We start from the raw sequence: 130017 nt of genomic DNA on the forward strand, positions 1-130017 counted from the left end.
CCTACAGCAGACAACCTGGATGCATTTCGTATTGCTAGGGCTAAGGCTCGCAGTGAGATTAGACAGAGTAAGAAAACATCTTGGAGAACTTTTGTCTCCAAGTTGAATTCACAAACATCGGTGAAATCTGTCTGGAATAGGATCCGTAAAATCAAAGGTAAAGAATCCAGTAATACAGTTCATCATTTGTCTGTCAATGACACGGATGTCACGTCTCATCGTGACATTGCCAATGCATTGGCAGACAACTTTTCTCATAATTCATCTTCTGCTTTCAGTACAGATGCAGGTTGCTCTTCGTAGAGCCCATGATACTTCAGTAGGACTAGATGAAATTCATTATCAGTTATTAAAACATTTACCTGAATCATCTTTGATGGTTCTTTTGAATATTTTTTAATAACATCTGGATTTCTGGAGACTTTCCTTCTGATTGGAGGAAAGCTATTATCATTCCTATTCCCAAGCCTGGTAAGGATCCAACCAATCCTATTAGTTATCGCTCTATCGCTTTGACAAGTTGCATTTGTAAAACCATGGAACGCATGTTCAATCGTCGACTTGTCTGGTATCTTGAATCTCACAAATTGCTTACTAACGTGCAATGTGGGTTTAGATCTAGATGTAGCACGGTTGATCATCTTGTTAGATTGGAAACGTTTTGTAGGAAGCTTTCATCCATAATCAGCACATGGTTTCAGTGTTTTATTCTTTGGAGAAAGCTTACGATACCACATGGAAGTATGTGATTTTAAACGACCTCCATGGCATGGGCCTAAGAGGTCGACTTCCTGTTTTTATATCTCAGTTTTTAAGAGATAGACTTTGTCCGACATTCACCCACAGGAGATGGGTGTACCTCAAGGTAGTATCCTGTCTGTAAATCTGTTTTCTGTGAAAATTAACAGGATCACCCAGTGTTTAACTCCTGGTGTTGATTGCTCGTTATATGTCGATGATTTTCAGATTTGCTATAGATCGTCCAATATCATTGAACTTAAGTTGCAGCTTTGTTTGAATAAACTTCATCAATGGGCAACTGACAATAGCTTTAGATTCTCAAAGGCAGAAACGGTTTGTCTGCATATCTGCCAGAAAAGAGGTCTCCACTTAGATCCACAGTTGTTTCTGGACAAAAATCCTATTCCAATTGTGGAGGAGACCAAATTTCTGGGGGTTATATTGTGAGAATCCGGGATTACGATATTGCCAGTAAATTATTTTCTATAAATTATTAAGCTATAATTCATGTTCGTTTTGTTTTAGCGCCAACGTGCATCGTAGTCTATATTTGTTTACATTGAACAGCGCAATTCTATGCGCCGGGTCAATAAAACAAGGCCTTGTTTATCGTATAACATTTATACACTTAATCATTAGTGTTTATATTATCAGTAGTCACAGATAACTTACCTTGTCAAGTGTTATTAAGTTGTTAAATTGGCATTTTTATACAGCCGCAAATGTAAAAAGATCGAAGCCATGCTTTTGTACGAGCCTCCTTCTGGATTTTTGAGAGGTACTTCCGGGCTTTTGTCATTGCTATTTTTGACGTCTGTTACACTGTGTGAGTTAGGTAAATGTTAGTAATTTCAGATATTACTAATGTAACTTATATCTAACTTGGAACGGATATGGAACTTATATTTATTTGTATATATATATGCCTAATTGTATTTATTTCATTCCCATTATAGCATAGTAATTAAGGTATAAAGGCCTGTAGGGCCTAATGACGTTAGCCAGTAGTAAATGACGGCATTGGTTTTCTAACCAGCACTGCGGGATTTACAAATTCTGCAATGCAGGATTGTACCCCGCACTGCTGGATTTTACCCCGCTTTGCAGAATGCATACTCGCTCTGCGGAATGCATAATTCTGCAGTGCTGGATATTAACCAGTATTGCTGGATTTTGGCGGTTGTATAAATACGAACCCCGCAATGATTTGTCAGTTTCGGTCAATCGTTTGCCCCGATAGGTGGGTTGGGTTTATTAACAGAATACTAAGTTACACGGGTTTTACATATGTGTATGTTATTGGGATAACTTGTAGAGACCAAACTCACAACCTTAATGATTGGATAATTAATAAAGATTAAAGGGTATTATTTTCGGTATTTATTATTCATAGAATTTAAGGAGATAGACAGCACCCATTACACAGAAAAGGTGTATGCCCCGGGTGTTGTGGTTTTTATGTGGCAAAGTTTAATGCATATTATATAGAGAGGGATTGACATAGAGAGATGCCTATGTAGTGGAAGTAGGTCTGTGTACCCAGACGAAGTATTTAAAGTGTATATTCTTCCTGATATTGATGTTCTTGGTCCAAAATTAAGTATGTGTATATCATAACGTTGGAGACTTAGTATATTAGGAATAATTATTATTGAGCAACTTACCTGTCTCAGTTGAATAAGACTTGTGGTATATTTCATAGCCTGAAAGTAACTTAGTCATATTTATTTCATTATTTATGTGAATTTTATTACTAAATGAATCAGTGAACATACAGTTCAACTGCGAATGTAATTTGAGGTTATTGTTAAATAAATATTGTTGAATTTTAATCTTGTTGGTGATCTTTTGCCTTCATAGTTAGTGGTTATGGCCATTTACAAGGACACCCTCTAATCCAGGGTCGTCACAATATTTGACAGGAAATTATCTTTTGTACCCCATCTTAAATATGTTAAAAAGAAGGGCTTGAAAGCTCTTAATATTTTAAAGGTTATTTGTAATACGGAATGGGGAGTCTGTATAGATCTAAACTTGATTATGGATGCATTGTGTATGGGTCGGCATGCAAGTCGTACTTGCAGATGCTAGATCCTATACACAATCATGGACTTAGGCTTTGTCTTGTCTCCTGTAGAGAGCTTGTACGTTGATGCACACGAACCCTGTTTGGGTGCTAGACGTGCCAAGCTTTATCTGCGTATGCTGCCAAGATTAAATCTTTACCAAAACATCCAACAAATATATGAAGTTGTTTGATGCAAGGCTAAATGCTATTCGTACATTTGGTCTTCGCATTAAGCGCTTTTTGTCGCTTTCCAACATTGATTTAACTGACACTTTGGAAACTCCTTTATATTTTGTTTTACCACCCTGGTGTATTACACCACCTAAAATTGTGTTTGATCTGGTGCATCTGAAGAAAGATCGTACAGATGCTGTTGTATATAAACAGTTTTTCAGGAAAATTCAAGACAGGTACCGTGATTACATTCCTGTGTATACAGACGGATCACGGGATGAGAATTCTGTGGCTTGTGCTAGTCTTTCCATCAGACACTATCATTTCCATGTGACTGCCTGACTCGGCATCAATCTTTAGTGCTGAAGTTTGGGCAGTCATTAAAGCCTTAGAAGAAATAAAAGATTCAATAGCATCCAAATTTATTATTTTTACTGACTCACTTTCGTGTCTCCAAGCTTTGCGCAATATGAAGCTGGACCATCCCTTAATTGGGATGGTGATACGAAAGTGTGTCTTTTTATCTATTGCCAATAAAGATGTTGTACTTTGTTGGGTGCCCAGCCATGTTGGCATCAGAGGTAATGAAAAGGCAGATTTTGCTGCCAAGTCTGCTTTGGATTTGCCTCATGCCAGGGTTGGTGTACCTGATACTGATTTTAAAATTAATATCAAGCAATTTATCTTTTTGACTTGGCAACGAGATTGGGACGGTGAGGTTGCAAACAAGCGTCATACTATCAAGCTAGTCTTGGGAGTGTGGCAGTCCTCCTATAGACAGTACAGGAAGGATGAGGTAGTCTTGTGTCGTGCCCGCATCGATCATACCTATTTGACCCATTCATTTATTTTGAAGAAGGATCCTCCACCTCAGTGTGAGCACTGTCAGTGTACTCTGACTGTATGCCACATTTTGTTGGAGTGTACCCAACTGAAAGAAATTCGAAAATATATATTTGGACCACGAACTGTGATGGAATCCTTTCGATTTTATCCAGAACTTATTTTACAATTTTTACGTGATACTGAATTTTATTCAAAATTTTAATTATATCTAGCTGTGATATTTGTATTTTTACACAGTCCTTTACACTGTGTTTTTATTTAACTGTTGAATTTTTATATAAATGTTGATCATCACTTTGTTTTTCCGTACAAATAGGTGATTTCCATGCCAGCATGTGCTGATATAAACAATGTTATAGAGGAAGTTACTGGATCTCGGCGACTTACGAGTGAGCGATTAGCACATAGAATCCATTTGCTGACAATCCACACTTAGAAAGATTGCTAATGGAGTCATCGGAGATTCATCTGTCAATGTTAAGAAGGCAAAGCGATAGAAGGTCAAACAGCAGCAGAGATTACCCAGAAGCCTGGGGCAAACAAATCTGTCAAAGTGGATGGCAAGCCAGTAACAGTTAACTCTTTATGACAGCAGCCAATACTTTATCTGGTCACTAAAATAAGGCAGCACTGGCAGATGTAGCTTTGGAAATTTGTTCTTGCCAATGGTAACGCTATCAGTCCATCAGTACCAAATGGCGCACAGTTAGTAATTGGTGAAGGCTCCTTACTTCAACTACTGAATACATCGTGGAGGCATGAAAATACCTTTAATAGCATCATCGTTTCCTACGTTCAGTTTGTTACACATCACTATCCTAAAGCTGTTCTTGTCATTGGCGGACACATGGCAGGGACATCAACAAAATATATGATCCACCTAAGGCATGCCATGAGAGGGGAAATGGAATGATGTTCAATTTGTGCTCATATGATTCCCCGATCTACAAAAGAGTTGTTATTATCAAACAAAGAACAAGCAGCGTTTCTTGTATGTCTTTGGAAAAGACATGCACAATCATTTATAGAAAAGCTGATACTGACTTGGAGATCGTCACTGCAGCAACAGTGTGCAAAAAGTAATGTCATTGCAATGGTTGGAGAAGACACCGATCTGCTCATTTTGTTAGTACATCACACTCGCACCGACTCACATGATGTTTTATTTTATTGGGACAAACAAGCTTCTCGTTCATTTGTGAGGGGTTTTTTCACAGTTCGGGAACATTTTCATTAACAAAAAAGTTCAAACAAGTAAGTATCTAAATATAAAACATTACAAACCCCTAAAATGGTTAATTTTACAAAGTCGATTTTGTTTATTCATTAAAATGGGAGGAAGCTGAATTAACATTAGGTGTATGTCACATGACCTTATGCGTGTCAGATCAACAAGGCCAAATCATTTACTTTTTAACACTTTTATGACCCCTATTGCTGGAATGTTTTTCAATTATTATATTCGATTTCCAAAAGGTATGGTGCATTTTTTCTTTTTGTACCCCTACTGTAGTGAATAGTAGGCATAGTCCATTTTGAACAATTAAAAATAATTCTGAGTGTATAAATGATTTTAATTAAGAATCAGTTCATTAGAAAAATGATATTTTACAAACTATCAACTGGTATGGACGTATAGGCTGTCTGTATTGTATTGTATTGACATCAAGTGTTGTTAGCGATCACGGGGAAGGGGGAGGGGGGGGGGGGGGGAGACGAGGTGAACTGACTACACTTGACAAACTGAATTTCTCCTTTTAAAAATATTAATCAGTGTTCCTTCACTGTGCATAGTTGAAAAACATGTATTTTATCATGTAGTGGATTTAAAATTGAAAATGACAAACCGCGCAGGCGTGACAAGGCTATTTTTCCAAAGGTACGTTTCTAGAACAGATCTAATAAACATGTTTTCCTGTTACTGGATCGTGTTACACGTGTGTTTACTAGAATAGATTCGTTTTACATCCATGTTGTTGATTTTTTTTCGTTAACTTATTGGAATATATTTTATTTTATGTAACCTAATTGAAAAATATATAATATTCTTTCTGCAAGTATCGTATTCATGTTTTTGTCGTTAGCGGAACGCAGTTTGGGACGTTGATGGTAGTTGTTTACATAATGACGTCATTAAATCAATACTAAAAAATTATGCAGTCACACACATTTCTAACTTTTGCAATATGTACAGATGTTCTTTGTGATAGTGTTAAGCATAAAACAATTGTGTACCAATTTGTTTTTGGTCATAGATAATTTCATCACAGGCCTATCACACTATTAATCTTATTACAATAATAAAACAAAAAACAATCGATGACCACATCATTTTTATGTGTGACACACAACGAGAATGTTTCGTGAAAATAATATAGGTCAAGGTATTCTCCAGACTAGTTCAGTCTGGTTCAGTAGATATTCGTAACCCATCGTTTCCAATTTAGAGAGAGAGAGAGAGAGAGAGAGAGAGAGAGAGAGAGAGAGAGAGAGAGAGAGAGAGAGAGAGAGAGAGAGAGAGAGAGAGAGACAGACAGACAGACAGACAGACAGACAGAGTAATGTTAAAATTGAAAAAGGGAAAACTTGCAGAAAAAACCCCCAAAACAAAAAAGACGAATACATATTCGAGCACAGTAGACGAAACTGTTCATGAAACATGGCTGTTTAGAATACTGTCTGCTGTAGTATAAGAAATCACGTTGTAATTATTTACAGTTTGCATCAAATGCAAGCAATGTGTACGACTGCTGTCAAATTTTTTGGCAGGAAATCTTTTGTCACATGACATGTTGTTTGTAAACAGAAATAGGGGAATGGTGCTTTTCGATGACTGTCTATGCTGTCTGATTATAACTATTTGATTGTGTATGTACCTTTTTAGACATGAAAAGTGATACTTATATAATAATATATTACGCTAACGTGTCCTGATAAATGAAACCGCTACCGAAAAACAAGAAACAATAATAAACAATAGCACGCACCATTTGACGGGTCATTTCTTTTTCTTCTTTTAAAAAAAACAACAACATAAAATGTACAACAATTTAGGAAATATGTGGATATGTTATTCTAAGACTATTTATTGACATTTCCTTACTAAGTGACGTCATTGTGATGACGCTTGACGTGTATACACGTCAATGACAGGAAACGGTTCAAGATAGTAATCAGTTATTCTCTGTATAAGGTAGCACTAAAAAAAGGGTTAACATTCGAGCCTAATAAATCATATATAGAAGGAAGTAAACTTACTGCTAATCATCAAATAAAAAGTAGACCTTGTAGATGATCCGAATAGCCCACAGGACCAGTCTCCTGCATCATGTGATGCAACATGGTAGATGACAAAAGTATAGATCTTAGTTGTGGACGAGCTGCTGTTTGTGCCACTTCCACAGGATGTATTGTAGCCTTTCTCTGGATCACTGAACAAAATACAAGTATTACCAGTCTGATACCATGAACCATATTTAGATGTTCTCTTATAAAAAGCTATTCCGTTATCGAGATTCCCAGCATCTGTTACTGTACAGGTGAATGTAAATGGCTTGTTAAGCACTGCATAAGGTGAAGACCCAGAAATGTTCACTGAAACACCTGGAAAAAATAATTTAATAATATCATTTATAAAAATTAAAACCCCCAGCATATTCCTGATTTTGTTTTTTGCACGGGTCAAGGAAGCTTCTAACCAAATCTAGTTCAAAAATTATCTTGTGACAATATATAGTTGACCTCTCCGAAACAGGGACCCAACATTGATGAATTTTACAACGTTGGTAAAGCATCTAATGACTTTTACATGTATGATTCTAGCATTTCCGGAAGTAGAGAATAATAATATAAACTCCTTATAAGTTCCCTTTTAGGCCCCACCCTGGAGGAAGGGAGTGGTGGGATGGGGAGGGCAGTGGTTTCAGTGGGGAGGGGGTAGTGGTGAGAATGACCAAATTCACACATTTGTTTCTCCATGTTCCTAAGCTTCAAACAAAATGTGAAACGTTATAAACGACAGATGACGCTGAACAAACAGAGCCACAAATAAAAACAAAACAAAAGAAGTTTCACTTTATGCAACATACCAGTCATCTCTAATAATAATATATGTTCCAACCAGTATCCTATAACTGATATATCAAAGGACATGGTATATGATATTCTGCTCTGTCTGTGGATATCAGGCCTCGAAATTCGGTGTTAGAAGGGCAGGCTGTGATAGCCTTTGAAAATCTAGGAAATAAAGAGCAGCAAGGCTACTTTCACACATTTTCAAAGTGCACCCAGGTAGTCTTTTTAAAGAAGTCGATTTAATCAGAAAAGAACTTTAACAGTAATTCTGTTAAATTGGCCATTCATCAATAAACCAATGTATTCTAGTGGTGTCATTAAACAAAACAATCTCTTAACTTTTTAGTGGTGTCGTTAAACCCAACTTTGGTGGAGATTAAGACATATCTGGTCTCCTTTAAGAAACACTGCTGCTGTTCCATCTCATCACAGCAGGCAGGGTTTCTGCCAGAGGGTAAAATGGGTATGGCGTCATACAGATTGCAGATTTTTATTTGTTTAAGTTAACCTTTTGAAAAAAATTATTTACTCCTAGCATTACTGATTGTTTTCTTAACCCTAACCCTAAACTTCATCCATTTTCTGTCTGGGAGAGGCCCCCCATACACCCTGTTCACTGTGATTGCATTCAATTATATAGTGCCATACCCAAAAATTTCTTTCTGGCAGAAACACTGCTGACAGGTAATGGATCAAAATCCACTGTGCTCAATTTCAAATTGAATATCCAGTCTCCTAATATTATCTTTATGCAAGAGAATTGCCTTTCAACTTGTGATGTAGAACCGGGCAAGACCAAAACGATTTATACAAGATGAAGGATGTTTCAATACATGTTATTTTTTCAGTGAATATTTCCCCCCAGATGGCTGCATATGTCATGGTCTTGTGATAGTTTGAGAGATTCAACTTCAGCATCATCCATTCTCCATGTACCACACTAACATCACATTGAGAAGACAGGATATGCACAAAGTGATCAATCAGTGAATCCACTTCTTCATGGTTCCCGTACATAGTAAGGTCTCCCTGTTCAGTTAGCAAGTTGGCTGGATCAAATACGTCAGTTGCCATGAAGATGTTGTCTTGAATAAATGTAGAGAATCGAGATTCGATACACTCAATGATGTCAAAAATTAACTTGGTATGTTTTGCAAAGTCTGTCATGGTGTTATCACCTGAGGATAGCATCACACCTCGGAATGTTTGTTGATTCTCTTCAGCTGTCTGACTGATTACGTTGTGCAGCTGTCTTCCATATTGGGTTTGCTTTGCTTTCAGAGATAGACAAACAGCTTCATTCCTGGTTCTTACATTTGCAACTGCCAAATCATCGTGTTACAGACAAAGAGAGAGTGCAGCTAAGTCTTCTACTAAATGTTGGTATTTAGCAACATGCAAAATGAATTTGTGTGATTTAAGGATTTTTTAGATAGCCCTTCATTTTTGGTTTATCTGCTGGTTCAATATCCTTTCTTTGCCCAGACGCCATGTCTTTCCTATTGTCAAATAGCAAATTAAGTTACTTTGATATTTTGGTTTTGAGTTGCTATGTAGAGGTCACTGCTCATAAAACTATTACTCTATGTTCAGTTTATTTACCTCGTCGAAACCATTTTAATTTTAATTCTAGAGATCTTCAAGATCTCAATAACCAGCTTCCTACTCCCTTTATTATTATAGGAGATTGTAATGGTCACCACACTTTGTGGGGATGTGAGGATGTAAATATTAGAGGTAAACAATTGGAAGACTTAATTCTCAAAAATGACTTGCTTTCATTTAATGATAAAAGTCATCGATATTTTCATTCTGCAAGTGGTTCTTTCACTTCTATAGACTAAACCCTTTGTAGTCCTTCACTTTTTCTTGATTTCTCTTGCAAAGTTGGTTCAGACACTTTATTATTATGGAAGATTTTCATGGCCACCACACTTTATGGGGATGTGAGGATGTAAATATTAGAGGTAAACAATTGGAAGACTTAATTCTCAAAAATGACTTGCTTTCATTTAATGATAAGTTGGTTGCAAAGTTGGTTGAGACCCTTGTGGCCGTGGCCATTTTCCCATTATTTTGGAGAATGATGGACCTCCATTGCTTGAAAGAGTTCACAGGTGGACGTTGGCAAAGGCAAATTGGGATCAGTTTCAGCATCTGTGCAGCACTCGACTGCAACAATTTGCCATTACTGATGCAGATGATCCCATGTCTCTGTCCACTTCCATCTTGAAGGATATTGCGGATGAAACTATTCTTAAGACTTCGGCGGTGCCAAAGAGTTTCAATAAACCATGGTTTAATGATACGTGCAAGGATGCATTCAAAGAGCGAAACAGGCTCCTTGAGAGGTTCAAACGTGAACCTACTGGGGATAACCTGGATGCATTTCGTATTGCTAGGGCTAAGGCTCGAAGAGAGATTAGACAGAGTAAGAAAACATCTTGGAGAACTTTTGTCTCCAAGTTGAATTCACAAACATTAGTGAAATCTGTCTGGAATAAGATCCGTAAAATCAAAGGTAAAGAATCCAATAATACAGTTCATCATGTGTCTGTCAATGACATGGATGTCACGTCTAATCGTGACATTGCCAATGCATAGGCAGACAGCTTTTCTCATAACTCATCTTCTGCTTTCAGTACAGATGCATTTACATCTGTTAGAACTAAAGCTGAAAAGCAGTCCATTAATTTTTCATTTGAAAATGCTGAAGTATACAATAGGCATTTCTCTTTTTAGGAATTGCAGGATGCTCTTCATAGAGCCCATGATACTTCAGTAGGACCAGATGAAATTCATTACCAATTATTAAAACATTTACCGGAATCATCTTTGATGGTTCTTTTGAATATTTTTAATAACATCTGGATTTTTGGTGACTTTCCTTCTGATTAGAGGAAAGACATTATTACTCCTATTCCCAATCCTGGTAAGGATCCAACCAATCCTACTAGTTATTGCCCTATCGCTTTGACAAGTTGCATTTTGTAAAACCATGAAACGAATGATCAACCGTAGACTTGTCTGGTATCTTGAATGCCACAAACTGCTTACTAACATGCAGTGTGGGTTCAGATCTAGATGTAGCACGGCTGATCATCTTGTTAAATTTGAAACATATTGTGCTCGCATCAGTTATACTTACTTGACACATTCATTTATCTTGAAGAAAGATCCTCCACCTTAATGTGGACGACACTGTCAGTGCAGTTAAGCATCTACAAGAAACTGGAAAAGATATATTTGGTCAAAGAAATGTGATGGAATCATTCGATTCCATCCAGAACTTTTATTACAAGTTTTTTACGTGATACTGAATTTTACTTTTTTATTTTGATCTGTGATATTTGTCTTTTTGCTCAGTTCTTTACACTGTGTTTTTATTTAACTCTTGAATTTTTATATTGATGTTGCTCATCACTTTATTTGTTTGAATTTACCATAGTTTTGACCCTCAATAGTCGATGTATTTTTCGTGCTGGGGTGTCGTTAAACATCCATTCATTCATTCATTCATCAAGTTGTCAGAAAAAAAATGGATATTCTAGTCTATAATTATGTTAGGGTAGAAGTAAATACATTATGTATGATTAATTTCACTCAATATGTACATGGGGTTTTTTTTTATTGATTCCGTTGTCAAACACCTGAAGCTGTATTTCACCATTCTCGACCTTTGAACCTGACCTATGACCTTGAAGTTCTCAGGAAAAAATAGATATCATATGTAAATATGTTAGGGTAGACATGTATTATTAATTTCACTCAATATGTACATGTTTTTCTTGGATTGATTCCGTATCAAACCTCTGAATTTCAATTTAATCATTCTTGACCTTTGACCTTGACATGTGACCTTGAATCTGTCAGGACAAAATGCCACGAAACATTTTTTTAAATATTCAAGGCCTAAGCTTCAAAATGGTGTATGTTGCCTGCTTTCTTGATTAATTCCCACAGTAGATTATATGTTGACAACTGATCCTGGACTATCTGTAAAAGCCACTGTTCGCAAAAGATGAGCATATTGTCCCACAACTTCGACATCCGTCAGTTGTCACGTCTATTGTATTGCTCCTAGTGATGGAAAATGGTACAATATTGTCACCACAAACATGAAAAGGTTTGTACACAATCACAATAGTGCATAGGGTATAGCATCAGACGTCTCTAAATGTCTATCGTAAAAGTTTTGGAAAACATTAACGAGTCTTTGAATGTCATAACCTTGATTAAACAACTTCTATGTCAATATTATATGGCGCAATTTTTAAAAAACACAAAAAACCCTCAACAAAATAACAACAAAAACACACGCACAAAATTAAAATTAAGAAAAACATTAACAAGCAAACATTGATGCTGTATAACTAACCTTGTATATGTTTTGGGCAAAAGAGAAACAACAGCACTGTGATTTGGTACGTCCAATACATTTGTCACTTTTTAGCAGGAGCCAATCAACATACCTGGTGGAAAAAGAAAGGAAGGAAAAATAAAAAAGATAATTCTTCATTCATTAATATATATACTCTTCAAAAAAAGTAGAGAACCTGAAATATTAATGTTAATATCAACTATTAGACCGAACATACGTTTTAACCACAGGCATCCTAGTAAAGAACGTTCACGTCTGTTTATCAACACACTGAAACACATTCCATAGTTTATACATGCATCACATAGTTGCCCCGTACACGTGCATGGGGTGTCATTCTCGATTTTCACAAATTCCAGGAAGGTCGATTAATCGCTGTGGAACATTATTTCTGTCAATCTTTTTCATTCTGTTGATCATACAGTTGCTATTGTTTTGTTTTCAGTCAGTTTTATTGTTTGAATTTGCGATGCGGCGTCTACGGGCTATCGGCATGCTGCAAACGGGCAGAAGTCAGCGTGAAGTGGCCAACACCTTCAATGTTTCGAAGTCAGTGATTAGCAGACTATGGAACAGGTACCAACAAACCCAAAATGTTGACGATCGACCCTGTATGACGTCGCATAGTCTCGTTCAACCAGCCTAATACGAGACACGGGCGAGAGTAGTTCGTTAATTTATGCATTCTACGCAGTGCAACGTCAATAATGTTGAACCAATATTCTAACGTTTATATTAGCAATTCAAATATGGATATAAATTGATTAATACTAGATACCAAAAACCAAAATGGCCTTAAAAATTTATATTTGATATTCAAAATAAAATTAATTTACCGATAGGCCTAATCCATAACTTCTGTCTACATTATACAATGTATATACGGTTTCGGTTTGCACGCATGGAAAAGGGTGAATTGTTATCAAAGCACTTAAGAATATTTTCTTAAATATGTAGGCCTACAATTTGTACATTTATGTTTGCAAAGGCCATGGTATATTTTAAAATTCAGATAATAACATATACATATTTTAACTTGTTACTATTTTGGTTTCCGTATGAGGCTTTTAAAATGTTTTGCGCGAAAAGGTGATTGTAGGATTGTTGCAGTGAATTTTGTTCACAGCTAGTGAGTAGTTGTCTTTCGATATTTTCGAATCCGAGCGCTCGCGGCAAACAATATATTGCTTAATTGAACAGAAAAAAAAACCCAGCAAACAGAAAACTAACAACAACAAACAGTGTCAAACAGCCCCACAGAAACAAAGGAAAACGTTCGTAAACATTCGCGTTATGAAACGCGCACTATACTTCGGCTATTTCCGTTAACTTTCGGGACTTTCAGTGGCTTTGTACTTGTGTAATGTGTATTCATGGATGTGAATACATATTCGTATTCGTCACCTCATATTCGTGATATGTATCGTATTCGCCACCATGTGTATTCGTCACACCCCTACTATATAGTATCTGAATAATTTGTCATTGCAATGGGGGTTTTTCTCGGTGTCTGGACAAAATGTGGAGAAAGTCTAACAGTAATTAAAGGTAGGGGGGAGTAATTTGCATACGTGTGTATCTTAGTTGATAACGATGTGGTTCGAATTTCAGGGCTGAAAACACGGGAAAACATAAATATGTACAGTCAGTAAACTATTCAGCCATACCAAGAGTGATGTCACACTGGGACAAAACTGTCGTGATCAGTAAGTTGAGTAAGAACCCATTTCACGGAGTACAATCAGCACTGTGTTCTTTCTTGTGTAGCAGTTTTGCAGAGAATTCAACTGAAATATAGAACATTATATTTATATTAAAGAGAAACTCAGTTTCTCCACTCTTATTTAGGTTTTTCATAATTGGAAATAACATTTCTCACTTTTCAATATGGCAGCAGAAGAAAGGGGATCATAATACGTCATGTGAAAATGACGTCACCACTCGTTTCAATGCCGGGGGGGGGGGGGAGTAATTATCATTATTAATTATTATATTGTTGTTATGATGGCTGGGGGGTTCGGACGAACCAACCCCCCCCCCCCCCCCCCCCCGCGCTGAAGCAAATGGTCCGCTTTCAGAACTAAAACATACAGGTTTATACATTTGGAGTTTCTAGTGGTGCAAAAACAAAATAGATATTTCACGTAGACGAAATTCATCATACGCTAGCGCCGAATGCGCGGAGCTGTAGACGTGGAGGGGAGAGGGGTTCCACAGATTTATAAAAAAACCCTTGCCAAACAATGTGATGACGCCGGTTACACTCGAGAATAATATACTAGCCTTTGTTGCGAAATATACGTTAACAAATTGCATTAAAATGTGGTATGCATTTAAAATGGCCTGGTCGCCGAGCCACGACAAGAAACCCTTTGTTTTCAGTCGTACCAACGCATTTATAATAAATGATACATGGCAAAAATTGTAACAAATTTAAGCCTACTGGAACACGTTGACTGCTAGTCAGCGGTTATTGGATGGCAAACGCACAGTTATATCGACAATGGGTCACAGATGAAATCCGCTGTCGCCACATGGCTACTCTTGCCAAATAACATGAAGGGATCTTTATGTGCACTTCCCACATCCCACAAACAGGATAGCACACACGACGTCCTTTCATGAACCAGTTATGGATCACTGGTTGGGACGGGAAATAATCAAACGGGCAGACTGGGGAGGATCGAACCTTCAGCAAATGGAACCTCAGACAGATGTTCTTGCTACGTCCCGCTCCCTAACTTGCATAAGATCATATCATTTCATTGTATAAATACGGAGTCGAGTTGCATTTTCCTTGGGTGCTGTTGGGCGAATAATGTTGCAACCTCGTTGACATCTATATCTTGGTCATAATGAATCGTTAGGAGCGCCAAATTAGAAAGGCGCTCCTGTCCCATAGAAGCACGCATGTATATATTTACATGTATTTGTGTCCGACTAAAAAAGAACAAATAAAAAGTAAAGTTTGTTTTATTTAACGACGCCACTAGAGCACATTGATTTTTTATCTTATCATCGGCTATTGGACGTCAAACATATGGTAATTTTGACACTGTTTTGAAGAGGAAACCCGCTGTCGCCACATAGGCTACTCTTTTTCAATAGGCAGCAAAGGATCTTTTATTTGCGCTTCCCACAGGCAGGATAGCACAAGCCATGGCCTTTGTTGAACCAGTTATGGATCACTGGTCGGTGCAAGTGGTTTACACCTACCCATTGAGCCTTGCGGAGCACTCACTCAGGGTTTGGAGTCGGTATCTGGATTAAAAATCCCATGCCTCGACTGGGATTCGAACGCAGTACCTACCAGCCTGTAGACCGATGGCCTGCCACGACGCCACCGAGGCCGGTAAGAACACATAACTGCAGGTAATCTATGCTTCCACTCTAATCTGTAAACTTACTAATATTGATATGTTGTCAGTTTAGAATGTGTTGAATTTCGATGATCTATTACCGGCTACGTTATCCCGGTCATTTGGGGACAAGGACTTTTATATGTTAAATACGAAAAACAATTTCATTTGAGCGGAACTTTCAATCCTGCGGGGGAGGGGGGGGGGGGGAGGGGGATCGTCCGATAACCCCGATCCCCCCTGGCTACGGGCCTGATTACAAACATAGTATATGAAAACACTGCATGGCAATGTTGAAGTTAACATCCAGACATATTTTGAACAGGTTTAAAAAGCAATGCAATATATATGGTATGGATATAGTACCGGGGGTATACTCACCAGCAAAAGTTACGCTTTCCTGATAGATATATATAGAGGATAATAAACGAGTTACCAGTTATTATCAAATTTATGTCCCGAGTGAAATAATTAAAATTATTTCATGAGGGACATAAATTTGATAATAACTGGTGCCGAGTTTGTTATTCTATTTATTACCGGAGCTATTTTTTCTCTAAAAGCCTTTATTTTCGACACACACATGCACATACATGTATAGAAACGATATACGCCACTTTACGCACTGTTCTGAGTATTTCTATAACTTTGTAATTTAATCACGTTCATAGATAATTTTCAAAAACAAAAGTTCTCTTTATTCTGGTACAAAATCTATAATGAATTGCATTAAAATGACATTTTGTTATAAATTTAACACCAAAATCAGACAGCCGTAAATACATGACGTCATTGTGTGCGTTTGCCAAATCGTGATGACGTCATATTTAGTACCGACAAGGTCATTGGTTTGTAAGCGTCAAATTATCTAATAGTATTGTTCGTTAGACCAATGCATGATCATTTCTCAGTGAGAAATTATGATTTTTATTTTCCCTGTTATGAGTGCCTGCTCGTACTTAAAACATTCTGAACCTTTTATTATTGTATTGTATTTAATATTTGAAGGCAGCATTATTTAAATATGGTGCAATGCATGCTGTCTAAACCATTTGCATGGATATTTTGAATATTTTTATATTAAACACAAGTCTTACAAACATAAAAAGTGAATTTACATACCATTCTAGGCAAGTCTGCATTACATATACAATTCACCTATCTCACAACAGTTCATCTTACAACGGGGTTTGTTGTTTGTTTTTGTTTGGGGGGTTTGGGGGTTGTTGTTTTTTTTTGGGGGGGGGGGTTGAGGGGATTTTTGTTTTTTGGGGGTTTTTTCCTTTCTTTTTTGTAATACTTTAGAATTGCAGTTCGATTCATATTATGCTTAACGTATGTTTTGATGTATATAATTGACATCTACATAGAATATTGTCATCAGGTAAATATCTAGCACTATAAAAATCTAACTTTCATTCCCAATTCTCAATCATTTTATCTTACCCAAATATGATATATGTGAATTTTCGATTTCTATATCCTTCCTTTTATTCTATAAAGTAGATGTTAATAACAACTACAAAACAATATAATACGTGGTATGAAATATTATATACTTCTCAAATTAAGTTAAGCAATGCAAGAAATGTATTAATTTCTATGTATACACATACTTAGAATTGCCTGAAGCTATTATTATTAAAAGCAATTGACCTGGCCTTTTTTCCCCAATATAATGTCTATCATATTCACAATATCTGTAAGTTCAATCAATTTACATTCAGTTGATAAAACCTACAAAAATACTCATAAGTAACACAAATTACCTTGATTATTTATCAGATCATTGACGAAATAGATGCCTTTTGTACACCAAGAATTGTAAAAAAACCCAAAACAAACCCTGACTTATTATTTACTTTAATACATGGATTAAACCATAGAGGCTGAGACAGAATGTATGCTGGGGTTGTGGTGGAGTTTTGTTGAACTTCAGCCCAACATGAAAATACATTCTGCCAAAATAGAATAAATCTACATATTACTTTCCTATAGCAGTCCTTATGTAAAAATAAAAATTTGTCTCCTCCCAGATCCTCCAAATCATCTATAAGGAGGCTCTTCCAAGCAGTTAAATTAAAAGGATCAATGAGGGTTTTTAACCATATTTTTAACGCACAAGAGAAAGAACTGTTAAGATTTGAATTGTAATTAATAGCCAGTGATTTTATTACAGATGTTTTTCCAATTATTGATATATTTCTGAAAGACCAAGCGTTTAAGAGTTTTTTAAAAGATTGACATTTATTCCTAAAATTCTCAGAATAGTTGTCAACTTGCATTACATTGTATTTAATACCGAGAAGTTTAAAATTCCCATCATGATTCTATATAATTGTTTTTATCTGTATTGTATTCCTTTGATTCTACACCACAACCCTGTCTTGCCCCCAATCCATATAGCTTGTGTTTGATTAACATTTTCGTGTCGTCCACCATAAGAGATGTATCATCAGCATATTGCGTCAAAAGATATTCTGCATTATTCATTTTAATGTCATTGATATTGGGGTCGTATTTTAAAGCTGCACTTAAAATGTCAACTGCTATTATGAATAGATATGGTGACAGTGGGTGGCTTTGTCTGACCCCCATTTCCATTGGAGAAAAAAGGAGACAAAATGTCCATTATTTAGGTGGTGGTGGTGGCTGGATCGGGAAGGGGTGAACTTACCGGGAGTCCTGGGGTCCTCCGGCTGCTTCTAGGGGCCGAGTCGTGGTGGGCATTCTAGACGTCATTTGCGGATGGGGGGGGGGGGGGGGGGGGGGATTTCAGACAAGATTCCCTTTTGAAACAAATCTGTTTTATTTTATCACGACTGTATAATTAGATCCATATATATATATATATATATATATATATATATATATATATATATATATATAAAAAGCATTTTATAGTATGGTGTTTCAACTGCACATAAACAGAAAGTTATGAAAGTTGATGGGTTACCACCGGTTTCAATACAATAAACGTCTGTTACAGACTGCAGTCTTATAATGACACGCTTTCGTTTTTGTCTCGTCTTAACAAGGGAGTGGGAGGGGGCTACAGGTTTGAAAATTTGACAAAAAGTGGTCTTAATGTCGTACGGACTCCCATTTTTTTAGGGGCAGGAAATGCCTGAATATGGATAACAACATTTATTCATATTAGCATTGCTACCAAACAGATATATAGGGGTGCTAGTCACTACTCATTTTCACATGGCTTACAACTAATGATGCTGGTAGAATGATGGAAATATATATTTAAAAGGTCTCAGGTTAGCATATTTTGTCCGAAAAAGTCTATCGTTTTTACCCGAATTTAATTATTTACTCCAGCACTAGGTGGCATTGTCCCCGTCCCCGCCCCCACCACCACCACCACCACCCACCCATGTCACACGCGTATAAGTAACCTGCCCTTGGAATAAATGTTTGTTTTATTTTTATTTATTTATTGTCCCCCAGCTCATTTTGACAGTGTCAGGGTTGGGATTCCCCGATTCACCCCCATACAAAATACTAATTATAATATAAAAGTTAAATACAAGTGCACGACTTGTATATATATTTGTATGGTAAGAAAAATACTAATATGCTCTTCACAAAAAAGTAAGGGAATGTAGGAAATAACAGCCAATTAAAGTAGTATCAAGACGTATCACTGTCTAGGAATAGATGCCTGATAATAACGAAGGAACTGGGAAGAAATGATAACCAACAGTTCATGTTGGAAGCAGAGTGTATGGCTTCAAACGAACTTGAAACAAGATAAGGATTACATGTGAAAACTGAACGTTCACGTCTTTTTATCAATAATGGGTAATAGCTCTACGATTCGTCAAACATTCGTTCATTCGACGAGACATGCTCCGTATCAATCTCCCAATGACGATGTGAGAAGTCTATCCCACTCCTCATGCAGCGCCTGGCCAAGTTCAGCTAAAGCTGACGTCGCTGTACACGTCTCCCGATCATGTCCCAGACGTGATCTACGAGGGAAAGGTCAGGGCTCATTGCTGGCCATGGCACTAGGGGAACATTTTGTTGCTGACGGTAGTCATTTACGATTATTATGTCCATATTGTTCAAGGTAGGGTCACTGGTTAGTACCAACAGGTTAACACACGGACATCGATTATTGCCCCGTTTGCTTGCCATGCTAGTCGATGGTTTGTGTTTTAAGATGACAATGTTCGGGCCCACCGTGCACATATCGTAAATGACTATATTCAGCAAACAAATCGTTACCAGAACGCCTTGGACAGCAATGATCCACGTTTTCCCCATAGCGCACGTCTGGGACACGATCGGGAGACGTGTACGAGGGCGACTTTATTTTAGTTGTTTTGGACAGCATACCCCCAGACACCCTTACGGATTGTGTTACCTTTGAAAGCTCGGCTCATTTGCCTTCGATAATCTCAAGCTTACCTTTTAGCAGCATTATTTTGTGACCCCCACCCCCTTTCACTTCTCGCTTTTAAATTCCGTTCGGTGAATGTAGGCTACTCAATGTAGATTTCAGCATACACAGTCTTCAAACTATTTCCTGCAACTGTTTAATGACGTCGTTCATCCAGTGTGAAAACAAGAGTAGGCGCCGAACCCGGTATAGGCACGGGGTGGGGGTGGGGGTGGGGGTGGGGGTGGGGGTATATATATATATATATATATATATATATATATATATATATATATATATATATGCTTTAGCACTGTGCTACGTCCGGCACCTCTTAAATACTTTGACTATTTTACCGTGTCCGATATGGATTCGAATTAGTCGTCTGATAATTTTATAACTGCTAATTAAAGCTACTTCCAATGTTAGAGCTCACAAAATGTGCTGATATATCACTCAGTTAATTACAACACAGTCCTGCCCCAGTCGCGCTCGAATGTCACGGCCAATTGTGTCGCTGGTCCATTTTGTCGTCAGTTTAGCTATACGTACATTCGAGGACCACTTTGTAGCTCTTATTAACTCTTTGGTAGATTAATCGATAGATTGTGTTTTGCAGCTGATTTCTGTGCATGTAACAATGATTTTCTTGGTAAAATTTCAGATGACGATTTTTTTTTTATTATCTTAAGTATATTACCGATTACTTTTTAGTCCTTTAAAGGTGCAGACCCTGGTTTCAAATCGTAAAAATGGACACCAAGTTCAGTCGGATAAAGTTACAACAGATTGAAAGAAGTGTTTGTGACGTTACAAACAGACTAGAACTCGAATCAATAACTACTACTTTTCAGACGCACGTGCGTTTTTAAAAATATGAAAAATGCATTTTGTGATATTAGAAATACCAGGATGATCAGAAACACTTCGGATGTATGGAAATGGATAATCTAAACAATACAATATAAAAGGAATGTTTGATTTCAGTGATCATAAATGGCTCTGATAGTGAAAAATATGCTGTAGTATTTAAAAACTAGGGTCTGTTCCTTTAATATAGCTATTCCGATCTTCAGAAGATAATCTATTGTAAAAAGAAATTTAGCTTTTTTTTTTAAAAGCAATCCCTTAAAAAAAACCCACACAAAAATAAACTACAAACAAGCAAGCAAACAACCTAATCTATCAAAGAAACCTAACACTTTCCGGTTAATGATGAATGTAGTGACATATTTATTGCACGTGTTTATAAACCTCCTAAAAATTCTTATTATAAATTGGATTGTGTTGATTTGTCTTACGAGCTGAATAGTCGTTCTGAGATGAATAGTTTTGAATAATTTTTAATTGAAAACTTTTAACAAAAGAACTGCAGAAAATAGTGGTTAGGCCTATATTAGATTTGTTAATTTTTATTGTAAACTGATGGCGGGTGTATTCAGTGTTGTGATTGGTTAATTACATTCTTTTTCCGGTATAAAATTAAAATAACACCGGGAAAGCTAATGAGGTCATTAGAAAGTGACATCATTAGCAACTGGAACAGGCGAAGTTGACGATTCAAGGGTCCGTAATTTTTTTCCATTAGTAGCAAGGGATCTTTTATATGCACCATTCCATAGACAGGATAGCACATACCACGGCCTTTGATGTACCAGTCGTGGTGCACTGGGTAGAGCGAGAAATAGCGCCTTGATAGAAACAGGTTTGTTTTTCGAGTGAATGCTGAATTAATAATTTACAGATAAGTAATACCGTTTTATTGAGAATTTTTATTTTTTAATAGTTCAAATGCCCACGGGCAAGTGAGATCTTGCCAATCATTTTCCCGACCATCATGTTCCATTTGCCCCGGGCGTCGGGCAATGGTATTTTTTAACCCCTTGGGTCCTATGCACAAGGCAGTCCAATGGGCGTCTTCACAAGATTGTTAAAGTACACATGTACGTCTCTAACCTTCCTAGCAAATTATACCAACTTGAGTTTCTGCTATACGGGTACATTTCATAATTCATATGACAGTTACTGAATGGACCTTTTGGTCACAATCAGAGTGTACATGAAGATAACAGGTCTGGCTTATGTATTGTATATCAACACAGGACATTTTCAAGAAAATTGGAAATCTTTTGTACCTGTAAGTAGCTTTAAAAAAAAAAAGACATTTGAAAAATCCGTAACTTTCTTGGATTTCCATCACCCGTATAAACCATGTTTTGGCAAGTTCAAAGCTAATACAGTGTTACTGTGTATGACGTGGGTATCGGATAGCAGTTACTTTAATACTAACATACCGAATCGAGCATATTCATGTAGATCATTTTGGAAACATCTGCACATGAAAAATCAAGTCTTTGCCCTGTAATTTTGTTGATCCCCCAACCATACACACACACACACACATGTGCCGACCTCAATGTCTCCATATGCTGGACAAAAGAATGTGTCAAATTAGTGGTGTTCACTGGTTGATCTCTTCACTGCATTTAAATCAGCAGTGCCAGGCTTGGTACGTCCTGTGCAGCAGACCAGAGCTTGAGTGTAAGGGAACAGCAGCAGGAGTGCAAGAGGACTAAAGTTAAAATATGTTTTGTTTAACGACACCTCTAGAGCACATTGATTTATTAATCATCGGCTATTGGATGTCAAACATTTGGTAATTTTGACATAGTCTTAGAGAGGAAACCAGCTACATTTTTCCATTAGTAGCAAGGGATCTTTTATATACACCATCCCAGAGGATAGCACATACTACGGCCTTTGATATACCAATTGTGGTGCACTGGCTGGAACAAGAAATAATCCACCGATAGGGATCGATTCTAAGCCAACAGCATATCAGGAGAGCACTTTACCTATGGGCTACATCCCGCAAGAGGACCAGAGTGTGAGCGCAACAGGACCAGAGTGTGAGCGCAACAGGATCAGAGTGTGGGGGCAACACAATCAGAGTTTGAGCATGATCGCAACAGAATGAGTTTGAGCACTACAGGACCACAGTGTGAGCGCAACTGGACTACAGGGTATGCATGAGCACAAGAGAACCAGAAGTGAACAACAAAGAACCGGAGTATGACCACAAGAGAACCTCTGTAAGTTCAACATAACCAGAGCGTGAGCGCAAGAAGAGTCAAAACTTCAGTCACTACAAGCATGAGCCTCACACACTCACTACACAATTCCATCATTCAAATGTCTCCCAATGACTACTATGATACTGTGACCTGATGGTCTCCATCAAAACGTTTTGAAATCACGAGGTCTTTTTTCACAACTACATGTCTTGACTCTCGTCCTGGGGCTCTCGTTACTGTTTTAGCTACCACTTGTTCTTGTTCGGTGTACTCTGTTGCTTTCTCAGTCTCCTGTGACAATTTTTGCACAACTACACTTTCTGATTTTCCTTCAGTTTCTTTCACTTGTTTTTGTAACAATTTTCCCATATTCTCGGATTCCTCTTTAGAATCATCTTTGTCCGTTTCTTCAATTTCTGTTACTGCACATTCCATTTCACTATTGTCACATTTCATTTCTGTTTTTGTAACTTTCATTTCACTTTTTGCACATTCCATTTCTGTTTTTGCACCTTCCAAACCGATTTTTGCACATTCCATTTCTGTTTCTTTACCTGTAATATTGATATCCACAATTTGCCTCTCTTTTTTCACTCCATTTTTTCGTAACCCTCTTTCTCCATCACCGTCCACATCTGCTGCTACTTCTTCTCTTTGTTTTTCCTTCAACACATCATCATCATCTTCAGTTTGTTCATCCTCATCTTCTTCATCTAACTCCTCTTCACTGGACTCATTAGAAGCTTCACCCTCGAGTTTTTGTCGATTTTTCCAGGCGTGCAGGAAGACATGAAGCCGCAGACTTCCACCATCTTTGAAACGTTTCGGACACTCATCGCACTTGAATGACTTCTTTCCACTGTGGTTTCGCTCTATGTGTCGCTTGAGCGTCCACTTGCGGCCAAATGCCTGAGAGCACACTTCACACTTGAAGAGTTTGATGCCGGTGTGGACCAGCATGTGCTCGTCCAGGTGAGCAGTCCGCCGGAAGTCTTTCAGGCAGATGTCACACTTGTACGGTTTCTCTCCGGTGTGTATCATCAAGTGTCTCTCCAGGGCAGCACTTTCCGTGAAGTATTTAGAACACTCAAAGCACTTGAATGGCGTTTCTCCGCCATGCAGCAGCATGTGTCTCTTCAAACTGCCTTTTGTCGTAAAGCTTTTTGAGCATTCCTCACAGGTGAAGGTCTTCCTTGGCTTGTAGTCGAAATAGTTATCCATTTTAAGAATGGGATAATGCTGCTCGGTGATGCCTGCTATGAAACAAACTGATTTTTCCATTTATTATTCACCATAACTAGTATCCTTTGCATAAAAACTGTTACACTTGAAGCTGGACTGCTGAAGAACAGAACAGCAAACAGAAATGCAAGGGTTACATGTAGCTTTCACTCTTGAAAAGATCTTTATTTGTAGAATGGACGATATTTTTTTGACGTCTCGTATAAATATAAGTGTGTCTTCAACTTATCGTACATTTACCATCATGCTTTAGTAAAAACACCAAATCAAATCTTCAATATGGACTGTTAGATGAATGATGTGAGTGTACACTTTTGAAGTTAAGCATTTTCTGTTAAAAGGATTCTCTTCTCATGTAAAGGGTTTTCTTTTAAAACTATCCATTGTTAGAATGGACAATGCTCAGTTCATTATCAGAATGGATGCTGAAAGCCAAATCTTTGTTCAACTGGAAAGGGCAGTAGTCAATTCATATGGCATCTGAAAAAGACAAGAACAAGAATTTTTTAACTTTACAATATCCCACATAGTCTGATTCAGAAGACATTGTGTAAACTAATTTTAAAATGTTTCCCATTTTAGTAAAGCCTGTTTATGTCTTACACACGTGTAACTATCAGTGTTTCTGCCAGAAAGAAATTTGTGGGTATGAATGAATGAATGAATGTTGAACGACACCCCAGCACGAAAAATACATCGGCTATTGGGTGTCAAACTATGGTAAAGGCAAACAGTAAGTGATGATCAACATCAATATAAAAATTCAACAGTTAAATAAAAACACAGTGTAAAGGACTGTGTAAAAATACAAATATCACAGATAGATACTGACTTTTACTCAAAATACCAATTTGTGCTGTATTAGCCATTCTCAAAGAGAATGTTACACCCCTGCACCACGGTGAGGTTACAGCATGCGCAGGGGAAATTTGTGGGTATGGCACTATGGAATTGAATATTTACAATGTGTGTGCTGAATGCAACCACAGTCGACAGAAAGAAAATGGGTTAATTTTAGGGTTAGGGATAAGAAACCCTGACTATATATATTTACACTGCTTAAGCACCTGCGTTTTAAGAAAAACAGTCTTTGTAACTTCAGCCGAATTATGTTTTGGTAACATTACTACCGGAATAATCGTTTAGCTGTTTCAGCAGATGGGCACAGTAAGTGACTTAAAGATGGCAGCATTCTCAGAAGAGGAAACATTTTGTTCAGCATCACATTGTTTTAGAACCAGCCTTAGTGACGCAGTATTTAAGCCATCGGACTACAGGCTGGTAGGTACAGGATTCGCAGCCCGGTAACGGCTCCAACCCAGAGCGAGTTCTTAAGACTTAAGGGTTCAGTGGGTAGGTGTAAGACAACTACATCCTCTTCTCTCTAACCAACTGTCCTGGACAGACAGCCCAGATAGCTGAGGTGTGTGTCCAGGACAGCGTGCTTGAACCTTAATTAGATATAAGTACGAAAATAAGTTGAAATGAAATGAATTGTTTTAGAGATTGCTACACACTTTTGAAACATTAAGCAGTAGTTGCTAATCAATTTTCAATTGACTGGAAATATCGCTAATAAACATTTTGAAAACTAAATATTCCCTGCAGAAGTGTTATTCATTTATTTATTTATTAGTAATTTTTAAATTATACATTAGCCATGAAATGTATTACATGTAGAAGGCCTAATTGTAAAGAGCGGAAGTAAACTGCTGAGTCATCACAAACTACAAGCAAAGTGGTGACCTATCACTATCTGTAACAGTAATCTCTCTGTCACAAAGCAGTAATCTTTCTGTGTATTATGTTGTCTAAAGAATGTGTCAGTATGTTAGGTTTTACACCAATCGCTCATTTTTATAAAAAGTAGCTGCAACATTTTCTCTTTGGATAATAAAAGTTTTTTAGTTTTTTTTAAATTAACCACTTTTTAATAATTTTCAAGGACATTATTCACATATTATTTGAAAATTGGATAAAACAAAACTTGTTCCAGTCTGAGCCCTGCACCTCAACAGTGTTTATAACTCTCTCATGTTCATATATACATATTATGTATCATACCTACAGTTAAAGGCACACACCCTAGTTTTATAACTCACTCATGTTCATATATACATATTATGTATCATACCTACAGTTAAAGGCACACACCCTAGTTTTATAACTCACTCATGTTCATATATACATATTATGTATCATACCTACAGTTAAAGGCACACACCCTAGTTTTATCCCGTAAAAAAAAAAGGGATACTAAGTTTAGCTAATCTACAAACCTGTAACGCATTTGGATAAAGTTACAATAGAAAGAAAGAAAGAAATGTTTTATTTAACGATGCACTCAACACATTTTATTTACAGTTATATGGCATCAGACATATGGTTAAGGACCACACAGATTTTGAGAGGAAACCCGCTGTCGCCACTTCATGGGCTACTCTTTCCGATTAGCAGCAATGGATCTTTTATTTGTACTTCCCACAGGCAGGATAGCACAAACCATGGCCTTTGTTGAACCAGTTATGGATCACTGGTCGGTGCAAGTGGTTTACACCTACCCATTGAGCCTTGCGGAGCACTCACTCAGGGTTTGGAGTCAGTATCTGGATTAAAAAAACCATGCCTCAACTGGGATCCGAACCCAGCACCTACCAGCCTGTAGATCAATGGCCTAACTACAATGCCACCGAGGCCGGTAAGTTACAATAGAGTGAAAGAAAAGTCTGTGATGTTTTTGGTATTAGAAACACTGGGATGACCAGAAACACTTCGGTTCTACGGAAATAGATAAGCTAAAGAATAAAATATAAGTAATGTTTGATTTCAGTGATCATAAACAGCTCTAATAGTGAAAAATATGCTTTACTGTTTAAAAACTAGGGTCTGTCCCTTTAAGCAAAGCTAACGTTTGTTTTGTTTTAAAACGACACCACTAGAGCACATTGATTTATTAATCATCGGCTATTGGATGTCAAACATTTGGTAATTTCGACATATAGCTTCAGAGTGAAAACCCACTACATTTTACAATTAGTAGCAAAGGACCTTTTAGACATGCACCATCCCATAGACAGGATAGCATATACCACGGCCTTTAGCATACCAGTCGTGGTGCACTGGCCGAAACGAGAAATAGCCCAATGGGACCACTGATGGGGATCGATCCCAGACAGATTGCACATCATGTAAGCAAGCATAATATAGATGTACAAGAATGAACACAGCTGCAAGTTTTATATCAAATGAAAGCCAATGCAACACTGTTGGCATATAAAAACACTGTATATATATATTTTTTTTTTTTCTGACGACACCACCAGAGCACACTGATTAATAATTATCGGCTATTGGATATATAGAGGTTATTACCAGAGTGTTTTTCGTTATCGTCAATATCATATATTAGGAATAAAAATTGTATTATGCGAGCCTCTGGCGAGCATAATACATTATTTTTATTCCTAATATATGATACTGACGATACCGAAATACACGAGGGTAATAATCTCTTTATCATATAAGCTCAAGCTTAATACGTGTTTTTGTAAACTGTACACGCAACGTTAATTCCAGTCTGCCATTACTAGATATTCAAATGACGTAAGAATATGTGGCGGTGTATTTTTGAATGGAAATGACGTCAAACTCAAATGACGTCATTTTGGATGTCCATACATCAAAATAAAGTTATGCCTAACGTTTTTTGTTTTCTGAATGCTGGACAGCTTTCAGTGTCAAATTGCCATTGAAATGTTTTTATTTGATGACTATGAATGCATAAGTCAATCATGGAGTGCCACCCAAGTACGTTTGCTTAAATGTCAATAAACTTAGTGTCGAGACCTCGACTAATTTACATCTAATTTGCAAAGTTATCAAATTCTTAAAGTATGTGATCTAACAAATATCACATACTTTGATTGCACTGAAAATGTAAGATATTATATGATAAAGAACATTACGTAATTCTGACTCGTAGTCATCAGAGGAAACCCACTACATTTTTTTCCATTAGCAGCAAGGGATCTTTTATATGCACATTCCCACAGACAGGAATGCACATACCACTGGCTTTGACTAGTTGTGGTGCACTGGTTGGAATGAGAAAAAAAAGCAATCAGTTGAACGGATCCACTGAGGTGGTTTAATCCTGCGATGCATGCATCTCAGGCGAGCACTCAACCGACTGAGCTAAATCCTGCCCACAAATACTGTATTTAGGTACACATGTACATCTTTTATTTAATTCTTTGACCTTAATTTAACATCTAATATCCAATGAAGGTTCATCCACACTGTTCTGGGCACACACCTCAACAATCAGGGCTATCTGTCCTGGACAGTGTGTTAGTTAGAGAAAGAAAGAAATGTTTTATTTAACGACGCACTCAACACATATTATTTACTGTTACATGACGTCAGACATATGGTTAAGGACCACACAGGTATTGAGAGGAAAGTCGATGTCGCCACTTCATGGGCTACTCTTTTCAATTAGCAGGAAGGGATATTTTATATATACCATCCCACAGACAGGGTAGTACATGCAAGTCATGGTGCACTGGCTGGAACGAGAAATAGCCCAATGGGCCCACCGACGGGGATATTTCTCGTTATAGCCAGTGCAACACAACTGGTATATAAAAGACCTATTTGTGTGATGCTGCATATAAAAGATCTCTTGCTACTAATGGGAAATGTAGCAGATTTCCTCTCAAAGACTATACGTTAAAATTACCAAAAGTTTAACAATAACATCCAATATCCAATGATTAATAAAACCAGTGGTATTGTTAAATAAAATGGACCTTAATTTTATAAAATTAATAAACTCTAACGCCGAAAAAATATTTGTTGGGGTTGGGGGGGGGGGGGGGGGGGGGGGGGGGGGGGGGGGGGGGGGGTAGAGTAACAGGTTGTTTGGCCCTTAGTACTAGATTGACCACGTCGTTTCGACCAGGGTCTATTCATACCACCAACAGAGTCGTTTCACACCCATGTAGGGTCAATTTGCGCTAATTTTTATTTTGTTAATAAAAACATTTATTCATCCTATATCAAAACCGGCCTCGGTGGCGTCGTGGTAGGCCATCGGTCTACAGGCTGGTAGGTACTGGGTTCGGATCCCAGTCGAGACATGGGATTTTTAATCCAGATACCGACTCCAAACCCTGAGTGAGTGCTCCGCAAGGCTCAATGGGTAGGTGTAAACCACTTGCACCGACCAGTGATCCATAACTGCTTCAACAAAGGCCATGGTTTGTGCTATTCTGCTTGTGGGAAGCGCAAATAAAAGATCCCTTGCTGCTAATCGGAAGAGTAGCCCATGTAATGGCAACAGCGGGTTTCCTCTCAAAATCTGTGTGGTCCTTAACCATATGTCTGACGCCATATAACCGTAAATAAAATGTGTTGAGTGCATCGTTAAATAAAACATTTCTTTCTTTCATCCTATATCCATCATTTTACACAATAACCACAGAGTTTGGTCCAATACACGGAATGGAATTATTTTTTAAGCTTATTATTGTTCAGTGGTTTATATATATAAACAAAAAAAAGAAGATAAAAAATAATTAATTTAAGTTAAAAAAAATTTGAGTTAGTTGTAAAAATCAATTAGTTGGTTTACTGTAGAATCACCACGGATAAAACCAGACTGAAAGCAGGGCTTCTAGATTATGGTAGCCCCACTCCCATAGCTAGTGATATTTAGTGTTGGGCTAGTAAATTACTACTGTAACTAGCCCAATGGCAAGTTGAAAAAACCCGTGTCAAATTCTGCATTTAAGTCTTATTTTGTAAATATGAATATCCTGCCCCCTCTTCCCAGCCCCAATCTAAGAGTAAGAGGTTTTAAGCTCTGTCTCCCTCTTTAGGTGACATATCTGATTATTACTATTAGTAAACTTGTATTTATTTAAAGTAGGGCTAGTGAATTTTTAATCATGGCTAGTAAATGTTTAAAATCACTGATCCCATGGCTAGTGGATATTTATAAAATTCTAGAAGCCCTGCTGAAAGTGAGTGATTACATTATTAGCAGTAAAAAAAATAAACGTGTGTATGAAGACACATTTTTTTAAATACCTTCGATATGTTGCTTAATAGAGATATCGGTCTACAATTATTGTTTATATCATGAATACTACCTTTTTTATGGATTGGTGTAACACTAGCTTTTTTGCAAAGGGTTAGGAAGTACGAGGTTGATAATGATAAATTGAAAAGAAGTTCTTTAGACAATATCGTAAGCAGTTTATTACTAATAAGATCAGGGCTGTTTGATTTTGAAGTGTCAAGGGAATTTAAAATGTCTTCGATTTTTTTCTTATTTTCAGAACCTGTACAAGTCTACAGATAATGTGGAGGCAGGGGGCGCGAATCGACCCATTTTTAGGGCAAAACGACTCAGTACGAATAAGATTTAGAATAAACCAACTCTGGGTGAACAAGACTAACCCTATGAACCTCAGAAGCCGATTGTCTGGCTTGACATCATTTGATGTATACCCTAGAAGCTGCTTTTCCGGCTTTCCCGTGGTCTTGTTTGTAAACAAACTGTTTGGCAATCATTCAGTGTTATTTTCGACTAATCAGAATTTGTTTTACAGCATAGGTATTAGCGGAAGTTGTCTGCCAGTGTGAATGTAAATTTTCAGAAGTTTTTTGGCGTTTTTAAGTTTATTTTTTTCACAAATATGAACCGTGGGCGTGTCAGCGCTGAAGAAGCACTAATTAAAGTTAATAATGTCCAACAATGAAGGTCAGCTCGATAATGACACATATGGCAAAGAAAATGAAAACAAAATAATTTCTGAAATTTCTGATGAGAGCCCAGGGTGGAGGGAATTAAAACAAATATTGTTTAGGGTTCAAAGGGCTACATGTAAGGGCGAAACAACTCAGGTTTTGAAATGGTTTTAGGGTGAAACGACCCCGATTCGGTTGGGGGAATAGGAAAGTCTAGTGCACGGGGCATGTTATGTCAATATTTTTCTTAATGTGCACGGCGAGTTGCACTTCCCTCTATGTAGTATATTTAAAATGGCAGGGGACTTTTGACGGTTGTCGTTGGAAGATTTATTTTTTTAATATCGACACAAGTATTTCAATTGAGATTTAGTTAGTATGGTAGGTTATACATTTTTGGTTTGTGTGTCCATTTGTTGCACTATTTCGGTTGAGAAATGTTTGAAACATGGTACCACAAGTTTTGAATACCAGCTACATATAGACAATATAACAAGGTTCGGATGTAGAAGAACTACACATTCTACGTCCCTTGACCTTTCCGACTAGGGGCACCTTGTTTGCCGTGAGGTGCAACCCGTGAAGATGGACGATAGGATCCTGGGCCCCGTTCCACGAAGTGATCGTAGCCCTAAGATTACCTTAAGCGCATAGCTACCCTATACACTTAAGTTGATCTTAGGGTAAGATTGCTTCGTGGAACGGGGCCCTGGTGATTTTATGTCAGTAATGAAAGTTTTGCCAACAAGATTATCATTATAACAAATTAACAATAACAGGCTGCATTTTCAATTTTACTTTACAAATAAAAATGACAGTTTTACAATGTTACGTAACATAAAAGCGTCTGGTAACTGCAGAAGGGCACTTTAACACTTACAATGTTTGAACAATAAATTAATAAACAATCATTACAATGTTGTAACTTAGGCCTACGATTTAAGATTTACACAATTGCGGGTTTTGTTAGTCCTCATAAAAAAATATTATTGACGTAAACAAAAGCTCTGTACTCAAAGTATCTACGCCAAAATGCCTACCTAATAAAGGTGTACCTCTTTCGAGCATGCCGGACCAGAATTGAAACTACAAAATGGAAATATAAAACATAAACAACCAAACGCCAGCCATAAAAAATAATCTTTTGTCTGAATGTACTTAATTTCTGCCTAGTAGGCAGAGCACCAATGATTTTGGAGACTCCTTATATTTTGCTGGCTGGTTATTAGATCGAATATTTCTGTCTCTGTAAAGCTTTATTTCATGTTTTATATTTAGTTTTTAAGGAGTTGCTTCTTGTATAATTGACCTCCTACCTAATGACATTGTCAATTGTTAAATATTGTTTCTAGTATATAAATTATAATTGTGCTAGGATATTGTAACCATTATAACATGTATTGGTTTTTTTCTTTTCTTGATGTTGATAGTATTGCTCATGTCTGTATAATTCATATACAGAAATAAATGATTGAATTGAAATTGAAATCGAACTGATATATCAACCTCCAGGGTCGTACTAAGAGGATAGCTGTAGCAACTATTTAGAGCACTTTAATATAGCAGGGCCGTAGCTAGCATGGGAAAACATTCGGAAAGCATTATAGAAACTTAAAGAAAAGAGTTTTAGACTATTAACTACTCAGTTGCCCCCCCCCCCCCCCCCCCCCCAACAAAATATCCTAGCTACGGGCCTGTATAGTGTGTTCCTCAGCTAAACAAACACTTCAAAACCACACACACACACACACACATACACACACCTACCTTTTTTGTAGGGTACCAGATGTTTCGCCCCCAAATCAGTTCGTCCCATGTCAGTTCGCCCCCAGTTTAACCAGTTCGCCCCAAGTGTCAATTTACCCCCAAAGTATTTGTCCGTTCGCGTGTGTTTGTGTGTGTGGAGGGGGGGCACATTTTAAAGAAGATCTTCACATGTGTTTATAATAAACACATCTGTATATATACATATACATGTATATAGTTTTAAACAATTCAAATTATGCTTTAAATAAGGTATTGTCTTCGTCGGTGGACCCATTCTGTGAGTGTTTGCCTATCCAACAAGTACCCCACGACCGGTATACTAGTGGTGTACTAATACATCGAACTATCGAAATGTTGCGATAGTCAGTACCTCGATAGAAATGCATCGATAGTTAATTCAACTATCGATAAAACTATGGCAATTGTTTTCTCAACTATCGATAGTTTCGATAGTATGTATAGTCATGGGCGTACATAGGATTTTGAAAAGGGGGGTTCCAAAATAGATTGAAGAGATATTGGGCATATATTTCTATGTTGTGTAAATATAATAATGTTAGATATCAATGACAGATATATTAAATTATAAAAAAAGCGATTTCAGGGGGGGGGGGGTTCGGTCGAACCCATCGAACCCCCCCCCCCCCCCCCCCATGTACGCCCATGATAGTGAAAAATGATCTACGACTATCCTGAGTACTCTGACGGTAAGAAAGCTAGACCAGGTCAAGCCAGGTCAGAGTGTTTAACGTGCACATTCAGAGCAAGCTGTTGTAGCGCACGCCTGTCCTGGGCACAGGTACCGACCGAGGCCGGCTCCTCCGTCCAGGACAGAAAAGCTACACCGTCGGAGACCAGTCTATATCAATATTGCGAAATATCTGCATACCAAAAGGGTTGGATCTAAAGCCCTAGGTTCTTCTGTTTATAATTTGGTGTTTATAAGTCTTGGTAGTACCAAACGGTAGTCAAGGATTCCAGCTCTAATACAACAGCAATCCTATGTTTGACGTTAAATTATGCCTTAACATCGATAATTTTCAAGCTCCCTGATAAAAAAACAAAACATATTAATCACTAATACACACAATACATGAAGAAACCCGACAGCACCCCCTTTCAATAATGTTCCGGTTAAATACACATTTCTTTTTGTATTTAAGAATTCACAATACTATTGCAATAGTACTATCACTATTGCAATAGTATTTTAACTATCGCAATTCTATTGCAATAGATAGACTGACGGCAATAGTCACCTCTACGGTATACCAACGGTCATGGTATGTGCTGTTGCTTATGTAGTAATTATAGTTATGTCATGTCACAATTTTATGTAGAGTAGGACAAATCAACATGTTCGCCTTCGAGTCCTACGGGACTGTAAGGGCGGATGCATATTGTTGTTGTGGGTGTGTTTTTAGTGTGTTTTTGTTGTTGTTTTGTTGTTGGGGTTTTTGGTGGTTTTTTGGTGTGTGTTTTTGTTGTTGTTGTTGTTTTTGTTGGGTTTTTTTTTTTTTTTTTTTTTTTTTTTTGGGGGGGGGGGGGGGGGGGTAAACAGGGACGGGGTACAACGTTTGAAAAGGGCACGTACAGTATTCAGGCAGTGGAACCTATAATATTCAAAAGTAGGCATACAGGTTGATTTGGGTTGTGGGGTTTTTGTGGGTTTTGTTGTTGTTGTTGTGGGGGGTTTTTTGGGGGGGGTCATTTTCGTTTTTCCTTTTTTTTTTTCTTTTTTTTTTTTTTCCTTTTCTTTTTTCCTTTATTGCGCCAGATCAATATGACAATGTCAGTGATGGAGAGCCTTGAATCATTGACGTACACAGTGTTTGTAACATACTCATATACATACATATCCATATACTTATACATACACATACACATACACATACACATACACATACACATACACATACATAAACATATTGTCATAGACATGTACGCATATATTTTTAGCGATTTAAATGTACCAAATTATTTGGTACTCGTGTCTGCTCTGAGAAACAAAAGGAGGAGGAAGAAAGAAAATGCAGACAAATAAATTAATGAATAAATGAATGAGAGGAATTTGGTGCTGTTGTTTTGTTTTTGTTTGGATGGGGTTTTGGGGGGCTTGTGGTTTTTGTGTGGTTGTTGGGTGTTTGTTTTTGTTGTTGTTGTTTGTTTTTGTTGTTTTTTGTGCTTTTTGTGTGTGGTTTTTTTATGGAGTTTTTTGTGTGTTTTGGGGGGCTGGGGGGGGGGGGGGGGGGATGGAGTAGAAATATCAGTAAGAAAAATTAGTACAATTAGAAGACAGACGTTTTTCTGAATTTGTGTATTTTGTTTTCCTTTTTTCAAATACAAATATCAAGCCACTTGCCCCAGTAGTCATTAAATTGTTCATACTCGCAATTTTTTAAATAAATGTATTTCTCTATTTCAAATTTCCTTTTTAAAATACGTAGGCCTACAGTTAACATGCGTTATATATTATGGTCATTAAAAATAAGAAGTTTGTTTTTATTTAACGACATCACTAGAGCACAGATTTATTAATCATCGGCTATTGGATGTCAAACATTTGTTGATTCTGACAAGTAGTCATCAGAGGAAACCCGCTACATTTTTCCTAATACATCAAGAGATATTTTATATGTACCATCCCACAGACAGGATAGCACATACCACGGCCTTTGATATACTAGTCGTGGCGCACTGGCTGGAACGAGAAATAACCCAAAAGGGCCCACCGACGGGGATCAGTCCAAGCCCGACCACTATCAAAGAAAGAAAGAAATGTTTTATTTAACGACGCACTCAACACATTTTATTTACGGTTATATGGCGTCAGACATATGGTTAAGGACCACACAGATTTTGAGAGGAAACCCGCTGTCGCCACTACATGGGCTACTCTTTCCAATTAGCAGCAAGGGATCTTTTATTTGCGCTTCCCACAGGCAGGATAGCACAAACCATGGCCTTTGTTGAACCAGTTATGGATCACTGGTCGGTGCAAGTGGTTTACACCTACCCATTGAGCCTTGCGGAGCACTCACTCAGGGTTTGGAGTCGGTATCTGTATTAAAAATCCCATGCTGGGATCCGAATCCAGTACCTACCAGCCTGTAGACCGATGGCCTACCCACGACGCCACCGAGGCCGGTCCGACCGCTACCAAGCGAAAGCTTTACCACTGGGCTACGTCCCGCCCTCATTAAAAATAAGTACACAGATGTAAATCCATTGTATTCATACGCTACACACTGGATTTGTCGGTGCTCTTCGAATACACTTCCCCTGGATCTGCGCCTGCGATGATTAAAATATCAGTGTGCTGTAATGGTTGTCACTAGTTTTAAACATTATGTGGCATAAATATGCTTAGAGGCTAGCTATAGGTGGTATTATACCAAATAAAATCCTATAGGCTACCATTCCATGTTAACGTGTGTGTTTAAAAACTCTATATATATATGCAATATTATATCAACCAACTATGACCCATAAATATCAGTAGTACAACCCCTACCTCAAAGTATTAACTGAAGAAAATGGTACCTTGTATGGCTCATTTTCGACATAACCAGATGTTTTTACAACACCCCTAGTTTCAGAAAGAATTTGAGTCCTTTTTTTTTCTTTTTTCTTTTTTTCACAGGTACCCAATAGGCCTACATGTTTTAAGCACAAGGCTTGACACAGTGGTACTAGATGAAATAAAATTGAATACATATTTTGTCCAGAAGAAATTAAATCTTTGTACAACAAACACAGTCACATTTATCACCAATGGCAGGACTTGTGGTATTAACTGCTCTATCAAAAATCAGGTGCACCTCGAACTTTGACCCAGCCGGAAGTTATTTGATTTAGTATTCGCTGTAACCATGCCGCGTAACGTAAGAAGTGGCGACAACGGGTTTTCTCTCCAATTATTTATGAGGTCCTTAACCATATGTCCATACATAACTATAGTTCTTCCAACAGGTAACGCCCTTTTTCATATCATGGAATTTATTACAAGTTATTTATTTCTGAACCGAATGTTTTCTAAATTGCACACAAAAATAGTTGGGGGTTTTTGGTGGGGGGGTGGCGGGGGGTGTTTCGAAAACACGTTTACCTTAATTCTTACCAAACTGAAATTATTAAGAAAAACACCACATTCTTGTAGGAGGATGGGATGGACTATAGTATAGTCCGATACATCTGCCATGACGGCATATGTATCAGACTACATACAACTAAATAAAATGTGCTGAGTACGTTCTTTCATTAGAAAATGTTAACATTATCACCACTGGAATTTAGTTTGATGTTAGGAAACCTACTGAAATTGTCAATACAATGATGAATACGGCAATAATGTGCAAGTCACGAGTGATTCAAATAAACCGTGCGGATCAAATATCCGAGACGTCTGCGCCGATTTGACCTGACTGTCACTCGTCTATAACCATCGACAGGACAGGTGGGCTGTTTTAATTTTTTATGTTTCGTCTTTATAACATTGCAAAAAAACATTCTTCTTTTTAGGTCATCAGGTAATAATGTTAAGAAAACTTTGTGCATTAGGCTATTCCTGCAGTCAATACCGAAACTAGTTTATTACAGGAAGTTTTGGACTGTTTAACTCCGAAACTCGGCCAAGTTTGGTGTTGCCATAGAGTATTTTTACATTTCCTACAGGGTTCATACCACCAAATAAAATTCCATAGAAGACAATATTAAAGGGACATTCCTGAGTTTGCAGCATTGTAAGATGTTTCCGACTAATAAAATATTTCTACGATTAAACTTACATGTTAAATATATTTTCTTGTTTAGAATATCAGTGTCTGTATATTCAATGTGATTCTGATCGTCTTAATATTTGTAAGAAGCCCAAACTGGATTTCGTCTTCAAATAATTTCGTACGTACGAAAAAATATATTTTAGGAAATAAAACGAAATTTCACCCAATACAAATATTAGAACGATCAGAAACATATTTAATATACAGCCACTAATATTTTATGCAGGAAAATATATTTGATATTTAATTACAATCGTTAAAAAGTCTCTGTTAGTCGATAACATCTTAAACATTGCAGCAAACTCAGGAATGTCCCTTTAACATATGTGGCTAAAAGTGCTACACTCACCGTTTTGATCAACATATTCACCATGGGTATAAATACTACAGTCTACAGCCAGTCACTAATAAAATAATTTATAAAACAATTTGTAAAAGTAAAAGTAAAGTTTGTTTTATTTAACGACGCCACTAGAGCACATTGATTTTTTATCTTATCATCGGCTATTGGACGTCAAACATATGGTCATTCTGACACTTCAGTCCGTTGGCTTAACCACTTCGCCACCGAGGCTGGTAAAACAATTTGTAGGTTAAGCTGTTATATAATTTTTATAAAGAAATGAAACACTATACAAATTAAACCCTGAGATGTGTATGCTATTAAAAAAAAAGTTAGAAACTGCCCCGCCCCCCCCGGAGGATACGACCCTGGTAGCTGACACATGGATATTATTAAGCGTACGAGACCGGGTTCAGGCGGGGGGCGGGGGAGGGGGGGGGGCTAAAAATGCGTAGTGATTCGTTTGCAACCCTATATAGCTATTTGGCAGTAATGTTAATATGAATAAATGTTAATCAGATTTGAGCATTTTCGTTTAATTCGGACAAAAGCCAGTCTACACACCCCCCCCCCCCCCCCTTTACAAAAATCGGAGCCCGTACACCTATGTGAATACTAGTTCAAATAAAATATAGGCTACATGAATAATATTATACTGGCTGAAACGACACTTTATCATTACATGACAGGTCTTGTACATTTGGTAGTATTATTTGAGCTATTAAAAGTTCAACTTTGACCCAGTGAGCTGCTATTTGTTGGTATACATGTTACATTTAACAACACCGCTTAGCCGATGATTAAGAAATCAATGTGCTTTAGTGGTACTAGAGCATATTGTTTTCTTAATTGTCGGGGGTGGGGGGTGTAGCCCAGTGGTAAAGCATTCGCTTGATGCGTGGCCGGTTTAAAATCGATCCCCGTCGGTGGACCCATTGGGCTATTTCTTGTTTCAGCCAGTGCTCCACAACTGATGTAACAAAGGTTGTGGTATGTACTATTCTGTCTGTGGGATGGTGCATATAAAACATCCTTTGCTGCTAATAAAAAAAGAGTAGCCCATGAAGTGGCGACAGCGGGTTTCTTCTCTCAATATCTGTGTGGTCCTTAACCATATGTCCGACGCCATATAACCGTAAATAAAATGTGCTGAGTGCGTCGTTAAATAAAACATTTCCTTCATTCTTAATCATCGGCTATTGGATGTCAACATTTGGTAATTGTGACATACAGTCTTAGAGAGGATACCCCTATATTTTTTTATATGCAGCAACACACGGACAGGATAGCACATACAACTGCCTTTGATATACCACTGGGCACTCCTACGGGGTTCGATCCTAAACCGACAGCGCATCAGACGATTGCTTTGCCACTGAGCTACGTTTAACCCCTTGTTAGTATACATGCAGTTACAGGTGACATGTAAACTTATTTAAAGGTTCAGTGTTGGAGTATTTTAACTGAATACCGATTTTGTAGCCTTCCATTGATAGTCTCCTTAAACAGCAATTTTGCATGAACCATTTCTTTTTAAGAGTGTAAGGGGGCCGCCATTTTCAAAATCTCGTATCTCCTGATCCACTTTACAGTTTTTGACAAAGTAAAGAGCAAATTATATGTTCTGATAGCCTATCGAAAAAAAAATCATAGAAAACTTTCACAAAAATCAAAGGATCAATCAGCCAGTTATTTTCATATATGAATAATACATTAACATAAACAAACATGATATATGTATACACAGACACACACACACACACATACACACACACACACACACACACACACACACACACACACACACACACACACACACACCTGCGCAAAAGTTAAGCACCACCCAGATCAGTAGTGAATTAAAAAAATAATAACATAAACAGGCTGCCATACTTCGTTTTTATATTACCTCGTGGTATTGAACGTGCGAAAAGCACATGCATATCAGCATACATGTTAGGTGAGACCCCTGCCACCATGAAACAGACGCGGGTGGTGTTGGTGGTGGTGGTGGGGGGGGGGGGGGCTTGACATAAGCGAAAATGCAGTTTGAGGTTTACCATTACATACCGATTTAGGCGATCTGAACTGTTCTTTTTGTGTTGCAAGGTGAAGATAGGTGAAGATTGTCCGGTGCCATGAGATGGCAGGTTATAACACAGTGGTAAAGCGCGGTCGGTGGGCCCATTAGGCTATTTTTCTCTCCAGCCAGTGCATCATGACTGGTATGTCAAAAGCCGTGGTATGTGCTATCCTTTCTGTGGGATGGTGCATATAATTAGATCCCTTGCTAGTAATGGAACAATGTAGCGGGTTTCCTCTCAAAGACTATATGTCAAAATTACCAAATATTCGACATCCAGTAGCCGATGATTAACAACATTAATCAATGTGCTGTAGTGGTGTCGTTAAACAAAACAAACTTTAACAATTGAACATGAACCATACTGTCATCAGTCGATTGATTTAAAACCATGTGCAAACTAATGATTTCAAGGCCAAGATCTGGACGGCTGAGGAAAACTGATGCCCGTGAAGACCGATACCTAGTACGCCTTGCAAGACGATCCCCACTGACCAACAACAGAGTGCTAAGAACCCGATAGGGAACACACAGCAGTGTGTCCATGTCCACTGTCAGGAGGATGCTGCATGCTGCTGTGATAAAGAGTTCGGAGACCAATCAGACGTCTGCTACTCACTCCACATCACAAACAGGAGTGTCTGAGGTGGTGCAGTGCAAGAACTAACTGGAACCTGAGGACCTGAACATAGGTACACTGGTCAGATGGAAGTCAGTTCCTGCTCCACACGACGGACTGTCGAACTCGGAGTATGGAGATCTAGAGGCACGGCCTATGACCAGCGGAACATTCTGGAATTCTGGAAGAAGTTCCCTTTGGTGGAGGTTTAGTTATGGTCTGAGGGTTGATCTCCTTTGAATGTAAACTGAATCTGGTGAATGTACCTGGAACACTCAATGGGCAGAGATACCAGGATGTCATCTTGGATAGTAGTCGTTCCTCATTTTGACAACCAACCACTTGCAAGCCGCCCTGTTTTCATGGATGACGAGGGCCGACCTCATCATGCCATAACAGTACTCGACTATCTGCAGCGGCATGCAGAGACAATTGTTTGATGTCGAGTAACAGGAAACACCACACTGTATAAATTCATAACACCCACAATAAGGTGTGTTTTTCCAGACCGAATCGAATACAGGCAACATTGGCAGTTTCTTTATTTTTACAAATGCCAACGGTCATTCGCAAAATGCAAACGTCGCGAACGTCGCTAACATGTATACATATAGATACACATACAAACAAACAGACAGACAGACATTACATACATATTTAGCTTATTGTACAGGATGGGGTTTTTTGTTGTTGTTGTTGATGTTTTTTGGGGGGGGGTTCTTGGGGGGGGGGGGACGATTATTACTAATGACAAATGAGTCTGACAGAGTATTTGTTTTTACAAAATTAACTATTTTGAGAAAAAAATTCTGACAAAGGCTTCTATATAACGAAATACAGAAACTTCATAATACATAAACATAACAACCCTGTAATATTTTTTTTAATTGTTGATTGGTTCGGTTTGTTCTCGAAAATAAACGAAACCTAAACCGTTACTTGTAGAAACCGACCTCCCAGAATGGACAACTTGTAGAAACCGACCTCCCAGAATGGACAACTTGTAGAAACCTACCTCCCAGAATGGACAACTTGTAGAAACCGAGCGCCCAGAATGGACAACATCGAAAATCACCAAATGACCGAACCAACTGATGAAACGACACTTCTCGGAAATGATAAACGTAAGGCTCCCCTCCCTCTCTCTCTCTCTCTCTCTCTCTCTCTCTCTCTCTCTCTCTGTCTCGGATCCCCGTCGGTGGGCCCATGGGGCTATTTCTCGTTCCAACCAGTGCACCACGACTGGTATATCAAAGGCCGTGGTATGTACTACCCTGTCTGTGGGATGGTGCATATAAAAGATCTCTTGCCGCTAATCCAAAGGAGTAGCCCATGAAGTGGCGATAGCGGGCTTCCTCTCAATATATTTGTGGTCCTTAACCATATGTCTGGCGCCATATAACCGTAAATAAAATGTGTTGAGTGCAGTAAATGCTGTTGAATGGGGGGGGGGGGGGCGTCACATCGTCTGCCCGGCACATTGATTTATTAATCATTGGCTATTGGATGTCAAACACGGTAATTTTGACATATACAGTTTTAGAGAGGAAACCCGCTACTTTTTCCATTAATAGCAAGGGATCTTTTATATGTCCCATCCCACAGACAGGATAGCACATACTCTTTGATATGTCAGTCATGATGCGCACTGGCTGGAACGAGAAATAGCCCAATAACGGGTCCACCGACGGGGATCAATCTCAAAGCTTTTACCTTTTATTTTGCAGCGGTTTTTTACGGTGACGATATCAAAGCAGATACTACTATTAAAGGCGACAACTCGAGATGTGTTCTCATAGAACTCGTTGCCGGCCTGTTCGCACTGATGTCAGTTATCGACTTGCAGAGTACGCAGTTCTACATCTACGACCGGGTCTCGGAAACCAAGCACATGAACGCCACGGCCAAAGCCAGTGTTTGCGACATCAGTTATGAAAACTCTACGGCTGAAAAGATCGAGACTGAGATTCAAACCGAGGCGTCCACTGTTCTGATGTTTCTGATATTTGCGTCATCGTTCCCGGCCATTCTTCCTACTCTGTATTTCGGAACTTTGACGGCAAAGTATGGCCGAAAACTGGCCATAAGATGTTCTTTGATCGGCTTTCTTATCAAGAACCTCGTGCACGTTGCTGTATACTACTGGAAGTTCTCTTTGTATTACCTCGTCCTGGGAAACGCTATTGAAGGACTCCTCGGGGCGTACGGCGGGGCAATGGTTGCTATTTTTGGAATGGTGGCAGACGTGACGCCCGAAAATCACGCGCGGTCTTTTCGAATGACGACCGTCGGTGCGGTACTGAGCCTGTCGGCGTCGCTTGGCAACGGCGTCTCTGGCGTTCTTATCGAGGGCGTCGGATACGTCGTCATCGGCATCATCCTTACAGTCGTTGGAGTGATCAACGTGTTGTACGTCGAGTGTTGTCTTCCAGAAACATTTACAGCATCATCATCAGCAGCAGCAGCGTCGACGACACAGAGGGTTCCCTTTATTGAGTCTGTCAAGAGGAGCTTCACGTTCTATTTCAGAGACACTCTGGACAAGAGACGGTCGAAGATGATACTGTGTTTTCTCTCGTTCTTCCTCCTCGTCGGCTTCTTCCTGGTGAATCTCACCACACTGACTCTGTACCTGCTGAACAAGCCGTTCTGTTGGACCAAAATCCACATCACCGTGTTCGGAGCTCTGTGGCAGTTGGTCAGCTGGTCGGTCATCTTGGTGTTCACCCGAACATTGCGGCACGCTGTCGCCGACGTCGGGATGATGTTGATCGCGTGCGTGTCTGGCCTGGCGTCGCAGGTGATGATGGCGTTTGCCAGCGTTGATGGACTGGTGTATGGAGGTATGTTGTTAAGACGTAGTCGAGATTTCTGCCAGAGGGTACGAAGGAAAGAAAGAAAGAAATGTTTTATTTAACGACGCACTCAACTCATTTTATTTACGGTTATATGGCGTCAGACATATGGTTAAGGACCACAGATATATTGAGAGAGGAAACCCGCTGTCGCCACTTTATGGGCTACTCTTTTCGATTAGCAGCAAGGGATCTTTTATTTGCACCATCCCACAGTCAGGGTAGTACATACTACGGCCTTTGATATACCAGTCGTGGTGCACTGGCTGGAATGGCTTAATGGGCCCACCGACGAGGATCGATCCCAGACCGACCGCGCATCGAGCGAGCGCTTTACCACTGAGCTACGTCTCGCCCCCGAGGGTACGAAGGATAACCGTTTCTTTTGGCCTGCTATTTAAAAAATATAAACAGTTGTCCATATGTTACTTCTTGTTTTGTTGACCGGCGTCGTGGTTAGGCCATCGGTCAACAGGCTGGTAGGTACTGGGTTCGGATCCCAGTCGAGGCATGGGATTTTTAATCCAGATACCGACTCCAAACCCTGAGAGAGTGCTCCGCAAGGCTCAGTGGGTAGGTGTAAACCACTTGCACCGACTAGTGATCCATAACTGGTTCAACAAAGGCCATGGTTTGTGCTATCCTGTGGGAAGCGCAAATAAAAGATCCCTTGCTGCTAATCGGAAAGAGTAGCCCATGTAGTGGCGACAGCGGGTTTCCTCTCAAAATCTTTGTGGTCCTTAACCATATGTCTGACGCCATATAACCGTAAAATAAAATGTGTTGAGTGCGTCGTTAAATAAAACATTTCTTTCTTTCTTGTTTTGAGCGCTTGGACCTAATTCACTAAACTCTCGTAACTTTGCGATCTCGCAGTGCAATGCTAAAAGACTTGCAAAGAGGATGCTTTGTTATCTAGCAGAGCCTAAGAGAGCTTTGTGAATTAGGCCCCAGGTGTCTAACCTCGTATTAAATTTATTTCAAGTATTGAATAGCTGACCAAGACTTTTTTTGGGTTGGGGTTTTTAAAGACACCACTAGAGCACATTAATTAAATAATCATCGGCTATTGGATGTCAGAAATGTGGTAATGCTAACAAGTAGGTGGGCGGGACGTAGCCCAGTGGTAAAGCGTTTCTCGTTCCAACCAGTGCTCCACAACAGGTGTAACAAAGGCCGTGGTATGTACTATCCTGTCTGTGGGATGGTGCATATAAAAGATCTATTATATGCACTTTCCCACAGACAAGAAAGCATATTCCATGACCTTTGACCAGTTGGCGTGCACTGGTTGGAATGAGATAAAAAAAAAAAAAAAATCAGTTGAACGGATCCACTAAGGTGGTTCGATCCTGCAACGAAACCACCACAGGCGAGCGGTCAACCGACTGAGCTAAATCCCGCCCCACGAAGGGTGAAATTACGTATCCTAAAATCCTGGGAGTTTTAATGTATACTCTTTTTTTTATTTTATTTGAAAGCTTATAGTAAGAGAACTGTCATAGTACAGTCGAATCCACTTTATTGCATATCGGTTTATAGCATAAATCGGTTATTTGCATATTATTCGGCTGCATAGTTGAATAGTTTTATAAAGACAAACATCGGTTAATTGCATACGAAAACCAAAAACATCTAGAAAATTTCATCATAAAATGTTCCACAAACCTTTAATATTTTACCAGAAACAATTGTAATTGCACAGAGAATAAAGCAGAATGTTCTATGTTGATTAAAAACTAATATTAAAAGAAGAAAAAAGTAAAAGCGGTTACTAAAACAGCCGATGTACAATGTTGACGCAAGAAAACTTATCGTAGTGTACATGAAAATGCAGTGCCCAGTATCAACATATTCCAAACCCATAAGCACCTAGTTTGGGTACTTATGATTGGAGGGGTGGGGTGGGTGGGCGTGTTATTACGTACTCTCAAATTATTTTCTGTTCTGGCCGTGGTATATGCTATACTGTCTGTGGGATGGTGCGTATAAAAGATTCCTTGCTACTAATGGGGGAAAATGTAGCCTAGTGATAAAGCGCTCAGTTTATGCGTTTTCGACTTAGCATCGATCCCCGTCGTTGGACATATCGGGCTATTATTCGTTCTAGCCAGTGCACCATGACGGGTACATATCAAAGGTCGTGGTATGTCCTATCTTCTCTGTGGGATGGTTCATATAAAAAGATCCTTTGCTTATAATATAATGGAAAAATGTAGCGGGTTTCCTCTCTAAGACTGTATGTCAGAGTTACCAAATGTTGAACACCCAATAGCCAATAAAATCAATGTGTTCTAGTGGTGTCGTTAAACAAAACAAACTTTAATTTTTAACATATACCATTAGCTATATAAAATGAGACAACTTTATGGATTTTAACAGTCTACCCACATTGTTATGGGGTGCGGGGGTCTCCAAAATTACCAAATGGTTGACATCCAATAGCCGATGATTAATAAAACCAATGTGCTCTAGTGGTGACATTAAACAAAACAAATTTCAAAAATTACCAAATGGTTGACACACAATAGCCATTGATTAATAAAACCAATCTGCTCTAGTGGTGACATTATACAAAACAAATTTCAAAAATTACCAAATGGTTGACATCCAATAGCCAATGATTAATAAAACCAATCTGCTCTAGCGATGTGGTTAAAGAAAACAAATTTTAACTTTAACTTCAGACGTTTTTTATTGAGGTTTGAACATGGTGTTGCTCCAATGACTGACTGCTTCGTTTATCTATCTGTGATATGTGTATTTTGGCACAGTTCTTTACACTGTTTTAATTTAAAGGGACAAACACTACTTTCAGCCTATGAAAATGCACACTAAGTTTAGTTAAATCTACAAACCTATAACAAACTTGGATAAAGTTATAATTGTGTGAAAGATGAGTCTGTGACTTTGAAATGGTGAAATACCCTCTAAAAATAGACTAAACCTCGACTCCATAACTGTTACTTCTCAGACGCACGTGCGTTTTTAAAAATATGAGAAATGCATTATGTGATATTAAAAACACTAGGATGGCCAAAAACACTAGGATGGCTAAAAAAAACTTCGAATGTACGGAAATGGATAATCTAAACAATAAAATCTAAGTAAAGTATGATTTCATTTATCAAAAACGGCTCTAATAGTAAAAAATATGCCTTAGTGTTTAAAAACTAGGGTATGTCCCTTTAACAGTTGCATTTTTATATTAATGTTGATCGTCCCTTAATATTTGCATTTACCATAGTTTGACACCCAGTAGCCGATGTATTTTTTGTACTGGGGTGTCGTTAAACATCTAATCTATTTATTAATCTAATCTAAAAAGTTTCGTTCACTTTCAGCTGCCGCCGTTGGTGTTTTATCGCAACTGTATGCGCCCATGGCGAGGGCCATCATGTCAAAGATGGTAACTCCACTGGAACAAGGTAAAAATGTGCGGCCATTTTGTTGTTGGTTGTGGTTTTAGTTTTGAAAGAAAGACGCACTCAACACATGTTATTTACGGTTATATTGCGTCAGACATATGGTTAAGGACCACACAAATATTGATAGAGGAACCCGCTGTCACCATTTCATGGGCTACTCTTTGCGATTAGCAGTAAGGGATCTTTTATATGCACCATCCCACAGACAGGATAGTATATACCACGGCCTTTGTTACACCAGTTGTGGATCACTGGCTGGAACGAGAAATAGCCCAATGGGTCCACCGATGGGGATCGATCCTTGACCGACCGCACATCAAGCGAACGCTTTACCACTGGGCTAGGTCCCGCCTCTTATTTTTTGTTTTGGGTTTGCGTTTGGATTTGGATTTTGTTTTAGTTTGGTTTTAGTTTGTTATATGGGAAGGTATGGCATTCTTGATGATATGGGGTTTGGGGGGTCGTTGTTGTTGTTGTTGTTTTTTTGTTGTTGTTTTTTTGGGTTTTTTGTTTTTGTTTTTTTGTATGTTTTAATGGGGTTAAATCCGTGAACAATAAGGATAACTGATCATTCACATTGTAACACAATATTGTTCTCAGATATCACAGGCGTACGGGCTGCCATTTTTGTAGGTCGTCTGGCATATCTTTGCCTGAATTAAATGAAATTGCACGAATCTGGAAAACAAAAAGGGCTTATAAGACAATATATCAAAATATTTAACATCCAACAGCAGACGATGGATAAATCAATGGTTCAAGTGTTAAAGATAAAAAAAAACCTCTACTTTTAACTTACTTTCAAAGGCCGTGGTCTGTGCTATTCTGTCTGTGGGATGGTGCATATAAAAGTTTCTTGGCTATTAATTGAGAAAATGTAGCGGGTTTCCTCTTTAAGACTGTCAAAATTACAAAAAAATTGACATCCAGTAGCCTATGAATAATAAATTAATGTGCTCTAATGGTGTCTTTGAATAACACTCAACTAAACGGTTGCTAAACTATCTGATATGTTCTTTTATTGCATGGCGTCGCCTATAGACTACATACCAAAAATATCAAATGTTTAACACCCAACAGTAGACGATAAATAAACCAACGTGCTCTAGTCGTGTCGTTTAACAAAATAGAACTTTATAACTTTTGTTTTACTTTCTTTGCCCTCAGGTCCACTGTTTGCTGGTCTTGCTGTTATGGAGGTGGTTTGTATAGCCACGTTAAGCACGCTGGCCACCGTCATTTACCGTCAGACGGTGGCTATCTTCCCGGGCACCGTCTTTCTCGTGGTGGCTGCTGTTATTTTCGTAGTCATCATTTTGGTCACGTAAGTAGCCAGCTGTCGAGATTCTATCTCTTCCATAGGCCTGCACCATCAACGTTTGTTACTTTTTGTTTTACATTGTCACTTGGGATGTACCGTAGTATCAGTATATAATATATTCACGAAGCCAAGAGATCAGTGTTTTCTCCAAATATTATTATTATGTAGCACTGGCGTAGGAAGCTGGAGGGGGAGGGCAAGCGGGCATGTGCCTCTCCCACTTTGTAGCAGCAGCGATGATTTTTATATATATTTTACATGTATTTGTAAATGTGTGCGTGTGCGCGCGTGTTTGTGCCGGTGGAGGAGGGGCATCTTCCTACGTTCGTGTCTAAGTATTTGATGTACCAGTCGTGGATCATCCTATGAGTACCCATACCATTATCAAGTGTCACAATAGACCTATGTCAGACACTAAATGAATAGAACTACAAGTAGTTTAAACTGTGTTGTAAAATGAGCATTCCCCTTTCCTTTCTTGCTTGACTTATGGATGCTTTGTTTTATTTCAGAATATTGGCTTTCAAAACTAAAAAGGATACGAGAGAAAGGATGAAATAATGCTAAAAATAGCAAACTCCAGAATATCAAAAGAACAGAAAAATCTCACAAGAGTTTGGTCATGATGCGCTGAAGGATGCAAACGTCTTATTCTCCACTGATTACACACTGATCTTCCGGTGTGTGTGTATAGTACTCGAGCACCGCCATCAAGGGCGACAATTCCCAGGGCTTCCCTATTGTCAAGGCTGGAAGAAAAGTATCTCTGTTTTGCAGGACCCTGCTGCAGCACCAGAAGTTTAATTTTCAAGAGTGACGAAAACAAGTTCGCGTTTTATAGGGTCTGGTGAGACTGGATTTTGAATTGTATGACTGCTGTTGGTGACCGCCTAAGCTTGTAGTTACACTAATTCTGATACACGTGGTCTAGGCTGTTACCCACAGAGTGTAATAAAACATATTTGGAGATTAAACAAATGTGTGTGTTATGTTCTGAAAAGTAATAGGTGTAAGTGATGATCCGGGGGGTGGGGTGAAGTTGGAAGTGAGAACAGCTGCAGCAGGTAAACCCCCCCCCCCAAAAAAAAAAAAAAAAAAAAACAAAAAAAAAAAAATGGGGTAATACTATGTTTGTATCTATGTGGTAAAATCTTGATAATATTTGTATAAATACAATAAGGTTTTCAAAACGCCTGTGATGCAGATGGGTTGTCATATAACTAGTAGTATCTATAGAATATTGTTTGCATAAACGTACGAGACGGGGCGGGGAGGGGAACTACCCCCTGGTGTTGGAGAAAATTTGGACAAAAATGTTCGAGAGAGTCGGGCAAAATGAGCTAGCCTGAAACGTTTTCACCATGCATTTCCATAATTATAACCACAGTATTAGTTGTAATCCACGTACAATGCGTAATGATTCGTTTACAACCTTATATAGCTATTTGGCAGTAATACTAATATAAATAAATGTTATCCAGATTCGAGCATTTTCATTTAATTCGGGCAAAAATCAGCCTGTCCCCCTACAAAAATTATTATTTGGGCCGTTTAAACTTGAAAACAAATTATTATTATTTTTAAATTGGGTGGGTTAAGAAGCTGTTCAATGAAAAAAAAAAAGGTTGATTTATTAATCATCGGCTATTGGATGTAAAACATTTGGTAATTTTGGTATATAGTCTTAGAGAAGAAACCCGCTACATTTTCCCATTGGTAGCAAGAGATAGTTTATATGCACCACCCCACAGACAGGGACCGAGGGTAGCTAGCACATACCACGGCCTTTAATATACCAGTCGTGATGCACTGTCTGGATCGAGAAATAGCCCAATGGGCTCACAGACGGGGATTGATCCTAGACCGACCGCGCATTATCTTAATACATGGACATACAACAATTTAAATAACTGAAACTAACTGAACTTTGAATCATGAATTAAATAGAATACCCTGTTTGTTACATTATTTATGTAGGCCTGTATTTGTGGTTCCGATAAATGTGTTGTATTATATTTCACGTAACACTTAGGCCATCTGAATCAAATATTAATAATACAAATAGTAATCCATCCAATGAGAGTAAAATCTCTTGGACATATAATAATCTATATCTTTAAAGGCGCGGTCCCTAGTTTCATCCCGTCAGGATGGACACAAAGTTTAATTAATCTGTAAAGCTGCAACACATTTGAATTAGGTTATAACAGAGAGAAGTTAAAATATGATGTTCAAACAGAGAAATACTGTTAAAAAATAAGTATGGCTTATCTCAGTAGCAATTACTTCTCAGACGAACGTTCGTTTTTAGAATGTGTGTGTGTAATGAATCGATGAATCAATGTATAACAACATCCCAGCACAAAAATACACATCTGCTATTGGGTGTCACAAATGGTAAGTATATGAAAATATTTATATATATTTATGAAAAACCACAGTATAAGTCCAGGCTAATATTCGTTCCTCGTATTCAGCCTTGATACATGTCAAGAAATCATGCCACAAAATGCTTAAATTTCATTGGATGCGATGAGATCTGATTGCAACGAATCGCAACGCTCCTTATAGATTCCCTTGTTATTGTAAACAAAGATGGCAGCCTCAGCGTCCGTGGAAACGTGTCGTATTTGTCATAATATGTTTAAAAAATGGTTTCGGCGGTTAATTTTTGATATTGCTTTCAAGATTGTCACATGTTACCGATGCTGTGATTGGTCAGCGATGTCATCGTGTAAGGGACATAATCGGTGTTACAAATTTTCTTCCAATAGAGGGCGCTAGTAGTGGATATCAGTAATCTTGACTACATGTATCAAGGCTGAATACGAGGAACGAATAAGTATAAGTATATGTGTGTGTGTGTGTGTGTGTGTGTGTGTGTGTGTGTGTGTGTGTGTGTGTGTGTGTGTGTGTGTGCGTGCGTATGTGTATGTGTATATATGGTGGTTTGGGTAACAAATTGTGGTTAGAGTTTACCTGGCATTACTTAAACAGATTAATAATTCATAACACCACTTCTTTAAGTTCAGAACTTTCTTTCAAAAGACATTGCTACGGCCACTAGCAATATAGAGAATAATACATGAGTGGTCGTTAGATACCATTTATCTCACAACAAGTTGTTTTAAAACTTTAAACAACGAGTTGTGAGATAAATGGTATCTAACGGACACGAATGTATGATTCTATTTCTTACATATCCTCAAAAACCAGGTTTTAAGCAAATTTTAACATCTTTTTTGACTAAAAGTTATTTACAGCCGTTGCACTAGTAGCTAACTTACGCGCCACCGACCCATGATTGTGTAGTTTTTCATTGGATGTATGGCACTGGTGATCTGGTCATCACACAGGAGCAGCCAGTCGTATGTCTTAAAAATTTTAATACACGTACATGTGTAAACAACCATGTGTTATCAAAAAATAACGCATGGTGTTCTCACCAAGGGGTGTGTAAAAAAACAAATTTAAATTATTCAACAGTATGCTATAATTCACCATTCAAGTCATCGGTTGTACGTTTTGGAGCATTAGCACAACTAAAACCACGGGATTCATTCCCCACACACTACAGAACAGTTCAACCCAGGCTTCCTGCAGGTTCAGCGTTTGGAATCACAATCAGTTTTACATTGACTGGATAACTGAGAAGTTTGTCGGGACCAGGTGCTTGGTCTGTCTTCACTGGTACTAGTATCACTGGATGTGACCTGTGCTCCGCAAGGGAAACTTTAGATGGGGTTTGGTGGTCTTATAGGCTAGGCTACATGGTACGACCGATAGACAGCTCTCAGTAGTCGAGGCTATATATATGTATAAAGTGGTAAAGCGGTCAGTTTAGGATCGATCCCCGTCGGTGGACCTATTGGGCTATTTCTCGTTCCAGCCAGTGCGCCACGATTGGTATAACAAAGGTCGTGGTATGTACTATCCTGCCTGTGGGATGGTGCATACAAAATATCACTTGCTGCTAATCGAAAAGAGTAGCCAATGAAGTGGCGACAGCGGGTTTCCTCTCTTATTATCTCTGTGGTTTTTAACCATATGTCTGACGCCATATAACCATAAATAAAATGTGTTGAGTGCGTCGTTAAATAAAACATTTCCTTCCTTCCATGTCTCATAGCCCTATAAATTATAGTATATATTAATATAACCGGCGGCTATGTATGTATGTATTGATGTATGAATATCTATATATTGTTTGTATGTCGAGGTTGACTGTTACATATATATATATGTATGTATGTATGTATGTGTATGTATACGGTCGCCGTGTATGTAGTCACTTCTATGTTAAGGGGCGGGACGTAGCCCAGTGGTAAAGCGCTAGCTTGATGTGCGGTCAGTTTAGGATCGATCCCCGTCTCTGGGTCCATTGGGCTATTTTTCGTTCCAGCCAGTGCACCACGACTGGTATATCAAAGGCCGCGGTATGTGCTATCGTGTTTGTGGAATGATGCATATAAAAGACAGGATAGACATGCCTGAACCTCTTTTGGATATAGGCTCGATAATAAAGTACCCATAACCCATAATAGATCCCTTGGTACTAATGGGGAAAATGTAGCGGGTTTCCTTTCTAAGACTACATGTTAGATTTACTAAATGGTTGACATCTAGTAGGCGATTAATAAATCAATGTGCTCTAGTCATATCGTTAAACAAAAGAAACTTTTTAAATACTAGTATGGCTCATCAGGATTTGTATGACTGTAATAACGATTACTCCCTAATCAGAGGACCAATGATAGGGATTATGCAATTGTCGCGTTAAAGGTAGAGTAAACTCAAACAAGAGATTTATGTGTTGGAAAGATGCATACCCGGACCACCAACACATATTGACACTTTAACAAATGAAAAACGCGTAATTTTAGAGTCAATAAAAAACCATGATTATCCATTTTGTTTCGTTTTTGTGACGTCCGGTGGTATAGCTTGGGGCGAAGTGACGTCAGCTCCGTCCATCTGCTCTATGCACAGTGTAAACAAACGCTCTAATTTACGACAAGGCGCTTCGCTTTTATCAACCTGACTTGTAAAACAACATAAATAACTTGATAGTATAATAAACTATTTAACTAAATATATTTCAATTTGCATCAATAGAACGAAATGGAGTTACAGTATTTTTTATTTTTTTTAAATCCAAAGAAAAAAATGCATATTATTAAGCCTATTGGTATGCTACGTTCGAGCAAAAACGACCACTCACGATACCCAAGTGATAATTTTCTTTTCTTTGGGACTACATAATTGGTCAGTTTTGTGATTTTAGATAGGAAAGTCTACTTGATCAAGGGTTTTACAGAATTACTTACAGTAATATACATTTTCTATTTTCATATAATATGTTCCTCCACCTTCCTTGTTCAATTGGTAAAAAGTGATTGGCAATAAGGAATCTAAGGAAGGTGGGTGTACATAGTTTTATCCAGAATGTTAAAATAAGATTCAAACTCAAGTTTATCTTTAAATATTCTATAGGTCAAACCCTTAGATGAGTTTGAGATTTCACTTTGCCAGTGTTGTTGAAATTGGTCTGAAAGTCTTTGTTTGACTAACTTTTTTAAACTTAAGACTGATCTAAAGGTCTGTGTATCCCAAATATTATTAAGACCAAGATTATAAAGAATATCTCTAATATATGTTATCCATTTATGGTTCATACCACATTGTATATTATCATGATATAATAGATGATAGATCTGTAGAGAGAGAGTGGTAGGTTTTCCCGTTAAAAGACGAGCCCAATAAGAAACCATATGTACAGATATTGTTAACGACAGTGGTTTCCTACCAAACTCTCCATACAACATATATACAGGTGTGCTCTTTCTTAAAGGTACTAGATAACGTAAAAACTGTATATGTACATTTTCTATTATCCGAGTATTCTCAAAACCCCAGATTTCACACCCATACAGTAATATTGGAACAACAATAGCGTCAAATAATTTTAGTCGATATTCAATTGACAAACAGCATTCATTCGATTTTTTCAAGATATAAAACATGGCTTTTTGAGCCTGTTGTACTAAATTATTTTTACATTGATTAAATTTGTTAGTTTTTTCGAACCATATTCCCAAATACTTGTATTCATTTACATTTTCTAAGGCAAAATTATCTAAATAATATACTTTAGTATAGTCCTTCTTTGTGCCTCCGAATATAATAATCTTGGTTTTTGAGATGTTTATAGATAATTTCCATGTTTTGCAATAAGAGTCATAGGCATTTAATATATGTTGCAGTTCCTCTTCTTTTCTTGCAAGTAGGGCTGTATCGTCTGCATATAACATAGTAAGAATATTTATGCCCAAGTCCAGATATATGTCGAAGTCAAAAGCATTAATAGTAACACCTTTACACTGTTGCGACTTTAAGAACTCTTCCAAATCATTTATAAACAATGAGAATAAAAGAGGTGATAAATTTTCTCCTTGTCTCACTCCTATATCACATGCAAAGTAGTTCGACAATTTACTCTCCTTTCTAATACATGATTTGATTCCACTGTACATACTATGAATGACTCTAAACATTTTCCCATCAATATTATACTTTAACAGTTTAGACCAAAGCCCTACCCTCCATATAGTGTCGAAAGCCTTTTTGAGATCGATAAAAGCACAAAATAAATTTTTTCTTCTTCCTTTTTAGCAGTTCAATTATCGAATGAAGTAAAACACATGATCATTTGTTGAGTAACCTTGTTTAAAACCAGCATGAGCTTCCGATAGCGTATCGCTATTTTCAAGATAATCAGTAATTCTATTATTGAGCACATTAGTGAACAGCTTACATGATAATAGAGTTATAAGTCTATAGTTATCAACACATCCCACATCTCCGTTGTTTTTATATATAGTTATTATAATACTAATCAGCCATTCTTCTGGAAAATGTCCACTCTCTCAAATTAAATTAAACAGTATATTATACACAGGCAAGAGCATGTTAATCGTGGTTTTGATGTGTTCGTTAATAAGGTTATCGTGACCAGCCGCTTTGCTATTTTTAAGATGCTTAACAGCTTTTAAGATTTCATCATCGGATATAGTCATATTTAAAATCTCATTTGTATCCACCGATGCAGCAATGTCATCTACATCACATAGATTGTCGTCATGTTCATCAATATAATAGTTAATGTTTTTAAAATGTTCGAAAAATTCTTCTATCGAAGGGCTGTTATTTGATGTATCTTGCTTTCTTTTCAAAACTTTAAAAATACTTTTAGGGTCAGCTTCAATCCTTTTAGAAAGGTCATCTTCTAGTTTATTTTTGTGTGCACTGCTGTATTTTCTGGTCGTATTTTTGTATTGTTTACTTGCGGACTTTAAAGCTTGCATACTGTCTTCGTTGTTTTGTCGTTGGTGCTTATGTTTTGCCCTGTGAAACGCGTTTCTTGCATTAACACAATCTATCTGAAACCATGGCTTGTGAACACGCTTAACGCGTTGTTTCTTGAAGTGATTTTTGGGGGTTACGAAACCGAAAACAGCACCGGCGGTATTAACAAATAGTTTGTTAATCTGGTTTACAGCACTGTCGTGGGTGTTATAGTCTGTTTCAAATTACATAAGTTTTGCAGTAAAATTGTAAATACATCTCACATTTCTATCTATAACAGGTCATTTATTGTAATTTTTTGTACCAGTTGTTTGAATACCGTAACAGGTCATAATAATACTGACACGTTTTTATGGTTTTTATTCCAAGGATTTTCATAACTAATATATAAGACTGGAAAATCATCTGGGTATAATTTTGATTAGTACTTTAGATGATAATGGAACTAAGGAATAAGTAAAATAGCATTATGTATATGGATGCAAAATCATATCTCCATGTCTCATGGGGCGGGACGTAGCCCAGTGGTAAAGCGTTCGCTTGATGCGCAGTAGGTCTGGGATCGATCCCCGTCGGTGGACCCATTGGGCTATTTCTCGTTCCAGCCAGTGCTCCACAACTGGTGTAACAAAGGCCGTGGTATGTACTGTCCTGTCTGTGGGATGGTGCATATAAAAGATCACTTGCTGCTAATCGAAAAGAGTAGCCCATGAAGTGGCGACAGCGGGTTTCCTCTCTTATTATCTCTGTGGTTTTTAACCATATGTCTGACCCCATATAACCGTAAATAAAATGTGTTGAGTGCGTCGTCAAATAAAACATTTCCTTCCTTCCATGTCTCACAGCCCTATAAATTATAATATAAATTAATATTACCGGCGGCTAACATAGGCCTACCCTCCGCCTGCTACCGATCATCCGGGCGGCTGGCGCTCCCTTGCGCCAGTCAGCGCAGGCGGTCCTTCCTCCTACCTCCCCCACCTTTCCTGTCATGGAAAGGGGAGCCGGCCGAAGCCGGCATCCGTGCCCATGACAGGCGTACGCTACAACAGCTTGCTCTGAATGTGCACGTTAAATCTGTGACCTGACCTGACCTGGCAAGCATATGGCAAAATGACGTAAACATATATATAATTAAATGAGCGTGCTCTTCCTTGTACGGACTCGAGTCTTACTAGACTCGGCCCGTGCCTGAGTACTCGGGTACAAGTGGAGACGACAACAATGATATTTTAAAATGTGCTGAGGATATTCGAATATTTTAAAATCCAACTGAAAGATAATACTAATAACTATTCCCCGTGGTTTTGCCATGATGTTTGTTAAAGTTTGGTATTGTAGTGTAAGTTTGAATCCAACTCCATGTGGAGTTGACCTAGCTTCGAATCTTGTATTCAATATAAATATAAGAATCACACTTTTCTACATCGTGTGTGATTACAATAGTTAATATCTTCCAGCATGATATTTGTTTCTTCTTTTTCTTTTTACATGATTTTGTATTTGTTTATCATTTCAATTCGGGTATGCATTATTGCAACGAACTTGAGGAATTGGTGATATTATTAATTTACTAATTTAGTTTTATAATATTAGGGGCCTACGTTTACTGGCATTACATGTTTTGATTTAGGTACGTTTTTTGTCCAAACCCTGTTGGAAACGAACTTCAAGCTAATGTTTATGATTTTTAACATATGTAAATGGAATACGTTTTATTTAAAATATGGTTACGTTTTGGTACATTTTGGTAGGTACGTTTTGATGTTGGTACGATTTGACTAAAAATGTGTATGTTTTGCTGGGTACATTTCAGTTTTGGCACGTTTTCCCCTGCAACTCCCAGTACCACGCTGGTTATCTACCCCTGATGTGGAGGAAGTAATTTCGTCCGAAAAAAGAACAACGAACATGTTTCATTTACGAATATTCCTTTTAATTTTCTTTATTTCAGCATTTTCAGGTAGGGTGTTTCCAACAGTTATATTAAAGTTTCACATTATGTGATTATTAAAAAGTTTATAAAACTCGTACACAATAGTTTGATTATTTCGTTTTTCATTGACCGATTCATTTCAAATCATCCAAATGACTCACGAGTCACGGTGACAGCCACGAATTGCTGAAAATTTTACAGATTAAACTTTTTTTTTTTTAAATTGGATTACATACGTCTTTAGGGTTAAATCGTCCTTATCCCCCCCCCCCCCCCCCCCAAGAAATGTTTGTAAAAAATGTATATTTATTGCATTGAATATAGGCCTAATTATATAATAATTAATAAAGTCTAATTATCGTCTAATAAAAACTCACTCACCCAGCCAACTACCCCCAAGCCCGAGTACTCAACCTTTCAAGAGCTAGAAGGACATTTGGATGTTTGTGACCCTGTCTCAGCCAGAATTAAAGTTCTATATAGCGAAAAAATTAGGAATTGCTGCCTACCACCGTTTTGCTAAAGATTCCCACTTTAGACTTTTAGTACAATATCCCTGTGTTAAACATTAAATACCATTTTTACACAGTAACACACCCATTTATCAGAACGCCATGCATTATTTTTGATAACATATAGTTATTTATACATGTACATGTGTTAACAATTTCAAAACATACGAATGGCTGCTCCTAGGTGATGACCAAGTCACCAGTCATGTCCAATGTCATACATCCAATGAAAAACTACACGATGGAATTCGATTACACTGTGACATAGTTAACCTGATAATCATGGGTCTGTGATGCGCAAGTTAGCTAAAAGTGCAATGGTTGTAAATAACTTTTAGTCGAAAAAGATGTTAAAATTTGCTTAAAATCTGGGTTTTGAGAATATGTAAGAAATAGAATAATACGTTTGTGTCCGTTAGATACCATTTATTTCACAACTCTTTGTATAAAAACAATTCATACTCCCTTTCACTCATTAGATACATTTTAAAACAACTCGTTAATAACAAATATTTGACATATTAGTCCTAATATACACTATACAGAAAAATCGGTCAGCACATTTAATCGGAACATTATTTTGAAGGGAGCTGCTTTGGTGATTTGTTCTTGTAGTGTGTGTATTAGTGGTTAATATATGAAATATTTGTTACCAATGAACTAAAACATGAATGTAAAGCAATGACTGCCGTTTGACGGGCACGATCGCACCCACGCCCATATAGAGCCCATAAAACATATCTCGTGGGACGAAAAAATGGTCTCCTCAACAAATTTTCAAGCTGAAAACTTATAAATATAATCTTTTAGAAATTGAAACTAAAACCAAAAGTTTTTGTTCACAAAAAGAAAAACAGTGGTGTCTTCCTTAATATAACATGTATCAACTGTTTTCATTGGATGTATGTAAGTGGAAGTCATACTGTCTAGTGGAATATTCTGGTCATTCAGAACAATTCGCCCTATTTCTATTAGTTATCAGTCAAGGTGTTCCGAATTATCACAAACTTGCAGAATAGGTGAGTGAGGTGAGTTGCTTTTGTAGCAATCTGGCAAATTAATTGTAACCAATGTCAAAATAAAACGATATTGCTATCTTTATTTACATGTTTACTTACTAGTAATTCCCTGTTATATTTAATTATCGGTTTTACTTATAAAATGTTCGCGGGTTGTCAGGAGGCGGAAATTAGGGTTTGCGGAATTTGTTGTGTATACTTACGCATGATATTGTATATTATTATCAGTTTGGTGACATTTACATTTTAACTATTAAGTTATGCTAATTTCTGAGGAGAGCAATGACTCTTGCAAAAAAAATTCAGGGGAGCTTTTTTCAGCTCCTGGTAATTTTACAAATAGCAGTTACTGATGTAAAGGTATTTACTTTTGTATTAGAATGATAGTTATCTCTGGCTGAGAGAGCGATCAAACCATCGAAATGTCCGTCTAGCTATTGAATGGCAGAGTACTCGGGTTACCCCCACCCCCAACACCCAGAAGTAGTTGAGCAGGGCTCGAAACAGCGGTCTGCAAAAAGCAATCCATTTTTTTTAGACCTACATGTAACAAGTGATATAGAAATACACCTGTTAGAACCACCAAAAAATGGCAGGTTATTTTCTACGAGACTGATCTATTTAAGTACAGTGAAACACCCCTAAACTGGACACACTCGGGATCCAGTAAAACGTCAAATTTTTAGGGGTATCCAGTTTAAAGAGGTTCTCTTTTGTACTGATATTTAAAAGGGGACCGTGAAAAATGTCCGGTTATGAGAGAATTCCGGTTCACAGAAGTTCCGGTTTTGAGAGGTTTCACTGTATGAATATCTCATCTGCTACTTATAGCTCAAGATTCTGTTATATTTTAATTCCATAATGCTCTAAAATACATCTCAGAGGCTCTAATTTTCACACACTGCAGTAAACCACGTGCAGTCTTACAATTTATTTCCAGCAGGCCATGTTTTTTTCTGAGTATGACATACATATAGAGATTATTATACGAGCTTGTATGTCGTACTGATTTTACAAACTGAGTGTCAGGATTATTCTATTATATATGAATCCAGACATGAGTTTCGTAAAATAGTACGACTCACGCATGAGTGTAATTATTTCTTTATTATCCACATTATCCAGAATATTATTTTTATTAATAACAAACTAGGACCATGTCAAAACGTTTGAAACGTAACTTAAAAAGACCACGACATTTTCAGAAATGACATCATTTTTGATAAGCATTTATACTGAGGAAGCCACATTAAGTTATGTTGTTGCTTCACAAAATTACGTCATTCGTTGTGCACGTGAAATCATTATGACACGCGTGGGTCATACTGGTTATATTTCCCTGAATATCTTGAACTATGTGGATAATAAATACATGTATTTCTGCTGGCCTGCTATGTTGAAAACATAACAGCAGACCATATTTTACTTCCTATTTCGAGGCCTGTTAAGCCATCAACTTAAGGCTGATAAGTACTGGGTTCGTATCCCACTTGAGGCAATTAGGGATTTTTTATTTTTTATTCCAGTACTATCTCTAACCCACAACCCCTGCAATTACCCACGGCAATCAGCAATGGCGTGGAGTTTTTAGTTCTCTACGGCACTTTATTGCCTTGGGCTATATTCAGGGTTTTTTCAACAGCATGTTTTTTTGCCATGGACATTTTCTTAATGGCAGTGGTTGACCCAGAAATGAGTTAAGGAGCTGATTAAAAATGTACACATACTGAAACAAAAATATATGCAAAACCAAAACATACGCAAACCAAAACATACCCACACCATATGACATTCAATTAACATACCCACACCATATAACATTCAATTAACATATCCACACCATATAACATTCAATTAACATACCCAAACCAAAACAACCAAAGTATATCCAAACTAAAATGTATCAAACCAAAACATACATGTATTCAAATAAAAAACATTTTATATTAATTTTTTTTTTTTTTTTTTTTAAAGTACCCATTTTTGTAAATTTAGTATTCAGATTTATTTTGTGTAATCACAAAATGGATATAGCTCCTTTATACATGTATGCACAGGACTCGCATATTGGGCCACATTTACAAAACCTGTTTTTGTCTTAAAGAAGTGTACCGGTAACTATAGTTTGTAATACTTAAACACCTGCATTTAAAACAAACAAACCGGCCTCGGTGGTGTCATGGTTAGACCATTCCAGTTGAGGCATGGGATTTTTAATCCAGATACCGACTCCAAACCCTGAGTGAGTGTTCCTCAAGGCTCAGTGGGTAGGTGTAAACCACTTGCACCGACCAGTGATCCATAACTGGTTCAACAAAAGCCATGGTTTGTGCTATCCTGCCTGTGGGAAGTGCAAATAAAAGATCCCTTGCTGCTAATTGGAAAGAGTAGCCCATGAAGTGGCGACAGCGGGTTTCCTCTCAAAATCTGTGTGGTCCTTAACCATATGTCTGACGCCATATAAAAGTAAATAAAATGTGTTGAGTGCGTCGTTAAATAAAACATTTCTTTCTTTCTTTAAGACAAACAGGCTTTATAAATTCAGCCCATTATTATTATCTTAGGTATTCTAATTGGGGCATCAATCATTCAGCCAGTGTACCACAACTGGTGTAACAAAGGTCATGGTATGTACTATCCTGTCTGTGGGATGCTGCATATATATATATATATATATATATATATATATATATATGATCCCTTATTCTAATTGAGCTTGGGGCATCGATCATTCAAGGGTCAGGGAATTATTTGTTTTTAAGATTTTGATGAGCAGTATTTCTAATCAATTGAAAATGGATTAACAACTACTGTTTGATGTTTTAAAATTGTGTAGCGATCTCTGAATCTTGTGTAGCGAATCACAATGCGAAACTGAACAAGATGTTCCCAGATGGTACCCGTAACTGAACAAAATCCTCTATATGCTAATCATTGTACATACATTTATTATCAATATGGTTCAACATAACTGAGTTAATAGCAATCATACGAAGCACACGTGTAATAACAAGTGTAATGACGTAATTTTGGGAAGCGACGTCATAACAAGACGTTGCTTCTCCAGTCCTGGCTCAGACTGTGCATTTGAAATATGACGTCATTTTGTCGTCTCCTTCTAGTTGTAGCTGAAACATTTTGAGTTGGGTCTTGTTATTCATAAAGAAAACAACAATAATAATATGGATAATAAAGAAATTATTACACTCACATGTGAGTCGTACTGATTTTACGAAACTCATGTCAGGATTCATGTATTACCCTCGCTCTTGCTCGGGCAATACAAAAATCCTGACACTCGTTTCGTAAAATCAGTACGACACACAAGCTAGAAAATTAATCTCTATGTATGTACTAAGCATGTAAAGTTATATTTTTACATCTCAATTTCAGATTGCCAGAGAACCACAAACAAGATGTATGTAGATTTAACATCTGTCACAGGTGGTTGCTTTAGGAACTTGAATGCTACACATCAAATTGGATGTTCTTGTAAGTATTACTCGCACTCACTCTCTCTCTCGATCTCTCGATCTCTCCCCTTAAATCATCTATTCAGTTGTATGTTGACTTATTTTATTTTTAACAACATCAGTGATATATCATACACATGACTGATGCTCTCTACCTGCAGCAATTTATATCTCAACGACGGCAATTGCAGTCGTTAAGTTCAAGCCCTGAGCATAGGAATTTTTTTTCCCTCACATTTCACACCAAGCAAAATGTGGGGGTTTTTTTTGTTAATTAAAAAAAACCCGGGGGTGGGGGGGGCCTTTATCCACAGGATGGGCGTGAATAAAAAGCTAGGATTTATTTTATTATGCCCTAAGAAAAGGCATATAAAATGCTGCCTGATGGTAAAAGGGGGATTTGTTTTTAAATAAGGCTACGTCACAGCATTATTAAATGTTAAGACATCCAATAACTGAAGATGAATTAATCTACGATTATGTGCCCTTGTGGTTCCGTTAAACAAAACAGACTTTAAATGATGTTCTAGGGTGTCATCAAACTTATTACTTTCGACAAAATGCTTTGAGTTGTTTCCCTTTCCTATTCAGCTGCACTTGGCGGTAATGTTGGTGTTCTTCACTACATTGAGAGTCATAAGGATTTGGAATGGGTTCTCAGTGATGGGCCCACTGCTCCCTTTGTGGTGCTCATGCAACCTCTCGATTTCAACTTGTAAGTATTTTTAACGTTCATACGAGTCGTGGAAATCTTGCAGAGTTCGTACAGATTTGACAAGTTTTATTGATAAATAGCGAAATGAAGTCATCACAACTTGTCAGTGTGTCTGCCAGAAAGAAATGTTTGGGTATGGGGGCCTCTCCCAGAAAGAAAATGGGTTAAGTTTAGGGTTAGGGTTAAGAAAAGCATACATGTATCGTAATGATAAGAATAATTAATTTTGTCAAAAGGTTAACTTAAAAAGATAAAATCTGCCAAAAATTTGGGTATGGCCATTTTACCCTCTGGCAGAAACCTTGGCTAAATGAACTGACCACAACATGAAATGATGTGGTAAGCGACGTCATTTTCCCGGTCTTTAATCTGTGCATTTTCATGTCGTGTTTAGTTATTTTGGAAGTCATTCTGTGTGATTTTTTTTCATTAATGCTTGAATTTTAGTGCTCAAAATGAAAAGCCTTGGAATTTGCCAATCCCCATGAAAAGTGCTTGAATTTGAGAAAGTCATCTTGAAAAGAGTTTAAATTGCATATTTCTGTTAAATAATAAAATGTACCTTCCTCAAGTTCCTCAATATTGTCTGCTGGTTTTTCTGACAATTGTTTTAACTGATCAGCATCATTTTATCACAAATGTCTAAAATTGTTGGATATGCTGTTACGATTACTGATGGAAATTATATATAACACCTAGTGTTACCAGTCTGAATACACAGGAGACAATATTTCAAAATCTTAGGTAACCAGAAGTCAGTTCACGCGAATTTTACTTAGGTTATGTGATTACAGTTCTCGTAACCGATGAGTTAGGACTACCTACAGTTGTGTGCTACATTGGTGGTTCAAATGTATTTAAAAACAAAAACTGATTTTCACTTTTATTACTGATATATGGTACCGTACTTTTACTTTTAGAATGTAATTCACCACGTAATCCACTGGTTGTTCTCGTGGTCTTAAAGTTGCGTACAGAACAATAGTTCTCCTGAAATATTGTGCCCTGACTACAATGAATGCAAAAGTCCTTAAAAACTTTAATTTTACAATGAAAAGTGCTGGAATTTTGCCTTCTAAATTATGTATGAACCGTGTTCTGGATACAAATTATCGAAGCTACGATCTCAACATTACAATATCATAAAACTGTTGTAAGCTATGTAGTCACAATGATGCCTGCCATAGCTTACGATGGTTTTATAGTATCGTAATGCTAAGATAGCTTCAGAAATCTGTAGCCTGAAAAATTACATCTGCCTGTTCCATGACCTTCCTGGAAATTTTAGTTTGGTCTTCACTTGGAAAGTCAGAAAATTAAAATTATTTAATAGTTTTTACCCAATGTGAAATAATACTCTTTATAGGAGATTGTAAGTTCTCATTATAATTTCGTAATATCATTAGATTATGTTGATGTTACATGTCACAGAAAAATTCATGAAAATTCTTTTTAAAAAAAGAAGAAAAAACACCCACCTTATGCCTTTTAGAAATCATTGAAAGCCGTGATGGTATTTGGTTGATAAAAGTGCATATTAACTCTGATTTTGCAGGTTTTGAAATTCAGACCGTAAATACAAATTTGAGAAATAAAATCCGAAAAGAAAGTCATTTTATTCCAATTTCATTTCAAGAATGTAGTTCTTCATCATTCCTTTTACAAAAAACATACTTAAAAAGAAAGTGAAATATTACTGCTCATTTTGGCAACAATTGGACAGAATTAGTTCTGGTTGTCTGCCCCTTAATGTGACAGACCCTGATTTTTAAACACTATGGCATATTTTTCACTTTTAAAGCTGATTTTGATCATTCTAATTAGAAGTACTTACATTGTATTATTTAGAATATTCATTTTCATACACCTGAAGTGGTTCAGGTCATCCAGGATTTTGTAATGCCCTGAAATGCATTTTTCATTTTAATTCTTAAAACGCACATTCGTCTGAGAAATAATGGTTATCGAGACAAGCTCTAGTTATTTTTAGATGGTGTTTTCCCATTTAAACATCACATACTTTAGCTTCTTTCTGTTATATTCTTATCCAGATATGCTGCATGTTTGTAGATTAACTAAACTGTTACATTTTCACGGTCTGAAACTAGGCTCTTGCACCTTTAACATTGTTTGACTCTTGTGTTTTTTGTTTTAGAACTACGGTCATGAAGCTGGTCAACTCGAAGCGAGTGAACGGAATCCTACTGATCAACTCGATGAACTACACTCAGCCCGCCAAGTTTTCAGCCGACCACAGCTGTCCAAACGATGCCTACGGTAAATTGTCTTTTTAATGTAACCAGGGGCGGGACGTAACACAGTTTGGTCGGTGTGGGATCGATCCCTGTCGGCGGACCCATTGGGCTATTTCTCGTTCCAGCCAGTGCACCACAACTGGTATATGAAAGGCCGTGGTATGTGCTATCCTGTTTGTGGGACGGTGCATATAAAAGATCCCTTGCTGCTGATTGGAAAGAGTAGCTCATGAAGTGGCGACAGCAGGTTTCCTTTCTCAGTATCTGTGTGGTCCTTAATCATATGTCCGACATCATATAACCGTAAATAAATTGTGTTGAGTGAGTCGTTAAATAAAAGATCCCTTGCTGCCTGTCATAAAAGAGTAGCCTATGTGGCGACAGCAGGTTTCCTCTAAAAAAAAAAACTGTCAGAATGACCATATGTTTGACGTCCATTAGCCAATAATAAGATAAAAAAAATCAATGTGCTCTAGTGGTGTCGTTAAATAAAACAAATCTTACTTTTTACTTTTTGTAGCACTGAGTTACGTCCCACCCCTTTGCTCCGTGGTGAATACCTGACGAGCTTACAGATTTCCTGAGTCATGTTTCAGGGCTTCTAGATTATGGTAGCCCCACTCCCATGGCTAGTGATATTCAATGTTGGGCTAGTAAATAAATACCATTATCATGCCCAATGGCTACGAAAAAACAGCTGTCAAATGCTGCATTTATGTCTGTTTTGTAAATATGACTTTCCTATTCCACCCACCTACCCAAAGAGTTTTTAAGCTTTATCTCCCTCTTTGGGTGACATACCTGCAGGGATTTACCTTGTTTTTCAGAAATGGGGGTCCCTTGGACTCACCTCTTTCTTTTCTGGGGTCCCAACCTGAAAACAAAGGGTCCCAAATCCACACAAACGACAGAGAGCTGCAGACAACAAATCACGTGTATACTTTCAAAATAAACATTTCACTTTGATCTGTATAATTATTTGAACCATTTCCTGCAAGCTAAATGACACTCACAATACCATGTGTTATTTATGAATCGTGCTACTTGTTTGTTAATGCAAATCAGAACATTTAACCAATTTGTTTTATTCGCCCGGGAATTTCCGATTGTTTTTGGCCTGTTGACGAGAAGTTTAAAACTTTTTGTTTTCGATATGGGGAATCCCCATTTGAATACGCAGTTTATAGGTAGAAAAGAAATAGTGTGTTACACAGAATGATCGATCTTTGATAGTGGACAGGGTTACTGAAAATGTCAAATATTTTATGCGTCCCACGGGACGCAGTATCTCTATTTTTGCGGGTCCAGTTAAGTTTTAGTGCGTCCTATACGCAAGTTTTGTGTGTCCGGTAAATCCCTGCATACCTGTATCTGATACGCTACAAAGTAGGGCTAGGTGGACTTTATAGATTATAGCGCTTCTACATCGACAGCTAGGGGCGAAAAAATTCTACAAGCCCTGCATTTCTAGTGCATCATTGGTCACTTTAATTTTCTTAACTGTATCATGCATTGAAGCATTTAACAATCTAATTGGCAGCAAAATGGGGAGGTATTTTCTCTCCTTTTAGGGTTTTTTCCCCCCAGTGTTTTAGAAAATTTGGAACAGGAAATTTGCTTTCTTGAAAAATAAAAATGTTTCTATTTTTGTTATTTTCAGGTCTTTATCACAACAGCAGTGAATACAGCAAGTGTCAACAGGTGACCTGGAATAAGGCCGGTAATGGAATATTCTTTAAAGATTTCGGAATATCTATGTTCGTGGTTGACAATGTGACAGACTTGAATCATCTTATCGTTGAGGTGAGTGAACAGAAAAACGGTTCAGTGCAACCTACATGTAGTCACATGTGTACTGAGCATCCCTCAAAATAACCAACCAGTGTACCACGACTGGTATATCAAAGGCTGTGGTATGTGCTGTCCTGTCTGTGGGATGGTGCATATAAAAGATCCCTTGCTGCATAAGGGAAAATGTAGTAGATTTCCTCTTGATCCCTGTCAGTGGGACCCATGGGGCTATTTTTTGTTCCAGCCAGTGCACCACGACTGGCATATTATACCATGATATGTGCTACCCTGTCTGTGAGTTGGTGCATATAAAAGATCCCTTGCTGCATTAGGGAAAATGTAGCGGGTTTCCTCTCTAAGACTGTATGTCAGAATTACCAAATATTGGACATCCAATAGCCGATGATTAAATAATCAATGTGCTCCAGTGGTGTCGTTAAACAAACTTTTTTTCTTTTTTTCCCTGCAAAATAACCTGTAGTCAACCTAACAGTTTAGTAGGTTACGTGGTATTTCTCATTGTAAACTGACTGGAGTGTGTTCTGTATTGTGATTGGTTAATTACATTCTTTTTCCGGGATCATAATAACACCCGGAAAGCCAATGATGTCATTAGAAAGTGACGTCATTAGCAATTGGAACAGGCGAAGTTGACGATTCAAGGGTCTACAGTTAGATTGTAGCCAGGTGTTTTTTTTCAAGAAATGCCAAATATACAGTTAGTTCTGTAGAAAAACAATTCAATTTACAAGGGACATAACCACATGGAGTTTTTAGATTTGCAGGTGTTATTGTCTATTTGATGCCCGCAAATGTTTCATTTTTGACCGAAGGCGTTAGACAAACAGACAGTAACACCCGCAAATCTAAAAACTCCATATATGGTTATCTCCTAAGTTGTAACCGATCAGGTTACTAACTCTAGTTTCAAAATTTCAACTCAAAGGCAAAATAGATTGCCGATCAAAATGGATTTTATTATCCACATGGTTCTATATAGGGAAGATGATGTCGCTTACCAAAAAGACATCATTTCTGGAAATGACATCATTTCATCTTCTCCTTCTAGTTACGTTTGAAATGTTTTGACACGGTCCTTGTTATTGACAAAAAATAATAATATTGATAATAAAGAAATTATTACACTCGTGTCTGAGTCATACTGATTGTACGAAGCTCATGTCAGGATTCATGTATTAGCCATTACCCTCACCCTCGCTTGGGCAATACAAGAATTCTGACACGAGTTTCGTAAAATCAGTACGACTCACACGCAAGTGTAATAATTTCTTTGTTAACCATATTATTATTGTTGTTTTCTTTATGAATAACAAGTACCGGCGTCGTGGTTAGGCCATCAGTCTACAGGCTGATAGGTACTGGGTTCGGATCCCAGTCGAGGCATGGGATTTTTGATCCAGATACCGACTCCAAACCCTGAGTGAGTGCTCCGCAAGGCTCAATAGGTAGGTGTAAATCACTTGCACCGACCAGTGATCCATAACTGGTTCAACAAAGGCCACGGTTTGTGCTATCCTGCCTGTGGGAAGCGCAAATAAAAGATCCCTTGCTGCTAATCGGAAAGAGCAGCCCATGTAGTGACGACAGCAGGTTTCCTCTCAAAATCTGTTTGGTCCTTAACCATATGTCTGATGCCATATAACCGTAAATAAAATGTGTTGAGTGCATCGTTAAATAAAACATTTTTTTTTTTTTTAATGAATAAAAAGACCCAACTCAAAATGTTTCAGCCACAACTAGAAGGAGACTACGAAATGACGTTATATTTCAAATGCAGTCTGAGCTAGGACTGGAGAAGCGATGTCATAACATGACGTCGCTTCCCAAAATTACGTCATTACACGTGTGCTTCGTATGATTATTATTAACTCGATTATGTCGAACCATATGGATAATAAAGTATATTGGTAGTGACATGATACCGATACCGAACGGTATATATGGTATGCCACCCGGCTTTAACTTTCTGACTACTGGGGTTTGTTTTTTCAGTGATACAAAAAATTTAATCAACCAACTGAAGGTTCACTGCAGAGTTATTCTCGGGTTTTTTGGGGGTTTTCAGTGTTGTGAAATCATGGTTGATGGCAAAGTGCAATTTTATTCTTTTGTTTTAATTTTTTATTTTCAGTGTTAAAAAAAATTTAACAAAAAATCATGGTTTGACAACAAAATGCAATTTTATTCTTTTATTTTTTATTTTTAGTGTTACGAAAAATTTAACAGTCATGATTGACAACCAAATGCAATTTTATTCTCTCATTTTTATTTTTTATTTTTAGTGTTATGAAAAATTTAACAAACCGGTGGACGGCAAGGTGAGGAGCTATCCCCTCTGTGCCATTCAGCTCAAGGAGGCAATGGATGGAGCAAAGGATTCAGTGACCTGCATTCGACGCTCATCTCTCTACACAAACCTCAACGACCCTAAGATCCTGTGCGATTCCCTCGGCGACAAGAATGTCATAGCAACCATTAAAACAGTCAGCACTAATGTTACCAATGACTACAGAGAACCAGATTCTGTTATTGTTGTCGGAACACAGGTATAGCAGTTTTTGGTAAAATATATTTTGTTTGGTAGTTTGGACCTGGGTGGATGGTGCTGTCAGTCCCCTCGGTGATGAGATTATCATGATAGCAAGTGGTTAAGTTCACTAGCAGCAGCACGGAATCGAAATTTTGTTTCCCAAAATTTTTATATTGAGTACAACTATTCAACTAAAATAATAATTAGATAATTATTTTTAAAAAACAGTTTCCGAAAGATTACCATGATCACGAGGCATGGAACCAAAAAGGTGTGTCCCGTGAAATTTGAAATCCTGTGGCCTGAAAATGTTGTCAAATTATCTATTAATTTTTTTTTTTTTGCAGAAACCCAATTATTCTGTAACAAAATATCAATTATTTCATTAAATTATTTTGCAAAAATTGACATAAAATTAGTTAATTGTTTTTAAAATTTGCAATTGGCGAATTTAGTGAGTCTGGATCTGATTGGGGTTTTCAAAGACTGTTGTATGTACTGTCTTGTCTGGGGGAAAGTGCATATGAAAGACCCCTTGCTACTAATGGTAAAAAAAAAAAATTCTAACACTACGAGACAAAACTTTCCAAATGTTTGACATCCAGTAGCTGGGGCCTAGTTCACTAAACTCTCGCAACTTTGCGATCTCGCAGTGCAATGCTAAAGGACTTGCAAAGGGGATGCTTTGTTGTCTAGCAGAGCCTAAAGCCTACTGCAGACGAGAACTATCAGCTGAGCAAAAAGTTACTTTAGACTTTTTGCTCAGCTGATAGCTGTGAACAATTTCACCGCACACAATGAGCTAAGTGCTGAGCTATTCTGCTTACGACTGTAGCGATGACGTCACTCTAATGCAATGTTCGTGTTTCAGTTAGTAAATTCAGCTCAGATGATAGCTCACGTAGTCTGCACACGGTGAGATCTTTGCCAGGCATGGCCATAAATAAACACGATAGATATTTTCCTCACAACCACGAGAGACGAAAAACTAAGCAAACTTGTCCGCAAACGAGTGCTGTTAGCTGAGCAAAAAGTCTCAAGTAACATTTTGCTCAGCTGATAGCTCTCGTGTGCGGTAGGATTAAGAGATCTTTGTGAATTAGGCCCCTGATCTAGAAAATCGTTGTGCTCTGGTGGTGTTGTTACACAAAATAAACACATGTAATCCCCCCCAAAGTCCAGTAGTTGATGACAGATTACCTAATTCACTTATTACTGTCTAAAAGCAAATATAAACTGTCTATGCGTCATGTGATTTCTTCGCAATATGATATCAGGGTTTCTGCCAGAGGGCAAAATAAAATGGGTATGGCGCCATACCCAAATACTTTGCGAATTATTTATTTTTTAAGTTAACTTTTTGACAAAATTAAGTACTCGTATCATTACTGTGTGATTTTCTTAACCCTAACCCTAAACGTAACCCATTTTCTGTCTGGGGAGCCTCCCCATACCCCATGTGGACTGTGGTTGCATTCAGTTCCATGGCGCCATACCAAAAAAAAAAATCTGCCAGAAACACTGAATATAATATGTATGTATAAATACATGTGAAATTTGCTGGGTTAGAAATAAATTGAACTGCATCCATTGAAATTTCGTTTCTTTTTTCAGATGGATTCCTTTTCCATGTTCTTTAACGAATTCATGAGTTCCGATAACACCGTCACGGGGATCGTCTCCCTTCTCGCCATTGCTGAGGCTCTTGGGAAGGTCCGTACTGAAATTAGCAATGACCCCAAAGCCAAGGACATAATGTTTGCGTTTTTTCAAGGCGTAAGTAACCTGTGTGAATTTATTCATTCTTTTTCTCCTTTAACCTTCTGACTACTGCAGGTGAGATATCTCTAGTCGACATACTGTATACAGTGCATTCCCCAATTCATATTTCCTGCCATTTTGCACACGACACTCACCAGAATCGATTTATTAACAGGAAACAAAGACAACTCAGCTTCCTGTGTCTTTAAATTTAGATGTTTCACTGTAAAATGCCTTGGAATTTTGTGTTGAAAAAGTGGTTTACGGCAAGTATTTTCGCTTGACAACATTGGCGGCACATCGCGGTCATTTTCAGGGATCGATAGCTAATTGTGACAGATAATTTGATCCTTTTACCAACAACAGACACAAATGTATTATTCTATTTCTTACATATCCTCAAGAACCAGGTTTTAAGCTAATTTTAACATCTTTTTCGACTAAAAGTTATTTACAGCCATTGCACTTGTAGCTGACGTACGCATCACAGACACATGGTTGTCAGGTTAACTATATGTCACAGTGTAATCGAGTTCCATCACATTGTTTTTTATTGGATGTATGGCATTGATGACCTGGCCATCACCTAGGAGCAGCCAGTTGTATGTCTTGAAATTGTTAACACACGTACATGTGTAAACAACTATGTGTTATCAAACATAACACATGATGTTCTCACCAACGGGTGTGTAAGAAAGTAATGGTTAATCTGTAAGACATTTGGATAAAGTTACAACAGTGTGAAACAACAGTCTGTGACATTGAAGCGGGGAAATGCCCTTAAAAATAGACCAGAGCTTGTCTCAATAACCGTTATTTCTCGGAGGTACATGTGTTTTTTAAAATGTGCTGTATTAGAAACAGCAGAATGATCAGAAACACTTTGGCTGTACAGAAATGGATAATCTAAACAACAAAATCTTAAGTAAAGTCTGATTTCTGTTGTCAAAAACGGCTCTTACAGTGAAAGCTATGCCATAGTCTTTAAAAGCTGGGTGGGGTGGGGGCGTAGGATTTAGCTCAGTCAATTGAGTGCTCTCAGTTGGGGGGTTTTCTCGTTCCAGCCAGTGCACCACAACTCGTCAAAGGCAGTGGCATGTGCTTTCCTGACTGTGGGAAAATGCATATAAAAGATCCCTTGCTACATTAATTAGTCAAAATGTAGCGGGTTTCCTCAGACGACTACGTGTCAGATTTACCAATTGTTTGACATCCAATAGCCGATGGTTAATAAATCAATGTGCTCCAGTGGTGTCATTAAACAGAACAAACTTTTAACTTTAAAAACTAGGGTCCGTCACTTTAAGTCAGGGCTTCTAGAATTGGTCTGAAATCCACTAGCCATGGGATCAGTGATTTAAAACAATATTACTAGCCACAATTAAATGTTCACTAGCCCTACTTTACTTTAAGTTTATACAATTTTACTAAATAATAGTAAAAAACAGATATGTCACCTAAAGAGGGAGATAGAGCTTAAAAGCACTTACATTGGGGTTTGGGGTGGGGGTCAAGATTTCATATTTACAAAATAGACTTAACTGCAGCATTTGACTCTTTGTTTTTCACTAGCGTGGCAATAGTAGTTGTTTACTAGCCCAACATTGAATATCACTAGCCATGGGAGTGGGGCTACCATAATCTAGAAGCCCTGTCTGGCATGGCAATAGTAGTTATTTACTAGCCCAACATTGAATATCACTAGCCATGGGAGTGGGGATACCATAATCTAGAAGCCCTGTCTGGCATGGCAATAGTAGTTATTTACTAGCCCAACATTGAATATCACTAGCCATGGGAGTGGGGCTACCACAATCTAGAAGCCCTGTCTGGCATGGCAGTAGTAGTTATTTACTAGCCCAACATTGAATATCACTAGCCATGGGAGTGGGGCTACCACAATCTAAAAGCCCTGTCTGGCATGGCAATAGTAGTTATTTACTAGCCCAACATTGAATATCACTAGCCATGGGAGTGGGGCTACCACAATCTAGAAGTCCTGTCTGGCATGGCAATAGTAGTTATTTACTAGCCCAACATTTAATATCACTAGCCATGGGAGTGGGGCTACCACAATCTAGAAGCCCTGTCTGGCATGGCAATAGTAGTTATTTACTAGCCCAACATTGAATATCACTAGCCATGGGAGTGGGGCTACCATAATCTAGAAGCCCTGTCTGGCATGGCAATAGTAGTTATTTACTAGCCCAACATTGAATATCACTAGCCATGGGAGTGGGGTTACCATAATCTAGAAGCCCTGTCTGGCATGGCAGTAGTAGTTATTTACTAGCCCAACATTGAATATCACTAGCCATGGGAGTGGGGCTACCACAATCTAGAAGCCCTGTCTGGCATGGCAATAGTACTTTTAGTAGTTATTTACTAGCCCAACATTTAATATCACTAGCCATGGGAGTGGGGCTACCATAATCTAGAAGCCCTGTCTGGCATGGCAATAGTAGCTATTTACTAGCCCAACATTGAATATCACTAGCCATGGGAGTGGGGCTACCATAATCTAGAAACCCTGAACTTTAAGTTCGGGTCCTTGATTGAAGAATCTGTTTCAGGAATCCTGGGACTATATTGGTTCAAGTCGCATGCTCTACGAGATGGAGAAAGGCCGATTTCCCAGCAAGTTAAAGGACGGCATCAGAATGCTGAAGCTGATCAACATAACTCACGTGTCGCACTTCGTCGAACTCCGTCAACTAGGCCTGCGTGATGAAGGGAAGCTGTGGATACACTCAGATCCACTCAGTCGACGAACTGGCAAAATTGACACTGAGGTTTGTAACGCTGACAGTGGTACTGGTAATTCTAGATGTGGGCTCTAAGATACTCCCGTCCACCCACCCCCCTAGTATTTCTGATGAGGTTTGTAACACTTTGCCCCCCCACCATCACCCTCACCCAAAAAACAAACAATTTAACAATTTGTCGAGGTCGAGGCCAGCAGTGACTATGAACGATAATGTTCTCTGTATATCACTTCTTGTGCCGTACATCTTGTTCTGGAGAGTTGTTGTAGTTGTCCAAGAAGTCTCCCTCAGCTGCTGTAGGTTTATGCAGTCTTGGATGACATGTTCGGTCGTCTGTTCTGCTTCTCTACAGAAGCACATGAAAAAATGTACCAGCCAGAACAACAATTCTGATGATGTTTGCAACACTGACAGTGGTAATTCTAGAGGTGGGCTCCAAGGTACTTCCCCCCCCCCCCCCCCCCCCCAACATGTCTGATGAGGTTTGTAACACTGACAGTGTTAATTCTAGAGGTGGGCTACAAGGTACTGCCCCCCCCCCCCCCAACATGTCTGATGAGGTTTGTAATACTGACTGTTAATTCTAGAGGTGGGCTACAAGGTACTCCCCCCCCCCCCCAACATGTCTGATGAGGTTGTAATACTGACAGTGTTAATTCTAGAGGTGGGCTCCAAGATACCCCCCCCACACACACACACACACACACACACACTATTTCTGATGAAGTTGGTAACACTGACAGTGGTAAATCTAGAGGTGGGCTCCAAGGTACTCCCCCCAATATGTCTGATGAGGTTTGTAACACTGAAGTGTTAATTCTAGAGGTGGACTCTAAGGTACACCCCCCCCCCCCCACCCCACCCCATCGTAATATGTCTGATGAGGTTTGTAACACTGACAGTGGTAATTCTAGAGGTGGGTTCAAGGTACACCGCCCACCAATATGATGAGGTTTGTAACACTGACAGTGGTAATCCTAGAGGTGGGTTCAAGGTATACATACCCCCTCCCATCTGATGAGGTTTGTAACACTGACAGTGGTAATTCTAGAGGTGGTTTCAAGGTACACACACCACCCCCCCCCCCCCTCCCCAAATATGATGAGGTTTGTAACACTGACAGTGGTAATTCTAGAGGTGGGTTCAAGGTACACACACCCCTCCCATCTGATGAGGTTTGTAACACTGACAGTGCTAGATCTGATGGTGGGTCAGAGGTATTCCACACCCCTTCAATATTTTTGATGAGGTTTGTAGGTAGTACTAAACCAAATAAGATCCAGTTGGGTCAAAGTTCGAGATGCACCTAACTTTTGATAAAGCAGTTAATACTACAAGCCCTGTCATTGGAGATATATGTTGTAAAAAAAATTAGTTTCATATGAACAAAAAATGTATGCAATTTTATTTCATCTAGTACCACTGTGTCAAGTAGCTAGTTATATCATCAAGGTACCATTTTCTTCAGTTAATACTTTGAAAGTAGTGGTTGTAGTACTGATATTTATGGGTTATAATTTGGTTGATGTACATTGTATTTGATTTTCAGATTGGAAAAATGATTAGCATATTAAAAGAGGCCGGCTCTGCCGCGAGTGTTGCTATTAACGATACCGGCAAGACTCAGCCGCTGCCACCAGCTTCTGTTCAGCGTTTCCTGATGAAGCGTGCTCTGCCGGCCATAGTAGTGACTGACCACAAAAAAGCGTACACCAACCAGTGAGTAACCATCCTATTTGTTTAATGCGCGGCTGATTTGGGATCGATCCCCGTCAGTGGGCCCATTGGGCTATCTTTCGTTCCAGCCAGTGCACCACGACTGGTACATCAAAGGCTGTGGTATGTACTATCCTCTCTATGGGATGGTGCATATAAAAGATCCCTTGCTGCTAATCGGAAAGAGTAGCCCATTGCATGGCGGCAGCGGTCTTCCTCCCTCAATATATGTGTGGTCCTTAACCATATGTCCAACGCTATATAACCATAAATAAAATGTGTTGAGTGCGTCATTAAATAAAACATTTCCTTCCTTCCTTCCTTCTATCCTATTTGTTTTGTTATAAACAAGGGATGTGATGTAGTCCATTGGTAAAGCACTCGCCTGATGTGCAGTCGGTCTAGGATTGATTCCCGTTGGTCGGCCCTTTGGGCTATTTCTCGTTCCGCCGAGTGCACCACAACTGGTGTAACAAAGACCGTGATATGTACTGTCCTGTCTGGGATGTTGCATATAAAAGATCCCTTACTACTAATTAGGGCAGGATATAACCCAGTGGACAAGTGCTCGCCTGATGTATAGTCAGTCTAGGATCTATCCTCGTCAGTTGGGCTATTTCTCGTTCCAGCCAGTGCTCAATAACTGGTATGTCAAAGGCTATGATATGTGCTGTCCTGTTTGTGGGATGTTGCATATAAAAGATCCCTTGCTACTAATTAAAAAATGTAGCTGGTTTCCTCTCTAAAGTTTATTTTGTTTATCAACACCACTAGAGCACATTGATTTGTTAATCATCGGCTATTGGATGTCAAATATTTGGTAATTTTGACATATAGTCTTAGAGAGGAAACCTGCTACATTTTCCCAGTAGTAGCAAGGTATCTTTTATGTATACCATCCCACAGACAGAATAGCACATACAACGGCCTTTGATATACCAGTCATGGTGCATTGGCTGGAGCAAGAAATAGCCCAAATGGGCCCACCGATTTGGATCGGTCACAGACCGCATTAAGCGAGCGCTTATCACTGGGCTACATCCCGCCCTCGGTTTCCTCTTTAAATGTTTGACATCCAATAGCTGATTAATAAATCGGAAAATGTGCTCTAGTGGTGTAGTTAAACAAAACAAACTTTTTATATGTTTAAATGGGAGGTATTTAGTCCAGTCAGTAGAGTGCTTGCTTTGAAGTGTCTTGTTCATAGAAACAAACCTTGGTGGACCTATCACATGTTTACCATCCCTACCAGCTGATATTTCAAAGGCTGTGGTATGTACTAGCTTGTATGTGAGAATTTGAATGTATTAATGATCCCTTGTTACTAATTAAAAAATGTATCGGGGAGGGGGTTTCCTATGAAGATCATGGGCCGAATTTGCGAAGTCCGTTTTTCTTGAAACGCATGTGTTTATAAGCATTGTAACTGTATGTAGTTACACGCGTGTTAGTCATGAACAGGCTTTGTAAATTGGGCTGTAAATGTCAGAGTTACCAAGAACCGAATTCACAAAGCATGTTTATGCCTTACACGTGTGTGGGTGTATCGACATACTTTTACAATACTAAAATACTTGCGATTAAGAAATTCATAAATTTGGCACCAAACGTTTAACACCTAATAGCCAATGATTAATTAACCAATGTGCTCTAGTGCAGAAGCTTTGGCTAGTGCCCTATGTATTATAGTAATACAGTCGATAATTTTTACTAGCCCAGACCAAACAATTCACTAGCCAAAAACAAGGGCTAGTGGAATTGTCGAAGGCTGTGGTATGTGCTATCCTGTCTGTGGGATGGTGCATATAAAAGATCCTTTGCTACTAATGGAAAACTAAGCAGGTTTCCTCTTTAAGACTAGAAGTCAGAATTACCAAATGTTCGACATCCAATAGCTGATGATCAATGTGCTCTAGTGGTGTCGTTAAACAAAACAAACTTTGAACTTTTTGTCTGTGTTAAGGTATTTTAACAGCCGACTCGACCTACCGCAGTTTATTAACGCCTCATCCGACCACTACGACAACGTCACTGAGCAGTCTGAGGAGCTAACGAAGTTGTCAACGGCCATAGCCAGGATGTTGTACAAGTTGTCGACGGGAAAGGACGCCTCCGACAGCCTTTCTGTCGACCCTATGACTGTAAGTAGGAAGATTTTTCTCTTCACACTATAGGCAACACCATCATTTGTCGTGTTGTCATCGACCTCCCTGGTGTCGTGGTTAAGCCATCAGACCTACAGCTGGTAGGTACTGGGTTCATAGCCCAGGACTGGCTCCCACTCAGAGCAAAGTTTTAACGACTCATTGGGTCCAAGGGGCGGGACGTAGCTCATTGATAAAGTGTTCACTTGATGCACAGTCAGTCTAGGATTGATCCCCATCCGTGGACCCATTGGGCTATTTCTCGTTCCAGCCAGTGCTCCACAACTGGTGTAACAAAGGCCATGGTATGAACTATCCTGTCGGATGGTGCATATAAAAGATCCCTTGCTGCTAATCGAAAAGAGTAGCCCATGAAGTGGCGACAGCGGGTTTCCTCTCTCAATATCTGTGTGGTCCATAACCATATGTCTGACGCCATATAACCGTTAATAAAATGTGTTGAGTGTGTTGTTAAATGAAACATTTCTTTCATTCTTTCCATAATAAATAATGTTAAAAGCTAAAAATAAAAATGTATTAAGTTTTACAGCAATACCAACTCCGCTAACATTTTTTTATTAAAAAAATTATATGTCAATAAATTATTTGGTTATGGACCACACAGATATTGAGAGAGGAAACCCGATGTCGCCATTTCATGGGCTGTTCTTTTCGATTAGCAGCAAGGGATCTTTTATATGCACCATCCCACAGACAAGGTAGTACATACCACAGCCTTTGATATACCAGTCGTGGTGCACTGGCTGGAACGAGAAATAGCCCAATGGGCCCACTGACGTTATTCATTATGGAGTTAAATGCCAAGTCATCCATTCCCTTTAGAGGCAAATGGAATTAATAGGTGCAACAATTATGAATTGATGCTACTGGTAGATTAGACATCCAGTTTCCTGAAATCCTTGGGGTCTCTGCATTAAAACACACTGCAGTCCTTTATTAGTTATGAGACGGGCCTTGGTGGCGTCATGGTTAGGCCATCGGTCTATAGGTTGGTAGGTACTGGGTTTCGGATCCCAGTCGAGGCATGAGATTTTTAATCCAGATACCGACTCCAAACCCTGAGTGAGTCCTCCGCAAGGCTCAATGGGTAGGTGTAAACCACTTGCACCGACCAGTGATCCATAACTGGTTCAACAAAGGCCATGGTTTGTGCTATCCTGCCTGTGGGAAGTGCAAATAAAAGATCCCTTGCTGCCTGTCGTAAAAGAGTAGCCTATGTGGCAGCAGCGGGTTTCCTCTGAAAAACTGTCAGAATGACCATATGTTTGATGTCCAATAGCCGATAATAAGATAAAAAATCAGTGTGCTCTAGTGGTGTCGTTAAATAAAACAAACTTTACTGATGACTACGAGTCAGAATTACCAAATGTTTGACATCCAATAGCCGATGATTAATTAATCAATGTGCTCAAGTGGTGTTGTTAAACAAAAAAACAAAACTTATGGGGATTTTGCCATTTTTGAGAGTTATGGCCAGATCAAGTTTGACTTTTATGGGAAATTTATTCAAGGGACATAACTCTGGACAATAATGGAAGGTGTCCATGTTTCACAGAGTTATGACCCTAGAACTGAAATGAACATTTTTGGGGGCCTGGTAGGGGATATTTATTGATTTAGGCTGCAGTACTCTCAGAATACTTGTTATAAAAATAACAAGTAACAAGTTTTGTAATTTTAATAAGTGATAAATTACCTGTATTAGTAAACTTGTTTCTTGCAGGTTGCTCATCTGTTGTTTTGCTTCCAACATCCTCCACATTGTGAACTGTTTAATCAGAGCGTCGATGAAATAGATCTAAAAGTCCTACGTAAGTTTTAGACACCCTGATACATGCTTGTCTAAGTCCAGTCTGTAAATACTCTTGTTATAAATCCTTGGATTGGTTCTAATGTTAAATTATCACTTTTAATTTATATATAATTTATATAATGCTAATATCTGAAAATAAAAACTTACTGGTGTAATACTAATCACCAGTGAAAATAACAGATAAAAGTTGATGTTCTCACAGTAGAATTAACTGAAAATAAAGTGGCTTATAGATGGGTTTATTACAGTAAAATAACAGATAAAAGTTGATGTTCTCATAGTAGAATTAACTGAAAATAAAGTGACTTATAGATGGGTTTATTAGAGTAAAATTCACACACAACAGTAACATTTGTGTGAATTTTACTCCTTTAAACACTTGCAGTACTTTGACATCACTGGCCAATAAATGGTTTTATCATTGATTTAGGACAGCTGTATCTGTATCATTGATCATAGTTTAACGACATCCCATTGGTCCAGTCATAGCAACATGATTTTGTTCATTTTTAGACGATCGTAACAGTAACATCGGTGAATGTCATAATACACTCATGTCACCTTAGTCTGCACGGCACAAAAGTCTGTGCACGTTAATTACGTTACATTATGTCTTGAAACAAGTGTTGGGGTATGTTTGTAAACAAACAAACAACGTTAACTTAATTCATAAAACCATTGTTAAAACAACACATCTTGATTGTGAATATATGTATAAAACTGGTAGATAACAAATTGATAGAAAAAAATTCTGAATTAATGTACTAAAAGTATACTTTTGCCAGTCTTGATCAACATGTTTTTGTATCACCTGTCAACACGTTTCTGTCAACGCTGTAATGATCAACCTTGTATATTAACTTACACAAGTTTACATAGAAGCTTCAATACATACATGTACCTCATTGTAATTTATGAATCCATAAATCAAATCAATCTTTTATTTTATCTATTAATGTGAAATCCAAGCATATTTTGAATTTCCCTCCGAGTGACACAACATAACAAATATGGCTGCCCAGACGGTATAAAGCTTACAAGTTACAGCATGGCATATTTTTAGTTAGTCTGTTCATAAGTTATCATAGATTGTCCTATATTTCTAACGAACACTATTTGTGCTCATTTGCACAGTTAATAACAGACCACTTTTATTGAATAATGATAATAAATTTGACATTGACTTTTTTTATGTTATGATATCCAAATCAAGGAGCATGGGACACCATTTATATTTATCTCATTTGCTTAATCAAAATTTCTTGAAACAGACTATAACAGGAAGTGTTTGTTGTCAGATCCATTATCTGTTACTGTTTCTGTGAACATTAGCGACAAAAGTAGTTGTTTTAATGTTTGCTGCACAGACTTACATGCCATCATGCAGGCCAGTAAATACAGGGGGGTACCACTTAAAATGTGCTCATTCAGTTTAAAAATAATTAAATTAAAATAACTTTCAGTAGTAACATGTTTATTGTTCCATTGTACTGTGGCGGTGAAACATATTTTTAATGAAAGATTTTAACTTTAAAATATAACACAAATGCTTAGGTGCGCAGACTTAGATGTCACCGGTGTATCTAATAACGTTACTTTGTATTGGTACTTTGTCTCATTGAGCGTTATTGTTTAAGAACAAAATAATAAACTAAAAATAAAATGTAAGAACTGTTAGTGTTATTATTAGCAAGTATGTTTTAAATTTAATTATTAGGATTTTCTGTTATTTCTTTTGCATTCATCCGGGTATGAACAAACAAAAAATACACAAAGATATGGGTGACCGGGTTCGCCATTTCACACAATTTGCAAATGATTTTTATACGCCCATCTATGATGGGTTGTATTATGGTATGGGGTTGTACGTCTTGTTTGTTAGCTTTTTCTTGTCCAGACCATATCTTGCATACAGATGCATACAGGACCATCAAACCTCACATGTAGGAACAACTTGGGATGGTGGTGTGTTGCATACTATTACTAGGTCACTGTGACCTACATTTCACGGTCTACTGCACATAACAGTAAATCCTTGTCCAGACCATATCCAGGGTATGACAAAAAAATTAAAAAGTCACTAGCCACGGCCTAGTGGGTTTGTAAATTCCACTAGCCCACTAAAATAAAGCACTAGCCCAAATTTCTGATCAATTACAACACACTTCATATAGGGCTGAAAAACAATGTTTCAAGGAACCCAACCCCTATAGTTAGTACGTAACAAAACCGGCTGACCTGTTTTCTTCTCTTTTTTTATGTACATAGTATAAAAAAATTATTTAAAAAAAAAACGTTTTTAGTATTATTAGTATTAGTATTATTTAGTGAAAATTTATCTCGACCAATACAGGTGAATGAAGTTTCAAAAATAAATTAATAATTAAGTTTATTTTAAAATGCATGACCTACCCTATTTTGTCACGTTTGATCCATTGTCTGTTTTCGCTTTTATTCCGCCATCCCCGCCCCCTCATCTGGAGTGGGTAAGCAATTTAACAAACTCCACTAACCACCCAAAATAAAAGAATTTAATGCACAATACAATGTAACACGATAATGCGTGGTCTTGTTCAGTGTATTCGGTAGTGAATTGTCACCAGGAACGGTGATGGCAGTTGCTCAAATAGCCTACAGGGCAATATATCCCATGTCAGACAGATATCAACAAATATATTGGCAAGATTTAACTCTTTAATTGATAGACAAAAAAACTTATTATCTTGTACAGATGTGAAACGTTATCCAAACTGCTATGCCCATTAAACATGCCAAGCCGGCTGTTTCCTGATTGCCAACATTCCTTAGTAAGTAAGGCATTAAATTAGAAGACAATAGATAAATAAGACAAACACAGTAATTCTAAACATGACTGGAGTTGTATTTCAGTTATACTAGCCTGTTAATTAATTGGGACTGGCCATTCACACCTTTGTTACATGGTTGACATGTGCAGGATTTTACTAGCACGTGACTTGTACAACCAATCAGAACACACGTTTTATTAAGGTTGTTTCCTGTCCATGATACGAAAAGAAAACAATGTCTGTATCATGTGTATTGTTGTAAATGATGATGTAGTAACTATTTGTTACTGCATTTTGTACAAATCTAGTTCAAGTTGAATATTAATATAATATTGATTTGTTGACATTATGCGATGACTAATGTCAGAATAACATTTATCAAACGTACATCAGTGGAAGAAAAACATTGTGAGCTAGCGGTGGTTTTTTTTTTTTTTTTTTTTTTTTAAAGCCACTAGCCCATTGGACGACTGGTTTTGAATTTGTCACTAGCCCTGTGTTAAAAAGTACTAGCCCAGGGCATCTGGCTAGCAGATTTGTCGAACTCTGCCATATCTACTGCACATAACAGTAAATCCTTGTCTGGACCATATCTTGCATACAGATGCGTACAGGACCATCAAACGTCACAACTTAGGATGGTGGCGTGTCGCTTATGATTACTAGTTCACTGTGACCTACTTTTCACGATCTACAGCACATAACAGTAAATCCGTGTCCAGATCATATCTTGCATACAGGACTATCAAACGTCACAACTTGGGATGGTGGTGTGTCGTGTACGATTACTAGTTCACTGTGACCTACTTTTCACGATCTACAGCACATAACAGTAAATCCGTGTCCAGATCATATCTTGCATACAGATGTTTACAGGACCATGAAACCAAATGTAGGAACAACTTGGGATGGTGGTTGGTCCGAAACAAACTGTTTATCCATCCCATTGCAAAAATTTCACATAATTAGACTTGAATCATACCAGTAACATATTCATTAATATAGATATGGTTTTCCATTAAACTCCTGATGGGCGTATCATGTACCTCGCCGGTACTCTTGTTACTTGTTCTTACCCCGATTAACGTAAAAGAAATAACAGACAATCTTTAAATGTTTTAGTATATTTGAGTAAAAATTAGTAAAAACATACCCCAGCAATTAATATGTTACCTGGCATTTATAAATTTATAAATTACCATTGTCAGCTGTATTGTTTTATGTACGATATGTGTTCTGTTATGGAATTTACTGAAAACATAAATGTGTGTGGTTTCATTATTTATTTCCTGGGTTTTTCCCCAAGACAACATAGTTTTCTGTGGGTTTTTCCTCAGACAAGGCTTCTTCTTTTTCCCCTGTGTTTTTTCTTTCTTTTCTGTTTTTCCTACACACATCTGCCATTGAAACATAGAACGATTTCTAGTTGGCACTAACAACATACACCACTGTGATAATACATTATATAACCATTTATTTTCACTCCAAAATTGAGAACATTTCCGTCTCAGTTTTTTGCTATGTGATCACATCTGGCTGTAGTACCGGTCCGAACAGGTAGTTCATTAACAGATTCACTCTGGCTGTCTTTTCCACTATACACCCATGTCCCAAAAAGTCGATGCACAATATTACAAAATAACATGGGCAAAATACAGCCACGAAGGCTTAGCGTTAAACATACAAATTGTTTTAATTTTCCCCCAATTTCTATAATTGAATAATATGTCAACCACATGATGTCACAATTAGGAACTATAGTGGACCGTGATGAATGAATTCTCACCCAGAAGTGAACTGTGTAGTGAAACCTAAGACAACTCTTTCTTTTCTTTTTTTCCTAAGACAATTCTTCTTTTTTTTTTTTTTTTTTTTTCTAAAACAACTCTTTATTTTCTGTATTTTTTCCTAAAACAACTCATTTATTTTCTGTGTTTTTACTTAAGACAATTCTTTATTTTCTGTGGTATTCCTAAGACAACTCTCTTTTTTTTCTATGGTTTTCCTAGGACAACTCTTTTATTTTCTGTATTTTTGTCCTAAAATAACGCATTTATTTTCTGTTTTTCTTAAGACAACTCTTTATTTTCTGTGGTATTCCTAAGACAACTCTTTTTTCTATGGTTTTCCTAGGACAATTTTATTTTCTGTATTTTTTCCTAAAACAACTTGTTTATTTTCTGTATTTTTTCTCGGACAACTTTTATTTTCTGCGTTTTTTACTATAACAACTCTTTATTTTCTGTGTTTTTCCTAAGACAACCCTTTATTATTTGTGTTTTTCCTAAGACAACTTTTATTTTCTGTGTTTTTCCTTAGACAACCCTTTATTTTCTGTGTTTTTCCTAAGACAACCCTTTATTTTCTGTGTTTTTCCTAAAACAACTTTTTTTTCTGTGTTTTTCCCCGAGACAGCTTTTATTTTCCATATTTTTTCCTGAGACAACTTATTTTCTGTATTTTTCCCTAAGACATCTCCTTATTTTCTGTATTTTTTACTAAGACAACTCCTTATTTTCTGTATTTTTTCCTAAGACAACTCTTTGTTTGGTGTTTTCTATTTTCTGTGTTTTTCCTAAGACAACTCTTATTTTCTGTGTTTTTTCCTCAGACAACTCTTTTATGTTCTGTGTTTTTCCTAAGACAACTCTTATTTTCTGTGTTTTTTCCTCAGACAACTCTTTTATGTTCTGTGTTTTTCCTAAGACAACTCTTATTTTCTGTGTTTTTTCCTCAGACAACTCTTTTATGTTCTGTGTTTTTCCTAAGACAACTCTTATTTTCTGTGTTTTTTCCTCAGACAACTCTTTTATGTTCTGTGTTTTTCCTCAGACAACTCTTTTATGTTCTGTGTTTTTCCTAAGACAACTCTTAATTTTTTGTATGTTTCCCTGCAGAAGAAATTGACCGTCCGTTTCCATTTTACGTGTCGGTTGCGAAGAACACGAATCACATCACCTATCTGACTCAGAAACTGCTCGCCCAGTACATCGGAGACAAAGTTCCTGACAAAACTAAGGATACCTGCAAAGTTGATGACAATGACAAGAATGAGGCAAGTGTTGGGCTTACAACTGCGTAACTCGCCTGATGCGTGGTTCGTGTAGGATCAATCCCCATCACAGGCCATAGGATTTCAAATTTCATGGGAAACACTTTTTCGTTTCCATGCCTTGTTATCATGGGAACTCATCGGAAACTGTTTTTAAGACTAAAAGAATCCTTCATATGTGTCCATGTGGGACACGGCTATTCCACCCGAGGGTAGATAATATGTTGTCAGAAATGAGGCTTGCCCAGTCCCTGACATCATATTATGTACCCGAGGGTGGAATAGCCCTGTCCCACATGAATACATAATGGAGGATTATTTTTCTCCCATCCAGTAGATAAAAAACAAGCATTTTGGGAAAACGTGAAAAACCTACATATTTTTTTTTATCTTACAATAAAATAATCATAACCATTGAAAAGATCATACCAAAATATGGTTTATACTAAAAGTATAAACCGAAAATGATAGTATAATTTCATTATGACAGCCGGTTACCTTGTTTTTAAGAAATATAAAAAGCAATTCTTGCGTTATTTTGCCATTTACGTGACATCACCCAATGTTAATATCAGCTCAAACAACCAATTTATTCCGCATGGGCTGACGTCATCGAATACGTCTGTCTTATATATATATATTACAGTGGACTCTGTCCAAACTGGAATCTGTCTAAACCAGCATTTTTTGTAAACCAGCACAATTTTAAAGTCCTGTCCAGCTACCATTAATTTATTAGGAATAAAACTCTTGTCTATTCCGGACTTCGAATGCAAATTCATGAACAAAAGAACAGGTTATGTAGTAATTAGCTCTGTCTACACCGACACGCGATCTTTCTTCTACTGTCTGCAAGTTGCCTTAGTTGTCACCTTTTAAACCATGACGGCAGTTCCCAAGTAATTAGGACACCAAAGTGTTGGTATTTTCTTATCAGTATATCGCAAGAACCGTAACTCTGGACGAACTCTGTCTACACCGGTACTCTGTATAAACTGGCATATTTTATCGGTCCCAAGTGAAATCAGTTTAAGAGTCCACTGTATTTCCGTTGCGTACTTGATATAACAGTCGTGGGAAAAGAAATTTCATTTCTGTGATTTTACCAACACTGTACCGGAAACAATAATTTTGGTGAATTCCCAGGGCCTGCAGCACTGCGTACTTGTACGGATTGGTGTCCGGCCTCGGTGGTGTCGTGGTAGGCCATCGGTCTACAAGCTGGTAGGTACTGGGTTCGGATCCCAGTTGAGGCATGGGATTTTTAATCCAGATACCGACTCCAAACCCTGAGTGAGTGCTCCGCAAGGCTCATTGGGTAGGTGTAAACCACTTGCACCGATGAGTGATCCATAACTGGTTCAACAAAGGCCATGGTTTGTGCTATCCTGCCTGTGGGAGGTCAAATAAAAGATCCTTTGCTGCTAATCGGAAAGAGTATCCCCTGTAGTGGCGACAGCGGGTTTCCTCTCAAAATCTGTGTGGTCCTTAACCATATGTCTGACCCCATATAACCGTTTTTGATTATTATTATTTTTTTTTTTTTTCCTTAATGTACTGCAGATTTCATCTTCATAAATCAAAGCTAATATTTGTCCCTCAGCCTTGATACATGTTGTCAAGAAATCGTGCCACAAAATGCTTAAATTTCATTGGATGCGATGAGATCTGATTGCAACGAATCACAACACTCCTTATAGATTCCCTTGTTATTGTAAACAAAGATGGCAGCGTCAGCGTCCAGCGGTTAATTTTTTTATATTGCTTTCAAGATTGTCACATGTTACCGATGCTGTGATTGGTCAGCGATGTCATCGTGTAAGGGACATAATCTGTGTTAAAAATTTTCTTCCAATAGAGGGCGCTAGTACTGGATATGAGTAATTTTGACTACATGTATCAAGGCTGAATACGAGGAACGAATATTAGCCTTGATTTATGAAGATGTGCAAATTTAGGCCAAATATTTGGTCGTATATTTTTTTTTTAGTATTTTTTTTTTACCTCATAATCTGTCTAAATTCAGACAACAATTTGTGATAAAAATATTTATTGATTGAACATTTCATGTCCTGGAATTTTTTTTAAATGTCCTGGAAAAGTTGTGGAAATATCCTTTCAAGTGTAAGAACGCTGCGATAGGTTATGACACATTAAGTTTGCAATTTCAATTATCCTTTCTTATATAAACAATTTGGACATTTTATCAAACAATTTGTCATTCATATCATAGTTCTTGTTGTACTGGTTATTGTGTGTGCGATTTAATTAAAACAGCACACAGTTGATCATGCCTTATATTTCTGCAGACTTGCACATATTTATGGATGCAAGGATCTCTGAATGGCACAAAGCGTGAAGGATGGTGTATACGTTCAACGGCCCAGTTATCGGACGCAGAATCTCCAGTTTTTCTCAGTGGTAAATAGGATTTATTTGCATAATGCAACCTGACCTCTTGACCTATTGCAGTTCCCCACACACACTACAGGTTTCATATCCATCCTATTTGTCTTTCTGTCTGTCTGTTCATCTATCCCACATATAGTTTTTCGAAGAAAAAAAACGACATTGTCTCATGATACTAAGCTGAAATTTTGTATATAACTTTAGCATGTACTGTTACAGGTAAAGTTTGACTTTCGTGGCAATTTACCCATGTTTCACAGAGTTATGGCCCTTGAGCTAAGGAGATACGAAAATTGGGGGGGGGGGGTTCAGACTTTTTCACAATGCCTCAAGATATTTAGCAGAAATTCTGTATATAGCTTTATCATGTACTGTTACGGAGCAAGTTTTACTTTCATGGCAATTTACCTATTTTTCACAGAGTTATGGCCCTTGAACTTGTGGAAATATGAAAATTTGTTTTCTGCAATGCCTCAAGATATTGAGCTGAAATGTTGACATGTATATAGCTTTATCATGTGCTGTTACACCGGCCTCGGTGGCGTCGTGATTAAGCCATCGGTCTACAGGCTGGTAGGTACTGGGTTCGGATCCCAGTCAAGGCATGGGATTTTTAATCTAGATACTGACTCCAAACCCTGAGTGAGTACTCCGCAAGGCTCAAGGGGTAGGTGTAAACCACTTGCACCGACCAGTGATCCATAACTGGTTCAACAAAGGCCATGGTTTGTACTATCCTGCCTGTGGGAAGCGCAAATAAAAAATCCATTGCTGCTAATCGGAAAGAGTAGCCCATGAAGTGGCGACAGCGGGTTTCCTCTCAAAATCTGTGTGGTCCTTAACCATATGCCTGACGCCATATAACCGTAAATAAAATGTGCTGTTACAGATCAAGTTTGACTTTCGTGGCAATTTACCCATTTTTCAAGGAGTTGTGCTCCTTGAACTTAGGAGATAAGAAAATGGTTTTTTCCAGACTTTTTCACACTAACCTCAAGATATTTAGCAGAAATTTTGTATATAGCTTTATCATGTACTGTTACATACCAAGTTTGACTTCTGTGGCAATTTACCCATGTTCCACAGAGTTATGACCGTTGAAGTCAGGAGATGCATAAATTTGCTGGGCCCAGTAGGAGAACACTCTGAGTATGCTCGTTCACCTTGCTTTCCTTCCATGTAGCTTAAAAATGTAAACATAAAGCACAATTCACGGCTAGCTCAGGGTGAGCAAAACCATTCGCCAAATTATCTTTGAATATGCAAAATCCATGGTTATTTTTCGACAAAATACCAATTATTACATGAAATGTTTTCGCAAAATTAAAATAAAATTCGCCAATTGTTCCTGAAATTCGCAATTGGCGAATTTGGCGAGTGGCAGAGCTAGCCGTACAATTTCTTGTCTACTTCACCTGACCTCAAACAAAGCAGGGCTTCTAGAATTTTTATAAAATCCACTAGCCATGAGATCAGTGATTTGAAAAATTTACTAACCATGATTTAAAATCTACTAAGCCCTACTTTACTTTAAGTTAATACAATTTTATTGAATAATAGTAATAATCAGATATGCCACCTAAAGAGGGAGATAGAGCTTAAAAACACTAACATTGTGGGGTTGTGGTGGGGGCAGGATATTCATATTTACAAAATAGACTTAACTGCAATATTTGACCTTTTTCTTCACTAGCCGTCAGGCATGGCAATAGTAGTTATTTACTAGCCTAACATAGAATATCACTAGCCATGGGAGTGGGGTTGCCATAATCTAGAAGCCCTGTTACAAAGACATATTCCCCTAAGGATATGAGACTGGTCCGGTGAAACGTGTCAAGTGTTGTTGTTGTTTGTTTTTTCAGAGATGTCCGACTATGACTGGAATTCGGGGGTCTACTCCACGTGGACCGAGAGCACGTGGACATCGTTTGAAGTGAGAATGTTTCTCATTCCCAGCGAGCAGTTCAAGGTAAGGCCGAATGAGAAATTCCACTCAGCAGAGCCTGGCAGAATTTCCCATTGTTACCTTCACAGGATAAAGCAAATATCTGACATCATTAACTAGTTATTCTCTGTATTTACACGTAATTGGATAACTGTTGTCTTTTTAGTTTAATTTTATTGTTATAGCTGTAGTCATGCTTGTTTGTTTCTTTCTTTAAATGTAAATATTGTATTTTGGTTTGGTACACTGTAAAGCATTTAATCTTTAACATGGAGGGTGGGGTTTTTTTGGGGGTTTTTTTAATTTGTATTGGGGATTCTTGTATTTCAATTTAAGCTATCAAGGTTCATGCTAACATGATTATTGTACAAAATGGGATGGGTTTCAAAGTTATATAGGTGATGGTAATACTCCTTAACTTTACAGGCCACTGACAATTGTGAGGATAATAGATAAGTCTTCTTTTTTTGTGTGCGTTGCTCATGAGTATAGTCCGTCCCATCATTCTACAAAACAGTTTGTAAATAATTTCAGTTTGGTTTGATGTAAGAAGAAAAGTAAAAGTGTTTTGGAAATAAAAAAAAATATACTATTTTTGTTTTCAATTTAGAAAACAATTGACTCAGAAATAAATAACTAGTAGTAAATTTTAGAGATGTGGGACGGACTATACCAGAATTTGTATTTGTATAAGCCATAAATGGTTTATATCAATTATTAATTCTCGGAGACCGGACGACGGATTTTCAAAGCTATCTTAGCGCTACGATATCGTAAAACTGCCATAGGCTATGACATTACAACAGCACATGCCATAGTCATGCCACAGCTTATGACAGTTTTACAATATTGTGGCACTCAGGGGTGGGAATTCTCCTAGGATCCGCTGTTTTCCTCTCATGGAACATTGCGTTTTCTCGCATTTTAAACATCCTTGCACCCCAGACCCGTCTAGATTTCCTTTGTTTTACAGTTCACCACACCGGACCCGTCTAGATTTCCTCTTTTTTTACAGTTCTCCCACACCGGACCCATCTAGATTTCCTCTTTTTTACAGTTCTCCCACACTGGACCCATCTAGATTTCCTCTTTTTTCACAGTTCACCAATTCCCACCCTAGGGCACTAAGAAAGCTTCGAAAATATGGGCCCTGGCCTTTAAGCATTTTAGTCAGACTGTCTGCAAAGGACACCCTTGTATAGGAACCACCTGTATATAAAGGGTGCATGGGTTAACAACCAGCTTGATATAAAAGGCTTGTTATAAAAACCTGTATGACAAAAAAAATGTAACCACCTGTATTATAAGGGCATCTTCAGTGATAGAAATAAGCAGAATTTTTCACTAGTTCTCTGGACAAATACATCTAGAAATTACTTGTCCGACAATATTTTCATTTGTCCAAATAAATGGTTTGTTTTATTCAAGTACAAGAATGATGTTTTTGTTTGTTCAAAATGAAACTGCATTGGACATTTTGACTTGTCCACTGGACAACACTGAGGTACATTTTGCTTGTCCAAGCAGAGTTTTACTTGTCAGGACAAACGGACAAGTGCTTATTTCGAACACTGATCTTACGTAACAGCCTCTTGAATATGAAAGGTACTTTGTATAATTAACCACATTTTTGCAGAGAGCACTTCAAACTGTCAACACTATTTTTCTTTAAAAATTGTTGCGGTTTTTGTTTTACTATATATTTTATGTTGCTATATATTTTATGTTGTAAAGGTTCTTTGATTATAAAACCAGTTAAGTGGTCATCACCTTCCAAATGCTCCTTGAATACAAATTGGAAAGATGTGAGCACAAAAATAAATGGAAATGACTTGAATTAAAAAAATTGTGATAGGTTCTGCAATTATCCTTGACACAAGGGGCGAGACGTAGCCCAGTGGTAAAGCACTCACTTGATGCGCGGTTAGTTTGGGATCGATCCCCGTCGGTGGGCCCATTGGGCTATTTCTCGCTCCAGCCAGCCAGTGCACCACGACTAGTACATCAAAGGCCATGGTATGTACTACCCTGTCTGGAATGGTGCATATAAAAGATCCCTTGCTGCTAATCGAAAAGAGTAGCCCATGAAGTGGCGACAGCGGGTTTCCTCCCTCAATATCTGCGTGGTCCTTAACCATATGTCCGACGCCATATAACGATAAATAAAATGAGTTGAGTGCGTCGTTAAATAAAACATTTCCTTTCTTCCTTGACACAATTGTTTTTGTTTTTTAAACATTAATTTCACTTTGTACATATTTATTATTACAGAATGTACCTGTAATGTTGTGTGATGGTGTGTTTCATTTCCAGATTTTCACATTGGCCTTTGGATTAGCCATGATTGGTGTCTCCATGCTGATTGTATTTTTTGTCAACACCAATGCTGAAATCCTTTTCACTTCTGATGAAAATGTCTCACAACAGAATTCCTAACTTTTTTTATTGTGGGTTTGTCGAAACGTAAGAAACTACTGTGTTGTTATTGCTGGTGTTGGCGTAGTTTAGTTCTCAAATTCCGATGATGATACGAGTTGACTACCCGCTCCTTCTTCATGGCAGTAGATTTCTTTACGCTCTCCCGGGTTTTAAGTAGTTCTATCATCAGAGTTCAAGCTCTTATTTACCTAATTATCGAAAAAAAATCATGCACAGCAGAGGTGTAATAACAAGTGCAATGACATGATTTTGGGAAGCTTTCCCAGTCCTAGCTCAGGCTGTGCATGTGAAATACGACATCATTTTGTTGTCTCCTTCTAGTTGTGGTTAAAATATTTTGAGACAGGCTATGAAATTGAATGTTTACAATGTGTCTGCGCAGTCGATAGGGGCTATGGGGAGAGAAAATCATACAGTAATAACAAGTCATTAATTTTGTCAAAAGTTCAACTTAAAAACATAAAATCTGCAAAAAACATTTGGGGTATGACGCCATACCCGTTTTAACCTCTGGCAGAAACCCTGGCCTTGTTATGCATAAAAGAATAACAAAAATAATATGGAAAATTTGAAAAAAATATTACACTCACTCTCGCTCGGGCAATAAAAGAATCTTGACATTCATTTTGTAAAATCAGTAATACTCATACAGTAATTTACCAAATCATCAAAGGAAAAGTATGGTTGAATTTGGAGAGATTATGTATTGATGGAAGAAAGTAAGGAATCACGCAACTAATAACTGTGGTAACATATAGCAGGTTTCTTCTAAGTAGTGTGTATATCAGGATCATTAAATGCTTAACATCCAATAATCAGTGATTAATGAATCACTGCTCTGGTAGTGTCATTCAACAAAACAAGGGCAGCATTTAGCTCAGTCGGTTGAGTGCTCATTTGAGGTGCTTGTGTCACAGGATCGAACCACCTCGGTGGAACCATTGAACTGATTGGGGGTTTTCTCATTCCAACCACTACAGCACAAAATAAGATAAAAGTAAGGTGTAAGTGTAATCACGCACCTCAGATGTGTGAAGGACTGAGGATGATGTGAGGGTTTCTGCCAGGGTACGGAGGAAGGTTAAATTACCTACCCAAACATCTTGGAAATTAATGCAGTGTTCGAGATTAACGGTATTCCGATATCCCGAGGATACTAGATTGTAATTTTGGATACCAGACTTCCAAGAATCCAGTATTCTGCCGGGATACCATATAATGTTGTGTTTTTTAATCCTGAATGTTTATTTTTTGTTTAAACAATGTAAGTCATTATTTATGGATGAAGTTAAGTAACAGTATTTTCGAGTTCTTACCCAGTCTAATGCAATCTAATTAAAATTAGCTCCACTATTACATGTGGATCTAACACCAGCCAGTTGGAGCTCATGTCCACCAATCAAAACCTTACTTGCAGAATCCTGCCAGTGATTTAAAAATAATTTGAAAACATTCCGAATTATCCTGAGGGTATACGACATGTTTCGTGTGAATTACGAATGCCTTAAAACATGTTTTATTTTATAAAAAAAATAATTTGTAATGTAAAACTGAAAACTGATTTAGTTGTGGTTTTTTAATAAATAAATAAATAATTTTTAATGTAAAATTGAAGACTGATAACCCACCCCGTACGTATTGGTATGGTTCGCTGTACTGCGGCCACTAAAATAGACTCGCCCGATATTTTTAGAATTTGTATGCTCCCAAATAACGTTATAAAAGGCGAAGTGTGATTGGTCAATATTTAAATTATTATTTACAGACGAAATGTTACCTGGACATTGGGGACTACGCAGTGTTGTTAGTTTTAAATCACTGGCAGGATTCTGCAAGTAAGGTTTTGATTGGTGGACATGAGCTCCAACTGGCTGGTGTTAGATCCACATGTAATAGTGGAGCTAATTTTAATTAGATTGAGTCTAATGCTACACTGGAGCAATAGCGGCATAGCAAAAGACTGGGAACCACTAAGCCAATATTGTTTTTGTTGGGATGTTTTCTTCCAATCTAACTTTTCCTTAATTAGGCCTAGTAATTCCAAAGTCAATAAAAACACTGAAGAGGCAAGTAGCCATTATAAAATGTTTTCAACCAATGCAGCCTTTTGTTTTATTAATTAAAATTAAAATTGGCTTGCTTGTTATATTTGAATGTCAGGTAACCATATCTAAAAGTGGGATACTAAATTCTCAGGTTGGATACCAGATTTTGAAATGTTAGTATCCATTTGGGATACTGCCCCAAAAAATTTAATCTCGAACACTGTAATGCATATATTTTTAAATCATTTTTATACATGATGGTAAGAGAACTGCTGTTTTAAAATTTGTCAAAGTACATGAAATGGCAGTATCCAGTTTCAAAGATTTCAAACTCGTAACCACTTAGTAGAGACACTTATGGTCTGTTTGGTTTTTATTACGTACCTTTGGATTATTTTCCTGGCAGAAAGCTTGGACGTGTTGCTTAAGCCTAAGAGAGCCTTGTGAATTAAGCCGTAAATATGGGTTTCAGAGATGGCAGCCACACAAGCCAATACTGGTGTGTACGCTTGATCCAGGTCATTTCATTTACATCTTGTTGTTATTTTACTTCTGACTACCACAGATCAAGAGATGTAATGAACATCTAAATATTTATAAATATTTCCATTGGCCTGGGGAACTTACTACATGTAAGTCCCAAAGACAATCATCAGCCATTCATCAGTTATTGATTAGATCCATGTGATTCACAGCATTAATAGCCTAAACAAAAATTACAAACTTCAACCTTTCTATTGTATAACAAAGAGTATGCATCTGTAGCCGTAATTAAGAAAACGTAAAATGAAGTAAAAATTAAAACAACACTGGAATACTTTACATCATTATCTGCTTTCCCAGCAGACTAACATCATTTACATTATACTCGTCCCCAGCAATTTGTACAAGCCATGAGTAGAGGGGCTGAGTATTAGTTTTAATTCTTGTTTAATCACCTGGTGATAGTACCATGCACAGAACTGAGCCACTTCACAGTCAGTCAGACCACTGACACACAATACATCACGCACACGTTGAAAAATCCCCTTATGAATATACACTTAAAATTCCTGTATGGACACCATATATAGCTAACTGCATGGTTCTGGTGTTTTGCATGTGGTCCACGTGTAATGTATTTTAATTGGTTCTGGTGTCTAATACATAGACTTGATATTATGGATCTCCCATTTCTCTGCCTGGCTTCACCTACATGAACACGTCTGGAAGATAGGATCGTTTTTACTGTACTTTGGGACTGGGCTCGATCTCAGTTGGTAGAGCACTTGCTTCAGGTGCTCCGGTCGAAGGATGTTACAGCCACTTCCATTTGAAAATATCATTTTATAAACATTAAAAAATTAGGTGGTTAATTAAATTGCATGTGTCAAAATGGTATATCAAAATTAGCAATGATCTCAAAAGGTTCCAAGGTTAGTTGCAAATTATAATCTAAAATCTACTGTTTTAAAATGGCGGTTATTTTTTTAAATGGCAGTTAAATGTTAGCTGGTGTGTTAAACTGGCATTAGAAGGGTGGATTGGAAACTGTTTTTAAACTAGAATTCTACTACCTTATGAAGAAGGAGTTGCTTTATCATTAATATTAACTAACTACTTGACTGGTCCCTGACATGAATGCTTACAGTATTGATGCCAGTCTACTAACTAAACATGACTGGTTCATTATTAGTTATCAACTAACTATGACTGGTACCTGACATGAAAAACTTTAGTACTCATAGTATACCAGTCTACTAACTAAACATATGACTGCTTTCATTAGTGTTGACTAACTACATTACTGGTACCTGACATTAACACCTACAGTTTTGATATCAGTCTACAAACTAAACATATGACTACTGCGATAGTTTATTATTAGTATTAACCAACTGCATTAGGGCCTTCATGAGTCCAAAATATTGGACTCTAGTGTCAAACTCACCCGGACCCGAGTACCCGACACTTAAACTAGATGATAATGAGACTCAGGAATAAAATAAAATAGCATGTGGCAAAATGATGTAAACAAATATAATTAACTGAGAGTGCTCTTCCTGGTACGGGTACTCAGGTCCTGTGAACAGACTCGAGTTTCGCTACACTCAGCCAGTGCCCGAGTACTCGTGGAGACCCTAAACTGCAGGACTGGTACCTGACATTAACACCTATACTGCATGTACATTGTATACTACCATGGTAAAATTACGTACCCTAAGTTCTTGGGAATTAATGGATATATTTATTTTATTTTTTTGATTTCCAGATAGATGAAAGCAAATGAACAGGGCCCAGTTGTTGAAAGCATAGTTATATTAAGCCTGGATTAGTCTTAATAGTTTCCTTTAGTTATTTTAGCATAAATACAAAATAAACTTTACAATTAATTATGTATCAATACCTTTGGGGGTGGGATGTAGCCCAGGGGTAAAGCATTCGCTTGATGCACAGTCGGTCTAGGATCGATCCCCGTCAGTGGACCTATTTGGCTATTTTTTTTCCAGCCAGTGCTCCACAACTGGTGTAACAAAGGCCGTGTTATGTACTATTCTGTCTGTGGGATAGTGCATATAAAAGATCACTTGCTGCCAATCAAAAAGAGTAGCCCATGAAGTGGCGATAGCGGGTTTCCTCTCAATATCTGTGTGGTCTTTAACCATATGTCTGACGTCGTATAACCGTAAATAAAAAATGTTAAATAAAATATTTCTTTCCTTCCTTCTGAATGAAGTTTCAGTATTATGTATTCAGTTATATGTAGTGATTCAGTGTCTGGTTCTGAACATTTCTGGTAACTAACGTTTGAACAACTGGCCCCTGCTTTTGAAAATTTGTTAAAGCACACGGAATGCAAAATTCAATTTGAAAACGTTTCAAACCCATAAACCACTTAGCAGATGCACATATGGTCTCTCTTGTTTTTATTAATTACCCTCAAATTATTTTCTGGCAGAAAGCCTGAGTGTTGATACCACTGTACTAACTAAACATATTTTTAGTATTAACTAACTATAGTCCGTCAGGGAATGTCTTTTTTCGTACTATGGAATTTACTACAAGTTATTTATTTCTGAGCCAATTGATTTGTAAATTGCACTCAAAAATGGTATGGTGGGGAGGGGGGGATAATTTTCAAAGCACTTTTACTTTTCAAACTTAAACTAAAATTATTTACAGAAAACAGTTTTATAGAATGATGGGACGGACTATAGACTACATAATTAGTAATAATCAACTACTCTACTAGTATTCGACACAAACACCTATAGTACTAATAATACCTGACTAGATGACCACATTAGTGTTAACTAACTGCACGACTGGTACTTGACATAAACAGCTGTATCACTTTAGATTTGTCTTTCCCATAGTTTGACACCCAATAGCCGATGTATTTTTCGTGCTGGGGTGTCATTAAACATTCATTCATTCATTAAACAGCTGTAACAACAATACCAGTCTACTAACTTGACATGTACACAACTGGTTCCAGTTATATTCTAATTACATAAATAGCACCAGTCTAACTGCTTAATTAATATTAGTTATTTACTAACTGCATGTGTACTAGGCTCAAATTAATTCTTATCTTTTACTTGGCTTACCTATTATTTACTGTCATATAAAATACTAACAACTGACTTCTACATGTATCTATACTATGTAATACAAATATTGTATGACTTTACTCAAATGTATGATGAATAATCAAATATACTACTTGATTAATGTGGTGCTTTTTAAAATGTTGAGTTGTAACATAAAAACACTCAGTTGTGGATTTCTTAATTGGGTTTTTAACAATTATTATTATGATTATTTACTAACAAACAACAGCTCTGCAGGTGTGTTATGTTTGCTGCGCACACACACACACCACCACCACCACCACCACCCCCCCCCCCCATACATTCCTGGATCTGGCCCTTTTTTTGTCTCGCCTTTATGAAGTAAAAAGACGAGATATAAGTATTTCTTTTCCAATAGTGGCTACAGCGTTACCTTTTGTGTTAAAGGGACATACCCTAGTTTTTAAACACTAAGGCATATTTTTTACTATTAGAGCCATTTTTGATACATGAAATCATACTTTACTTAGATTGTATAGTTTAGATTGTCAAATTTCCATACATTCGAAGTGTTTTTGGTCATCCTGGTGTTTTTAATATCACAAAATGCATTTCTCATATTTCTTAAAATGCATGTGCGTCTGAGAGGTAACAGTTATGGAGTTAAGTTTTAGTCTATTTTCAGAGGGTACATTTTGTATTTCACCATTTCAAAGTCACAGAGTTATGTTTCACTCAATTGTAACTTTGTGCAAGTGTGTTACAGGTTTGTAGACTAACTAAACTTAGTGTTAATTTTCATAGGGTCTGTCCCTTTAAAGTTTTGTGTTTATATCCGTTTCTCACAAACCACAAGTCGTAGATCAATGAAACTTGGTGTATAGTTGTACCTATAGGTCTTCACCACAGTGCATCGAAGAGAATTTTAAAATAATTAATTAAACTTTTTTAATGTTGTGTTTAGTTTACCGCTAAGGTAAAAGTTTTGCCTTTAGGCCTCACACAAACAGTAACTCCTGGGTCAATGAAACTTGTTTTTATAGAGGTTTTTATGGATGTTTTTCATAATGCATGTGAAAAGAATTAAATATTAATTAATTAAACATTTTTCATTAAAATATATTTGGTTTTTGCTCAACTTTAATGGGGGTCGGGACGTAGCCCAGTGGTAAAGCGCTCGCTTGATGTTCTGTTGGTTTAGGATCGATCCCCATCAGTGGCCCCATTGCTATATTTCTCGTTCCAGACAGTGCTCCACGACTGGTATATCAAAGGCTGTGGTATGTACTATCCTGTCTGTGGGATGGTGTATATAAAAGATCCCTTGCTGCTGATCAAAAAGAGTAGCCTATGAAGTGGCAACAGTGGTTTTCCTCTCTCTTAATATCTGTTTTTTTCATTAACCATATGTCTGACGCCATATAACCGTAAATAAAATGTATTGAGTGCATTGTTAAATAAAACATTTCCTTCCTTCCTTCTTTCAACTTCAATGTTTCATGTTTGTCTCCATTTCTTGCAGACTGAAACATGGTTTATAGTTGCACTTATGAATATTCATGAATTTTTACAAACATTTATGAAATAAAATTAATTAAACATTTTATTTAATTAACTTAAAAATATTTCTTACATGCATTCGGATGTACATCCATAAGTACAACTATGAGTGACACCAAATTGATTTAATTTATGCAAGACATTTAATTATGCAGAACTGCTGTTTTATATATGTGTGTTTATTATATTCAATTTACATGTAATTAACATACACATGTACCTATCGTGTGTTATTATTACTAATCTTTATTTCACAACTTATTAACACTAGCTTGTGCGATAACACTAGCTTGTGCGATAACACTAGCTCGTGCAATAACATTTAGCTTGTGCGATAACACTAGCTTGTGTGATAACACTAGCTTGTGCGATAACACTAGCTTGTGCGATAACACTTAGCTTGTGCGATAACACTAGCTTGTGCGACAAATACCTGTGCTAACCTTTTTTCTTCATTTTTTTTGTGTGTATAAAATTGATTTTGAACTACAATGTACTATCATAATGATGTAAAACACCAACCAGTTATCAGCCATCTCATAACACTGTGTAAAGAAATGTAAAACACCAACCAGTTATCAGCAATCTCATAACACTGTGTTTAAAGAAATGTAAAACACCAACCAGTTATCAGCAATCTCATAACACTGTGTAAAGAAATGTAAAACACCAACCAGTGATCAGCAATCTCATAACAGTGTGTGTAAAGAAATGTAAAACACCAACCAGTGATCAGCAATCTCGTAACAGTGTGTTTAAAGAAATGTAAAACACCAACCAGTTATCAGCAATCTCATAACACTGTGTTTAAAGAAATGTAAAACTCACCAACCAAATTATCAGCCAGTTATCAGCAATCTCATAACACTGTGTTTAAAGAAATGTAAAACACCAACCAGTTATCAGCAATCTCATAACACTGTGTAAAGAAATGTAAAACACCAATCAGTTATCAGCAATCTAATAACACTGTGTAAAGAAATGTAAAACACCAACCAGTTATCAGCAATCTCATAACACTGTGTAAAGAAATGTAAAACACCAACCAGTGATCAGCAATCTCATAACACTGTGTTTAAAGAAATGTAAAACACCAACCAGTTATTAGCAATCTCATAACACTGTGTATAAAGAAATGTAAAACACCAACCAGTTATCAGCAATCTCATAACACTGTGTAAAGAAATGTAAAACACCAACCAGTGATCAGCAATCTCGTAGCACCAACCAGTCAGCAATCTCATAACAGTGTGTTTAAAGAAATGTAAAACACCAACCAGTGATCAGCAATCTCGTAACACTGTGTTTAAAGAAATGTAAAACACCAACCAGTTACCAGCAATCTCGTAACACTGTGTAAAGAAATGTAAAACACCAGCCAGTTATCAGCAATCTCATAACACTGTGTAAAGAAATGTAAAACACCAATCAGTTATCAGCAATCTCATAACACTGTGTAAAGAAATGTAAAACGCCAACCAGTAATCTAATCCTAACTCTGGTGTTCATCTCTTTGTAGGAGAAATAATATAAGACTTCATCATATGCGGTCATGTGAGATAGAAAAAGTACACCCGAGGTGGTGAAAATTTCGACCTGGGACGAGGCTTGCCGAGTTCCATGCTCGAATTTTCACCACCGAGGGTGTACTTTTTCTATCCCACATGACCGCATATGATGGAGTCTTTTTCTCTCATTCATTCGGTAAATAAACCATTATTTTACACAAACAAAGATGGCTGAACAAGTAACTTTTTTATTTGACCATTTTGTCATAAATAAACTACACTATCGTATTTGCCGTGTTTGTTTCATGTGTTAAATAAAATTTAACACTACAAATTGACAAGATAGTTTTAATAACTAAGGTTTTAATAACAAAATATTAATTTAAAATTGTGTCGAATGACCTAACGTCACCACCTTACATTAATATGACGTCATATATTACCAACGACGTCATGTTAAACGCAAGCACGTGATATCCCATGTAAGATAGAAATTTCTTACATGGCTTTCTTTCATGGGATAGCTCTGTTCCATATACCTGAGGATGAGAGAAATAGAGAGTAATACATGTAGATACCATTTATCTCACAACGAGTTGTTTTAAAACGTAACTAACAAGCGAAAGTGAGTTTGATACGTTTTTAAACAACAAGTTGTGAGATAAATGGTATCTAATGGACACAAATGTTATTCTATTTCTTACATATCCTCAAAAAAACAGATTTTAAGCAAATTTTAACATCTTTTTCAACTAAAAGTTATTTACAGCCGTTGCACTTGTAGCTGACTTACAGACACGTGAATATTAGGTTAACTATACGTCACAGTCTAATCGATTTCCATCGTGTAGGTTTTCATTGGTTGTATGGCATTGGTGACCTGGTCATCACCTACATGTAGGAGTAGCCAGTCGTACGTCTTGAAATTGTTAACACACGTACATGTGTTAACAACCATGTGTTACCAAAAATAATGCATGGTGTTCTCACCAAGGGGTGTGTAAGAAAAAAAGAAAAAAATTACCTCAATTATTATGCAAGTATGAACAAAACAAATGACTGCATAGTCTAAATAATCCGGCTAGTTCCAGAAAAGTAGTGCTGGTCAGATGGAGGTTGGATTTGGAGTAGGTGTGGCTTAAATTTGTTTGGTTCATTGAGATATGAATGCAAAACAAATAAGCACCTCTCGACCAAGCAGATTGCTGTAAAGTGTATAGACACAATAATAATTTAATTATTTGCAAACAAAAATTAAAAAATCATAAAATCATTAATAGCACACAACAATTACTGTGTTTTCTTGTTTTATTTCATATAAGCATGCAAGTGAGTCAAAATGTGATAGAAGTTTATAATTCTTGCTTGTCTTCATTTGTGGCAATCAAGTTCTTATTTTTATATTTTAGAAGTATAAAAAATATTGTCATACCGGTAAGCCATCTTGATACTAATTATATTTATGTGCAAACTGTAGTTATATACAATATTGTGTACACAATGCCAAGAATGTACATACTCGGACATTACCAAATCATGTGCTCTAGTGTTATGAAGACAAATAATAAAAAGTACAAAATAAAAATTTATTATTTTGGGATGGAGGCCAAGGGGTGACCCATGGGATCCATTTAAGATTTTTTTTTTTTTTTTTTTTCTTCTTTTTTTCTTACTGATCACATTAGAACTTTTATTGGCCCTAATTTCGTGGATATTTTTTTTTTATACTACACTCAAAATATTAACTTTTCTACTCATCATCAGTGTCTGCTTTTTCATGCTCAGAAGATTCAGGCAAATGATAACACTTTCTATTGTCCATTTGTACATGGTTCTTTTGTTTAGGTTTGTTTTGGTGGATGTTTTTTGTTGGTTGGTTGGTTGGTTTTTGTTCAGGGTTTCCTCTTCTTTTTTTTTAATTTTGTGTTGATTGTGGGTTGTTATGATTTATGGTGTTCTCTTTGGCTTTTGTTTTTTGTTTTGCGGGGGGGGGGGGGGGGTGGAGTTGGAAGGAGTTTATTGATGTAATTATTTCATGCACTACATTGAAGATATTTACAGATTTGTTTTCAGCATGCAAAGATGATGATACCATGGTAACGGTTGCCAATAGCGACACATATTTGTATCATGGCTCTGTTACATAAAAAAAACAATCTGCATTGTTTCCTGTGTGTTAATTTATGCATGTATTGCTGCTTGTATTCCACTGGCACTTCCGTTTGTTTCCTTTCTGTCTCTTTCATTATTTAATTCATACTGTACTGATGGAAACAAATATTAGAACACATGAATAGTAACAGCAAATACAGGTGTAACAGCCCAAAATATACCTCCTGCCAAACTATACCTGGGGTATAAACTGGTCTAGCCCAGAATGTAGCCCAGGGTATAAAACAGGCTAGCCCAGAATATACCTCTATAGTCTGTATTTGAATGTCTAGAGGGTTTTTTTCCATCGTAATTTAAATATTTGGGGCTAGAGAATATCAAAATAATATCTTCTAAAATAACTAATCTGTGATAGTTTAATTTTTATGAAATCATTAGTTGCTTTTCTTTTAAAGTGTTTATTATTATTATTTTTTAATTTATTTTGTATACAGGTTAGTAATAAAAAATGAGGGTTAGGGGTGTAAAACAGGCTAGCCCACTTTAATCCCGGGTATAGTTTGGCGGGGGCTATATTTTGGGCTGTTATACCAGCTGTTTTAGGATACCACCACATCTTTAACATGATGTAATCTAGATATTTTGGTACATCGGATAATTTGGATTACTTGGACATTGTGGACCAGCATGTTAGAATCTATGATTCTGCCTTTTCCTAAAAAAAAAAAAAAAAAATTCTCAAAATTCACAGTAGATAATATATTCATGGTCAGTTATCAATGTCTTGAGAACATTTAAGGTCCATTTTGATGCATTCTTTACCAAATTAATTGTATCATGGAAAACCCATTAAATTACCAATGCTGCTTTTTGGTAGGAATAATCTGTGGTCATAGTGGGTCCTTCTACCCCCCCCCCCCCCCATCTCTCTGTCTCTCTGTCTGTCTCTGTCTGTCTCTCTCTCTCTATATCTCTCTCTCTCTCTCTCTCTCTCTCTCTCTCTCTCTCTCTCTCTCTCTCTCTCTCTCTCTCTCTCTCTCTCTCTCTCTCCCTCTCTCTCTCTCTCTCCCTCCTCCTTCCTTCTCTCTCCCATTCTCGTTTGCTCTCTCCCTTTCTCTCGCTCTCTCCATTTCTCTTGCTTGCTCTCTCCCTCCCTCTGCTCCCTCCCTCCCTTTTCTCTCTCTCTCCCTCCCCCCCCCCCCCCATTTCCCTCCCTCTCCAAAGAGTCAGTATATATGTTAAACACAAAAAAGCTGTAAGAGTTTATAAAATATTCTTTCTTGCTGTCAACTGACAAAGAAACAAAGATGGTGGCCATGCTATATTTATCCACAAATTATTCGGAGCCACCCCCCCCCCCCCCCCCACCCCCCCTTGTTGTCCAGTTCAAGAATTTTCTAAAATTATTATTCTAGAGAGTTAATTATGGAAAGATTATACATGGGATCGATTAATTTGTACTTATTTATTACAAATAAATGTGAAATATTGTAGTTTAAACTTTGACATTGGATCTTTAATTAAAAAAAATAGTAAAAGATTTGTGGGGAATATACATGGCTATAGCTGTATATTCTTTTTAAATATAGGGTTTGACATAGGCCAGTGGTAAAGCACTTGCTTGATGCGCCGTCGGTTTGGGATTGATCCCCGTCGGTGGGCCCATTGGGCTATTTCTCATTCCAGCCAGTGCATCACGACAGGATTGCACATACCATGGCCTTTTATCTGTGAGATGGTGCATATAAAAGATCCATTGCTACTAATGGAAAAATGTAGTGGGTTTCCACCATAATTAACCTGTAATGTATGTATATGAGAATAGTTTAGAGCAGCCTGTAGCCCGAGCAGAAATTACAATAGTAAATCAAATTTAATTGTTGTCGAGTTATTTTAACGAACCTGTTAATTTTTTTCTTTCAGACAACTGTTCTATCACTGGGCGTGATCATCACACTGTGTTCATTTCTACTCGTCTATTTCATCAACAAGAATTCCAATATTTTATTTCTTCAGTGCGGATCGCCACGATACTATACCTACTAGACCTGTGTTCCAACATGACTGTCAGTGTCAAGAGTTATCTCCCTTTGAAGAAGTCTCATTTTTTGTTTTTAGGCTGTGATCACATAACCTATCATCATTGGAACATTTATTTTACATCATATCAAGTGCAGAAGACAATGACCATTCTAGTGAAATCAGGGATGTTCCATATTATTACAAGGGGTGGAAGGTGGTGGTGTTAGAGTACCATGTACCCACTCTCCCCATGTAGTTACAGATGTAAACTTGGAAAGACAAAACAAATACAAATTAGATGCAATATCAGGCACCGCGGAAGCAAGTAGACATTGTGGGGGGGGGGGGGCTGACTGAGATCAAGGGCGCATGGCAAAGTTTCTAGGGGGTTTGGGGGTATGTGCCTTTGTAAAATGTTGAAAACTAGATGTCCTGAAATGCACTTTCCTGCATTCCACAAGTAAAATTCATCTCTGCCTTAAGATTTACTACCAATAAAAAAAAAAATCAGAATTATTGAGGGGGTTAGAGCCCCACCCACCTCTGCTCCGCGGTACCTGATATTTTTTGCATATCCAAATGTGTTTTTTCATCTACACTCATGTACACTGTACATGTATGTCTTGTTTGTTTTTACTGCAATTATTAAATGATCGGCCCTTGAAAACCAGATCATTTTGTGAAGGCAGTTTAGTACAGATAATAACAAGTAAATACTCAATAATTATAATCACAGATGAATCTCACGACATCTTTTTGAGAGAGCAATGCTGTTGGCCGTCATGAATTTCAAGGACCTAATGATTGTTCCTTTTATCAGTTCATGAATTTTTTTTTTTAAAGATTTCATTGTTGTTTCGTTGTTTGCTTTGCCTTTCTAGTTTGTACAGTGTTACTTGTTAATGCTTTTTGCAAATTTTAACTTTTATTAGATCAAACATTGCTGTCACGTTGTATGTACAATGTATAATCACACAGTTATTAGTTACTGTCAGAGGTGGGATCTAGCTAAGTCAATAGAGCACTCACCTGAGGTGCTTTTTTCTCATTGTGAAACATGGTTAGTCCCTGCCCCCCCCCCCCCCTCCCCCCCCCCCCAAGGTGATTTACTCTGCAACAGCCCTAATAATGACCTCTGACCTACATGCATGTCTTTGCATCCTGAAGCACATTGTGGAGGGGGGAGACTTGAAGTCACGGACCCTAGTTTTTAAACACTGGTGTATTCCCCCCCCCCCCCCCCCCAATTAAAATATTTAAGTGCTTATTTTTTCTTTCAAGTTCTTTTTTTTCATTGGGATGCCCTTTTGACATGGCAATTCGTGTGCCCTTTCCCTGTAGCCCCCCCCCCCTATATATTTTCTGGATTTGCCCCTGATCATATATACTAGTATATACTCATGGAATAAAGTTCCTGTGCATCATTAAAATTTCAGTGAGACTTATATTTTTTTTTTTAATTAATATTGTGTTTTACATAGATGTACTATTTTTCTGTTAAAATTACAGTGATTCTCGCCCGTCTTCTGAACCAGAAGTACGGTCTACACAATACTTGGTGTGACGATGTAACAGAACAACGTTTTGATGTACACACTGGGTTCTAAATGATTCCGTAGTTCTTCCACTGATTGGCTTTAACTCAGGGATGTATTGGGATGTTAAACTTTTCATTTCCAAAAGATTCCATACGTGTACCCACTTGATATTAACGAGTTGTAAACATGCTGTTAGGTGTCGACTCTCTAAACATGGAAGATCCCTATTATCTATAAACTGTCGAAAACATCTTCACAGATACTGCATAGTGTTCTGATGAACACCAAAATGACTAGCAACAATGTTTGTGCCATTCTAACCTCAGTCATACCCATCGCTCGAAGAAGTTCATTTTCTTGGAGGCATGGCATCACACTGACAACGATCAGATACCAACAAAAGTATTGTTTTCTGAGTGATGACAATCCATACAATAGTTTTAGAGTCCAGTGATAAGAAAAATGATGTCAAACAGGAGCATGTGACCTAGAATGCTAGTAATGCAACTTGTGATCACAAAGCATGAATAGTTTGTGCAATGGACAGGACACTGCTGGAATATCGAAGGGAGTGGTTACACGTTCATTTACTTACATTTTTATGACCATATGTCAAATAAATTAATTTCTATATGCAATAATTTGTTGCACAGGAACTTTTTTCCGCGAGTATGTATATATTAATTGACACAAGAACTCTTTTAAATGTGTTCTCTTGAAATTATAAAATGGCAATATCACAATGTTCTTCTATTTGATATCATCACTTAAAACAACATTCTGTTATTATTATATATTATTTTTCACCTGGCATTTGTCACTGTTTTTATTTTAAATTTTTATAATTTAATGAATAAATATATAACATATATATATAACATATATATATTTTGTATGGAAATATGTATTTATATATTTGTACAGTCTGCTTAATTGTAGTCAGCTGTATATAGTGTACATATAATGTATTGGTTGTACATAATTTGGTTGGTCTGTAATGTGTGAATTTATATCGGATTCTTATTTAATTTGAACATTTAATGATCTCAATGCGTACGACTTGAAACAGTTCAGAGAATTTAACATCATGCTGAGTTTGAGCTAGCATGCATGAGCCGATATTTTCTAATTTAATTTTCAGTTGCATGGTGACCCTCATTAGGGTGTGGTAGCTTGAAGAAGCCAGGTTATCCGAGCCAGTTGCCATGGGGATCAAGACTAAAGAAGGGGCCCAATTTACCAATATTGTATAAAACGTCTTTGGTAGAGAAAATTACCATGTACAATGAACAATAAAATAATAATTTGAGGATTTGTTATTCTTTCTACCCCTTCATCTATATTAAGTCGAGGTTAAAAGTTTTAATGTCCATTCAAAACAAGCTGTTATAGCGCACGCCTGTCCTGGGCACAGGTTCTGACCACTGCCAGTTCATACATGTAGGACAGAAGCTTAAATTTACTTATTCCTTTTAAATAGGACTGGTTTTGTACATCATACTGGCAGTCTTCATTGGTTAATATGCCAGGAACTTGACACACAAATCTAACTAATGATTAGGTGTCTCAAAATGTGTTCCGGTATATATATATATATTTTGTAAACTAGGAGGGTAGGTGAGGGAGAGAAATGCATGTGTATAAATCTTACATCATTCAGACCCACCTTCCTGTTGTGAAATTTCCACACAAGTATTTTTCGTTGCCGAAATTTACATGTTCCAAATGTGTGTTAACATGCATATTTGAGTATGTTTTAAAGGTTATGTATTCTAGTATAATGGGAAAGACGAAAAAAAAATTGTACCCCCTACCCCCATTCAATCTGTTTCGAGTCCACTAAAATTAGACTTGTCATACCACATTATGACACAAACTACATTCCATACTGAATTTTCAGAAATACTCATGTATCATTTGGTGCAGAATGATTCGTTTTGTAATTGTTGATGTGTATAGTACATTGCTTTGTAAAAATAAAACAAATCAATAAAAATGTATATAATTACATGTATTTACTGGTGGGGTTTTTTATTAATTATAACTTCAATATTGTAAAAACAAATAATTCAATATTCATGTATTGTGAATAAAAAAATTTTAAAATATCCACTGAACACTCTGAAGTGGCACCAAGCCCACAGACTAAAAATGACAAGTGTCATTATATTGCATTTCACACTGAGATCCGGCTTTTTGTTTCCCTCCATGTCTTATAGCGCTATAATGTAATTGGTGGCAAGCATATGGCAAAAAGACTCAAAAATTTTATTAAATGAGTACTCTTCCTTGCACAGTACTAAGAGTCCTGTGAGCGGGCACCCTATTACCAGGTAACGTAGTCAGGGTTTTTTTTTTCCTTGTCAAACATTTAGACCATTATGAATTAAATGTTTGATTTTCATCCAAAATATTGTTCAACAATGGGGCTGGGGTTAATTTTTTTTTTTTTTTTTTATAATTTCAGGACATTGGAAATGCATAAGGAGCACACAAAAAATAGGGGGTGGGGGTAGGCCTTTATTCTCGAGAGTAGGCCTGGAACAAAAAGCTAGGATTTATTCTCCAATAATCTTGTATACAATTTTAACAAATATTGTAACATCAAACAAAAGTTCTGTTTTAAATATTTATTTTAAACTAAATAAATAAACAGACATGTACATGTTTCATACAGCAATGCTGTAACACAGTACGGTACAGTGTGGCTGAAGCAACCGAGAGAAGTTTTACTGTTAATTTTACAACACAAAATGATGGGAACTCGTGTGTTAAAGTATATAACTACACATCCACTTACAAGGCTGAGTATCCACATTCTACAATTCTCATGTGCAATAATTTTCAATTCCAACTGAACAAAAATTAGTTAACAAAGGTACCTTCTGTTTTGTGTTTTTTGGGGGGGGGGGGGGTTGTTGGTTTGGTTTGGGGTTTTTTTGGGGGGGATAGTTTTGGTTTTTCCCCAAATCCATAGGTATTGCCAGTGACACTGAAATTAGGGAACAAAGTTCAAAAGAAATAGTAAAGAACCTGTGGTGATTTCACCTTTCTACATTCTACAGTGAAATATAAAATTTACAAACACGCAATATTTACACAATATACATTTTTACAGAGGGTTGTATTAACAGAAGGCCTCATTTGAAAAGTATGAAAACAGATTTATCTGACTTATACAGTTGTCACTTTATGGATGTCATATCTGGACTACATGTGGGCTTATTGCATTTCATCACATCAAATTCATAGAATAAATACTTTAACAAATAGTTTTAATGTTTTGTTCATTCGTAAACCAGTTGTAAAAAAGAGCAATTTCCACAATCCAATGTCGACACATCTTCGTAACTAACCAGTGAGATTTGCTTAGACAAGTGTTGTAGATTGAGCAATATAACAAGACAAAATAAAAATACACCAAGTGGTCTGAATGGATAAAACTATACTGAAGCATAAATTTTGTTTCAAATAAACTGAGATGTACAAAGCAAAATGAAAAATTGTAAATGTACAATGTGATTTATAGTATCCAAATGACACCACACTTCTAATCCTATATCCAGATTTGAAATGCAATGGTGAAAACTAAACAAAAATTCAACTTTTGTTTTAAACTTCATTTTTAACTGTTTGTGAATTTAAGATTTATTCAAGTGCATTATGTGCAAACCTACAACGTACAAAGGAAAAATAACATTTGGAAGAGAAACCTGAACTTTTAATTTAAAATGAATAAAATAAAATATTAACTTCTTAAAACCTGTAAGCTATGACAAGACTTCCAATTTGTAACAATAAAAATAAAAATTGAAATGTTTTTCAACCATTTGTATTCTACTCTGAAACCGCTAAAAAGAAGCTACGGACTCCGTTTTTATGTTGTGTGCAAGTGGGGTGGGGTGGGGGAAAGGTTTAAGGGCTTAATGGGACTGGGCTGGGGAAGTGTGTTGGAAATAATTACTTATAATACTAATAGCACTTTTGGCAGCCTCAACTCTAATGCATTTTATGAACGACTAGAAAATGTTTTCAAAAACTTCACTCACTATCAACATACAAACAACAATTTTTAAGCCATTAAAAAAAAAAAAAAAAAAAAAAAAAAGTCCTACTAGATCAAATGGCTATTTTTCAGATAATATTTAAATTTTTTATGTTCATTGAATGTATAGTAAGAAAAAACTTTTGTCTTTTTAAGATTAACTTACAAGTAACTCAAAAATGTTTGTTTTCACATTTTTATCAATGTTAGGCAAATAAAATGTGATCCCCATCACAACAATTTCCTTAGTTCAAGTGTCACAACCAGTATTGTCCAGAATTAAAATTTATCAAACAATAAATGTATTTGGGTTATCAGGGTCCTAATTCACTAAACTCTCGCAACTTTGCGATCTCGCAGTGCAATGTTAAAAGACTTTACAAAGAGGATGCTTTGTTGTCTAGCAGAGCCTAAGAGACCTTTGTGAATTAGGACCCTGGTCTCAAATTAAAAATTTCAGTATTACATTTATTTCAGTTTCTACATATTAAGACAAGGAGAACGGAAAAAAACAAAATAGCAAATATTGTATTATATTATACTTAAGGATTGTCCGTTATTTCTTTCACGTTCATCGTGGTATGAATAAACCAAAAAATCATCCGCAAACTGAATCTGCGAAGCCTTTCTCACATACGTTTACGGATGTTTTCTTTTGTTCATACCCAGATGAACGTAAAAGAAATAACAGACAATAATTAAATTTGAAACATACTTACTGATGATAACATTAAAAGTTCATATTTTATTTTGAATTATTTTTTTGGTTAAAACAATAACGCTCAGTAAGACGAATTACCAATATAAAATGATGTCATCAAGTATGATGTTCCCCGACGACGTAATTTTTACATTCATCAAGATATGAACAAACCCCCCCCCATTGCTATGTCTGAACCAATGGGAACCAATTATATTGTAATGAATGTAACAGAAATTTAATTATTACATCATAATTTTTTTTTTTATTTTTTTTTTTAATGGCATAAAGACTATTATTGAACTGCATGGAAACGTTAACTTTCACTCAAATACTCGGGGCCCAGTTATTTAAACATAAAACATGATCCAGAGAACTCTGTGGCTTGGGGGAAAATGGTGCAAACAGCTGTTGAAAGAACAGTTCGAAGTTGATATGCAACAACATTAAGTTATTGATTAATTGAATGAATGAATGTTTAACTACACCCCAGAAAGAAAACAAATAACATTAAGTATCCATAAATAATCAATTGATAAACATTTTAAAGAAAAATAAAGGGCAATTCAGAAATGATTGGGTGGGGGAATCCCACCTCACACACCCCCATGTGCTCAGGCCTCTTCATTTTCAAATAGCAACAAGCAAGCAATCAATTGTTCTCCCGACAATAATTCCACATGAGAAACTTCAAATGAGAGAATTCCACACACTAAAATAAGCATCATAACATCATTACCAAATATAAATGATGAGACGCAAGTGCAAACAGCACCGCTTTTTATATTTGGATAAGTACGAGGCAACCACACCAAACTGCTCACCTCTCGTGGAGAAGCCTGTGAGATCAGTTTTACGTCTGCCCTAGCGCAGTTTTAAACAACGGGGCCCTGAGCTTCAAACAGATCTAATTCATTAACCACATGTGAGATAATGTAATGACAGCAACATAACCAATGAGCGTGCTACAAAAAAACAACCACAGTATGTACACTATAACAAAAACATCTGAAGTTCCATTCAAGTGACATTACCGACAGCAAAACAAATATATATATATATATATATATATCCCAACGGCTATCTACAACAATGTGATCGGATGACTTCTTGTTGCACGTCGCGACACAAACAGCAGATTTAGTTTATAGGTAGGAACTCGTCGCGGTTTCAGCCGTGTCTCGTCTTGTTCACGTGGTTCGGGTCGGATACGGGTCGTCTGAAGAGAAGTACGTGTGGCTCTGTAAAATAAGTATATTATTATCATTAAACATTAACATAAAAACTGCCATAAACAGGAAAAACCCCACCGTTGGTACATATTTATAAGATGATAAACAAGCTTTCATTTCATATTATGTTTATGTCCAGAGTGAAATAATTTTTAACTGTCACAAGCTTGTTTATTTGTCCTAAAAAGAGAAAATTTGCTTGCCATCAAAACTGTGAAATGAATCTCAAATATTATATGGTGGACAAGTAAAAATGTAACAAGCAGTTTCATTTTGACCAATCAAAAATATTGCACTTACATAAGAATTGTTCCATCATTTTTTGCAAATTTATTGATGTATAACGGTCACAAATTGTATAAAATCGCAAAAAATTACGAACAATTCTTATAATTACAAACAGCACAACTTATTTAGTTAAAACTACACGATTCATACTCGTTTCTAACGTTCTTCCCATGATCTGCTTTACGTAATGACGTCACATTTTCTGAGGTGTTCAGTTTAAAAACCTTCACTACGCTACGCAATTTTATGCAGTTTGTGACAGTTGTACATCAATAAATTTCATTTTAAAAATGACAAAACAGATTTTATAAAATTACAAAAAGAGGAGCTTGTGCAGAGGGTGGGTTACGGCAGTCAAACCCTCCACAAATGCCTGGACACACCATAGTTAGCTAAAATACACATAAATCAACTTCTAGTGTCCTTTCCATAACCTGTTTTACATAATGTCCCAGCTGGCGTAATGACATCGGTTTGTGAGGTTTATCAAAGGATAACATTCAGTTTTTCTTTGACGTTGTCCAATCAGAATTGAGGAAATCGTATAAACACAGAAATTTTGTAATTATACATGGATAAAACAAATCAAAAGTGAATATATTGGCCGACAAGTAGATTTCAAGATGTATGTGTCTGGTGGACTAGTGAAAACACGGTTTATTTCCATCATTGGCTTCAGTGACTTAGTTGCATGCTTGAAAATCAAGCTGCGGAAACTCAGGCCTCTGGAAGTTTGCAAGATCGACCATTTCGTTTGTGAGCCACTCAGTCAAATAAATCTACTTTTGCATAACTACAAGCCAGTTACACAATATTAGACTTATGTGAGCGACCTGCAAACGAAGCGTTATGGGACACATATTGGGATGGGTAACAGTCTTCGCCTGGAAAGGTTAATGATCACTTCTACACTCAACTGGAAACTTTTGGGAGACTGGCAAATTGATTGCCTTGCATTAAATTTTAAATACATTTTATCTGAAACTGGTAACAAAGACCGTGGCATGTTCTATCCTATCTGTGTGATGGTGCATTAAAAGATCCCTTGCTGCCAATCGAAAAAGAGTAGCCCATGAAATGGTGACAGCGGGTTTCCTCTCTATATATCTGTGTGGTCCTTAACCATATGTCTGATGCCATATAACCATAAATAAAATGTGTTGAGTGTCTTGTTAAATGAAACATTTCCTTCCTCTGAAACTTCACATAATTGCTCGCCTAGAACCATTTTAGGACCGTGATCTTCGGCTTGCCAATGATTTGTGCTCGGCAAAGACTGGGTAAAAATGTAAAATGTCGAAGCTCCGTTAGCGAATCAGTGTTAACACCCACCAGGCAGGTGGATCATGTAGTGGATCCATCCCGGACTCTGTTGTACTCCCAGGTTTCTCCATTCGGTCTCGGTCATCAGGTGATTTTTGGGAACGCTCTTCGAAATATCCGGGGGCAAGATCACGTGTCTGCAAAAATACATCAGCATGTACAGTGCATAGGTTGCTCATTTGTTTTATAAATGTTATTGTACACACAAGTAAACACTAATTGCAACTCATAGCTCAAAACTGACATGGGGAAGGCAGCAAATGCCACTCAAAATTCACAAAATGCTCTCTGATAATCAACTTCACCAGCAGCTGTTGCTACCTTAGTACCTGTTATTTTTGACATGATGATTTGAGATATTTCAAGGATTCGTAATTTTTAGAAGCAAGCTATGTCAATGAAAAGTGGGCCTTACTCTGTCTTGTCAACTTGATGTATTTTCAGAAAATCCTTTTACATGTATATTAATTTAAATATTGAAAATTGTTTTATATGCATATTTAATTTATAGACTCAGGCTCTTTACAGGATCAACCACGACAGCAAATGGACATGCACACAGCATATAAACAAAAAGGAGTTGCTTAAGCAATAATAACCATTATAAAACAGATTTTTCAACTCGATAAATTAGATGCATCCTGTAAAAGAAATTTAAACTTAGCAGCAAAATAAAATAAAATTCAAACCTGTATTCGTAAAAATCATCGTAGTATTTTTCGGAGTAAGAGATCTGGTCTGCTGGCATTTTTCTAGTTTTTCTGTGTAGCGGTTCACAAGAGAAGACTATAAAATATAATTCACAAACAATAAATTAGTACATGTATAGGTGTAATGGGTTATTCTGGCCTGGTTACTGAACTCGAAGTTATATTTTGTGTAAACTGCACAAGATGTTTATAGTAATTATACCCTGTTGAAGCAAATGCTTTCTTTTATCAATAATTCCAGTTTGGACTGAAGTATTAAAAAAAGGAAAAAAAAGAAGAAAAAAAGAAGTAATTAAAATGTTATAAAAAATAATAAAATAAAACAGCAATACTCACGCAGTTATAGATAGATAGAAATATGAGGTGTATTTACAACAATAAATGACCTGTTATAGATAGAAATATGAGGTGTATTTACAATTATCACTAACCTAGTGCACAGGGCACGTTATGTTAATACTTTTCGTAACATGCACGACGAGTGGCTTCCCTCGGATCGTAGTCATAAGGCAAAAAAATAAAAAGTAGTTTGTTTCAGGCAACATGGCCAAAAAAAGTAGGGTAGGTAGGTAGGATTTTTTTTTTTTTTTTTTTTAGTTCAAAGAAAGGTTACCCTACCTTAAATGTGTTTGCCAGAGAAAAACTCATCTCAAGATGAAAGACATGAAGGCAAGCTGTCTGAAAAATCTTAGTTTACTCTTTGCAGCCAGAGAGAAATAAAAACAATCTCACTGTCAATGTCAGTTTTAAGTTTCACATGCCATTTTCAAAAGACAGAAAAACAAAAAAAGTTCAAACTATTCCTTTCACCAATAAAAGTCAGTAGATGACTGCACAGAAACTTCACAGCTTTGTCCAGTTTTGTCATAGGATGACTGCACAAATTTGTCCAAGTTGGTCAATAGATGTTTGCACAAAAAGTTCACAGATTTATCCAACTTGTATTGGAAATAACAAAACAATACTAATTTTGTGTGCAATTTACAAATCAATCGGCTTAGAAATGAATAACTTGTAGTAAATTTCATAGTAATAAAAAAGGCGTTTCTAACCCGAGTACTCTGACTGTAAGAGAGCTAGACGGACATTTGGACATAAATAATGAGAGTGTGTTTATGTTCAAATGTCCGTCTAGCTCTCTTACAGTCAGAGTACTCAGGCTAAGGCGTTCCCTGTGGGACGGACTTATAGTTTTAATGTTTATTAGCCTATTGAACGGACGGACCCATGCTAAAATCACTCAAATTAATTTATTCCCAATTAACTGAAACACTGAAATAAATGTGAACTGTTTAATGTTAGTGGTTATTCTTGAATATTCCGTTTATTTAATTATTACCCATGCTCAGCAGTTGATAGGCCTATCTACATCACTGGCGTAGGAAGCGGCATCGATGGTTTATATATTAATTTTATACGTGTGTGTACCCACCCACCCCACTTTTTGATATCTTCCTACAGGCTACACCCGTGTATATTAAAAAATTCTGGGTACTAGGCCTAAGCAGTAGCCAACAACGAAAATTGTACAAAGTCTTCTTCATATGACCTTCACCTTTGCATGTGGAAAAAACGCGATGACTTGTAGTCTGTGCATGTGGTATCAAGAAATCCTTTATTGTTTTGTTGAGATCGCATGTTGTTGTTTTTGGAAAATAAACCTACATTGTATGAGATGACTGGAGTTACGATAATACGATATATTTTCCTCTATAGGCCTACAGTATTTAGCCGTTTGTAATAAAAGCCGTTTAATCGCCACACACGTTACCGTACTGTCATGCGATCTCGTGTGTCACCAATTACCATGGTACCTAATAAGAGCACGTGTTATTAACAGTGTTCTACACTCGGTTTTATAACTTACTCTTCTTTGGCTAGTGGACAAACAAAATTTACTAGCCAGTGCGACACTACTCATTTTGTATCATTTATGAATGTGTTGTAAGTATCTGGATTGTTTTCGCCAAATTACTAAAATCAACGATGAGTTCCGAATTGTACCGACAATTAATACGGAATTCAGTGATCAATCGGACAACTTCGTAAATAGTGAAATGTTCCGACTGCACAATGATGTCAACAAATTTCATTTGTTTTCGCTGCTAGGACTCTGAACGCACATGGCAAATAATTTAATACTTAACCTTCTGACTACTGCAGGCGAGATATCTCGCCCGACGTCACGTCAGTCGATATACTGTACACTGTATACAGTGCATTCCCCAATTCATATTTCCCGCCGTTTTGCACACGACACTCACCGGAAACGGAAATATAATTAAAGAAAAAAGAGTTTTTTTCAAAATGGTGGTTTTTGTTTTGATTTTTTCAATTGAAAATACCTTGAAATTTTGAGTTCAAAAAGTGGTTTTCGGCAAGTATTTTCGCTTGACAACAATGGCGGCACGTCGCGGTAATTTTCAGGGATCGATAGCTGATTGTAACAGCTAATTTGATAATAAATTTGATCGTTTTACCAACAACGAAAATTACCAAATATTGCAATATGAATAGTAGTTCGGGTTTAAAAAAAAATTCTGGTCAGAAAACCACTGTTATTGGGAATAATGGACATAAATACTGGACAGCTGGCCACAAATGCCCGTAAGTAAACGCAACTTTTTCGATTTTTTGCCTAATTTTAATCACCATTAGCCGATCTAAAATAATAAAAATTACAAAAAAAAGACACGAAAATAATACTTACCGATTCATATATGAACTTTATTTCATGTATTTATGAAACATTTAAGTGAATATATGTGAGTAAAAATTATAAACTTGTACCCACTCAACATGGTTTTTGTTCAAAATTAATCCAGTAGTCTAAAGGTTAAGACGTTTTTGGAGTCAGTCGCCAGATGGTGACGATAATAAATTCAATCGGTCGCCACGCCAACATTTTGGTCGCATTGGTGACCATTTTGGTCGCAACGTAGAACACTGGTTAATGATTCCAATTTCAGTGGGGGTGTATAAAAACCATCGCTGCTGCCCCCCCCCCCCCCCCCACACACACACCCCTCAACCTCCATTTAACACACACACTGACGTGTAAGAGTTATTCTACTTGAGTACTTCTGTCGTCTTCTTTGTCGATCCGCGACCACAACTTCTCTGTGTGCTTCCCCCCACCCCAGCAGAAAAAAAAAGTTCAGGGTCGTTGGCAAAATTTAGGGTCGGTCGGGTGACCGGAAACAAACCATTTTTTTTTTTTGGCCTAACGGCCCTAGTACTAAACAACCGTAGCGATAATTGGTCAAAACAGCCCTTAACAAAAGTCATAACGGCCCTTGAAAAAAGTCAAGACGGTCTTAGATATAATACTTTAAAAATGTATTTCATCTACACAAGTGTCAAGAAAGATAACTGTGCAAAGACAGTTTTTATAGTACGGTCTCACTACACGGATATTATCTTCGTCTTATTTATGGTTGGATAAACAAAGAGTTTAAAATCTACATATGTGGTTAGTGTACTAGTACATCTGTGTTAATATGTAGATTTTAAGTACAGGTAAGTTTTGGAGAAACATGAATAGTTATTATTATATCCATTCCAAACACATCGCCCGAGCCATTATACAAGAGATTGCACCAAGCAAAGGGCGTCCCACCTCAACCCTAGCTCAAAGCCCAAACCCTAAAAATGAGAGGGAACACTAAAAAATACATTTACGATGTAACTCGCCCAGCGATATGCACTCGTCAGGGTGGCACGGGCGGGTCGGTCTTTTCAAATACAAGGTCAATTGGTGGTCTTAATTATATATAAGTAAATTGGGGGACAGGCCCATTGTGGCCGCCGGGTGAGCAGTGCCACTAGGAACTCGTTCAGACGATACGCACTCACCCGGAAAGCCTAGATGGCCCACTACCCCTTCCCCCGACCCCCTTTTTGTGATTGAATTATTAAAATAATAAACTACAGGGCGGGCACGTACGCTCCCCAACGAGTAGCGTCACTTGGAACTCGTACGGGGGGCACGGCCGGGTGTGTCTATCAGTGTTGTTAAATAAAATGTTAATTGGTGGTCTTAATTACAATAGTAAATTGCGTTGTGTAGGCTAATAAATTGTTACCAGCGATTCCATTGTTTTGGTTGTTTTGATATTATTTTTTTGAACTGCCTGTGATATAGGCTATATTGATTACTAAGTATTACTAATGGGAATTAATTTAACGTGATAGTACCTATTGGCCGTTCTGACCATTTCTTTTGGACGTTTTGACTTTTTTCTTTGGCTGTTTTGACCATTTTTTTTGGCCGTTTTGACTTTTTTCTTTGGCCATTTTGACTTACATGTTCAGGGCCATTATATCATGGGGCTGTTTTGACCGCATACCCTTCCCTCTATGTAGTATATTTAAAATGGTGGGGGACTTTTGACGGTTGTTGTTGGAAGATTTATTCGTTAATAATGACACAAGTACTTCAACTGGGATTTAGTGAATAAGGTAGGTTATATATTTTTGGTTTGTGTGTCCATCTGTTGCACTACTTCAGTTGAGAAATGTTTGAAACATGATGCCACTAGTTTTGAATACCAGCTATATATAGGATATGTAACAAGGTTCGGATGTTGAAGAACCGCGCACCCTAAACCTAAGCCTGAATGAACTGAATGCTGGAAGATTTGAAAGTCTTGCCCAATGCTTTTTTGTGAACAAAATATGTGATAATCATACTTATGAGACCATGCTTATCATGCAGACTTTGTTAAAATAACTTGGAAAGAAAATGGAACGGTTTGCGATGGGGGACAGTTTTTGATACGGAAAGTGTACCGCCCGTTCCCCCCATTAGTTATCGATCTAAAGAGGGATTTTTTTATGGGGTATATATATCCCTAACCCTAACCTTAACTAATATCATCATGCTACAAAATGAAAAAAAAAAAAAAAAGGAAACATTAATAAACTATTATAAATGATGGGGGGAACGGGTGGAGCTCTTGCCAAGTCGCATATGTGTGAGAAAAAGAGACTCGGGTGTCATCACTCACAAAGTGACAAAGTATTTGTTGCTTCCGAACCCTGACTTGTGAAAGTTACTAAAACTAAATATTTTGACATTAAAAAAAACCTGACCTTTTTTTACGCACTGTCTTGACAGTTGGTTAGTTCAATCACTTAAACTTAAATTAATAAAACTCAAAAGAAAACTTTGATTTGAAACTCAAAACATAATAAATAAAGTGGTTTTCAACTTACAAAAATGCAGTTGACAGGTTCAATTGTGGCGCCCGTACTTTTTGAAATCTCGCGTGATCTCATGAGAGTACTTTCTATACAGCAGTTTCAGTTATGGTTGTGCGAGTGCGAATAAGTTTCGAGCATGTCCGTCCCGGGGCCTGTTTCTGGATAGCCAGGGGCTTGTCCCGGGACAGAAAAAAATTAAGCGGTTAATTTTGAAATTTACATCCAAAAATTACATAGGGCCTTTAAAATTTTGATGCGCATCTCTAATATAATTAATAAAGAAAATTCTACTCATTAAATTTGGTCGCTAGATTAGATCGGGTGCTCAAAAAGAAATTAGATAAGATCGGTGGCCTGACTCGGGATAGAGGGGGGGGGGAGGGGGGGGGGGTAGAGTTGAAAATGGGCAGAATTTTGAAAATAGCAATTAGTGAAAAGGTTAATAGAATTTTTAAAAAAGAAAAAAAAGAACAAAGTTACAAGCCAAAAATAAAAAGAATTGACTGCTCGGTCGAATATTTATATAATTTGGAGCAGTTTAGAAGGACAGTCCAAAAATAAATATGAGAAAGAAGAGAGGATCGGACTATTTAATAACATTAAAAAAAAAAGAGAAATTTCGACATAAACTTTTAAACGAAGGTCTAAAAGTTTAAAGTCCGATCTATATGTCCACGCGAGTGGTCTCGTTAAGGCCGTTAGGGTGCACAACTTGTAGGGGACGAGATGGGTTGCATCCCGTCAAGAAAACCCCTAGATTGACAGTCAATAGACGTTGAAGATGTAGTGCTGTGCTGAAATACAGATCTTGAGAAGCCGGATCCGTCTGAACGAGAGAGAGAGAATCAAGACTAGGGTATAATCCAGTCGTCATGGGTTGGTATAGTGGTGCGGACGGGCCCGACTCCGGAGGATACGAGATGGTATCACAATAAAACAAAGTAAAGTCTAGGAAAGAGTAGTAGGGGCCGACCCCGCTTCCTATTTCTTCTTAGGGCGGTCAATCTTCCAGTGCTGCTAGGACAGGCTCGTACATGTAGAGACTAAACGCGAACAACCGTGGCGTTCTGCAGAATGGCCGTCATACGAGTCACGAAAAAAACTAGTCAACATAGTCAGACTGAGAAATGACGTGGAGGCAAGGAACCTCGCTACAAAAGAATCCAACCTGGTGGTGCAGACTGTCGAAATGAGAAGCGTTCCAGCGTTCATTCAGTTCCAATGGCCGCATACATCCCAGTAGAAAACTTCACTTCGCTGACAAAAACAAGTGAATGATCTCCAAGTCGAGCCGCGAAAGCACGTGCAGTGTGTACAAACACGTCTTACCGCGACGAGCTCAGACTGGGAATGTGTTATGGTTGTGTCAGGAAAGCACATACCATGCACGGCCTTTGACTAGTTATAGTGCACTGGCTGGAACGAGAGAAAATAATCAGTCAAATGGATCTACCGAGGTGGTTCGATCCTGCGATGCAAGCACCTCAAGCGACAACTCAACCGACTGAGCTAAATCCCGCCTCAACGTTGTCTCGATCAGGCTATCTACGGAACCACTGCTGAAACGGAAAAAATTTCGCAATCTAATTAAAATTAGCTCCACTATTACATGTGGATCTAACACCAGCCAGTTGGAGCTCATGTCCACCAATCAAAACCTTACTTGCAGAATCCTGCCAGTGATTTAAAACTAACAACACTGCGTAGTCCCCAATGTCCAGGTAACATTTCGTCTGTAAATAATAATTTAAATATTGACCAATCACACTTTGCCTTTTATAACATTATTTGGGAGCATACAAATTCTAAAAATATCGGGCGAGTCTATTTTAGTGGCCGCAGTACAGCGAACCATACCAATACGTACGGTGTGGGTTATCAGTCTTCAATTTTACATTATAAATTATTTATTTATATAAAAAAAAACCTAACTAAATCAGTCTTCAGTTTTACATTACAAATTATTTATTTTATAAAATAAAACACGTTTTAAGGCATTCGTAATTCACACGAAACATGTATACCCTCAGGATAATTCGGAATGTTTTCAAATTATTTTTTAATCACTGGCAGAATTCTGCAAGTAAGGTTTTGATTAGTGGACATGAGCTCCAACTGGCTGGTGTTAGATCCACATGTAATAGTGGAGCTAATTTTAATTAGATTGACATTTTCGCTGGCGAAAACGGATACGATTGACTATAACCAGGGCCGCAGGTACGATTTGTTGGCGGGCGTGGGGGAGATGAATTCTTGGAAAAAAGAAGCATGGAAGTTGCAAGACACAAGAAGATCAGGGGGCATCCCCACCCCCATCCCGGAAATTTGTAAATCTAGATGCTCTGAAATACCATTTTGCAGCCATTTCAGGAAGGTTGCATACTTAAAACGTCAATATCAGTAACCAGCAAACTGTCATGTTATTTTTACCGGACACAGACACAAACACCCCCCCCCCCCCCCCCCCCCCCCCCCCCCCCCCCCGCTAGGTACGGCACTGATGACGCACCTCATTGTATCGTATCGGCGAAAACAGTGCCATTTCTGGTTGTCAAGTCCGGAACGTGGCCACCGAGTGGTACAGCGCTCGCTTGATGCGCCGTCAGTTTGGGATCGATCCCCGTCGGCGGGCCCATTGGGCTATTTCTCGTTCCAGTCAGTGCACCACGACTGGTATATCAAAAGCCGTGGTATGTGCTGTCCTGTCTGTGAGATGGTGCATACAAAAGATCCCTTGCTAATAATTAAAAAATGAAGCGGGTTTCCACCATAATTAACCTGTAATGTATGTATATGAAAATAGTTTAGAGCAGCCTGGAGCCCAAGCAGAAATTACAATAGTAAATCAAATTTACCTGTTGTCGAGATATATCAATATTAGGAAATGTTTGACATCCAATAGCTGATGATTATTAAGTCAATGTGCTCTAGTGGTGTCGTTAAATAAAACAAACTTTTATTAGCAAAATCAGTACCTTTATCTTGGACACATCCACCGGGGAATATCGGAGAACGTGCCCAAGTCAGTCGTGCTTGAACCTTCAGTGGATGTAAGCACGAGTCCAATGGTTGATTGATTGATTGATTGATTGATTTGATTTGATTTGATTTGATTTGATTTGATTGATTGAACACTTACTTTCTTTTTGGTTTTCTTTTTAAATATAACTGTTCAAAGATCGATGCATTGTGTTATTATTTCTACTTAAAATTTAATTATAATAAAAATCAAACCCACCCTCTCCTATTTGTATGTGGGTTTTGTGGGGGGGGGGGGTGAGGGGGGGTTGGGGGGTATTGTTGTTTGGTTTTTGTTGTTATTGGGTGGTTGTTGTTGTTGTTGTTTGTTTGGGGTTTTTTTTTTTGTTGTTTGGGTTTTTTGTGGGGTTTTTTTTTTTTTTCTTCTAAAGTTGAGTCTAGACTACAAACGTTTTATAAACACGGGACAAGGCATAACGTAATAATTACAATATCTGGAACAACTCTCATTACAAAATATGTAAAGGGTGTTGTTAAACAAATATTAATTTTCTTTCTCTTTATTCATCTATAATCATAATCACGTCAGTTTTCTGTCTACATTTATATATATATATATATATATATATATATATATATATATATATATAAAACACATTCTACAGAATACCTCATTCATCCAACCATTTATTATTTATAAGCGAGTGACTTCTGTACTTTTATAGATCCCTTGCTGCTAATCGGAAAGAGTAGCCCATGTAGTGGCGACAGCGGGTTTCCTCTCAAAATCTGTGTGGTCCTTAACCATATGTCTGACGCCATAGAACCGTAAATAAAATGTGTTGAGTGCGTCTTTCTTTTTCTGTAATTTTATAGTTAAAACTAGTTGTTTAGACTGTATTTTCCATAGAATATTAAAATTAATTTAAACGAATAGTGATTACAATATTTGAAATACTTTGTTCAAAAAAAAAAATGTCCAACAAAATGACTCATAATACCAGCTATATTATTTTGAATGCATAGCGTGCTTAAAGTTTAAAACAAAATATTATGTCTTTTATATTGTTCTGTGAAGTTTATGCACTGTATACTAGTTTTTGAAACCATTCTGACTTTTTGATAAGTAAACTGGAAGGGTTACTTACACTTAATTAATTCCCATTTTTAAATTTTATATTATAATATGCAAATATTCAGGCAATGCACATATAGTAAGAGTGACACCTAACATTTAATTTACTTCCAATAAAATGAGATGACACAGTGTTTTAACTTGTTCTACCGTTCAAGTTAGGGTCAGATGACGCAAATATCCGGAAGTTCAATGTTTGGTACAAGGCAACCAAAATGGCATTGCTCATAAGGTATCGGCTTTGGCTTTTTACCAATTTATATTGGGTTGTAGCTTAATTTATGGCACGATTTGTGTTGTCACGAGAAAATACTCCAAGATTTACATGAGTATTTACCTCAAGTGTTATTTCGTGTCTGCGATTGCGCTCATTTTGTTTTGTTTTTAATTTTATCTTGCAGCCGAGTCAACGACCTTGACACCCAGTGTCCTTGATACCGAATGATACAGCAGAGGATAGACTTTCCCCCTTCCCCCTTCCCCCCACTCCCATACCACCACTGAATTAAAGTTCAGTTATAAAGCATGGTATTTTAGATTTAAACACCATTTTATTACCTAATAAACTCAGTTGTGGTTAACCCAAACTGTGCATAGGTCAGTTTTTGGAGCCTTGGGCTTGGGGGATAGTGCCCTGCCTTGTCAAGAAGTCCCCTCCACATTCCCCATAAAAAAATGTAATGTAAAAATTTATATTATAAATATTAGGGTTAGATTTCATTCAAAATTCCAATAACAGTATTCTCACCAGTGTGCAGACAAAATATCGGAAAGAGTTTGACCCGTATCCCTCTATATCAAAGCTCTAAACACTAACCGAGTAACCCTAACCCTAAAACTAACCTTAACCATTGAAAGGAGGGTACGGGTCGAACTCATGCTAAAATGTCAATCATCTCAATGGTCAATAGACACAATATCTACCATTAATGTGATTATATCAGTCAAAATGTCAACCTTTGTCAGTTTGTGTATGTGAGAGAGACAGAGCCAGAGAGAGAGAGAGAGAGAGAGAGAGAGAGAGAGAGAGAGAGAGAGAGCGAGCAAGATCCAGAAAGAGAGATACAGAAGGAGAGAGAGATGTATGTGTTGTGGTTGAATGATAAGATAAAAAAATCAATGCACATGCTCTAGTGGCGTCGTTAAATAAAACAAACTTTTTATGTGTTGTGGTTGGGAAAATCGAGTTCCTTGCTCATTACAACATTTGGAATAATTAGAGGATGTTCCATTGTTGGTTGTATATCTCAGTAGCCAGCCTGTCTTTAATACCAAACAAATGAGTTACTGGCATTTAAAAACAAAAAAGTCCATCGCATCACCCATGTTCTGTTATTGAGAAAATCATATACACATTTAATGTTGTCATAAATATGTATGCAAACAGTGTCCTGATTGGCCAAATGAAAGGTTATACAATTTAGTAAGTTTTTGGGTTTTATTACAAATTATATATAATCTGAAAGTTGACATTTTGACCTGGGTACCACTTTAATAGTTTTTCCACTGACATTTAAACGGTACCATTGGCATTTTGACAGTTGACATTAAACTTTTTGTTGTACCTAGTTGAAAAACATCCACTTAAAGAGGGTCAGGTTTTGAGGAGTTTTACTGTATTATTATTATTTTTTTTTTTATTATTATAATATTATTAATGTTTTATGTTTTTATTTCAGGTCACTAGGCTGTAAGAACTTGCTGAGGCAGCAGGCACTTTTTTTTAATAAAAAGTAAGTATAATTTTAATTAATCTCATAAATGTCCAGAGTAAATAGCATAAATGTGTTATATACAGTGCATAAACTAAAGTTACATGTATCTGTTTGCATACTTGTGAATGTATGTGTATTTGCGCATTTAAATAAGTATTTGCAATAAGTACTTGCAATAAGTATGAAATGTGGTATGTGCTGTCTTGTATTTATGAAAGTACAATTGTTTGAAGAGTTGCTGTTTAATTGAATCATCCGAAGAGCACAATCATGCTTTCTTGCCCAAGTGCACCTACAGTTTATCTCACATTTGAAGAGCACAATCATGCTTTCTTGCCCAAGTGCACCTACAGTTTATCTCACATCTGAACGGCACAATCATGCTTTCTTGCCCAAGTGCACCTACAGTTTATCTCACATCTGAACGGCACAATCATGCTTTCTTGCCCAAGTGCACCTATATTTTATCTCACATCTGAAGGGCACAATCAAGGGCACAATCATGCTTTCTTGCCCAAGTGCACCTACAGTTTATCTCACATCTGAACGGCACAATCATGCTTTCTTGCCCAAGTGCACCTATATTTCATCTCACATCTGAACGGCACAATCATGCTTTCTTGCCCAAGTGCACCTATATTTTATCTCACATCTGAAGGGCACAATCATGCTTTCTTGCCCAAGTGCACCTACAGTTTATCTCACATCTGAACGGCACAATCATGCTTTCTTGCCCAAGTGCACCTATATTTCATCTCACATCTGAACGGCACAATCATGCTTTCTTGCCCAAGTGCACCTATATTTTATCTCACATCTGAAGGGCACAATCATGCTTTCTTGCCCAAGTGCACCTACAGTTTATCTCACATCTGAACGGCACAATCATGCTTTCTTGCCCAAGTGCACCTAAAGTTTATCTCACATCTGAAGGGCACAATCATGCTTTCTTGCCCAAGTGCACCTAAAGTTTATCTCACATCTGAAGGGCACAATCATGCTTTCTTGCCCAAGTGCACCTATATTTTTATCTCATATCTGAAGGGCACAATCATGCTTTCTTGCTCAAGTACACCTAAAGTTTATCTCACATCTGAAGGGCACAATCCTGCTTTCTTGCACAAGCGCACCTAGATTTTATCTCCTAAGATTTTTTAGCATCCAACTAAAAATATGGTAACATGGCATCTCTAAAATTTGTAGGTTGTTCTTTCCATCTTATTTTTGACAGTATTTTAAATCTCTCCAGAATTCTTAATTTTTAGGAGCAATAATATACATGAAAATCATTAACGTTTATCCATGTTTCAATTCTATATTGCTGATGGAAAAGGCTCCACCATAAGTTTACTAAGAAGATAATCGTGCATACATCTACATGTATGTCATGAAAAAATACCTGCAATTTGGTGGTTTTAGCAGGTGAATTTTATGTAGGTCTAAAAAAAAATATAGCTATTTGCTTTTAGCAGGCAGCTATTTGGTAAAACAAATTGTTATGAACTAACAGAAAATGGATATAAAGTTTCTACTTAAATGTTTATTTTACTGACATGTAATTTGTTGTTTTCAGGTTGCCGATGACATCCTCAGCTTATGATGAAATGAGCAATTTCTGGAAGAAGAACAGAGAATTGGAGCGACCAATGTCTCCGTTTCTTTCCTCTTACAAGTAGGATATTAAAACTACTATACCAGGTCCCCCCCCCCCCCCCCCAAAAAAAAAATATTCTGAATAAAAAATAATGTTGGTAGTAAATCTTAAGCCAGAGATAAATTTTACTTGTAGAATTCAGGAAATTGCATTTCAGGACATTTAGTTTTAAAAATTTTACGTGGGAGGATACCCCCCAGACCCCCTAGAAATTTTGCTTTATGCCCTCAATCTCGGTCAGCCCCTGCAATGTCTACTTGCTTCCGCCATGCCTGTACATGTATGATTAAACTCAGGGCTCGAACTTAAAGACGGCACCGACGGCAATTGCCGTCGTTGAGGTATGAATTGCCGTAGGTAGAGAGCATTACCAATGGCACTTTTGTGTCGTCAGTAGAACTCCTCAACAATGGCAAAATATATACACCAGGTGTACATAATCTGCCAATATTTAATATTTTCACATTTGAAATATGTTTATACATAAATCAAAATAACATTTCAGTCATATATATTTTCTGCAAATATCACTTTAAAAAAATAATTGCCATAGGCAGGCTGAAAACTGCCATCGGTGGGCTGTTTCATCCATGGCAATTCTTTAAAAAATTGCCATGGGAGATAAATTCTTAAGTTGAGTCCAGAAACTACTAGTACTACACTTAAAAAACTACTACAAGCATGATATGATATTACAGCTACTACACCTAGCACAGAACTGTGTTAGTAACGTTATTTACTGAAGGTGTTTTATTAGTTTAATAACACAACTAGAGCTTTTAGATGACATTTATTCATGTATCATAGCTATTGGATATTAAAAGGTTGGTCATTCTGACATGTCGTCTTCACAGAAAATCTGCTACAGTTTTCCATTACCAGCAAGGGTTCTTTTAAACATAAATTACTACAATGTATTTTAGGCATAGAGAAAAAACTTATGTACATCTACGTTGCCTCCAGGAATGTGATAATGTTTTTACCAGATCTAAATGGCACTCTGGTTTTTTTGTTCTTGTTGAGGGGCAGGACATGGCCTGGTGGTAAAGCGCTCGCTTGATGCGCGGTTTGGGATCGATCCCCGTCCATGGACCCATTGGGCTACATGTATTTCTTGTTCCAGCCAGTGCACCACGACTGGTATATCATAGAACGTGGTATGTGCTACCCTGTCTGTGAGATGGTGCATGTAAAAGATCCCTTGCTACTAATTGGAAAACTGCCCTGTGCTACAACAGCTTGTTCTGAATGTGCACGTTAAACACTGACCTGACCTGAATGGAAAAATGTAGTGGGTTTCCTTTCTAAGACTACATGTATGTCTGAATTACCAAATGTTTGACATCCAATAGTCAGTGATTAATAATCAATGTGCTCTAGTGGTGTAGTTGAACAAAACAAACATTTGTTTTTGCCTCCCCAAATATGATAATTTTTGAAGAGATCTAAATGACACTGCTGGGTTTTTTAGTTTTTTTTGTCGCTGTTGAATTTGGTTTTTGAATTTCTTCTTTTTTTCACAGGCCGCATTTAGCCATGATGACATCCTTAGCACATCGGATCTCTGGTGTAACAATGTCTTTAGGTGAGTGATTGTTTTTTTTTCTTGTGTTGTGTGGATTTTGTTTTGATGTATACTTTTACATTTGCGAAAAGTGTATTTTCATACCCGGTTTTTTTCATTCTCAAATCATTGCACAAATGTTAAAAGTTTGCATATCCTATTTTTCATTCAAACACTGAATTTACAATATGGGTTACCTGAATTTATTTTTTAATAACCCAGAAATAGTTTGTGCAAATTTTCAATTCTCAGAAACCTGATTTTCACTTGTTTTTAGTAATTCCAATGGTTCCTACAATAACCTGATTTTGTCATGGCATGTAACAGTGAA

At 37.4% G+C, this 130017-nt stretch overlaps 5 protein-coding genes across 8 annotated transcripts in view; 3 read left to right on the forward strand and 2 right to left on the reverse strand.

The window, feature by feature from the left end:
- LOC121386892 overlaps window positions 1-14188 on the reverse strand; it is a 157117-nt gene extending 142929 nt beyond the window's left edge. Inside the window, exons 1-5 of one of the 3 annotated variants that reach the window (XM_041517928.1) lie at window positions 14164-14188; window positions 13952-14071; window positions 12282-12375; window positions 11052-11134; window positions 7088-7432 (exon numbers count right to left, since the gene is read on the reverse strand). The gene's annotated coding sequence lies outside the window, so the exon portion shown is untranslated. Of the gene's footprint in view, window positions 1-7087; window positions 7433-11051; window positions 11135-12281; window positions 12376-13951 lie in introns of all 3 variants that reach the window. The other 2 variants (XM_041517923.1, XM_041517926.1) reach the window with 2 other exon arrangements.
- An 8545-nt stretch (window positions 14189-22733) lies between these two features.
- On the reverse strand, window positions 22734-32349 carry LOC121386742 (zinc finger protein 28-like). The gene is made up of 2 exons (XM_041517743.1): window positions 32152-32349; window positions 22734-24835 (listed from the first exon to the last, which is right to left on the reverse strand). Exon 2 carries the CDS (start codon window positions 24392-24394, stop codon window positions 23249-23251), a length of 1146 nt encoding a protein of 381 aa, XP_041373677.1. The 5' UTR covers window positions 24395-24835; window positions 32152-32349; the 3' UTR covers window positions 22734-23248.
- Window positions 32350-37180: 4831 nt separating this feature from the next.
- LOC121386322 (proton-coupled folate transporter-like) lies at window positions 37181-49282 on the forward strand. Its single transcript, XM_041517190.1, has 6 exons — window positions 37181-37334; window positions 41650-41828; window positions 42432-43547; window positions 46904-46987; window positions 48155-48311; window positions 48821-49282. Exons 2-6 carry the CDS (start codon window positions 41759-41761, stop codon window positions 48867-48869), a joined length of 1476 nt encoding a protein of 491 aa, XP_041373124.1. The 5' UTR covers window positions 37181-37334; window positions 41650-41758; the 3' UTR covers window positions 48870-49282.
- An 8256-nt stretch (window positions 49283-57538) lies between these two features.
- Window positions 57539-109144, forward strand: LOC121386315 (nicastrin-like). Of its 2 annotated transcripts, XM_041517178.1 has the most exons (16): window positions 57539-57636; window positions 62534-62632; window positions 63205-63328; window positions 65484-65605; window positions 67244-67386; window positions 69678-69941; window positions 71540-71701; window positions 74260-74478; window positions 76001-76170; window positions 78131-78308; window positions 80056-80143; window positions 85850-86007; window positions 88314-88425; window positions 90276-90382; window positions 92672-92821; window positions 105500-105637. In XM_041517178.1, exons 1-15 carry the CDS (start codon window positions 57585-57587, stop codon window positions 92792-92794), a joined length of 2121 nt encoding a protein of 706 aa, XP_041373112.1. In that variant the 5' UTR covers window positions 57539-57584; the 3' UTR covers window positions 92795-92821; window positions 105500-105637. The 2 variants fall into 2 exon arrangements, with proteins under 2 accessions (XP_041373112.1, XP_041373113.1); XM_041517179.1 differs by lacking the exon at window positions 92672-92821 and having other exon boundaries at window positions 105500-109144.
- A 15740-nt stretch (window positions 109145-124884) lies between these two features.
- The window catches only part of LOC121386325 (succinate dehydrogenase cytochrome b560 subunit, mitochondrial-like), a 12653-nt gene continuing 7520 nt past the window's right edge, over window positions 124885-130017 (forward strand). The window contains exons 1-4 of the mRNA XM_041517194.1: window positions 124885-124985; window positions 126433-126486; window positions 128042-128140; window positions 129646-129707. Of these exons, the coding sequence (XP_041373128.1) occupies window positions 124969-124985; window positions 126433-126486; window positions 128042-128140; window positions 129646-129707 (232 nt within the window). The 5' untranslated portion in view covers window positions 124885-124968. The remainder of the gene's footprint in view (window positions 124986-126432; window positions 126487-128041; window positions 128141-129645; window positions 129708-130017) is intronic.

The sequence above is a fragment of the Gigantopelta aegis genome, chromosome 12 (assembly GCF_016097555.1).
Source record: "Gigantopelta aegis isolate Gae_Host chromosome 12, Gae_host_genome, whole genome shotgun sequence".
Taxonomy (NCBI): Eukaryota; Metazoa; Mollusca; class Gastropoda; order Neomphalida; family Peltospiridae; genus Gigantopelta; species Gigantopelta aegis.

Excerpts from the sequence above, each read along its gene's own strand:
- LOC121386742 (XM_041517743.1), bottom strand. The coding sequence starts at position 24,394 with ATGGAAAAATCAGTTTGTTTCATAGCAGGCATCACCGAGCAGCATTAT.
- LOC121386322 (XM_041517190.1), top strand. The coding sequence starts at position 41,759 with ATGGACAACATCGAAAATCACCAAATGACCGAACCAACTGATGAAACG. Across the intron at positions 41,829-42,431 it reads ACTTCTCGGAAATGATAAAC|CGGTTTTTTACGGTGACGAT; the intron begins GTAAGGCTCCCC and ends TTTATTTTGCAG. Across the intron at positions 43,548-46,903 it reads TGATGGACTGGTGTATGGAG|CTGCCGCCGTTGGTGTTTTA; the intron begins GTATGTTGTTAA and ends GTTCACTTTCAG.
- LOC121386315 (XM_041517179.1), top strand. The coding sequence starts at position 57,585 with ATGTTTCATTTACGAATATTCCTTTTAATTTTCTTTATTTCAGCATTT. Across the intron at positions 57,637-62,533 it reads CTTTATTTCAGCATTTTCAG|ATTGCCAGAGAACCACAAAC; the intron begins GTAGGGTGTTTC and ends TCTCAATTTCAG. Across the intron at positions 69,942-71,539 it reads TTATTGTTGTCGGAACACAG|ATGGATTCCTTTTCCATGTT; the intron begins GTATAGCAGTTT and ends TTCTTTTTTCAG.